At 49.8% G+C, this 141,753-nt stretch overlaps 3 protein-coding genes and 1 pseudogene across 3 annotated transcripts; 2 read left to right on the top strand and 2 right to left on the bottom strand.

Moving 5' to 3' along the window:
• Positions 1-2,636: 2,636 nt before the first annotated feature.
• Positions 2,637-3,536, bottom strand: LOC137457956 (olfactory receptor 14A16-like; the record flags this gene model as incomplete). The annotated part of the gene is made up of 1 exon (XM_068169706.1): positions 2,637-3,536. A coding segment is annotated over exon 1 (900 nt), but the record flags the coding sequence as incomplete, so codon positions are not given.
• A 19,356-nt stretch (positions 3,537-22,892) lies between these two features.
• Positions 22,893-83,822, bottom strand: LOC137457954 (zinc finger protein 420-like). Its single transcript, XM_068169704.1, has 3 exons — positions 83,069-83,822; positions 43,800-43,813; positions 22,893-23,823 (listed from the first exon to the last, which is right to left on the bottom strand). The coding sequence occupies exons 1-3, from the start codon at positions 83,820-83,822 to the stop codon at positions 22,999-23,001; spliced, it is 1,593 nt and encodes a 530-aa protein (XP_068025805.1). The 3' UTR covers positions 22,893-22,998.
• LOC137457955 (zinc finger protein 135-like) lies at positions 49,831-51,418 on the top strand (annotated as a pseudogene).
• A 6,653-nt stretch (positions 83,823-90,475) lies between the features above and the next one.
• On the top strand, positions 90,476-93,783 carry LOC137457953 (oocyte zinc finger protein XlCOF6-like). The gene is made up of 3 exons (XM_068169703.1): positions 90,476-90,494; positions 92,950-93,458; positions 93,526-93,783. The coding sequence occupies exons 1-3, from the start codon at positions 90,476-90,478 to the stop codon at positions 93,781-93,783; spliced, it is 786 nt and encodes a 261-aa protein (XP_068025804.1).
• The last annotated feature ends 47,970 nt before the right edge of the window (positions 93,784-141,753 follow it).

Below are 141,753 nucleotides of genomic sequence, written 5' to 3'. Positions count from 1 at the left end.
ATTTTTTTGTCCTGACCTCCAGTCTGAGCCTTTAAGTTGTATTTTCTGAAGGCTTCCCTCTTTGTCCACAACCAAGAAAACCTCCATCACCTCACACCCCCCTTCAAGCAGGTGCACATCACCCCTGAGCCTTCACTTCACCAGGCTAAAGAAGCTCAGCAGCTTCAGGTTCTAGATAGAGACTCCAAATTCCATCCAGGCAGATCTCCTATAGAGCTTCTCCAGTACCTCTCCATTCCTCCAGACTAAGGAACTCCCCAGCCAGACACCAATATTGCAGATGTGGTCACAGCAGTGCTGAGTGCATGGGGAGGACAACCTCTGTGTCCGGGTGGCCACACTCCTCCTACCACAGCCCAGCTGCACTTGGCCTTCTTCGCTCTGCTCAGGCTCTGCTCCATCCCAGGCCATTGGCAATGGTCCCTGCCAGAGTCCTCTCTGCCTGGGCACAGAGCAGAACCTCCAGCTGCAAAGCAACAATCAAGGCACCTCCCTGCTGCAGCCTCTCAGTTTAGCAGTCCCCAGCCCAGCCCTGGGCCTGCTGCTGGCCAATGATACACAAGGGTTGGATTTTACAGTGACCTCACATTCACCTCCTGGCCATGTGCCTCCTCCTGTCCTAGTTGCTCCTCAGCCATCCCTGATGTCCCAGTGTTGGCCCAAGGCCTCAGCCTGTTTCTGGCCTGGCAGCTGAGCAGGCACAAGAAACCTCTCCAGGGCCTTCCAAGGCAGGTCCCTGCTGCTGCCTCTCAGCTTCTCCAGCAGCCACAACCAAGCCCTGTCCCTGCTGCTGTCCCTTCAGGCCCTCAAGTGGCAGGGAGGTGACAAGCCAGCTCCAAGGTTCTTCCTGCAAGGGCCACCAGATGCTTAGGGACAGGGAGTCACACAAGTCCCTTGCCCACCACATGCCTTCTGCTGCCTGCTGGGGACTCTGGCAGCTGGGAGGCCAAAAGCACAGAGGCCAGGCAGGAGTCAGGGGCTGGCCTCTCAGCTGCTGCAGCAAGAAGTGACCTCCCAGTCCCTTTCCTGCCCTCTCCCTGCTGCTGCCCTATCAGCTGCTGAGCCAGCAGTGACCTCCCAGCCCCTTCCCAGCCTTGTGGCTGCTACTGTGCAGGAGATCCTGAGGCACAGCTGAGCTGCCCACAGTATTGCCACCCATCTGCTCCTGGTGTTTGTGAGCTGCTCAGCCACAGGCCACCTCCTGCTCATGAGGCTGCTCTGAGAGCTCCCAGCCCCTGCCCTGTGCCAGGGGCCAAGCAGAATCCCTCAAGAGTGGGAGGGGATGCAGGTAAAGAGTCAGAGCAGAGGATGGAGGACTGGGGCTGAGGTGTCAATATTGGGGCTGAGGGCTCAGATCTGTCCTTCAAGTCTGTGGCTCAAGCCAAGGCTGAGGAGAGGCTTTGGCGTCCTGCTGAGGGTGCTGGGTAGGGCTGAGGGGAGAACCAGCTCTGAGTTGCACAGCTTGGGCTGGGATCTGTTCAGGGCTCGGGTAAAGGGCAACATCTCAATGCCAAGGGTAATGGCCTGGACCAGGGTGAACACTGATTACAAAGTCAGGGTCAGGGGTAGGTGTGGGAGAGGCTGAGTTGGAATGGGTGAGTTGAGGGAAGAGTGCACTGCATGTGGGTTAGAGCAGGGGACTGGTTTCAGGGGAGGAGCAGGGTTGATGGGGCCTGATTACAATGTGAGGGGTCCGGGCAGTACTGGGAGGCAATCAGAGGATGGAGTTTTTATTGGGACAAGGCTTAATGTGTATTTGGATGGATTAAAGGGATCCTGTTTGGACTGGGGCAGGGCCCAGACTGTACTGGGAGGGCATGAGGGTGTGCAGTTTGTACTGGGATGGATGCAGATGGTACTGGGAAGGGAGACTGGATACATTCTGTGCTGGGATGGGACCAAGACTATAGAGGAAGAAGACAATATGAGGTAGCTTTTATTGGGATGAAACATCATCTGTACTGGGATAGGGCTAAAGGAACAATATTTTGGCTGAGTCTATACTGGAAGGGGGTCAGGATATCCATCTTGGATTCTGAGTAGGCATGAGGAGACATCCTGTTCTGATGGCAGTGCTGCTCTGGAGCACAGCTCTGTCCCACAAGCAGCCCTGGCCTGTCCCTGTCTGCAGTCCCAGCACTGCCACACAGCAGCACAGTGCCCAAGCTGCCAGAGCACTCAGGCCTTGCCCCAGCACAGAGGCTCAGCAGGACAGGGTAGAGGGGAAGAAAGTGCAGCTTGGCGACAGCCCAAGCTCTGGGGCTGCCTGGCACTGCTGCTGTGCTGGGATTCTGCCCCTCCACCTCTGCACACAGGCACTGCCCTGCAGCTCCAAAGCCTAGGAGGAAGCAACTCAGAGAAACAACTCCCTGCAAAGTCCTTTATTGTGTTGAACACCCAGGGAGCACAGCTCCTCATGTTTGCAGCCTCTGGGTCACACCAGACAGGACAACACTGAACCAGAAATGGTCTGAAGAAAGACATTTGTGGGGGAACAACATTCTCACAAGGGGAACAGCACCAGCAGCAGCCAGAACTCCAGCAGCCAGGCTGGGCCTGCACTGAGTGACAGCAGAACTGCTCTGCAGGAGAAGACAAAGAGTTTATTGCTTCTGAAAGCATCCAGGGATCAGTTGGCTGAGGGCAGCCTTCAGCTCCTGGTTCCTCAGGCTGTAGATGAGAGGGTTCACTGCTGGAGGCACCACTGAGTACAGAACTGACAAAACCAGGTCCAGGGACAGGGAGGAGACGGATGAAGGCTTCAGGTAGGCAATGGAGCCAGTGCTGAGAAACAGAGAGACCACAGCCAGGTGAGGGAGGCAGGTGGCAAAGGCTTTGTGGCATCCCTGCTGAGAGGGGATCCTCAGCACTGCCCTGAAGATCTGCACATAGGACACCACAATGAACACAAAACAGACAAAGAAAAAAGAGACACTGACCACAAGAAGCCAAAGTTCCCTGAGGTAGGATGTGGAGCAGGAGAGCTTGAGGATCTGGGGGATTTCACAGAAGAACTGCTCCACAGCATTGCCCTGGCAGAGGGGCAAGGAAAATGTATTGGCTGTGTGCAGCAGAGCAAAGAGAAAGCCACAGGCCCAGGCAGCTGCTGTCAGGTGTAGACAAACTCTGCTGCCCAGAAGGGTCTCATAGTGCAGGGGTCTGCAGATGGCAACGTAGCGATCGTAGGACATGGTGGTGAGGAGAAAATACTCTGCATCAATTAGGAATACTATAAAGAACAGTTGAAGAACACATCCTGCATAGGAGATGTCCCTGCTGTCCCTCAGGGAATTGGCCATGGATTTGGGGACAGTGGTGGAGATGGTACCCAGGTCAAGGAGGGCAAGGTTGAGGAGGAAGAAGTACATGGGGGTGTGGAGGTGGTGGTCCCAGGCTATGGTGGTGACGATGAGGCCATTGCCCAGCAGGGCAGCCAGGTAGATGGCCAGGAAGAGGCAGAAGTGCAGGAGCTGCAGCTGCCTTGTGCCTGGGAATGGCAGGAGGAGGAAGTGGGTGATGGAGCTGCTGTTGGCCATCTGCTGCCTCTGGCCATGGAGACCTGTCCAAGGAGGGAAAGGCAATGACAAGTTAGGGCACACTTCTCTCAGGCTCATTGCAACCCCTGTCCCTGAGCTGCATGAGGAATGGATCAGCTCAGTCCCCATCACTACCAACCCATGGCAGAGTTTATCACAGCTTCAAATGCAGCAGGGACCCAGAATTGCCAGGAAGATTCCTCTGGTGTCCGAACAGAAAATGACCAACAGCCCAATCCCAGGGAATGAGAGTCCCATGGAGAGGTGGAGAAACAGGGAACAGCTCTGCAGTGCTGCAGAGACAATGAAGGGAAGAGAGAAAGGCAGAGGGGCTGGGGGTGAAGCCTTCTCCTTCCCCAGCTCAGCTCTCTGCAGCTCACAGGATGGAACTGAAGAGCTTTTGTCCTCCTTTTGTGTGCACACTCCAGGAGCCTTCAGATGAATGTCAGCTGCCAAGGTTGTGACTCCTGACCTGGAGCCCATAGCTTTGAGGGCACTGCCTCTGCTGGGTAGAAGAGGAGAGCAAAAGGTTGCATTGGGAAATGTGTCTGCAGTGCAGAGAATGACACAGAGGTGCCTGATCCCCCTTGCCAGGGCATCTCTGACAGCAGATCCCTCTCTCCCTGCTGCCCAAGTCCCTGCTGCTGGCAGCTGTCCCTCCCTGTCCCTGTTCATAGAGCCCATCCCACCTGCTGTGTGCTGAGCTCTGCCCTGCAGACCCCTCCCAGCAGCAGGACACAGCCCAGGGGCAGCTCTGGGTGTGCAGGGGCTCAGGAGCAGCTCAGACAAAGGCTAATGAGACCTCAGATTCTTATGAACAGCAGTGAAATAAACTCTAGTCTCACACTGCCCTCCCAGCACACCAAGAGGATCAACATTCAAAGCCAAGACTCCTTCCCTTCCAGCAAAATGCTACCTTGATGCTCTTCTGGAAAGCCTCCTCAGAAATGCCCAGAGGTGAGCTAGAACTGTGAGCAGCTCTGGCCAACACAGCTCCATCCCCACAGCAGAAGAACCTTGCCCTACCCTGTCCTACCCTGCCCTGCCCTGCCAGGGCTGTCTCCTGCCACTCACAGCTTCTCCCCACAGCGCTGTGTGGAGCTCCCTGGGCAGCCTCAGTGCTGACCCTGGCAGGCAGCACAGTCCCTGCCCCAGCACACAGCCCCTGGGCAGCAGGGACCCTGCTCTGAAGGACAGCCCTCACCACCCCTGCCTGCACCCCAGGGCTCCACAGCTCTTCAGAAAAGCCTGAAAAGAGCCTCTGCACAGGAAGATTTCCTTCCAGCCCCCACCAGCTGTGGCTCTGCCAGCTTTAGGAGATGCCTCCAGGAGCTGCACCTGCACTGCCCTGCCCCCACAGACTCACCGTGTCAGTGCCTGCAGTGACTTCTCCTCCTGTCAGCTCTCAGTCACCCTCCTGGACACCTCCAAGCTCTCTCTGCCTTCCTTATCTTGTTGAGATCCACTGGCAGTGCCCTCAGCCCTGGTGTGCAGTGTAGAGGAGCTGCTCCTGGGCACAGCTGACACTTTTCATTGCTGCCTACTTTCCAGCAGCTCCTTCCAGCCACGGAGCTCAGCCCAGCTGAGCAGCAGAGGACCAACCCAAGGGCATTTTAATGACCCTCTGGTGGCTTTGGTGCCTTGTAAACATCAGAGACTGAGAGGAAGATGATGAAACCTCTCCAGAAGTTTAAGTCACTTTCAAACTCTGAAGTTTCTTCTCTTGTTGATGGGTCCCAGTGAGTACACTGCTGGGAAAGTGTCTCCAGGCTGTGGTTGGAGCAGAGAACTGGAGGCAGTGCTGAGAGGTCAGGACAAGCAGAGGAAGATGTCTCTGATGCTGAGCAAACCTGGAGGTGTTTCATTAATGCAAAGGGTCAAGCCCTGACCTCTGGCTCCTGGACAGGCAGATCCTGTCCCTCACTCAACCCCTCAGGGCTCTTCCTGGAGCAGTGGGATGTGGAGAGGACCAATGCCATGGGCAGGACTATGGCACAACCCCTCCCAGGCTCCTGAGGATGGACAAGGAGGCAATGAGGCCCCAGGGCTGCAAGGAGGAGTTGTCTCCTCAGAGGCATCAGTGGCACAGACCACAGCCAGAACCCAAGGCATGAAGAGCTTGGCTCTGCCAGGAGCCTTTCAGCTCTTGCACAGCTCTCTGCCATCTGCCCCTCAGGCTGTCCTCTGCTGCTGCATCAGCTGAGCCTCTTTCCCTGCAGCCTGTAGTCACCCAGCCAGCTGCCCCACCTTGCTGGCACCTTCCTTTGCTGCTCTCTCTCCATCCTCCCTGGCTCTTCTTTGAAACACAAAGCCCTGATCTGGTCCAGGGTGCTGCTGGGTGACTTCTTGCCCCGCAGCACTGCCCTGGCAGTAACATTTTTTGTCCTCATGTCCAGACTGGACCTCTCCCCCTCCACTCTGCAGTTTTATTTCTTTCTCATGCTGCTCTTCACTAGTCAGGAAATCTTCTCATGTCTCAAAGCACTCTCAAGCTACTCCTCCACTCTGCTCCTTCTCCACACCACTGGGCTCAGGGGCTTCAGCCACTACCTTGTGGTCATATGTCAGATGCCTCCAAATCCCTGGTCGAAGGACAGTGGCTTTAAGCTGAAAGAAGGCAGAGCTAGATCAGACATAAGGAGGAAATATTTTGTGGTGAGGGTGGCAGGACACTGGAAAAGATTACCCAGAGAAAGAGAGAAGAGAAGGTTCTGAGGAGACCTTCTTGTGGCCTTCCAGTATCTGAAGGGGGCTACAAGAAAGCTGGGGAGGGACTTTTGAGGGTGTCAGGGAGCGATAGGACTGGGGGGAATGGAACAAAACTAGAAATGGGTAGATTCAGATTGGATGCTAGGAAGAAGTTCTTCCCCATGTGGGTGGTGAGACACTGGCACAGGTTGCCCAGGGAGGTGGTGGAAGCCTCATCCCTGGAGGTTTTTAAGGCCAGGCTGGATGTGGCTTTGAGCAACCTGCTCTAGTGTGAGGTGTCCCTGCCCATGGCAGGGAGGTTGGAGCTGGATGACCCTTGAGGTCCCTTCCAACCCTAACAATTCTATGATTCCTCATCCCTTGAAGTGTCCAGGATCAGGAACTCTGAGCAACCTGAGCTGGTGGAAGATGTCCTTCCTCATGGTCATGGGTTTGGACTAGTTGCTCTTTTAGGTCCCTTCCAACCCAAACCGTTCCAGGATTGTTTAATTCTAATATCCCCAAGGCCTTCTCCACAGGGCTGCAGATACCTACAGACACCATGGAGCTGTTTTCCCTTCACCTAGCCCCCAACAACCTGACAACAAAGAAAGAGTTGCCATTTTTTGGACATGAATGGCCAGGGCTTTGGAGAAACAAGCCAGGACTTAAGTGCACCTCACTCAGATCAGGAAAGCTGCAGTGAGTTCGACTGAAGCAGGAGGATGATTTGACACAGTTAATGAAGCTGACGGACTTCAGTAAGGTGCAAGAGAGATGCAAACAGGTTCAGTTTGGTGTCAAGGTTCACTCTGTTCCTTACAACATGGATGAAATACACAAAATTCTCTGGATTTGGGGTGGGATTAGAATGATTGTGACAGGAAAATCTCCTCGGGGCTGGGCTGGAATGATTTTACAGAGAGATTGGGAGTGAAGGGGGTCAGGGAAGCCTTCCTGTTGAGTCACAGCAGTTAGCATGGACCCTCCTCTGCAGAGAGAAGTGTAAGTGGGTTTAGACCCAATCCTAGTGACAGACTTGGTCCCTGGTTTATGACTCAGTTTGGGCGCAGGGATTTCAGGGGCAGAGCTTTCCCAAGGCACTGTGGCTCCTGCAGAACTTGAAGGCAGCAGCAGCAGTTTAAAACTCCTTCAACAGTTCTGGTGAATCATGAGCTCAGTCTGTGGGATTTCACAGCAGCACTGAAGTCAAACCCCAACAGCCCTGTGTCCTAGCTGTGCTGTGAGACCCCAGCCTGCCTTTTAATCAGGGCATTGGTCCTGAGGATAAGATAAGGTATGGAACACTGCGCTGTGTTATGCTCATTCTGAAAGCAGGGGGAGAGGGGTTCTGAGAGCCCTTCCCCCCCTGGAGGGGGGGTTTTCTCCCTGGGAAACTGAGTTAGTCTGTTCCACTCCCCCTGCCTGTCCAAGCCTATAAAGGGGAGAGTACAGCAACCATTTGGGGCTCTTTTGCTTCTGCCTCACCAGGAAGAGAGGACTACAGGAGTCACTGCTGGCTTCCTGGTTCTCTGCCATCTGCTCAGGTCTGGTTTTTCTCCCTGCTGCATCCACGTTTCTCCAAAGGACTCATGGACTTGTTCCTTACCCTTGTGAACCCTTTCTGTTATAGATATATATATATGTATATATGTCTATATATGTAGTGTGAAAACATTTTTTACCTCTCTACTTTCAATCTGACTCCAAATTATTTCTCATTAATCTCCTCTCTTTTTTCCTTATCTCCCTTTCTTTTTTTCCCCTTCCTTTCCCTTCCCTTCCCTTCCCTTCCCTTCCCTTCCCTTCCCTTCCCTTCCCTTCCCTTCCCTTCCCTTCCCTTCCCTTCCCTTCCCTTCCCTTCCCTTCCCTTCCCTTCCCTTCCCTTCCCTTCCCTTCCCTTCCCTTCCCTTCCCTTCCCTTCCCTTCCCTTCCCTTCCCTTCCCTTCCCTTCCCTTCCCTTCCCTTCCCTTCCCTCTCCCTATTCTTTCCCCTTCTCTTTTTCTCTCAAACAGGAAAGAAGAAGGGGGAGTGGGGGAGGGATTCTCAGCACTGCCCCCATCTGAGCTCTTAAATCCCAGTTAAGGCTCAAACCACCACACTGAAGCAGCTGATAACCAGACAAGGCCACAGGTTCCACCTTGGAGAGTGCTGCAATGCAAGCTGGGGCTCCCTGTGTGACTGCACCCAGAGATGATGGAATGCATTGAGAGTTTTGTGGCTCTGCTGCTGGACAGCGCCCCCGAGGATGAGTGAGGCAGCAGTTCAGAGCCAGAAGAGCATGCATGCCCATCATAACTCTGGAACAGTGCTGACAGGAGTTGAATATGCTGTAGGCATGGCAGCTGGCTGAGGAACTGTGACCACCTCTGAGACTGGAAAGGCAATAAAGCTGCAAGGGTAACAGAGGAGTTTGGAGCTCCCCCAGCTTTTGAGACCTTCAGAGCCTGGGAGATGTTGCTGGCAGCCATGGTGGTGACTTTCTCTTTGCTTTTGTTATTTCTTACTTTCCCTCCTTTTCTGTATTTCCTGCCCATGCAGGTGAAGCACAAGGCAGGTGCTTTTCTCAACCAGCTACTTGGTTCCTTCTTGGTTTCATTTGCAGGGTCTGTAAAAGAACCTCCTGCTCTGCAGATGTGGATCAGGATGCTAAGGCTAAATGGAGGGAGATGACCACTCCCCTGGTGTAGGTAACCCACACTGCTCCTAATGCAGCCCCAGATGTACCTGGCCTTGTTCATGGTGAGCATTCACTGGTGGCTCCTCTTGTACCCCTGGCAGTGCCCAGGTCCATGTCTTCAGGGTCCCTACTCAGCCAGTCAGGTCCCAGCCTACCCTGACAGGTGGGCTGCTGCTTCTCCCCAGGAAAGAAACAGGACAAGCTGCAGTGATCAGTTACAGGCACAGCCAGGGAAGTGACCTCTTTATGCAGGACCAGCTGCTTGATTCCCATTTCCCTCTCTTTTCCCATTCTTGTTCCCCCATAAACCACCCTGACCCCACTTTATCCCTTCCTTGCATCTTTTCCTAGACAGCCCATGGTAAGTCTTGCAAGCCCCAAAGACACTTTCTACCTTCCCATTACCGATCTCAGGCTGTTCAGGCATATTGTTCCCATCCTCCATTGGCCAGGCCATCATGGGAGCCTCTTCTACCGATATACTTGGGGAAACATTCACAATAGTTGAAAATGTCTTTGAATTGATACATTATTATTACTACTATTAAATAATAATAATAATAATAATAATAATAATAATAATAATAATAACAACACTGTAAAACCTTGGCAACTCATGGCCAAGACATAGTAATTATTTCTTTTTTGTGAAGGTGTTGGGGACCAGGTCAGAAGAGAACAGCCCCATGGTGCATGTAACTCTCTGCAGTCCCATGGAGAACAAGCTTGGGATATTAGGATCAATGAATCATGGAATGGTTTGGAAGGGATGGAAAAGAGCTCTAGTTCAGCCATCCAGCCATGGCAGGGATATCTTGCACTAATTCAGGTTGAATAAGCATCCTGACCTTGGACAATTCCAGGGATGGGATCTCCCCTTCTCTGGGCAACCTGTTCCAGTGCCCTCTACCTTCACTGTAAAATATTTCTTCCTTATATCCAGTCTCAGCCTCCCCTGTTTCAGTTCAAAGCCACTGCTCTTTGACCAGACACTACAGCACTTGCTAAAACTTCTCTTTCTTAGCCTGTGACCACTGCATTTCCATATGCAAACACCTTGGAGAGTGCCCAGAGGTCTCCCAAGATGGGAGCAAACGATAGAGCTGAAGGCCATGGGTTCAGTGGTGTGGAAACTGAGGACAGTAGAGAGGCAGCCTGAGAGTGTGTGAGGAGTGCTTTGAAACTACTTCACAGTGACCAACTGCAAGAGCAAGAAACAAAGCCATGAGATGCACCTGGGCAGGTCCAGACTGGATATGAAGAGAAAGAAATGTCATTGCCAGGACAGTGCTGTGGGGCAAGACATTCCCCAGCAGGAGCCTGGAGCACTCCAAGGCTTGAAGTTTCAAGGAACAACCAGGGAGGATGGAGAGAGAGCAGCAAAGGAAGGTGCCAGCAATGTGGGGCAGCTGGGTAGGTGACTACAGCCTGCAGGGAAAGAGGCTCAGCTGATGCAGCAGCAGAGGAAAGCTTGTGGGGCAGATGACAGAGGGCTGTGGAAGAGCTGAAAGGCTCCTGGCAGAGCCAAGCTCTTCCTGCCTTTGGTTCTGGCTGTGGTCTGTGCCACTGATGCCCCTGAGGAGACAACTCCTCCTTCCAGCCCTGGGGCTTCATTGCCTCCTTGATTGTTTCCTTGTCCTTCCTTAGGAGGCTGAAAGGGATTGTGCCATAGTCCTGCCCTTGGCATTGGTTCTGTCTGTATCTTAATGTGCCAAGAAGAGCTCTGAGGGGTGAGTGAGGGACAGGAGCTCCCTTACCAGCGTCTGTGGGTCAGGGTTTGACCCTTTGTATTAATGGAAACACCTCCAGGTTTAGTCAGCATCAGAGACATCTTCCTCTGCTTGTCCTGACCTATCAGCACTGCCTCCACTTCTCTGCTCTAACCACAGCCTGGAGATACTTTCCCAATAGTGTCTCTGACTATTAACACTATGGGAAACTTCTGGATGCAATATTCCAGGTGTGGCCTCACCACAGCAGAGTAAAGGGGGAGGACAATCTCCCTCTATCTGCTGGACAGCTTTCTCTGAATGCACCCCAGCATCCCATTGGCCTACTTGTGCACCAGGGCACATTGCTGTCCAATACAGAACTTGTTATCCACAAAGACTCTCAGGTCTCCTCTCCAGCAGATCACCTTCCAGCCTATACAGCTGCAGTTTATTCTTCCTTCCCAGATGCAGAACTGAGCAGGATCATTGGACAAGATGATGTGCAAGGATCTCTTCCACAAGTGTACAAGGACAGATACAACAGGTCCTCTGCTGAAGGCTTCTCCACTCAAACCCTTGGTAGGAAATCTCCCAGATGGATCTGGTGAAACTTTGATCTGCTCAGGCTCTGGCCACAAGGAGGCTGAGGGCTGAGTGTGCAATCCTGTGCTCAGTTGTGTCTCAGGAACTCACCATTCAGTAGGAAGCCAAGGACTGGGAAGGGGGAGGTGAGGCCACTTCTGCCTCCTGAGAGGATTGGCCAACAGCAGGAACACAGCTGGGAAAGGGACTGTGAGGTCAGTTGTGTCTGCAGGAGCTGATAATGCAGCCCTGGGTCCATGGCTGGCAGATGGGCACAGTGATCTGGGAGATGCCCTCTGCCAAAGGGCCTGGGCTGACTGCAGGAAGGGGCTGATGGGTTGGTTGCTGTGTCTCTGCTGCCTGAGTACCTGATGGGACAGCAGCAGGCACAGGGCTTGGTGCTGTCTAGCCAAGAAACTGCAAGGCCAGCAGCCTTGGGAGCTCCTGGTGAGGTAGGAAAGAGCAGGAGAGAGGAACACTGCCACATTGTGCAGCCTGGCCATGAGGATCAAGAAACCTCTCCCAAAGGGTAGTGCTGTGGCCTGAGAAGATCTCCAGGAGGAGTCTGGGATCAGCCCTTCTCTTTGTGTCCCAAGGAGCAGAGTGTGAGTGTGGGCAGGTGTCAGTGAAGGCATGGAAAGGCCAAGGTGGGGAAGTGAGATGAGTGTCTGCAGCCTGCAGGGCAGGAGAAGCAGCTGTGAGACAGTGCAGGACAAAGCTGTGGGAGAGCTGGCAAAGGGCAATGGCAGTGGTGGGAGTGATGAAGAGAAGCCAAGGCTGTGCCCTCTTGACTCTGGCAATTCTCTGCCCCTGAGGCCTGTGAGAAGATATTGTCCTAGGGCACTGGGAGGGCCTCACTGCCTCTTTCCACAGCCCCAGGAAGGCTGGGGACTGTCAGGCTCTTGTCCTCCACCCAGCATCACAAACCCTACAGGGATCCTACAGGAAGGCTGAAGAGGAACTTTTCATGAGGGTGTCTGGTGACAGGACAGGAGGGAAAGGTTTGAAGGTGAGGAAAAGGAGGTTTAGACTGGGTCTTAGGAAGAAGTTCTTCTTATGAAGGTTGTGGGACTCTGGAATAGGCTGCCCAGGTAGGATGCCCTCTCCTAAGGGTGTTGAAGGCCAGGCTGGGTGAGGCCTTGAGCAGAGGTTGGAGCAGAGGAGCTCTGAGGTCCCTTCCAACCTAGGCCATGCTATGCTGCTATGAAACCCACACCCCACCCCCACTGCACCTGAAGAGCCTTGACCCACACATGAGGGACAGGATCTGCCTGCCCAGGGGCTGTGCTCAGGCCTTGGCCTTTGTGCTCCACAAACCAGAGCCAGAGTTTGCTCTCCTGCATTTTGCCTTTGCCTGCTGCAATCACAGCCTCTCCTGAGCTGCTCTAACGAGTCCCTGGGGAGGCTTTGGCAGTAACAAGCCTCAGTGGGGCCAATCAATGCTTCAAGGTACTTTGTGTTTTGCTTCTTCCTTCTTGCCCAGTTTCTTCACTCTTCTCTCAGTACCTGAGGTTCATGGAATGATTCCCAAGTGCCCTGAGGAGCTCTTTGTGTCTTCATTGTTTACTTCAAGAGTTCAAAGTGCACCTCACAAAGCTCAGATTTTGATGGCAAACTATTTGATTCTTTCTCAGATGAGGGCAGAGGTGACAGCAGCATCCACCAAGCCAGAATGATGCAAGGTGTCTGCTCAGGAGGTCTGGACTGGGAGGAGAAGCTGTCCTTTGAGGGCTGACACTGAGTGGACAACTTTGCTCCTCACCCTCCCCAACCTCCCCATTGCTGTCCCTGCCCACCTGGGCCTTACATCCCTGCTCCTTGCATCAGACTTCTCCACTGCTCTCTGCAGCTGGAGCTCACAGCTCCATGGCACCAGCTGCCCCCTGCTTTCATTAGAGAACTGCCTGCACACAGCCACAGAAGAATTGTTGCTCTTTGGAAGCTAAGCAAAGCCAAGGCTGAGAAAGTTGCCTCAGCAATCCAAGGCCTCTGGAACCATCTGCTCAGCACAAGCTGTCTCTCAGCAGCTTGCCTGTCCACATGGATGAGGCAAAGCCAACAAGTTCTGCCATGGCTGTGATTTCTCAGCCAGTCAAGAGTTCTTGAGAGTGAGAAGCAGATGAAAAGGTTGGATCCTAGCAGCCCTTCCTCATGAATAAATCCTGAATTCAAATCTATTCCTATGGCTGTGCCTGGAGAGCAGCACCAAACACACAGACACAGGGACAGAGCTGGCTACCTCCAGTGGAACATAGAGCCCCCCAAGATGGTGTCAGCAAAGGTGTCTGTCCAAAGACACAGAGAGGTGGAGAGGTGGCTGGCAGAGAGGCTGCCCTGGAGTTCAGTTTCCTTCTCCTGGAGCTCAGGGAAAACACTCACAAAGCTTCAACATTCTCAGAGGATGAGAACTGAGCCTGGAGAAGTCTGACTTGGTGCTGGCCCTTGGTGCAGGTTGTGCCTGAGAGATGTCTGACTGGGGGAGATGCTGGACACAGCTGCTGTGATCCAGGTGAGCTCCAAGGTTCTGGCTTTAGAGTCACTGTTTTTAGAGGTGGAGATCATTGACTTTCATCAGGTGTTTCTCTGATCTGGAGAACCTTGGATGCTGAATCACCCTGGGATCTTTTGCCACTTGCACAGACCCTGAAGTTTTTTTGACCTCCAGAGTTCATAGTATCATAGTGAAGGGACCACAAGGATCATCTAGTTCCAACCCCAAAGCACAGATGCACTGAGCTGGCAGGAGGTGACAAACCCTCAAGCCATAGGGAGAGAAGAGCAAGGCTGGGAGAGCCCTGCTCAGGGCTGAGCCATTCCTTGTAGGTCAATCCTCTCCTCTGAAGCCTTACCTTCTCTCTGCCTGGGGTCATATCCTTCTCTTCTCTCCATCAGCCCTGCTCCTTTGTGCTGGGTAGGAGCAAAGTTTGCAGACCTGCTCCTTGGAACAGGCCAGAAGGTAAAGAGCCCAGCTTTGGAACAGCAGCAAAGTCCCAGAGTCCTGCTGACCCCTGAGCACCTCCCAGCTCTCTCCAGTCTCTCCTCCCAAACCACACTTCACCACTTGTGGAGCTTTGAGGGTCATTGGTTGTGATGGGAATTTAGAAGTTCATCTCCCTGAGCCCCAGGTGGTCAGGTATCAGTTGCCTAGGCAGAGGGGGATGGTTAGGGTGGCTATGTCCTGGGGGTGTCATTCCCATCAGCACTACAACCAGGGGACTCAGCACAGGAGTTAGGGCTCTGATCCCTCCATTGCAAGAAGTCACACACAGTGTCCTTACTTCTCAGTCACTTGGTCCCCAAGGATTTGCCCAAGAGCACAGGGGTCACCATTCCTCTCAGCAGCATGGCCTCCCAGAAGGACCTGGACAAGATCTTGGAGGAGAAGAATCACCTGAAGAATAATTTGGAGGAGTCAAAGCTCATCCTTGAGGAATAGTAGAAGTGGTTGATGAAGACATGGATGAGGACAGGAAGGATTAAGAGGAGGAGGAGGAAGACAAAGGTGATGATGGGGAAGAAAAGTAGGATATGGAATAGGAGAAGAATGAACCAAAGGAGGAGGAAGATGAAGAGGAGGAAGAGGGCAGACCCATATCAGCCCTTCTCTGCTACCCAAGCAGCCACATCAGTGCCCTGAGGGTGGGCAAAGCTTCCCACCCAGCTTGGTGCTGGTAAAGCCCCACTGTCCCCAGCCCAGTGCCCAGCTCTCTGTCTCTGGTGACTACAGCAAGAGCTTCAACCTCAGCTCCAACCTCATCCGGCACTGCTGCGTCCACAGCCAGAAGCAGCTGCACCTCTGAGCTGCCTGAGGCAAGAGCTTCACCCAGATGGCTGTCCTTGGTCAGCACCACTGCACCCACAAATGTGACAGCCCTTTACCTGCACAGGCTGCAGCAAGGGCTTCATCTGCAGCTCCTCCCTCACCTGGCATATTCACCCCCATGCAGGTGACCAGCATGCCCCAGGGGACACAGCAATACACCGACCCCGGCACTGCCAGGTCAAACGTGACCCCCCGGGGGGGCCTTCTTCAGCAGGCCTTTTACACCTTCTTTCCTCAGAAACAAATGTGTCTCTGCCCTTCTCAGCACCAGCCAGTGCTGAGGGGAGTAATGACAATGCTGAGTCAGCACAGCCACTGCCACCACTGCAGCTGGGCTGGGGTTTGGCTGTTTGTTCCTCAACACTTTGGGTTTCCTAGAGGTAAAAGAAAAACCTCAACCCAAGGCTAATGCCTAATTAGAATGGAAACCCCAACCCTAATAAAGTATTGTCTTTGGTTGGTTTTTCTTTGACATTTCTTGCCCAAAAGGCCACTTTTGGGGGCATTTCTTCCCCAGGGCCAGGGATAAAGTCATGTGCTCACTGCAGGGAGCTGTCCTTGAGGGGTCCTGGGAGGATCTTGAATGTGAAGTGAGGAAATCAAACTCAGTGCCTCCCATAGCCATTCAGCAGTATCCTTCACTAACCTGCATGGACATGGAATGATCACTCCAAAATGTACCTGTGCTGAAAAGATTAACCATGGTCCTCATCTAGGACTCAGTAACACGCAGGCATTAGAAGGATAAAAACTTATTTGATAAATAAAGTCCTTCCATGTCTTGGTCTTTGCTGCCATCTCCTGTCCTTTTAGCAACATTGCAGTCTCCATGTTCTCTGTCATGTATTGTTCCTGTTGGTCCTCTGCCAATCCCACAGAACTGTCCTTCTCTTGCTAGTGAGGCCCAGGGGTGTGAGAACCCAGCCTGCTTTCCAGACTCAGCCTTATTTCTCTCTGTGTCTAGAGCTGCCATCTGCTGCTCTATCTCCATTTGCTCTCCCAAGCTCCAGATTTACTTTATTGATGTCAGAAAGCTAAGCTCTGAACTAGTATCACAGTATCACTTAGGTTGGAAAAGACCTCAAGAATCATCGAGTCCAACCTATCAACACAGACCCCATGACTAGACCATGGCACCAAGTGCCACGTCCAATCTCCCCTTAAACGCCTCCAGGGTCGATAACTCAACCACCTCCCTGGGCAACCCGTTCCAATGATGAATGACTCGCTCGGTGAAGAACTTCCTCCTCACCTCGAGTCTAAACCTCCCCTGGCACAGCTTGAGACTGTGTCCTCTTGTTCTGGTGCTGGTTGCCTGGGAGAAGAGGCCAACCCCTTCCTGGCTACAACCACCCTTCAGGTAGTTGTAGAGGGCAATGAGGTCACCCCTGAGCCTCCTCTTCTCCACGCTAGGGAAAGAAGGCAAGGGAAAGAAGGGGGGGGGGCGGGGGGGGCAGCTGGACAGCTCAACAAAGCCATTGCAGCCATAGAAGGGGGGGAGATGGGGGGGAAGGGGGCATCACCACCAAATTCACAGCAGCTGCCTTTTTTTTACAGCTTCCAGTAAAAGTGAAGCTTTCCTCGAAGGCAGGGAGACTTCAGTGGATGGTGATAGCAGCAATTTGAGCTTAATTGTTGGTTTGTCCCCTGCTGAGGCACCTTTCATTCTCTTTCTGTGGCCGTTTCTGAGACTCAAGATAGGTAGATGAAAAGTCAGTGCCTTCTCACTGCTGCACTCAGTCCCAAAACTCAATTCTGATATTTTAACTTTTAACTTAGAACATCCCTTCTGTCCACAATCAAAACACATTGGAGAACTTTAGACTCAGCGGCAGTGGGGGGTTCTAGCAGCAGGGGGGATAGTGGGCTGCTGTTGCTGTTAGGTGCTAGTGTCTGCAGCTCCAGGGGTGCAGGTGGGTTTAGTGGCCATGGTGGTGGAGGGGGAGGATGTAGATGTCAAAGAAGAGTTTTGTCCTGGTGGAATGGCATTGATTACTATTGTGGGGGCTTTACAATGGTCTGCTAATTGGTCTAAGGAATTTTTAATTAGTCTCCATGTTGCAAAGGAAGACATAGCAATTTTGTTTACTTTTGTTGCTGCCCTGAACAAAGCCTTCTCTCCCTGCTCCTGTGTCTTTTCATCTTATGTTGGTGCTCTTTTTTTCAAGATATGAGTAATGGCTCCCAGTATCAAGTTCTCTTCTTTTGTTATTTGATTACCCATTACATTCTCATCAAAAGGAGGCACCAACCCCCAGTTTCTCTGGTAGCTCATCTCTGTCCTGCAGAGCTGCTTCTTTACTAGGGCACCAACCTAGAGGCATATCTCGCCTTGTCATAGGCATATATCATTATCTGGTGTACCATGCCTTACATTCTTTGTTATCTGACGTATCTTGCCTTATCTTAGGCATATATCAAGCCTATCATCTCTGGCGTATCAGGGATTGTCACTGGCATAAAAGCAAATAGATTAATCTCACAGAGACTAAGCTAATAGCTACTATTAATGACGAGCATGAGCATCTCCACAGTCCCTAAAAGTGAAATTTCTTCTTGATGGTGCAAGTGGGAGTTGTAATGAATAGGTGCTCCAGGTGCACAGTCGGGGTCACCATGTGTAATAGTACAGCTGTTTTAATCACCCAGAGCAAAGCTTTCAGGATAGGATTTAAGCAGGTGAAGACGTTTATGATGTTCCACAGCAAGGTTCTCTGGTCTATCAGAAGGCACAGGTGTCACACCTCAACTGGTCATTCTCTACTGGCATGCCTGTCATTAAGGCAGACAATAGGTCAAAACAACAAAGCAATATTTTAACACATCCCACCAAATGCTGCCCAGCTTCTCTCAGAGTCAAAGACAAAACATAGCTCTCTCTAATTCGAGCAAAGGCAAATCTTCCCTATAGTCTTCTCAAGCTACCCAAAAACAATCCTCTTCCCACAACCAACCCTTTTTTCCCTCTGCACTTCTTTTTTCTTGGGCACCAATCCATTTTTCCTATGTGTTTGTTACTCTCGGGCATCAACCATCTCTTTTTCCTGCAAGTCTTTTTCCTCAGGCACCAACCCTTTTATTCTCTGCTCTTGTTTTCTTTCAGCACCAACATATTTTTCTCTGTGCTTCTTTATTCTCAGACACCAACCATTTTTTCCTCTGTGCTTCTTTTTCCTCGAGCACCAACCATTTTGCTCTCTGCTCTTGCTATCTTTCAAGCACCAACACATTTTTCTGTGTACTTCTTTTTTCTTTGGCACCAACCATTTTTCCCTCTGCTCTTCTTTTCTTTCAGGCACCAACCCTTTTATTCTCTGCGTTCTCTTTTTCTCGTTCACCAACCCTTTTATTCTCTGTGCTTCTATTCTCTTGGGCACCAACCGTTTTGTTCTCTGTGCTTCTTTTTTCTCACACACCAAACATTTTTTCCTCTACTATTTTTTTTTCTCAGGCAGCAACTCTTTTTCCTCTGTGCTTCCTTTTCCTCTGGCACCAACCCCTTTATTCCCTGCACTTCTTGTTTCTCAGGCACCCATTGTTTCTATTCTTTCTGTATCTTTTTGCTCAGCCACCAACCCTTTTTCCCTCTGTGTTTCTTTTTTCTGGGCACCTACCCTTTTATTCCCTGAACTTCTTTTTTCTCAGGCACCAAACCTTTTTTCTCTATGCTTCTTTTTCTTGGGCACCAGCCCTTCTTTCCTCTGGCCTTCTTTTTCCTCAGGCACCAACACTTTTTTCTCTGATCTTGGTTTTTTTAGGGAACCACCCTGGTTTTACTCTGTGATTCTTTTCTTCTGGGTACCAACCTTTATTTTCTGTGCTGCTTTGTTCTCAGGCACCAACCCTTTGTTCCTCTGATCTTCTTTTTGCTCCAGCACCAACCTTTTTTCCCTCTGCACTTCTTTTCCCTTGGGCACCAGCCTTTTCTCCTCTGTGCTTCTTTTTTCTTGGCCACCAATCATTTTTATCTCTATGCTTCTTTTCTCTAGGACACCAACCCTTTTTTCCCTACACCTTTTTGCCTCCAGCACCAACACTTATTTCCTCAGCACTTCTTTTCTCTCAGGTGCCAACCTTTTTCTTCTCTGCACTTCTTTTTTCTTGGGCACAGACCCTTTTCTACTCTGCTCCTCTTTTCTCTTGGGCACCAACACTTTTTTTTCTCTGAGCTTCTTTTTCCTTTGTGCACCAACCATTTTTTTCTCTGTACTTCTTTCTTCTCAGGCAGCAACACTTTTTTCTCTGCCCTTCTTTTTTCTTGGGCACCAAACCTTTTGTCTTCTGCCCTTCTTTTCCCTCAGGCACCAACAGTTTCTTCCTCTGTACTTCTGTTTCCTCAGGCACCAACCCTGTTTTCCTCTGCACTTCTCACTCGGGCACCAACCCTTTGTTTCTCTTCACTTTTTATCTCTTGGGCACAAACACATTTTTTCTCCACACTTCTTTTTCCTTGGGCACCAACACTTTTATTTCCTGTGCTTCTTATTTCTTTGGCACCAAAAATTTTGTTCTCTGCCCTTGGTTTCTTTCAGGTACCATCACATTTTTCTCTGCACTTCTTTTCTCTCAGGCACCAACCCTATTTTCCCCTGCGCTTCTTTTCTCTCAGCCACCAGCTCTTTTTTTCTCTGAGCTTCTTATTTGTCAGGCACAAACTATTTTATTCTCTGCTCCTTTTTTCCTCGGGCACCAATCATTTTTTTCCTCTGTACTTCTTTTTTCTCATGCAGCAATGCTTTTTTTCTCTGCACTTCTTTTTTCTTGGACACCAAGTCTTTTTTTCCCTGCACTTCTCTTTTCTTGGACACTGACCCTATAATTCTCTGCACTTCTTTTTTTGTGGACACCAACCCTTTTTTCCTCTAGGCTTCTTTTTTATCAGGCACTAACCCTTTTTCCCTGTGCTGCTTTTTCCTGGGCACCAACCCTTTTTATCTCTGAGAGTCTTATTTTTGTGCACAGACCCTTTTTTACTTTGTGTTTCTTATTTCTTGGGCACAAACAATTTTATTCTCTGCTCTCGTTTTCTTTCAGCACCAACACATTTTTCTCTGTACTTCTTTTTCTTGGGCACCAACACTTTTTTTCTCTGCACATCTTATTTCTTGGACACCAACAATTTTATTCTCTGCCCTTTTTCCTCAGGCACTCACAGTTTTATTCCCTGCACTTCTCTTTTCTCAGTCACCAACCCTTTTATTCTCTGCACTTCTTTCTTCTCGGGCACCGAACATTTATTTTCTTCATCTCTTTTTTCTCAGGCATCAACCTTTTTTTCTCTTCACTTTCTATCTCTTGGGCACCAAGACATTTTTCTTCTGCTCTTTTTTTTCTCAGGCACCAACCCATTTATTCCCTGTGCTTACTTTTTCTTGGGCACCAACCCTGTTATTCTGTGCACTTCTTTCTTCTCTGCTCCCCTTTTCTCTCAGGCAGCAGCCCTTTTATTCTCTGGGCTTTATTCTTGGGCACCAAAGATTTTTTTTTCTAGTGCTTCCTGCACTTCTTTATTCTCAGGCACCAACCCTTTTTTCCTCTGCCCTTCTTTTTGCTCAGGCACCAACCCTTTTATTCCCTGCACTTCTTTTTTCTCAGACACCAACCCCTTTGTTCTGTCCACTTAGAATAGAATAGAATAGAATAGAATAGAATAGAATAGAATAGAATAGAATAGAATAGAATAAACCAGGTTGGAAGAGACCTTCAAGATCATCACATCCAACCCATCATCCAACACCATCTAATCAACTAAGCCATGGCACCAAGCAACCTATCAAGTCTCCTCCTAAACACCCCCAATGATGGCAACTCCACCACCTCCCCAGGCAGCCCATTCCAATGGGCAATCACTCTCTCCATGCAGAACTTCTTCCTAATATCCAGTCTAAAGCTCCCCTGGTGCAGCTTGAGACTGTGTCCTCTTGTTCTGGTGCTGGTTACCTGAGAGAAGAGACCAACCTCCTCCTGTTTACAACCTCCCTTCAGGTAGTTGTAGAGAGCAATAAGGTCTCCCCTGAGCCTCCTCTTCTCCAGGCTAAGCAAAATCAGAACTCCCAGCCTCTCCTCATAGGACCTGTACTCCAAACCCCTCCCCAGCTTTGTTGCCCTTCTCTGGACACCTTCCAGCAAGTCAACATTCTTCCTAAACTGAGGGGCCTAGGACTGGACACAGTACTCAAGGTGTAGCCTAACCAGTGCAGTGAACATGGGCAGAATGACCTCCCTGCTCCTGCTGGCCACACTCTTCCTGATAAAGGCCAGGATGCCATTGGCCTTCTTGGCTGCCTGGGTGCACTGCTGGCTCATGTTCAGCCTACTATCAACCAGTACCACCAAGGATGCTTTCTGCCTGGCTGCTCTCCAGCCACTCTGACCACAGCCTGTAGCACTGCATGGGGTTGTTGTGGCCAATGAGCAGCACCTGGCACTTAGAGGGCCTCGGCCTCCAAACAGATGGAGGGGAGAGACAAATTGATTTGTTGGACCGCACAGAACCAATGGCCTGGCAAGTTGAACCCATGAGAGGATAAAGCTTTAGTAGATACAGGTGCCCAGAGTGCTCTGACACCACCGAACCACGAGGGGTGGAACCCATCTGTGTTTCTGGTGTGACAGGAGGATCCCCACACCTGGATGTGTTGGAAGCTGAGTACTGGGATGCAAGCCACAGTTCGCTTTCACTTGGAGGCATGGAAGGAGTCACTGGACTCAGATTGCTCCAGAGGTGGAAACACAGCCCCAGCATTTGCAGCATTTGGACTGGGCATGGACTGATCCAGACTGTGCTGGAACAGAGTGGAGCTGCAGAGCACCTGCAGTGAGCAGCCCTCTGGGTACTGCAAAGTGACCTCCTGTGGAGTGAGAATGGACAGTGCCTGAGGTGTGCTGCTGATTGCTGCTGGGCATGGTGCAGATGGCACAGAATGAGGGCTTGGGAGTATCAAAGGTTAAGCTGAAAATTTGCTGCCATTACTCCACACCATCCTGCCTCATGCCACCTTCACAGGGACAGTGCTGGCTGGAGCAAAGTACTACAGGGCTTGAAGTTCAGATTGCAACATGAGAGGCTTCCTGTTCTGGTTGCTGCTGTTGGGTTCTGGCTCTCAGGTGCTGGCTCTTTGCTGAGAGGGAAGGCTGTAGGGGTTTGACTCCTGGCTGCTGCTGCTGACTGCTGTGCTTCTTTCTGCAAACAGCCTCAGGTCAGTGTGCACTATGTGATCTCATCTGGATTCAGCTCTGTTGATGTTGTCTCAAGTCCTTATCTCAACCCAGAGTGTTTTTTGATTTGGGGGTGTGTGTTATTTTTCCCTCACTTCTGTTTTGGGGGGAAGAAGCAGATTAACCTCTTCTCAGCTCTTCAACTTGTTCCAGCCCCAGAGTGGAAAGCCAACAGAAGCTTTCTGAGTTCTTCCAAAGATCTCCATCAGCTTCCTCCTACACCCTCCAAAGATCCCAAAAGTCAGTCCCAGGACCATCCAAATCCCAAACACCTAAGATCACCTGAAAGCCCCTGAAGAATGCCTCTGAGATGCCCTTCAAGACTCCTCTGAGAAACTCATTTTCCCCTCCCTGAACTGGGCACACAGCTCCACCCCATCCCTTGGGAGCAAATTCCCCCAAAATTTGGGCATTGTGGCAGGGATATCTGAAATAAAAGCAAAGAGACAGGATTTGGGTAACTTTTGGGTTTTATTGAGACAATTGGTCAATGGACAGAGGATTTCTTACCCCAGGGAGACACAAAGCACTGGGGAAGAACCAGACAGACCCTGGCAAAGCCCTGCCCAGCTCCACTGGGAGCTCCAGATGTGCCAACTCAGCACTGTAATTGTTCTCATTAGCAATAATTGGTGTTCAGAAGGGCAGGAGGTGTTTGTTGCTGCTGGTGTCCCCAGTCCCTGAGAAATGCAAAGGAAAAAGGGATGATTTTGGTGCTGGAAAGGCCCTCTCAGAAGGATCATGATTACCCAACAGATTCTAGGTGGATTTATGCCTCCCCTCCAGCGCAGGCTGCTCTCTGGTGTGGATGTAGCGGTGCTTGTTGAGAGAGCCCTTCTGGGTGAAACGCTTACAGCAATCAGCACAAGTGAAAGGCTTCTCACCACTGTGGGTGCGGCGGTGAGTAATGAGGGTGCCCCGCCGGCTGAAACTCTCGCCACAATCAGCACAAGTGTAGGGCTTCTCACCAGTGTGGGTGCGGCGATGAGCAATGAAATTGTGCCTGTGGCTGAAGCGCTTACCACAGTCAGCACAGGTGAAAGGCTTCTCGCCGGTGTGGGTGCGGTGGTGCGCAATGAGAGTGCTCCTATGTCTGAAGGTCTGGCCACACTCAGCACAGCTGAAAGACTTCTCGCCAGTGTGCACACCACGGTGCTCTGTGAGATCTCCCTTCTTGGTGAACCTCTTGCCGCAGTCGGCACAGCTGTACGGCTTCTCACCGCTGTGGATAAGTTGGTGCTGGATTAATGCAGTACTCGTGGTAAAGCTCTTGCTGCACTCAGCACAGGGGAACAGATGCTCTCCAGTGTGGATGCGGCAATGGATGGTGAGAGTGGAGCTGTGTTTGAAGCTCTTGCCGCAGTCCCTGCAGCTGAAGGCCTTCTCTCTGGTGTGGCTGAGGTGGTGTTGCTTAAGAGTAAAGATATGCCTGAACCGCTTCCCACAGCTGTCACAAAAGAAGGGCTTCTCTCCAGTGTGGGTGCGGCGGTGCTGGATGAGATTACCGCGCTGGGTGAAGCTCTGTCCGCAGTCAGCACAGGTGAAAGGTTTCTCTCCAGTGTGGGTGCGGCGGTGCTGGATGAGCTCAGAGTTCCAGCGGAACCTCTTGCCACAGTCACCACAAATGAAGGGCCGGGAGCCAGGTAGTGGGCAGTGGTGCTTCACTAGCTCTGAGCCACCTGGGAAGCTCTGCCCACACTCAGGGCACTGATTCAGCTCTTTGGGTGACACTGAGGGACCTGCTCTGGCTTCAGCCTCCTCCATACATTCCTCCTCATCCTGGTCACCCTCATCACCATCATTATCCTCCTCTTCATAGTTGTCATTCTCAGCATCATCCTCCATCTTCTCCTCTTTTTCCTTCTCATTCTCCTCTCCCTTGGGACTGCACATTGGTTTCTCCAACTTGATCTCTGGGTGCTGCTTCTCCTCCCAGCTCTTGTCTGGGTCCTTCTGTGAGGCCATACTGTGGCAGGAAGGGGTCACAGTTGAGCAATAAGGAAGATGGAAGCACCTGAGCCCAGGACCTCAAACCCTCAGATCCTGCCTGGGTCATGACACTCCCTGACTCCCAACACCCAGCTGGAGGAGAGAATGCAATGCAGAGGGGACCTCAAACCTTCAGTTTCTGCCACAGTGTGGGCAGAGACCTCTAATACCTGTGCTGAGACCCCAGGTTCCTGTGATCAGTGCCCTGAGGTACCCTGGGATTTACAAGTGGTCTTGTCCCACTCTCCTCAAGCCTGGAGGCATTGGCAGGGTGGTTCCTGGCCCAGGCCCTGTCCTTTGATCTCCACTGGCTCAGACAATGGAGGCAGCAGCACTGAACAAGGAAGACCAAACCACCTCTTCACATCTTCATTGATGATCTGGATGAGGGGTTCGAGTCAGTCATGAGCAAGTTTGCAGATGACACCAAGTTAGGAGCAGATGTTGGTCAGTTAGACGATAGAAAGGCTCTGCAGAGGGACTGAACAATGAAAGACCAAACCACCATCAACCTTCTCCCACCACCCTCCATGTCCCAACCCCAAACATCACCTCCTGCCATACAAATGGTCCCCAACAAGCCTGGGCAGTTCCCAAACACCAACACCTGATGAGTCTCAGAGCCCCTAGAGGGATGTAATGTGGCGGGCAGGAGGAGGTGGAAGAGGCAGGAAGGTGCCCTGGGACTCTGGATTTCTGGGGGCTGGGGTCCTGCTGTTGCCCCACTCTGGATTTCTTACCTGTTGGGCTGCTCCAAGGGGCAGTTCTGCAAACTCTGCTCTTCCACAGCACACAGGGGCAGGGATGATGGAGAGAGAGGGACACAACTCCTGCCACAGAGAAGCAAAGGGCTCAGAGGGGAGCACTGACCTGGAAGGGATGGCTCAGCACTGCCCAGGACCAGGCAGCACAGCTCAGCCTTCCTGGGGGCAGCTCCCAAGCCCAGCAGCACAGCCACAGCACACAGCCAGGGCTGATCAAGATGGGAGGCCTCAGCAAGTACAGACTCAGCTCCTTGCCCAGCACACAGCCCCCAGCACACAGCTGCAGGCCAGCACCACAACACAGCTGCCTCCACACAGCCTCTCTCAGGCCTTGCCTAAAGCTTCCTCCCACTGTCTGCCCAGGCCTCTGCTGCCTGCAGCTGCATTTGACAGCAGATCTTGCTCTGGTCCCAGCTCTCCTCCCTGGCCCTGCCCCCACCACACCCACTATGTCCTCAGCTCTGCCCTGAACACACCTCTCTGCTGCCCACTCCCCAACAGAAGATCACAGCAGCCCTCAGGACACACACAAAGGGAGATTCATGATCTCTGCAGATGTAGCAAAGGGGGAAGGGACTTGGGCATCTTCTTGCTAAACCTCTTCAGCCCTCACTGGGATGCTGGAGGAGTCTCTGGCTCCTGCCCAAACCTCACACCTCCAGCACCCTTCACACACCTGCAGCCCAAAGAAACTCAGTGAAAAGGGTTTGGCTTCCTTCTCTCCCTGACCATTTCTCTCAGCTTGCTCTTTGCAGTTCTCCTGGAACTGCCACTCCACATCCCCAAGAGAAAATGAGGTTGGATGTGAGGGCACAGCGCCCATGGGCTGCTGTTCATCTCCCAGCTGACACAGGCAGAGCTGCAGCACAATTCACTCCTTTCAGCTCCTCAAATGCTGCCACATTCTGCCATTCCCTGCACACATATTAGACACCTGGGCTTTGGATCCTCTCTCCTTCTTGGGGGCACAAGGCCTAATTCCTGCCTGGCCACTCCCAGGCCCTTCCCTCATTCCTAGCCCATCCATGTCCCTGCTGCCTTGGCTGTCCCATGGCCCTGTGTCCCCCACCTCCACTGCCACTGCCGCTGGAAGGGTGGAGTGGGAAATGCTGTGGCTAAGGAAGCCGTAGGGGCCAACAGAAAACCGTGGATGAGAGCACGGAGGAGAATTCCTGTGCTGGGTGGAAGGCACTGGGATGTCTTACACCAGAGAGTAGAGACCTCCAGAAGGGACAGCAGAGTCCACAGCTACACCACAAAGTGTCATCTAGCTTAGTTCATTCTCACAAGGCCTGCACCCACTCTTTACAAAGGAACAGCACAGGATCTCCAACCTCCTTTGCCCTTCCTCTCTGCTCCCAGGAACAGCTTCTGGGATCTCTCTCTGCAGAGGAGCTTTGAGGCCTTGGCAGTGCTGCCAACTGCGGCCTGCAGCAGCCTGGCTCACCTGGGAGCTGCCTACCAGAATCTGTAACTGCAGCTCTTGGGGGGCAGAGAGGCATGGGGGAGGGGGAAGGCATTTGGGGCCTGGGGTTCTGGCCTGCTTTGGTGGAGCTCTGGAGGAAGCTTTGGCCTAGGGAGGTTGCTTGGCTCCCGTGGCCCAGGCGCACTATGGATTGTTGTGGATTTGATGCTTTGCACTGTAGGATGCAGCTCTGAACAGCACAGCCATGGAAACTGCCCAATTCTATCCAACCCTCTGGCCACAGCTTGGCATCAACTCCTTTCACAAGGCTCAAAAATAGCCTCTCTGCCTTCTGAAACCTAAGGCAATACCCTGCAGAACAAGTTGGAGGAGCTCAAGGGGACAAGCTGCAGAGGGGGCCCAGGGCAACCTCCTGAGCTTCAACAAGAGCAAGGGCAGGGTCCTGCCCCTGGCCTGGCACAATCCTCACAATCAGGACAGGCTGGGGGAGGAGGGGATAGGAAGCAGCCCTGCAGAAAAGCACTGGGGGGTGCTGCTGGACAAGAAGCTGGACAAGAACAGACAGGGGGAGCCTGCAGACCAGAAGGCCAAGGGCAGCCTGGGCTGCACCAAAAGCAGCAGGGCCACAGATGGACAGAGGCCATCCTGGCACTTGGCTCTGCTGAGATTTCACCTGCAGCACTGCAGCCAGCTCTGGAGCCCTCAGCAAAGGAAGGACATGGACCTGATGGAGAAGGCCCAGAGGAGGGACACAAAAATGATCAGGGGCTTGGAGCAGCTCTGCTACCAGGACAGGCTGAGGGAGCTGGGGGTGATCAGCCTGGAGAGGAGAAGACTCTGTGGAGACCTAGGAGTGACCTTCTGGTACCTCAAGGGAACTACAAGAAGGCTGCAGAGGGACTCTTTGAAGCCATTGCCTCTGGTCCTGTCCCTGCAGGCTTTGCAAACTAGAGCAGAGCACATTGAGATTGGAGGTGAGGAACAAGTTCTGCACCAGGAGGCTGCTGGAACACTGCAACAGGTTGCCCAGGGAGGGGCTTGAGGTCCTTGTAGTGAAGGATGCTTATGATCAGGATTGTGCCCCAAACATTTGGGTAGGATATATTTCTGTATGTGTTAACCCTCCTTTGTCCCCCCTCCTTTCTGGAGGCAGCAGAGGGAATCCTGGCGCCACTGAGTCCAGGTAAACAGCCTACCTGGGCGTGGTCTCACCCCTGCAGTACTAGAGGCAGGCTATATGTTTGTTTCCCCGAGTATAGCATATACTCAGGCCATATTTGGTAGCTGGTAGTTCATTGGTTAATGTTTGCGTTGGCAACAGATGCTTATTGGGCCAGTATTCACTGGGGCAAATGGTAAATAGGGGTCGTTTGGCAAATGAGCCCCCCCACCTCGGTGTTGGAGCCTGTGTGTGCGTGCGTGCCAGCCAGTGCTTCGGGAGGCCTCGTGGTCCTTTTGCCACCGTCACCCAGCTGTGTGCGGTGCCGTGGACAGCACTCCATGGGATCAACCGCTGCGTGATCCATCGTAGGAGAAAACCTGGTAGACCGTGTGAACCAGCGCTGCTGACCTGCCACTGCCCCCCCTCTGAGCGAGGAATTTTGTATCCTGGGAGAGAACAGCAGAGCCACGCGGTGCGGCCACGCGGCCAGCGCCATTTCCTGCCTCCTTATTACGGCACATCCGTGCCACGTTGTCTGGATTATAAACATTACTGAGGAAAGACTCCACGAAGTTCTCAGCTTGTGAGTAAGCCAAGCCCTTTGTAGAGCTTCGTTTAGGATAGCGTTTATATTGCTCCGGGTGGAGGGTTGCCGGTCACTGACCAACCCCTCCCCCGCCACTCTCTGACTCAGTTTAGATTCTAAGTTCTGTGAATCATTTTGGTTTAAATGCCCATACATAACATTCTGTAAAGATAGTTCCACTAACCGAATATTGATACCTGTGAAGGGCGATTGTAAATACCCCGTTACAGAGTTTGTATATATATAAATAAACTTATATTTTTCGTTGATGGATCTGCCGTGCATTTCTGAGGGCATATCCACGACACTCCTAGCCCTGCAGATGTTCAAGGTGAGGCTGGACAGGGCTCTGGGCAACCTGAGCTAGTGCAGGATGTCGCTGCTGACTGCAGAGGGGCTTCAACTGCAGCACCTTTGCAGCTCCCTGACAACCCAAACCACCATAGGATTCTAGGAGTCTAAGTGCAGCCTCCAGGGAGAGCAGGAAAAAGATGAGGCAGAGGAGGACAAGGAAGAGGACAAGGAGGAGGAGAACCAAAATCCCTTCCAAATTCCTCCAAACCTCTGCCAAATTCCTGGAAAGCTCTTCCAGCTCTGCAGAGTTCATTCTGAAGAGAGCTGAGGGAGTTGCTAGGCTCAGGGATGTCTTGCACACTCTGCACAAATGCTCCAGAAGCTTTCCAAGTGCCCTCAAAACCAGCAGCACAGCTCTGCTGCCACACAATGCCACGCTGCAAGGGACCCCAAGGCTCAGCTGCTCCAACCTTGCCAGCTGACATTGGACTGGAAAGGAGCTGTCCCAGCCCCCTGCCAAGCTGAGCCTTCCAACTCTGCCCTGCAGGGGAATCCACCACTGCCCTGGGGAGATGATTCCAATGGCTGACTGGCAGGGAAAAGCTTTTGCCTCTGCAGGGCACTGTGCCACTTCAGCTCAACTCTTGCAGCAGCTCTTTGAAATCTGCCTTTGGAGCACCACAAACTCTGAAGCACTGCAGTGCAAAGCAGCTCAGCTTCAACTTCCAACTGCCTGAACTCTCACATTTTAAATTCAAGGCAGAGGCCAAGCTCACACCCAGCCCTTAAGCTCAAGAACCAGCAACTAAGGTCAGAGTCAGCTCCCAAGCACAAGAATCCAGATCAGAAATGCAAAACCAGCCCCCAGGCTCAGAGCCAGCTCCTAAGTTCACATCCAGGCCCCAAGCTCAAGAACTAGCAGCTAAGATCAGAACCACTTCCCAAGCTCACAGCCAGCCCCTGAGCTCAAGAACCAGCAATTAAGGTCAGAACACTTCCCAAGCTGAGAGCCACCTCCAGAGCTCACACCCAGGCCCCAAACTCACAAGCCACCAAACCAAACCAAACCAAACCAGGTTGGAAGAGACCTTCAAGATCATCACGTCCAACCCATCAACCAATCCAACCCACCCAAACAACTAACCCATGGCACCAAGTACCCCATCAAGTCTCCAAATAAGGTCAGAACCACAATAATAACCACAATAATAAGCAAATAAGGTCAGAACCACATTATAAGCTCAAGAGCCAGCCCCCAAGCTCAAAAGCCAGCCACTAAGGTCCAGAACCTAGATCAAAAGTGCAGACTCAGCTCCCAAGCCAGCAACTAAGGTCAGAATCACTTACCAAGCTGAAGAACCATCCCCTGACCTCAGAGACAGGCCCTGAGGTCAAGAACCACACCCCAAGCCCAGAGCCAGCAACTAAGCTCAAAACCCCTTTCCAAGCTCACACCCAGACCCCAAGCTCAAGAGCCAGAAAATAAAATCAGAACCACTTCCCAAGCTCCAGAACCAGCAGCTAAGGTCAGAACCACTTCCTAAGCTCACACCCAGACCCCACGCTCAAGAAACAGCTCCCAAGCCAGCAACTAAGGTCAGAACCATTTTCCAACCTCAGGAACCAGCCCCCAAGCTCCACTACCAGCAACAAAGGTCAGAGCCAAGCTCCAGAGCCAGCCCCCACAAGCTCAAGAGCCAGACAGAAAGGTCAGAACCACTTTGCAAGCTCAGAGCCAGTCCCTAAGCTCACACCCAGACCCCAAGCTCAAGAGCCAGAAAGTAAAATCAGCACCACTTCCCAAGCTCAAGAACCAGCAACTAAGGCCAGAACCAAGCTCCAGAGCCAGCAACCAAGGTCAGAGCCACTTTACAAGCTCAGGAACCAGGCCCTGACCTCAGAGACAGGCCCTGAGGTCAGGAACCACACCCCAAGCCCAGAGCCAGCAACTAAGGTCAAAACCCCTTTCCAAGCTCACACCCAGACCCAAAGCTGGAGAGCCAGAAAATAAAATCAGAACCACTTCCCAAGCTCAAGAACCAGCAGCTAAGGTCAGAACACTTCCAAGCTCAGAGCCAGCCCCCAAGCTCAGAACCACTTCCCAAGCTCACAGCCAGCCCCCAATTTCAAGAGCCAGCAACTAAGGTCAGAACCACTTCCCAAGCTCACACCCAGACCCCAAGCTCAAGAAACAGCTCCCAAGCCAGCAACTAAGGTCAGAACCCTTTCCAACCTCAGGAACCAGCTCCCAGGTTCCAGTACCAGCAACAAAGGTCAGAGCCAAGCTCCAGAGCCAGCCCCCACAAGCTCAAGAGCCAGACAGTAAGGTCAGAACCACTTTCCAAGCTCAGAGCCAGCCCCTAAGCTCACAGCCAGCCCCCAAGCTCAAGAACCAGTCCCTGACCTCAGAGACAGGCCCTGAGATCAAGAACCACACCCCAAGCCCAAAGCCAGCAACTAAGGTCAAAACCCCTTTCCAAGCTCACAACCAGACCCCAAGCTCAAGAGCCAGAAAGTAAAATCAGCACCACTTCCCAAGCTCAAGAGCCAGCAACTAAGGTCAGAACACTTGCCAAGCTCACAGCCAGGCCCCAACTTCAAGAACCAGCCCCCAAGCTCCAGAACCAGCAACTAACATCAGAACCACTTCCTAAGCTCACACCCAGACCCCAATCACAGTATCACAGTAGAACTTAGGTTGGAAAGGACCTCGAGGATCATCGAGTCCAACCTATCAACACAGACCCATGACTAGACCATGGCACCAAGTGCCACGTCCAATCTCCCCTTGAACGTCTCCAGGGACGGTAACTCAACCACCTCCCTGGGCAGCCCGTTCCAATGATGAATGACTCGCTCGGTGAAGAACTTCCTCCTCACCTCGAGTCTAAACCTCCCCTGGCACAGCTTGAGACTGTGTCCCCTTGATCTGGTGCTGCTTGCCTGGGAGAAGAGGCCAACCCCTTCCCGGCCACAACCACCCCTCAGGTAGTTGTAAAGGGCAATGAGGTCACCCCTGAGCCTCCTCTTCTCCAGGCTAAACAATCCCAGCTCCCTCAGCCTCTCCTCATAGGGCTGTGTTCAAGGCCTCTCCCCAGCCTTGTTGCCCTTCACTGGACATGTTCAAGTGTTTCGATGTCCTTCTTAAACTGAGGGGCCCAGAACTGGACACAGGACACAAGGTGTGGCCTAACCAAAGCAGAGTACAGGGGCACAATGACTTCCCTGCTCCTGCTGGCCACACTATTCCTAATGCAGGCCAGGATGCCATTGGCCCTCTTGGCCACCTGGGCACACTGCTGGCTCATATTCAGGTGGCTGTCGATCAGCACCCCCAGGTCCCTCTCTGTTTGGGAGCTCTCCAGCCACTCCGACCCCAGCCTATAGCTCTGCATGGGATTGCCGTAGCCAAAGTGCAGCACTCGGCACTTGGACTTGTTGAATGCCATCCCATTGGAATCTGCCCATCTGTCCAGTCTGTCGAGGTCCCTCTGCAAAAGGGGACTCTGCAAGCTCAAGAAACAGCTCCCAAGCCAGCAAGTAAGGTCAGAACCACTTTCCAACCTCAGGAACCAGCCCCCAAGCTCCAGTACCAACAACAAAGGTCAGAACCAAGCTCCAGAGCCAGGCCCCACAAGCTCAAGAGCCAGACAGAAAGGTCAGAACCACTTCCCAAGCTCAAGAACCAACCCCTGACCTCAGAGACAGGCCCTGAGGTCAGGAACCACACCCGAAGCCCAGAGCCAGCAACTAAGGTCAGAACCCCTTTCCAAGCTCACACCCAGATACCAAGCTGAAGAGCCAGAAAATAACATCAGAACCACTTCCCAAGCCCACTCCCAGGCCCCCAGGCTCAGAGCCAGTGTCACAACTTTGCTTATTTCAAGTTCCCTTCATTGCACTTCTGCTAAGTGTCCAAATTGAAGCATTCAGAGAATGCTTTGGACTGGAAGGGACCCCAAAGAGCAGACAGCTCCAACCCCCTGCCATGCCCACAGACACCTTCCACCACACCAGGCTGCTCAAGCCCTCATCCAACCTCACCCTCAGCACCTCCAGGGAAGGGGCAGCCAGCACCTCCCTGGCCAACCTGCTCCAGGCTCTCACCACCCCCACTCCAAACTATTGCCTCCCAAGCTCCACTCCAAATCTGCCCTCCTCAACCTTCAATCCAGTCCCCCTCAGCCCATCACTCCCAGCCCCTCACCAAAGTCCCTCCACCGCTCTCCTGCAGCCCCCAGCAGCTACCACAAGGCTGCTCCAACCTCTCCCCACAGCCTTATCCTCTCCACCCTCCACAGACACAACTCTCACAGCCAATCCCCACAGGGGAGCTGCCACAGCCCTCCCACCACCCCCATTACCTCCAACACACCCCCTCCAACAGCTCAACCTCCTGCCCCTCTTGGGGGCACCACAGCTGCACACAGCACTCCAGCTGGCAGCACACAATGCTGCCAGCACAAAAACCATTGCAGCAAAAGCCTCAACCTGTGCTCAGCTGCCAAACCAAAGGGACCTCAACTTGGCCACAAGAGGAAGGACCAAACTCAGCCAAGACACTGATCCAACACCCAAGGCTGCACAAAACAACCAGCAACAGCTTCCAGCAACAGCAGACCTGCAGCTGGGCTGCAAAGCTCTGCAGAAGAAAACCACTCCAGAAGGGCTCCAGGGCCCCAGGGATTGCAAAGCCCAGGCTCTCACTCTCCTCCTGCACAAGGAAAGCTTCACTTGCCCACAAGAAGCCAAACACTTCCCCACACCAAGCCATCCACACCACTTGACTTTCAACCTCCTTCAAGCCCTTGCCTGGCAGCACCACTTCCTCAGCCCACAGCTCCAGCAACACCACAAGGCCTTGAAGGCTCTCCTGCACTCCACACCTCTCAGCCACACCCACACCCCTTGGCCACCCACAACCCAACAAGCTTCCTGCTCACCACTTCTCTTCCCAAGCCTCACCTCCCTTGGGCCCTCTCAGCACACCACCAACTAACCCCAAAAGGCTCCAGCTGACAGCACTGCTTGCAAGAATCCCAGGCACTTCCAAGGGCAGACTATGAGCCCAGAGGCAAAACCCAAACCTTTCCCCTCTCCACAGGACTCTCTCCCATTTCCCATTCTTCCCAGCACCTCCAGCACCTAAGATGCATTTGCTCTGGGGCAGCTTCCTCACACAGCCACACAATTGCCTGGCCTGCAAAAGACCTCTCTCAGCACTGAGGCCAACTGCCAGCCCCAACACCACCAGGGACACCAAACCATGGCCCCATGGTCACACCTTGCTGCAACACCTCCAGCCATGGCCACTCCACTGCCTCCCTGGGCAGCCTCTGCCAGGCCCTGACCACTCTGGCACCAAACTCATTCCTCCTCCTCTCCAACCTAAGCCTCCCCTGCCACAATTTCAGGCCACTTCCTCTCCTACCACCTGAGACTAGGCACAAGACCCCAACCCCCAGCTCACTGCAGCCTCCTTGCAGGGAGCTCCAGAGGCCAAGAGGTCTCCCCTCAGCCTCCTCTTCTCCACACTAAACACCCACAGCTCCCTCACCTGCTCCTCTCAGCCCTGCTCTCCAGACCCTTCCCCACCTTTCTTGCCCTTCTCTGCACCTGCTCCAGACCCTCAAAGTCCGTGGAGTCAGGGGCCAAAACTGACCCCAGCATTCCAGGGGTGGCCTCCCCAGGGCCCAGGACAGGAGGACAATCCCTGCCCTGGCCCTGCTGGACACAGCACTGCTGAGACTTGCAGAGCACTGCAATTGCTTTGCTCACTTGCAGCAATCACTTCCTTCCCTTCCCAGCTCATTGCACAGCAAACAGCAGCAAGGGAATTGCTTTGTCTTCTGCTGAAGATCCTCCAAGGAAGCTGCAGGACTTCTCACCACCAAAACCATAAACAACAGGCTGCCCCCAGCCCAAGCCAAACCTTTCAGTCCAAGTCAATGCACTTCCTCAGCCACAAGCAGACACTCAACAGCTCAGCCTCATTTGGTTGCCTGCCAGCAAGCATTTCCCCAGAGGCAGAGCAGCTGCAGCACAGCAGTCTGCTTCTGACCATGCTTCCTGCCAGCACAGCTGACAAAAGCTCTGCACAGCTCTCAGCCTGCAGCCACACAGCAAAAGCTCCTCGTGCCCTGAGCCTTCCTGTGCTCAGGAGGCCTGCAGAGAAACTGAGAACCACTCTGCAACCCCCCAGGGAATCTTTGTGCCTCAAGAGATTGCAGAGCACAGAGGCCTTGGAGGGGTGCTCTGGGCAGGGGGGCTGTGGGTTTGGGGTGATTCTGACACCTCCTTAACCTCTCTGCCCAGCTCTGCAGAAGGCCCAGCACCAGGGGCAGGCATTGTGCTTCCAGCCCAAGGGCTGAGGCAGGAGCACCCCTGGCTGCTGGCCCAGCACAGCCAGATGCAGGCACTGGCAGTCTGGTGGGGGATAAAGCCCTGAACCCCCCAAACAGCCTCCCCCAACTACCTGTGCGACCCCAGGCAGCCCATGCTGCACCCTGCCACAAGCAGGAGGAGCCCAAAATGCCCCCAGGGAAACCAAAATAGCAGACTGAGAGCTAAAATGCCTCCCTGGCACCCTCAGTTACCTCCCTGCACCCCAAAGCTATCCCAAAGGAACCAACAAGGGTCCCCAACACCCAGGCAGCAGGAAAGGACTCCCCCACCCCCAAGGGACCCAGCACTGGGGGGTGTGGGGGGGGTGTAGAGGGATTCTGGGGGGCTGGGCCCATGGCAGTGCCATTTGGGACCCTGCCTGACCTGGGGGCAAAGAAGACTTGGGGGGCAGCAACATTTGGGGACCCTCCTGTTCTTCCCTCCCCACTCCAGCTGGGCACTCCTCCAGTGCCACCCAAGCTGGGGACCCCACTTCCCTGGGGGTACCCCCCCACACCTCCTGGCCTCTTCTCACCAGTAGCCTTTCTCTCCAAATGGGGGCTCCTGCCCAGGAGGCCACCCCAGCCCCAAGCCCTGGGCTCACAGACCAGGCCAGGCCAGGCTCTGAGGTGCTCTATGGCCAAGTCAAGCTGAGTCCAGCACCAAGCCACTGCTGGACCCCCCTGGACTCTTCCTTGGACACCCCCAGCAAGGGCAGCACTCAAGGAGATGTCCTGCAGCTTGTGCAGGGATGAGAGCAGCTGAGGAGAGAGGGAAGAAGGCAAAGAGAGGGCAGAGAATGACCAGCAGAGAGCTCAGCACCACCCCAGGCTCCCATCCAGGCTGCCAAGGTGCTGCTGGGCACCCACCGGGCTTGGCTGGGGGCAGGGCACCACTGCCAGCTGCAAGTAGCCAAAGGGGCAAGCTGGGCACACTGGGCACAGAGGCTTAGCTTCCTGAGGGCAGGGACAAAAGGCAGAGCCCAGCTGGGGGACACAGAGAGGCCTGCAGAGAGATGGACACAGCCCTGTGCCCGAGGGCAGGCAGAGGCACCCCTGGCACAAGGGCACAGCAGAGCCCCACAGGAAGGGGCTGGGGGGCACAGAGGCCTTGGATGCCACCACCCCCAGCACAGCCAAACCGCCCCACAGCTGACACCAGCCCCAGGCGCTCCCAAGCTCAGGCTCAGCACAGCACCCACGCCTGACACCCCCACGGCACCCAGCACACAGCCTGCCCACAGCTCCCCCCCGCGCCTGGCCCTCAGCCCAGCCGCTGCCCTTCAGCACAGCAGCCGCCCGGCACCTGCCAGCACAAAGCCTCCAAACCCCCAGGGCTCCCCCACACACCCCCACAGCAGCCTCTGCTGCAAGCCACACCCCACGCTCACCACCACCTCTCCTGCACACAGCAGCCCCCACAGCGCCGCTGCCACCTCAGCTCTGCTGCCAGCCCAGCCCCCAGCACAGGGACACAGGGACACAGGGCCAGGGACAGCCCCTGCAGCCCACCAATGTCTCCGCCTGCAACCCAGCAGCAGCCAAAGGGGGCCTGCAGCTGCCCCCACCAGGGGGAGGCAGCAGCACGGCACCACAAGGAACCCCCAAACACACACACCCCGACCCAGCCCCACACACAGCTCCACACAACCGCGCCCACCCCCTCGCACCACCCCACCACTCCCCACTCCAAGCCTCACCACCCCGACCCACACCACACCCACACACAGCCTCCCTCACCGCCAACAACTCCTACCACCAAACCCACACAGCCCCACGGGCTCCTCACCAGCCCCTCACACGCCCCTCTCCGACCCCAAGCCCCCACCCAACCTCACACACGCCCCCACAACTCCACAGCCCCCAACAACCACCCCCCACAGCCCCACCCACACCAGCCCCACACCTCACCGAGCCCTCCTCAAGCCCAGCTCCACGACACAGCCCTCAGCCCCAGGCCATCCCAATGCCAACCCCACGAGCCGCTCCCCCAAGCCCCAAGGGATCCCCACCCCAGCAGCCCCAACTCTGCCCCGCGCCTGCTCACACCTACCCCACAGCCCAGGCCAAAGGGGCGCACAGCAGCAGGAAGAGGAAGGACGAAGAGCTCGGAGCAGAGGCAGCTGCCGACTGCCGTCCCCTGCAGCCTCCTGGCAGCCTGGGCGAGCAGAGAGCGATGCAATGGAGACCCCGAACCGCCCACGTTGCAGCCCAGCCCAGGCGGGGGCTGGGGCCGCAGACGAAGCCCCGCCCACGGCCGGGCAGCCGCAGCCAATCACAGACGCCGGATTACCCCAACCACTCCTCCAAGTCCCAGCGGGGAGCTGTGGCCCTGCCTCCGCGCGGGGCATGCCGGGAGGTGCAGCTCTCAGCCAGGGCGGCGCCGTCTGGGCTGAGCTGCGCTGCGGGGGCAGGGCTGGGGCACAGCAGCTCCGCAACAGCTCTGACCCAGCAGCTGCGCACAGCTCCCAGGAGCTTTGGCTCAGCTCGGAAAGGTTGCACAGAGGTCTCCAGGAGCTCCGGAGGATTTTTTTCGCTGAGGATTCTCTGCAGGGTTGGGAATCCAAAACCTCCTCCCAGCCTCTCCCAAACTCTTGCAAAGAGATTTCGATGCCTCCCGAGGGGGCTTGGGGCAGCTCCAGGGGATCTGAACGGCTCGGGAAGAGTTTTTCTGTCGCCTTCCAGAGTTTCCAGCAGGTGCTGAGGACTTTTCCGGCAGTTTTCAGCCTTTTGCAGCATTTCTGAAGGATGTTGAAGACTGCAAGAAGCCAGAGCCTGGCTGAGAGCTCTGCAGAATCAGTTTGCAGGAGCTTGGCAGCCATGGGGATGAGGTTCTGGAATTGGTTTGGATTCCTTTTGGCACTTTTAATCATTTCCCGAAGCTCTGTGGATAATTTCCAGCCCCTTTTCCTTCCTTTTGAAGCTATTTTCCTCATTTTGGGCTGATTTTAATGGGTTTTGGGGAGATTTTGCTTAGTCTCAGGCATTTTGAATGATTTTTGAAGATAGCTTGAGTATTTTAATCTCCTTTTTCAGGCCTTTTCAATGATTTTTTTGAGATGTTTAGACCATTTTTAGGATTTTTCTAATGATTTTTGAGGTATTTTCATTATTCCCAGGCCCTTTCAATGATTTTTGAAGTGTTCTTACTCATTTCAGACCCTTTTAGTGAGTTTTTGAAGACATTTTGATTATTTTTGTGCATATTTGATGTTTTCCTACAAGATTTTGATTCTTTTCAGGCCCTTTGAATGATCTTCAGAGAGATTTGGATCATGTTTAAGTCATTTTTTACAAAGCATTTTGAGTGCCCAAGAAAACTCCTTCAAATCCTCAAGTCTTCAAACAGAGCTTTTGAAGCATCTTTAGGGAGGTTTAGGAGGTTCTAATAGTTTGGGAAATGTTAAAATCTTCTCCAAGTGCTGAAACAGGAATCCAGAGGCACAAAGCTGTCAGCTCCCTTGAGCTGCAGCTATAGAATTTGGGGGGTTTGAGAGGTGAAGCATCAGGACTGTGGAACCTGCTGCTCCTGGCAGAGTTGATCCAATCAGAGAAGAGTTTGGGTTGGGGAAACCCCAAATTCAGCTGGCAGCTGTTGGCAGGAGGAACATTGCCGTGCTCGAAGCAGAGCCTTTGAACTGCAGCTGAGGGTTCAGAGCTGCCTTAGGAGGAGACTTGAGCCCTGGGGATGTATCCCAATGGGAGTTGGGTTCTCAGCCCTTGAGTGCTGCTGGTTTGCCACAGGGTTTCACAGACAGACTCCCTAAGGTTGGAAAAGACCTCCAAGATCATCAAGTCCAACCTTCTACCCACATCTCCATGACCACCAGACCATGTCCCAGAGTGCCACCTCTACTCATTTCTTGAATAAATCCAGGGACAGTGACTCTCCCACCCCCCTGGGCAGCCTGCTCCAATGCCTGAGCACTCTTGAAGCAAAGAAATTTTTCCTCCTCTCCAACCTAAATCTCCCCTGGTACAATTTCAGGGCATTTCCTCTTGTCCTGTCATTGGTTACTTGGGAGAAGAGGCCAATATTGGCCTCACTCTGATCTCCTGTCAGGTACATGTAAAGATCAATGAAGTCTCCTCTCATCCTTCTCCTCTTCAGAATAAGCAATCCCAGCTCCCTCAGCCTCTCCTCACCAGACCTGCTCTCCAATCTCCTCACCAGCTTTGCTGCCCTTCTCTCTCCCTGCTCCAGCACCTTAGTGACTTTCTCATACTGTGATGCCCAAAACCAAACACAGCACTTGAGATGCAGTCTCACCAGTGCTGGCTCCAGAGAGACAATCACTCACTGCTGGTCACAGCCCTTCTGATCCAGGCCAGGATAGTGGAGGTCTTCCTAACCACCTGGGTACACACTGGCTCATGCTCAGCTGGCTGTCTACCAACACCCCCAGGCCCTTTTCTGCTGGGCAGTTTCCAGCCACGCTGCCCCAAGCCTGCAGCCTTCACGGGGTGGTTGTGATGCTAGCACAAGAGCCAGTGCTTGGCCTTATTAAACCTTCTGGAACTGACCTTAGCCCAGCAGTCCAACCTATCCAGACCTCTCTGCAGAGGCTTCCTACCCTGCAGCAGATCAACACTCCCACTTCATGTTGTCTGCACCTTGCTCACTCTTTAATTGCTTGCTGTTTATGTGGCAGAAGATGCAGTCAGAAATCACCTGGAGTACCACCACCACCAGGGTTTGTCTAGTGAACATTGAAAGGCTTAGAAAATACAGACCAGGGGGAAAAAAAACCCAAACCAACAAGAACACACCTAACAAACACTAAGATGAGCATTAAAACTCCAGTTGAGTTATAGCCACCCTGGGTTTCAAATGTTCCCATGAGCAATCATAGAATCGGTTCTGGGAGCTCTGTGCTTTGCCTTGGCAGGGAGGTGAGGGAGACAAATATCTGCTGCTCAGCACTGACTAGGTCCAGCCCATGGCTGTGGTCATTGCATCATAGTATCAGTCAGGGTTGGAAGGGACCACAAGGAGCATCTAGTTCCACCCCCCCCTGCCATGGGCAGGGACACCCCACACTAGATCAGGCTGCCCCGAGCCTCATCCATCCTTGGCTTAAACACCTCCAGGGACAGGGCCTCAACCACCTCCCTGGACAACCCATTCCAGGGCTTCACCACTCTCATGGGGAAGAACTTCCTCCTCACCTCCAGCCTGAATCTCCCCACCTCCAGCTTCATTCCATTCCCCCTAGTCCTATCACTCCCTGAGATCCTGAGCAGTCCCTCCCCAGCCTTCCTGTAGGCCCCCTGCAGATACTGGAAGGCCACAATGTGGTCACCTGGGAGCCTTCTCTTCTCCAGACTGAACAGCCCCAATTCCTTCAGTCTGTCCTCATAGGAGCGGTGCTCCAGACCTCTGATCATTTTTGTCGCCCTTCTCTGGACACCTTCCAGCACCTCCACATCCCTCTTGGAATAGGGGCTCCAGAACTGGACACAGTACTCCAGGTGGGGTCTCCCCAGAGCTGAGCAGAGGGGGAGGATCACCTCCCTTGCCCTGCTGGCCACACTTCTCCTGATGCAGCCCAGGATCTGATTGGCTTTGTGGGCTGCAAGTGCACACTGAGAGCTCCTGGTGAGCTTCTCCTCCACCAGCACCCCCAAGTCTCTCTCCTCAGGGCTGCTTTCCAGCCAGTCACTGCCCAGCCTGCATTTGTGCCTGGGATTGCCTCGACCCAGATGCAGGACCTTGCCCTTGGTCTTGTTGAACCTCCTGAGGTTGGCTTGTGCCCACCTCTCCAGCCTGTCCAGGTCCCTCTGGATGGCCTCCCTTCCCTCCAGCGTGTCTGCTGCACCACACAGCTTGGTGTCAGACAGCTTGGGGTCATTGCATCATAGACTGCTGGGATGGTAGGGGCTGGAAAGGACCTCTGGAGAGGAGGTTCAATCCCCCTGCCAGAACAGGATCCCCTGGGGCAGGTCCCACAGGAACACATCCGGATGGCTCTGGAAGCTCTCCGGCAAGGGGCACTGCAGGGCCTCTCTGGGCAGCCTGCTGCAGGGCTCCAGCACCCTTCCAGCCAAGAAGTTTCTCCCCATGGTGAGGTGGAGCTTGCTGTGTCCCAGCTTGCATCCATTACCCCTTGTCCTGTCCCAGGACACTATTACAGAGAGCCTGGCACCACCTTCTTGACAGCCACCTGGATGTTTTTCCAGGCCTGGCCCTTCCCAGCCTAAAGGAGTAAGAATCACAGAGTGCCTGTGGCTGGAGAAGACCTTTCAGGTGCAGGTCAGCCATGCCCTGACCCTGGCACTGTGCCAGAGCTGAAGAGGTCCTTTGGTCAATAGTATTTTGTTGTGGGCTGAGGACCATAGAGAAGATTCCTCCAGCAGTGCCAGAGAGCAGCAAGGGGCTGGGCAGTGGCCAGAGGGTGGGCACAGGACATGGTGAATTGTTCTGCCATCCCATAATCCCTGCAGCTGCCCTGGAAGCAGAATGCACAGCCAGCTCCTCCCCTCTGCTCCCTCATCTCTCCCCTGGCTGGGTGGCAGCTGTTGGCTCTCCTGGTTTGTGGGGGAGGGATAGGGGAGGGATAGGGGAGGGATAGGGGAGGGATAGGAGAGGGATAGGAGAGGGATAGGAGAGGGAGGGGAGAGGATTAACCAGGTTGGAAGAGCCCTTTGAGATCATCAAGTCCAACCTCTCACCCAGCACCATCTGATCAACTAAACCATGGCACCAAGTGCCTCATCCAGGCTCTTCCTAAGCACCTCCAGGGATGGAGACTCCACCACCTCCCTGGGCAGCACATTCCCATGGCCAAACTCTCCCTCTATGAAGAACTTCTTCCTAACATCCAGCCTAAACCTCCCCTGGCACAGCTTGAGACTGTGCCCTCTTGTTCTGGCTGCCTGGGAGAAGAGACCAACCCCCACCTGGCTACAGCCTCCCTTCAGGGAGTTGTAGACAGCAATGAGGTCTGCCCTGAGCCTCCTCTTCTCCAGGCTCAGCAACCCCAGAGCTTCCTCAGCCTCTCCTCCCAGGGCTGTGCTCCACCCCCAGTGCCAGTGCCAGCCCCGCCTGGTGCTGAGTGCGGGCAGCAGGGCTGGGATGAGAGTTGCACTCTGGACCCCGTCCCTCCCGGCCGCTCTCCGACACCTCACCGCCCCCCCCCATTGCTGTCCCAATGCACATCCTGCACAGCACAGACTGCAAACAGCCAAGAGCTTCAGGAGCCAACCCCGCGGCCCCCAGCCCCGCCGGCACCCCCCTGCCCCTGGCCAAAGCCAAACAGAACAATTCCTCACACTCCCCAATCCTGCCCCAGCCCCACGGAGCCCCCTGCCCCCCGCGCCCCTCCCGACCCCCAACTCCACACACGCCCCCGGCAGCCCCACGCAGCCAGAGCCTTCCCCGCTGCGCTGCCGCCGCCCTCAGCGCTCCCCGGCCCCCTCAGCCCCTCCCGCCCCGCCGCAGCTCACCAGCCGGCAGCTGCCGCTCGCCCGCCAGCACCTCCGGCACTTCTCCAGCCCCTTCCTGTGGGGCTCTGCTGTGCCCTTGTGCCAGGGGTGCCTCTGCCTGCCCTCGGGCACAGGGCTGTGTCCATCTCTCTGCAGGCCTCTCTGTGTCCCCCAGCTGGGCTCTGCCTTTTGTCCCTGCCCTCAGGAAGCTAAGCCTCTGTGCCCAGTGTGCCCAGCTTGCCCCTTTGGCTACTTGCAGCTGGCAGTGGTGCCCTGCCCCCAGCCAAGCCCGGTGGGTGCCCAGCAGCGCCTTGGCAGCCTGGATGGGAGCCTGGGGTGGTGCTGAGCTCTCTGCTGGTCATTCTCTGCCCTCTCTTTGCCTTCTCCCCTCTCTCCTCAGCTGCTCTCATCCCTGCACAAGCTGCAGGACACCTCCTTGAGCACTGCCCTTACTGGGGAGGTCCAAGGAAGGGTCCAGGGGGGTGCAGCAGTGGCTTGGTGCTGGACTCAGCTTGGCCATAGAGCACCTCAGAGCCTGGCCTGGCCTGGTCTGTGAGCCCAGGGCTTGGGGCTGGGGTGGCCTCCTGGGCAGGAGCCCCCATTTGGAGAGAAAGGCTACTGGTGAGAGGAGGCCAGGAGGTGGGGGGGGTACCCCCAGGGCAATGGGGTCCCCAACTTGGGTGGCACTGGAGGAGTGCCCAGCTGGAGTGGGGAGGGAAGAACAGGAGGGTCCCAAAATGTTGCTGCCCCCCAAGTCTTCTTGCCCCCAGGTCAGGCAGGGTCCCAAATGGCACTGCCATGGGCCCAGCCCCCCAGAATCCCTCTACAGTCCCCCCCAGTGCTGGGTCACTTGGGGGTTGGGGAGTTCCTTTCCTGCTGCCTGGGTGTTGGGGACCATTGTTGGTTCCTTTGGGATAGCTTTGGGGTGCAGGGAGGTAACTGAGGGTCCCAGGGAGGCATTTTGAGCTCTCAGGCTGCTGTTGTGGTTTCCCTGGGGGCATTTTGGGCTCCTCCTGCTTGTGGCAGGGTGCAGCATGGGCTGCCTGGGGTCGCACAGGGAGCTGGGGGAGGCTGTTTGGGGGTTCAGGGCTTTATCCCCCCCCAGACTGCCAATGCCTGAATCTGGATTTGGAGTGGAGTTTAGGAGGAAATTGTTTGGAGTGGGGGTGGTGAGAGCCTAGAGCAGGTTGGCCAGGGAGGTGCTGGCTGCCCCCTCCCTGGAGGTGCTGAGGGTGAGGTTGGATGAGGGCTTGAGCAGCCTGGTGTGGTGGAAGGTGTCTGTGGGCATGGCAGGGGGTTGGAGCTGTCTGATCTTTGGGGTCCATTCCAGCCCAAAGCATTCTCTGGCTGCTTCAATTTGGACACTTAGCAGAAGTGCAATGAAGGGAACTTGAAATAAGCAAAGTTGTGAAACTGGCTCTGAGCCTGGGGGCTGGGTGTGAGCTTGGGAAGTGGTTCTGATGTTATTTTCTGGCTCTTGTGGGGGCTGGCTCTGGAGCTTGGTTCTGAGCTTTGTTGCTGGTACTGGAACCTGGGAGCTGGTTCCTGAGGTTGGAAAGGGTTCTGACCTTAGTTGCTGGCTTGGGAGCTGTTTCGTAAGCGTGGGGTCTGGGTGTGAGCTTGGAAAGGGGTTCTGACCTTAGTTGCTGGCTCTGGGCTTTGGGTGTGGTTCCTGACCTCAGGGCCTGTCTTTGAGGTCAGGGCCTGGTTCCTGAGCTTGTAAATGGCTCTGACCTTGGTTGCTGGCTCTGGAGCTTGGTTCTGGCCTTTGTTGCTGGTACTGGAGCTTAGGGGCTGGCTCTTGAACTTGGGGGATGGCTGTGAGCTTGGGAATTGTTCTGACCTTAGTTGCTGGCTCTGAGCTCAGGGGCAGGCTCTTGAGCTTGGGAAGTGGTTCTGAGCTTGGGGGCTGGCTCTGATCTTGGGAGCTGAGTCTGCACTTTTGGTTTAGGTTGCTTGGGGGCTGGTTCTGGAGCTTAGGGGCTGGCTGTGAGCTTGGGAAGTATTCTGACCTTAGTTGCTGGCTCTGAGCTCAGGGGCAGGCTCTTGAGCTTGGGAAGTGGTTCTGATTTTATTTTCTGGGTGTGAGCTTGGGGTCTGGGTGTGAGCTTGGAAAGGGGTTCTGACCTTAGTTGCTGGCTCTGGGATTGGGGTGTGGTTCCTGACCTCAGGGCCTGTCTCTGAGGTCAGGGGCTGGTTCTTGAGCTTGGGGGCTGGTTGTCAGCTTAGGGGCTGGCTCTGAGCTTGGAAAGTAGTTCTGACCTTACTGTCTGGCTCTTGAGCTTGTGGGGCCTGGCTCTGGAGCTTGGTTCTGACCTTTGTTGCTGGTACTGGAGCCTGGTGGCTGATTCCTGAGCTTGGAAAGGGTTTTGACATTAGGTGCTGGCTTGGGAGCTTGGGAGCTGTTTCTTGATCTTGGGGGCTGGGTGTGAGCTTGGGAAGTGGTTGTGGTCTTAGTTGCTGGTTCTGAGCTTGGGAGCTGAGTCTGCACTGTTGATCTAGGTTCTGAAGCTTGGGTGCTGGTTCTTGAGCTTAGGAAGTGGTTCTGACCTTAGTTGCTGGCTCTGGAGCTTGGGGGCTGGGTGTGAACTTGGAAAGGGGTTTTGAGCTTTAGTTACTCACTCTGGGCTTGGGGTCTGGTTCTTGATCTCAGGGCCTATCTGTGAGGTCAGGGGCTGGTTCTTGAGCTTGGGAAGTGATTCTGACCTTAGTTGCTGGCTTGGGAGCTGAGTCTGCACTTTTGATCTAGGTCCTGGACCTTAGTGGCTGGCTCTTCAGCTTGGAATGTGGTTCTGACCTTATTTGCTGGCTTGTGAGCTTGGGGCCTGGGTGTGAGCTCTGGAGGTGGCTCTGAGCTTGGGAAGTGTTCTGACCTTAATTGCTGGTTCTTGAGCTCGGGGGCTGGCTCTGAGCTTGGGAACTGTTCTGATCTTAGCTGCTGGTTCTTGAGCTTGGGGCCTGGATGTGAACTTAGGAGCTGGCTCTGAGCCTGGGGGCTGGCTCTGCATTTCTGATCTGGATTCTTGGGCTTGGGAGCTGACTCTGACCTTAGTTGCTGGTTCTTGAGCTTGGGGGCTGGGTGTGAGCTTGGCCTCTGCCTTGAATTTAAAATGAGAGTTCAGGCAGTTGGAAGTTGAAGCTGAGCTGCTTTGCACTGCAGTGCTTCAGAGTTTGTGGTGCTCCAAAGGCAGATCTCAAAGAGCTGCTGCAAGAGTTGAGCTGAAGTGGCACAGTGCCCTGCAGAGGCAAAAGCTTTTCCCTGCCAGTCAGCCATTGGAATCCTCTCCCCAGGGCAGTGGTGGATTCCCCTGCAGGGCAGAGTTGGAAGGCTCAGCTTGGCAGGGGGCTGGGCCAGCTCCTTTCCAGTCCAGTGTCAGCTGGCAAGGTTGGAGCAGCTGAGCCTTGGGGTCCCTTGCAGCCTGGCATTGTGTGGCAGCAGAGCTGTGCTGCTGGTTTTGAGGGCACTTGGAAAGCTTCTGGAGCATTTGTGCCGAGTGTGCAAGACATCCCTGAGCCTAGCAACTCCCTCAGCTCTCTTCAGAATGAACTCTGCAGAGCTGGAAGAGCTTTCCAGGAATTTGGCAGAGGTTTGGAGGAGTTTGGAAGGGATTTTGGTTCTCCTCCTCCTTGTCCTCTTCCTTGTCCTCCTCTGCCTCATCTTTTTCCTCCTCTCCCAGGAAGCTGCACTTAGACTCCTAGAATCCTGGAGTGGTTTGGGTTGTCAGGGAGCTGCAAAGGTGCTGCAGTCCAAGCCCCTCTGCAGTCATCAGGGACATCCTGCACTATATCAGGTTGCCCAGAGCCCTGTCCAGCCTGACCTTGAACATCTGCAGGGCTGGGACCTCAAGCCCCTCCCTGGGCAACCTGTTGCAGTGTTCCAGCAGCCTCCTGGTGCAGAACTTGTTCCTCACCTCCAATCTCAATCTGCTCTGCTCTAGTTTGCAAAGCTGGCAGGGACAGGACCAGAGGCAATGGCTTCAAAGAGTCCCTCTGCAGCCTTCTTGTAGCCCCCTTCAGGTACCAGAAGGTCACTCTTAGGTCTCCCCAGAGTCTTCTCCTCTGCAGGCTGAACACCCCCAGCTCCCTCAGCCTGTTCTGGTAGCAGAGCTGCTCCAAGCCCTTGATCATTTTTGTGTCCCTCCTCTGGGCCCTCTCCATCAGGTCCATGTCCTTCCTGTGTTGATGGTTCCAGAGCTGGCTGCAGTGCTGCAGGTGAAGTCTCAGCACAGCCAAGTGGCAGGATGGCCTCTGTCCATCTCTGGCTATGCTGCTTTTGGTGCAGCCCAGGCTGCCCTTGGCCTTGTGGGCTGCAGGCTCCCTCTGTCTGTTCCTGTCCAGCTTCTTGTCCAGCAGCACCCCCCAGTCCTTTTCTGCAGGGCTGCTTCCTATCCCCTCCTCCCCCAGCCGGTGCTGATTGTGAGGATTGTGCCTGGCCAGGGGCAGGACCCTGCCCTTGCTCTTGTTGAAGCTCAGGAGGTTGCCCTGGGCCCCCTCTGCAGCTTGTCCCCTTGAGCTCCTCCAACTTGTTCTGCAGGGTATTGTCTTAGGTTTCAGGAGGCAGAGAGGCTCTCTTTGAGCCTTGTGAAAGGAGTTGATGCCAAGCTGTGGCCAGAGGGTTGGATAGAATTGGGCAGTTTCCATGGCTGTGCTGTTCAGAGCTGCATCCTACAGTGCAAAGCATCAAATCCACACCAATCCATAGTGTGCCTGGGCCACGGGAGCCAAGCAACCTCCCTAGGCCAAAGCTTCCTCCAGAGCTCCACCAAAGCAGGCCAGAAGCCCAGGCCCCAAATGCCTTCCCCCTCCCCCATGCCTCTCTGCCCCTCCTCCCCCCATACCCAAGAGCTGCAGTTACAGATTCTGGTAGGCAGCTCCCAGGTGAGCCAGGCCGCTCCAGGCCGCAGTTGGCAGCATTGCCAAGGCCTCAAAGCTCCTCTGCAGAGAGAGATCCCAGAAGCTGTTGCTGGGAGCAGAGAGGAAGGGCAAAGGAGGTTGGAGATCCTGTGCTGTTCCTTTGTAGAGAGTGGGTGCAGGCCTTGTGGGAATGAACTAAGCTAGATGACACTTTGTGGTGTCCCTCTGGACTCTGCTGTCCCTGCTGGAGGTCTCTGATCTCTGGTGTAAGACATCCTAGTGCCGTACACCGACAACAAGGATCCTCATCCAGGGGCTTCTGTTGGGCCCTGCTGGCTGTGTAGATCAGCCCTGGTGACGTTGTAGGACCCTGGTGACTCTGAGAGGGCACCAAGTGAGTGGAGCTGGAGCACTGGATGGAGAGATGGAAGGTGAAGGCTGCAGGGGGTGGGAGGGCTTAGTTCTGCAGCTGTGTGTCTCTGCCTGGCTCCTACCTCCAATGGTGCTGGCAGCAGCTGACCCCAGAGGCTCAAAGTCCCAAACCCTGGCTGGCTGAGGACAGTCCCCTGTCCCCTCCTGACATGCAGCACAGCCCAAGCAGGCACTCAGGGCTCCTACCCACACAGGCCTGCCATCCCCCATGGCAGGAGTCACCTGAGGTCTCACTCCCTCTCTGTCCCCCTTCCTCTCATCAGCTGCTGCCTGAGGTGGCTGCAGGGTCCCTCCCCAGCCCTCACCTGTAACCCCCCCTTGGCTAGGTGCTGTTCTTTCAGCCCTCCAGCTGATCCCAGCCTTTAGTCTCAGGCCCCTTCCATTCTTGTGCTGCTGCTTCCAGCCCAGTTCCTTAGATGCTTCCTCAGCCACAGCATTTCCCACTCCACCTTTCCAGCTGCAGTGGCAGTGGAAGTGGGGGACACAGGGCCATGGGAGAGCCAAGGCAGCAGGGACATGGATGGGCTGGGACTGAGGGAAGGGCCTGGGAGTGGCCAGGCAGGAATTAGGCCTCATCCCCCCCAAAAAGAGGAGAGGATCCAGGTCCCATGTGGCAAATGAGTGTGCAGGAAATGGCAGAATCTGGCAGCATTTGAGGAGCTGAAAGGAGTGAATTGTGCTGCAGCTCTGCCTGTGTCAGCTGGGAGATGAACAGCAGCCCATGGGCACTGTGCCCTCCCATCCAACCTCATTTTCTCTTGGGGATGTGGAGTGGCAGCTCCAGGGAACTGCAAAGAGCAAGCTGAGAGAAATGGTCAGGGAGAGAAGGAAGCCGAACCCTTTCCAGTGAGTCTCTTTGGGCTGCAGGTGTGTGAAGGGTGCTGGAGGTGTGAGGTTTGGGCAGGAGCCAGAGACTCCTCCAGCATCCCAGTGAGGGCTGAAGAGGTTTAGCAAAAAGCTGCCCAAGTCCCTTTCCCCCTTTGCTGTATCTGCAGAGATCATGAAGCTCCCTTTGTCTGTGTCCTGAGGGCTGCTGTGATCTTCTGTTGGGGAGTGGGCAGCAGAGAGGTGTGTGCAGGGCAGAGCTGAGCACAGAGTGTGTGGGGTGGGGGCAGAGCCAGGGAGGAGAGCTGGGTCCAGAGCAAGATCTGCTGGCAAAGGCAGCTGCAGGCAGCAGAGCCCTGGGCAGGCAGTGGGAGGATGCTTTAGGCAACACCTGTGAGAGGCTGTGTGGAGGCAGCTGTGTTGTGGTGCTGGCCTGCAGCTGTGTGCTGGGGGCTGTGTGCTGGGCAAGGTACTGAGTCTGCACTTGTTGAGGCCTCCCATCTTGATCAGCCCTGGCTGTGTGCTGTGGCTGTGCTGCTGGGCTTGGGAGCTGCCCCCAGGAAGGCTGAGCTGTGCTGCCTGGTCCTGGGCAGTGCTGAGCCATCTCTTGCAGGTCAGTGCTCTCTGAGACCTTTGCTTCTCTGTGGCAGGAGTTGTGTCCCTCTCTCTCCATCATCCCTGCCCCTGTGTGCTGTGGAAAAGAAGAGTTTGCAGATCTGTCCCTTGGAGCAGCCCTGCAGATAAGAAACCCAGAGTGGGGCAACAGCAGGACCCCAGCTCCCAGCATCCCAGAGTCCCAGGGCACCTCCCAGCCTCTTCCGCCTCCTCCTGCCCACCACATTTCACCCCTCCAGGGGTTCTGAGGCACATCAGGTGTTGGAGTTTAGTAACTCCCCAGGCTTGTGGGAGTCAGTTGTGTGGCAGGAGATGATGTTAGGGGTTTGGACGTGGTGGTTGGTGGGAGAAGGTTGAAGGTAGTTTGGTCTTCATTGGTCAATGCTGCTGCCTCCATTGCCTGAGCCAGGAGAGATCGGGCCAGGAAACACCCTGCCAATGCCACCAGGGTCGAGGAGAGTGGGACCACTTGTAAGTCCCAGGGAACCTCAGGGCACTGATCACAGGAACCTGGGGTCTCAGCACAGGTATTGGAGGTCTGTGCCCACACTGTGGCAGAAACTGAAGGTTTGAGGTCCCCTCTGCATTCTCTCCTCTAGCTGGGTGTTGGGAGTCAGGGACTGTCATGACCCAGGCAGGATCAGAGGGTTTGAGGTCCTGGGCTCAGGTGCTTCCATCTTCCCTATTGCACAGCTGTGACCCCTTCCTGCCACAGCACGGCCTCACAGAAGGACCCAGACAAGAGCTGGGAGGAGAAGCAGCACCCAGAGATCAAGTTGGAGAAGCCAATGTGCTGTCCCAAAGTAGAGGAGGATGGGGAGGAAAAAGAGGACAAGATGGAGGATGATGCTGAGAATGGCAACTATGAAGACGAGGATAATGATGATGATGAAGATGACCAGGATGAGGGGGAGGAATGTATGGAGGAGGATGAAGCCAGAGCAGGTCCCTCAGTGTCACCCAAAGAGCTGAATCAGTGCCTTGAGTGTAGGCAGAGCTTTCCAGGTAGCTCAGAGCTAGTGAAACACCACTGCCCACAACCTGGCACTCGTCCTTTCCTTTGTGGTGACTGCGGCAAGAGGATCCGCTTGAACTCTGAGCTCATCAAGCACCGCCGCACCCACACTGGAGAGAAACCGGTCGCCTGTGTTGATTGCGGACACAGCTTCACCCAGCGCGGTAATCTCATCCAGCACCGCCGCACCCACACGGGAGAGAAACCTTTCACCTGTGCTCACTGAGGCCAGAGCTTCGCTCTGCTCGGCCATCTCACCCGGCACTACCTCACCCACACTGGAGAGAAGCCCTTCTCTTTTCACAGCTGTGGCAAGCGGTTCAGGCATCGCTCTACTCTTAGGCGACACCACCTCACCCACACCAGTGAGAAGGCCTTCAACTGCAGGGACTGCGGCAAGAGCTTCAAACAGAGCTCCACTCTCACCATCCATCGCCGTATCCACACTGGAGAGCATCTGTTCCCCTGTGCTGAGTGCGGCAAGGCCTTTACCACGAGTACTCTGTTCATCCAGCACCAACTTATCCACAGTGGTGAGAGGCCGTACAGGTGTACCGACTGGGGCAAGAGCTTCACCTGGAAGGCAGACCTCACAGAGCACCGTCGTGTGCACACGGGCGAGAAGTCTTTCAGCTGTGCTGAGTGTGGCCAGGCCTTCAGCCTTAGGGACACTCTCATTCACCACAACCGCACCCACACTGGTGAGATGCCTTACACCTGTGCTGACTGCGGGAGGAGCTTCAGCCGCCAGGGCCATCTCATTGCTCACAGCCGCACCCACACCGGTGAGAAGGCTTTCACCTGTGCTGAGTGTGGCCAGGCCTTCAGACATAGGAGTACTCTCATTCACCACCATCGCACCCACACCAGTGAGAAGCCTTACACCTGTGCTGACTGCGGGAGGAGCGTCAGCCGCAGAGACCATCTCATTTCTCACAGCCGCACCCACACCGGTGAGAAAGCTTTTACCTGTGCTGACTGTGGCAAGAGCTTCAGTCGCAGGGATCATCTCATTGTTCACCACCGCACCCACACTGGTGAGAAACCATTCACCTGTGATGCCTGTCGGAAGAGCTTTAGCCACAGGGGCATTCTCACTCGCCACCGCCGCACCCACACCGGTGAGAAGTCTTTCACTTGTGCTGATTGCGGTAAAAGCTCCACCCAGAAGCGCTCCCTCAGCAAGCACCGCTGCACCCGCACCAGAGAGTAGCCTGCACTGGAGGGGAGGCATAACTCCACCTAGAATCTGTTGGGTAACCGTGACCCCTCTGAGAGGGCCTTTCCAGAACCAAAATCATCCCATTTTCCTTTGCACTTCTCAGGGACTGGGGACACCAGCAGCAACAAACACTTCCTGCCCTTCTGAACACTAATTATTGCTAATGAGAACAATTACAGTGCTGAGTTGGCACAGCTGGAGCTCCCAGTGGAGCTGGGCAGGGCTTTGCCAGGGTCTGTCTGGTTCTTCCCCAATGCTTTGTGTCTCCCTGGGGGAAGAAATCCTCTGTCCATTGACCAATTGTCTCAATAAAACCCAAAAGTTACCCAAATCCTGTCTGTTTGCTTTTATTTCAGATATCCCTGCCACAATGCCCAAATTTTGGGGCATTTGCTCCCAAGGGATGGGGTAGAACTGTGTGCCCAGTTGAGGGAGGGGAAAATGAGTTTCTCAGAGGAGTCTTGAGGGGCATCTCAGAGGCATTCTTCAGGGGCTTTCAGGTGATCTTAGGTGTTTGGGATTTGGATGGTCCTGGGACTGACTTTTGAGATCTTTGGAGGGTGTAGGGGGAAGCTGATAGAGATCTTTGGAAGAACTCAGAAAGCTTCTGTTGGCTTTCCACTCTGGGGCTGGAACAGGTTGAAGGGCTAAGAAGATGTTAAGCTGCCTGTTCCTCCCCAAAACAGAAGGGAGGGAAAAATAACACACACGAATCAAAAGCCCCTCTGGGCTGAGATAAGGACTTGAGATAAGATCAAAAGAGTTGAATCCAAAGGAGATCCCATAATGCACACTGACCTGAGGCTGTTTGCAGAAAGAAGCACAGCAGTAAGCAGCAGCAGCCAGGAGTTAAACCCGGGCAGCCCTCCCCCTCAGCAAAGAGCCAGCATTTGAGAGCCAGAACCCAACAGCAGCAACCAGAACAGGAAGCCTCTCATATTGCCATCTGAACTTCAAGCCCTGTAGTACTGTGTTCCAGCCAGCTCTGTCCCTGTGAAGGTGGCATGAGGCAGGATGGTGTGGAGTAATGGCAGCAAATTTCCAGCTTAACCTTTGATATTCCCAAGCCCTCATTCTGTGCCACCTGCACCATGCCCAGCAGCAATCAGCAGCACACCTCAGGCTCTGTCCATTCTCACTCCACAGGAGGTTGCTTTGCAGTACCCAGAGGGCTGCTCACTGCAGGTGCTCTGCAGCTCCACTCTGTTCCAGCACAGTCTGGATCAGTCCATGCCCAGTCCAAATGCTGCAAATGCTGGGGCTGTGTTTCCACCTCTGGGGCAGTCTGAGTCTAGTGACTCCTTCCATGCCTCCAGGTGAAAGGAAATTGTGGCTTGCATCCCAGTACTCAGCTTCCAACACATCCAGGTGTGGGGATCCTCCTGTCACACCAGAAACACAGATGGATTCCACTCCTTGTGGTTTGATGGTGTCAGGGCACTCTGGGCACCTGTATCTACTAAAGCTTTATCCTCCCATGGGTTCAACTTGCCAGGCCAATGGTTCTGTACAGTCCAACAAACCAATTTGTCTCTCCCCTCCATCTGGTTGGAGGCAGAGCCCCTCTAACTTTGCCTTGGGTCCCTTGCAACTTGTGAAGATGCTTTGGGAGTCCCTTCAGGAGGACCAGAAGCAGTTTCAGCTTCCCTGCTCTTCTTCGGACATTTCCCACTGGAAACTGAGGCAGCATCTCTGGGGGACAATTCCCCTGTAAGTCACAGACTCCTGCAGCCAGGACTGGATTGGGTTTTCCCTTCCACTTGGTCACGTCCTCCCCATGGTCACACAAGTAAAGCAGAGGGTGTGCTGTGCTGTGTGCCTCCCAGATTCTCTCCCTTGGACAGGGGAGCAGCTGCTCCTCATGGCTGAAACACAGGACTGTACAGGTGGGGAATAAAAGCTTCTTCTGGAGCTGATGGAACTCCTGGGACAGTTCCTTCACAGCTGAGACACAGGCCTGGACAGAGGAGCAGAGATTTACTTTGCCTTGCTGGGGCCTGCTGCTTGTTTCATCCACTGTTTGTCCTTGGCCATCTTCCAAAGCCAGAGATAAGAACCAAGCCAGCAGCCCAGGCTCATTCTCTTGTTCCCATGGGGACTCTGATCCCTCCTGGTCCTTTGAAGGATCAGCTGCTTTCCTTGTAGGCTTCTTTATCCCTACAGGAGTGTTGTAGGTGTGACCTCGGGAATGAGCAGCAAGGATATCAATGAATAGATATATTGGTAGTCTATTGATATACAAACTATGCAGCAGGGGATTTAGTTTCTATTCACAGGCAGCAGTATTGGGTTGGTGGAACCACCTCTGCAGAACGTTTGTGCCTGGGCACTTCAGAGGAACCAAATGAGTTATAGAATTTAGAGTTGAAACTGATTGGAAAAGCAGTGGGGGAGGGGTTTGTCAGTGACCAGCAAACCCTCAACCCAGGACAGTTTCAGCACTACCTGAACCCAGATTCTATAAAGCAAAGGTTTGGCTTCCTCACGAGCTGAGAACCTCATGAAATCTTTCCTTGGTGATGTGTTTAGAGTCCTGACAGCGCAGCACGGCTGTGCCCTCATGAGGAACTAGAGAACGGCGCCGACCGCGTGGCTGTGCCGCAGGGTTGCTGCTTCTCCCAGAGCACAAAGGTCCTGGAGCCTCCCAGGGGAAGCTTCAGAGGCTTTTGCCGCTGGCTCCACGAAGCGCAGCACCTGGCAAAGGTTCCCCGCTCTGGGGGCTGTAGCGCTTCAGGACCGGTGGTGCACAGGGGCTGCCATGGTTTCCTCCCGTGGCGATGGTTCATGCGGCAGTTGACCCCACGCTGCACGGCACTGCCCCCAGCTGGGCAACAGTGGCAATGTGCAGCGAGGCCTTCTGGAGCTGCTTCAAGTCGCGGGTGAGGTGGACCATAGCAGCACAGAGACGCACGCAGGCATAGGCACGGACACCAGCGTGGGGGGCACTTGTTTACCAAACAACTCCTATTTACCATTTGCCCCAAAGAATACTGCTCCAGTCAGCACCCACTGCTAACACAATAATTAACCAATCAACTGATACTCTGCCAAATAACCATAAGCACACGCTGTAAACAGGGTAAACAAACATGTAGCCTGGGCCTTGTTTACCACAGGGGTGGAAACATGCCCAGGCAGATTGTTGACCTGGACTCAGTGGTGCCAAGGTCCACACCCACTGACTGCAGAAGAGAGGGGGGACAAAGGAGGTTTGAGTCACACACACAGAAGCATGTTCTGGTAATATTTGGGCCACAATCCTGGTCATAAGCACCATTCACTATGAGGGGCAGCTGATCCTGGCACAGGCTGCTTCTCTGACACAGCTGCCATGCCTGTGGCACTGTCTGTAGGTCCTGAGACCTTCTCTTGCCCCTGAGCCCTCTGCACAGAGATGAGAAGGGCTCGAGAGGCATGGGCCAGGCCCAAGCTCACTGCAGTGATTTCTGTCTCTCAGGAACTCCCAGGCTGACAACAGACTTTTCCCAAACCTTTCCCCAGCTGGAGAGGATTTTGCACTTGCTCAGGGCTGAAATTCCAAAGCACCAGAGGTGACCACCAGCCTAAGAATTTGCCCCTTCCCTCCCCCACCCCCTGCCACTCCTCAGTATCCAGCATCTGGGCAGATCTCACAGTGGTTTCCTTGGGAGTGTTCTGTATTGCTCTGGATGAAACCAGAGCAAGATGCCCAGCAGTGGACAGCACAGCTCTGAGCCATTGCCCTAAGCTAACAGCACCAGCAGCAGCACAAACAGGACTGCAGCTCATCAGCCTTCTGAAAGCAAATCCATCAACAATGTGAACACACCACAGGGAAGAAAACTTCAGTCAAACTCTGCTGACAAGCCTCAAGCCTTAACTGAATCCTCTTCTCCTCTCTTTTTGTTACCTCAGTCCTGCCAAAATCTGCCCTCATTAAGGCAGCTGCTTTCCTGCCCCATGTTGGGCATCAGAAAAGGAATGTAGTGGGTCCAGCTGACCCAGCAGCTTAACCTCTCTGCCTCCCCCAACACAGAACTGAGGGGAAAAGAACACCACACAAAACCTCTTTGTGTTGATACAGAAACAAATGAGAGAAGAGTTTCCTGAGCAAATCAGACAATCAGAATACAAAAGTACAGTGACCTCAGCCTGTGTGCAGAAAAGGCACAGTGGAAAGCAGCAGCAAGCAGCAGCAAGCAAGGCAAAAGCCCAAACCAGGGAGCTGCTCCCCTACCCCTCCCTGTCCCACTGCCATCCCAGCAGAGCAGCCAACACCCAAAAAATCCCAGAACCCAGAAGCAGCAACTGGAACAGGGAGCCTCCCATGCTGCAATCTGAACTTCAAGCCCCATCATCCTTTGCTCCAGCCAGCACTTTCATTTCTGAGGCTGGCATGGCTGCAGCATGGTCTGGATAACAGCAGCAGAGTCAACTCAACCCATGACAATCAGGAGCCTCTCCAAGCAAAATGGAAAGAGCCTCTCAGCTTCTGTGAACAACTTACACTGCTTTGAAGGCAGCTGGACTTGCCACATGGATGCATTAGCTGAGAGCCCAGAAGAGCCCAAAGGGGCAGTGGAAGGTGACTTCAGAAGGATCCTTGAAGATGAAGCTCAGACAGACTTCATGATTTGTAGCTGGAACCTTGGTATTTCCTACTGGGATATCCTTTGGATTCAGAGCCCTGGGACAGTTCACAGGGTCACAGGTGACAGGATGTTAGGGGTTGGGAGGGACCTCTGGAGATCTCTGAGTCCCCCTGCCAGAACAGGACCATAGAATCCAGTGCAGGTCTCACAGGAACACATCCAGACAGGGCTGGCAAGTCTCCAGAGAAGGAGACTCCACAACCTCTCTGGGCAGCCTGTTCCAGGGCTCTGTCACCCTTACAGTAAAGAAGTTCTTCCTTCTGTTGAAGTGGAACTTCCTATATCATATATCCCCTTACCCACTCCCTGACAGACTGGGCCCCATCCCAGTACAAACTTTCTGCCTGTTGTTTGGAGCTGGGGTTTCTAGTGTGTCCCATCCCTAGTCAGAAATGCACCATAGGGTCTGGCAGGAACCATTCCAAATGCCCTGGGATGGAACAAACCCTGCACACAGGGAAGAAGGACAACTGCAGCTAGGCTGGGCTGGAGGAGTAGGGCCACCCAGACACAGAAGTTGTCCTGCCCCCAAAGTCAGCTCTGCTGTGGCCACATCTGGATGCTTGGTGTCTTGGTGTGAAGTTCTGCAGCCTGATGGAGAAGGGAGGAACTGCAGAGAGTGCAGAGGAGATCTGCCAGGATGGAGGTTGACATCTCTGTGGAGAGGCTGAGGGACCTGGGCTGCTCCAGCCTGGTGAATGGAGGCTCAGGGCACTGCCAGCCCAGTGTGCACATGGCTGAAGAGTGGTTTCAGAGAGGATGGAGCTCTTCTGGGGAGTGGAGAGAGACCAAAACCTCCACAAAGTGCAGCTTGGAAGGTTCAGAGTGGAGATGTGGCCAGAGAAATGTCCCTGAAAGTGCAGAGCTGCTATGCATGAGGCCATCCAGAGGTTTCAGGAAATGGCAGAGAGAGCTGAGACAGATCAAGGAAGGGATGGAAATGGCAGGGGGAGAGCTGGCTGGGGAAGCAAGATTGGTGTCAGCAGCCTGAAGGGAAAGAGCTGCAGGCATGGGACAGTGTAGGAGAGGCTGCAGTAGGCATGGCCAAGGGCTCTGGCAAGGCTGAGAGTCTCAACAGGACCAAGGTCTTTGTGCCTTTGGCTCTGGCACTTGCCTCTGCCACCAAGGCCTGTGAGGAGAAACTTTGCTTTGAGGCTGTGAGGTTCTTCTATTCCAAGGGCAGTGGTCAGGGCTTGGCCTTTCTGCTTCCTAGACCAAAGGCAAGTTTTTCTGCCCTGTTCTTTGCTTTTGTCTCCCTGCAATCCTGGCCTCTAACAAGGTGCTCTAACGAGTCCCTGGGGAGCCTTTGTCAGTAACAAGCCTCAGTGAGGCCAATCAGTGCTTCAAGGTACTTTGGAGTTTTCTTCTGACTCGGACTTCTTGAGAGGCTTCTTGGCAGTACCTTGGCAGAGTCTCCTGGCAGTACCTAAGGATGATGTCATCAGTCCCAAATACTCCATGGGGCTCATTAAATACTGCTGAACCTCTAATTATTGCCAAGGTTTCTGCAGCTAATTGGAGAAGTTTTTATTGCACAAAGCATCTGATAAAAAGTATTTTTAAAGGTACATTTCATTCCTTTTCAGCAGGAGTTGTCTCTTTGCAAGCAAACCACAGCAAAACCTGACAAGGTCCTACCTTGGTCACTGCTCAACCTCACTCCCCACTGCCCCCAGCAGAACCAGAGCCATAGTTGAGGGACAGGATCTGCCTTTCCAGGGGCTTGGGGTCAGGGCTTGGCCCTTTGGATCAATGAAACCCCTCCAGGTTTCCTCAGCAGCAGAGCCACCTTTAGCTGCTTGTCCTGACCTGTCAGCACTGCCTCAGTTCTCTGCTCTCACCAGAGCCTGGAGATGCTTCAGTGCCTCCAGTGAAGCTTCCCTTGCATCCACTGTCTCCTTCTGCTCTAACCAGACCCTGGGGACCCTTTCCCAGTATGCTTCACTGGGACCCATTAAAAGTAGAAGAAACTTCAGAGTTTGTATTTGACTGACTTCTGGAGAGGTTTCATCAGCTTCTCAGTCTCTGAGGTTCATGGACTCAGCAGCAAACCTAGCAGAGGGCTCCTTTAAATGCCTTGGGCTGGTCCACTGCTGCTGAGCTGGGCCAGGCTCCTGGTCTGGAGGAAGCTGCTGTCAAGCAGGCAGTGCTGCAGGAGACAGCTCTGGCATGGAGCTGCTCCTCTGCACAGCACAGCAGGGCTGAGGACACTGCCAGAGGATCTCAGGGAGATGAGGAAGGCAGAGAGAGCTTCAAGGTGGACAGGACTGGGACGATGCTGAGAGCTCACTGGAGGAGACATCACTGCAGTCACTGACACAGTGAGGCTGTGGGTGCAGGACACTGCAGCTGTAGCTCCTGGAGGCATCTCCATCTCAGCAGCTGATGCTCAGCTGAAGGCTCCTGGGGTGTGCACACAGAAGGAGGACCAAAGCCCTTCACTTCCATCCTGTGAGCAGCAGTGATCAGAGCTGGGTAAGGAGAAGGCTTCACTCCCAGCCCCTCTGCCTTTCTCTCTTCCCTTCACTGTCTCTGCAGCACTGCAGGCCTGCTCCCTGTTTCTCCACCTCTCCATGGGTGTGGTGGTTTTAGACTCTGTCTTTTAAATATAGTTGTACCATAACAATTCTCTCTCTCTTCTGATCTCAGCTGTTTTGCTTCACTCAGGAGACATCCCCTGCTTTGGCTGGCCTTGGCTAAGTCTAACCCACTGCTTTTTTTCTCTCTCCACTCCTCCTTTCTCTATTGGAACAGGAGGTTAGAGGGTAGGGGCAGTGGAACAGCTTCCCTGGTCCCTGGCCAGGGGGATTTCATGTCATTTGCGAATTGTAAATACCTGTCTAATATTGTCACTCCTGTATGTTTTGTACCTGTTCATTGCATTCCATTGTTGAGTGTAGCTCTTGCTTGTCAATGCAGCTTCATTTGCTTCTAACTGAGAGGAAATTTTCACGGCAAAATTCTGTCTCCCTGCTGCATTTGAAGCTGTGATGAACTCTGACATGGGTTGGTAGTGTTGGTACTGAGCTGATCCACTATTCATGCAGCTCAGGGAGGGAGGCTGAGAGAAATGTGCCCTAACTTGTCACTGCCTTTCCCTCCTTGCACAGGTCTCCATGGCCACAGGCAGCAGATGGCCAACAGCAGCTCCATCACCCACTTCCTCCTCCTGCCATTCTCAAGCACAAGGCAGCTGCAGCTCCTGCACTTCTGCCTCTTCCTGGCCCTCTACCTGGCTGCCCTGCTGGGCAATGGCCTCATCATCACCACCATAGCCTGGAACCACCACCTCCACACCCCCATGTACTTCTTCCTCCTCAACCTTGCCCTCTTTGACCTGGGTGCCATCTCCACCACTGTGCCCAAGTCCATGGCCAATTCTCTGAGGGACACCAGGGACATCTCCTATGCAGGATGTGTTCTCCAGGTCTTCTTTTTCATGCTCCTAATTAATGCAGAGTATTTTCTGCTCACCACCATGTCCTATGATCGCTATGTTGCCATCTGCAGACCCCTGCATTATGAGACCCTCCTGGGCAACAGAGTTTGTGTCCACATGGCAGCAGCTGTCTGGGCCTGTGGGATTCTGTATTCTCTGCTGCACACAGCCAATACATTTTCCCTGCCCCTCTGCCAGGGCATTGCTGTGGACCAGTTCTTCTGTGAAATCCCCCCGATCCTCAAGCTCTCCTGCTCCACATCCTACCTCAGGGAACTTTGGCTTACTGCGGCCAGTGCCTGTTTATTCTCTGTCTGTTTTGTGTTCATTGTGGTGTCCTATGTGCAGATCTGCAGGGCAGTGCTGAGGATCCCCTCTCAGCAGGGACGCCACAAAGCCTTTGCCACCTGCCTCCCTCACCTGGCTGTTGTCTCCCTGTTTATCAGCACTGCCTTCTTTGCCTACTTGAAGCCTCCCTCCATCTCCTCCCCATCCCTGGACCTGGGGGTGTCAGTTCTGTACTCAGTGGTGCCTCCAGCAATGAATCCTCTCATCTACAGCCTGAGGAACCAGGAGCTCAAGGCTGCCCTGAGCCAATTTATCACGGGATGTTTTCAGAAGCAATAAACTCTTTGTCTTCTCCTGCAGAGCAGTTCTGATGTCGCTCAGTGCTGGCCCAGCCTGGTTGCTCGAGTTCTGGCTGCCCCCGGGGCTGTTCCCATTATGACAATGCTGTACCCACAAAAATGTCTGTCTTCAGACCATTTCTGGTTCAGTGTTGTCCTGTCTGGTGTGACCCAGAGGCTGCAGACATGAGGAGCTGTGCTCCCTGTGTGTTTAACACAATAAAGGACCCTGCAGGGAGTTGTTTCTCTGAGTTTGTTCCTTGAGTTCTTCTGTAGAGCTGCAGGGCAGTGCCTGTGTGCAGAGGTGGAGGGGCAGAGTCCCAGCACAGCAGCAGTGCCAGGCAGCCCCAGAGCTTGAGCTGTCTTCAGCTGTTCTTCCTTCCCTTCCACCCTCTCCTGCTGAGCCTCTGTGCTGGGGCAAGGCCTGAGTGCTCTGGCAGCTTGGGCACTGTGCTGCTGTGTGGCAGTGCTGGGACTGCAGGCAGGGACAGGCCATGGCTGCTTCTTTTACAGAGCTGTGCTCCAGAGCAGCCCTGCCATCAGAACAGGAGGTCTCCTCATGCCTTCATACCCCAACCCCCTTCCATTACAGACTGCACCTCCTCAGAGTCCAAAGTGGATACCCTGACCCCATTCCAGTATAGAGTCAGTCCAAACATGGTTCCTGTAACCCCTCCCAGTACAGATGTGGCCTCATCCCAGTACAAACTGGATCATACTGTCCTGTAGCACTGCAACCTGGGTCCCATCCCAGTACAGAATCTGTCCCCTGGCTCCTTTCACAGTACTGACTGCACCCATCCCAGTACAAACTGCACACCCTCATGCCCTCCCAGTACAGCCTGGGCCTTGTCCCAGTCTGAACAGTATCCCTTTAATCCATCCTGCTACACATTAGGCCTTGTCTCAATGAAAACTTGATCCCCTTATGCACTCCCAGTACAGCCTGGATCTCATTCCAGTACAGTCTGGTCCCCACAGAGTACAATTTGGGATCCATTCATCACCTTCCTGTACAGACCTTGTCACATCTCAGTACAAACTGCATGTCCTGAACCACTCCCAGCTCAGATGTGGTCTTATCCCAGGACAAACTGTATCTCTTTGCCATCTCACCCAGTACAGTACAAAGTGGATATCCTGATCCCAGTGCAGCTGTGGCCTGATCCTGGTACAAATGGGATCCCATTGCCATCTCCCAGCACAGTCTGAGTCTCATCCCAGTACAAAGTGCATCTCCTGGAACCCTGATTCCATCCCAGGACAGCCCAGGACCCATCCCTGGCTTAGATAAGCAATGCTCTGCTGGATACAGCCCTGGCTGGGTGAAAGGGCCCAAAGAGTGGTGCTCAGTGGAGTCCAATCCAGCTAGTGGCAGGTCACAGATGTTGTTCCTCAGGGCTCAGTGTTGGGACCACTTCTGTTTAACATCTTTATTGATGACCTTGGTGAAGACACAGAGTGAGTCAGCAGTGAGTCAGCAGATGGCACCAAGTTAGGTGGCAGTGTTGATCTGCATGAGGGTAGGGAGGCTCTGCAGAGGGACTTGGATAGATTGGATCCATGGCCAACGATCCCAGGAGGAGCTTCAAGAAGGCCAAGTGCCAGGTCCTGCACCTGAGTCACAACAACCCCAAGCAATGCTACAGAGGCAGTGTGGCTGGAAAGCTGCTGGCAGAAAGGGACCTGGGGGTTCTGATGGACAAGCAGCTGAATAGGAGCCAGCAGTGTGCCCAGGTTGCCAAGTAAGCCAAAGGCATCCTAGCTGGGATCAGAAATGCTGTGTCCAGCAGGAGCAGGGAGGTGACTGCCCCCTGGTACTCAGCTCTGGTGAGGCCACACCTCGAGTGCTGTGTCCAGTTTTGGGCACCTCCATCCAAGAGAGATGTGGAGGTGCTGGAGCCAGGGCAGAGGAGGGCAAGGAGCTGGGGAAGGGCCTGAAGAATAAATGTGATGAAGAGCAATGGAAGGAGCTGGGGATGGTTAGTTTGGAGAAGAGGAGGCTGAGGGGAGACCTCATGGCTCTCTACAACTATCTGAAAGGAGGTTGTGGAGAGGCTGCTGCTGGTCTCTTCTCACAGGTCATTAGTGACAGAACAAGAGGGAATGGCCTCAAACTAAGACTCGGAAGGTTTAGACTGGATAGTAGGAAAAAAATGTTCCCAACAATAGTGGTCAGGGTCTGGAATGTGCAGCCCAGGGAGGTGGTGGAGTCATCAACCCTGGAGGTGTCTCAAGGCGGTTTGGATGTGGTGCTTGGGGACATGGCTTAGGGGTGACCCTTGTAGAGTAGTGTTATTGCCTGGACTTGGGGATCTTGAGGGTCTTCCTCAACCTGAATGTTTCTGTGATTCTGTGAAGGACTGAGAGCCCTGGGGCTGTTTAGTCTGGAGGGGAGAAGCCTGAGAGGGGATCTGATCAGTGGCTATCAATATCAGAAGGAGGTGTCAGATGAAGGTGCCAGGCTCTTGGCAGTGGTGCCCAGTGACAGGACAAGGAGCAATGGGTGCAAGATGGAACACAGGCGGTTACACCTCAGCATGGAGAGACTCTCCTGTGTTGTGAGGGTGCTGGAGCCCTGGAGCAGGCTGCCAGAGAGGTTGTGGAGTCTCCTTGTCTGGAGGTTTTCCAACCTGTCTGGATGTATTCCTGCGTGACCAACCTTGGGTGATCCTGCTCCGGCAGTGGGCTTGGACTGGAGGATCTCTGGAAGTCCTTTCCAACCCCTCATATTCTGTGATTCTGTGATTGAAGCCCTCCCAGTTCAGACTGGCCTCATCAGGACACCAGAACCGCACCTCAGTCCTGGCCTGAGCCCAGCCCTCAAAGGCATCTCTGAGCCTGCAGCCTTCCCTTGGACACTTCATCCCCAAACCTCCTTCCTGTGCTCTGACCCCTCTTTTATATCCCCTCCTACCCTTGAGTGACTCCGCTTGGCACAAGGCAGGGGCTGGGAGCTCCCAGAGCAGTATCAGGAGAGGAGCAGGAGTTGAGCTGTGGCTGAGCATCTCATGGGCACCGGGAGGAGATGAGTGGCAATGCCATGGGCAGCTTAGCTGTGCTTCAGGTTCTTCTGCACATCAGCAGGCCCAGGGCTGGGCTGGGGACTGTGCCATCCCTTGTGTCTGCCAAGCTGAGAGGCAGCAGCAGGGAGGGGCCTTAGTTGTTTCTTTGGAGCTGAAGATTCTGCTCTGTCCCCAGGCAGAAAGGCCTCTGGCAGGGACCATTGCCAATGGCCTGGGATGGAGCAGAGGCTGAGCAGAGTGAAGAAGGCCAAGTGCAGCTGGGCTGTGGTAGGAGGATTGTGGCCACCCAGACAGACGAATTGTCCTCCCATGCACTCAGCACTGCTGTGGCCACATCTGGATTCTTAGTGTCTGGCTTTGGGACTTCTGCTCTGACGGACTTGAAGAGCATGAGAGGCTTCAGAGTATAGCTGGAAGGATTGGAGTGGAGAGCCTGAGGGACTGGGGTTTCTGTAACCTGGTGAAGTCCAAGCTCAGGGCACTACAGATGTAGTGTGCACTTGCTCAAAATCTGGGGATGATGCAGCTTCTGGTGGTTGTGGGAAGGGAAGAAAACTTCCATAGAGTGCAAATATTAGGGTTCAGTGTGGAGGTGTCCTGGTTTGAGGCCAGGCAGATCTTCTCTTGCTCCTGAGAGCGTACAGGAGGTGAGGATAAAGAAAAGTCAGTCAGAGGGGATCCTTGTGATCCAAGAGGCCCTGGCTCTGTGTTTCAAGAAATGGCCATGGAGAGCACAGACAGAGCAGGGAGGGTACAGAAATGTCATGGTGAGAGCTGCCAGGAAAGCAAGATGGGTGTCAAGAGCATGAGGGGAAAGAGCTGCAGGCATGGGGCAGTGTAGCATCACCTGCAAGGATGAAAGATCAAAGGGCTGAGGTCTTTCTCCTCCTGTCTATGGCCATTGCCTTTGCCACCAGGGCCAGGAAGATGAAACTTTAGCTTGATCCTCTCTGCATCTGACTGCCCAGGCTCTGAGGTCAAGGCTTGGCCTTTCTGCTGCAGAAACCAAACCCAGTGTGGGGGACAGTGTAGGACAACCTGTGGTGGGGATGGCAATGGGCACTGGCAAGGCTGGAAGTCATCAGGAGAACCCAAGGCTTTGCCTTCTTGGCTATGGCAGTCATCCACCACCAAGGGCTGTGAGGAGGCTTCCTAAGGCACCAGAGGGTCCTCAGTGCTTCCTTAAACACCTCTAGGAAGGCTGGGGACTGTCATCCCCTTGTCCTTCTCTCAGCATCACAAACCCCACACCCACCGCACCTGGGGAGCCCTGACCCATACATGAGGGACAGGATCTGCCTGCCCAGGCACTGTGGTCAGGGTTTGGCCTTTCTGCTCCATAAACTGTGCTGGGTTGAGGCAGCTCCCTTCCCCACCCCTGGCAAACAATAAACACTCAGACAAACGGATTGCAAAAGTGATGGAAAGTTTAAATAGAAAGCAGTGAACTTTTACAGAAAAGCAAAAGCAGAGTGACAAAGAAAAATCCCAAAGCAGGCCCAGAGAGACCCCATCCCCACCTGAGGGTACATCCGAGACCCCCAGGGCTCCTTCTTCCCCCTCCCACTGCTAGGCTAGTCTCAGCTGGCCAGATCTGAGACTGCCCATCCCCCCGTGGCCTTGGGCCTAGCCAGGCCCAAAGCCAGGAGACATCTCCCCCAATTACCGGCTGATGGAGGAGGAGGAAGAAAAGAGAAAGTGCTAGACTCCGCACTGGATCTTATAGTGGTGCAAAGGATTGTGGTATGAAATACTACATAATTTCCTGTGTCCACCCCTGGGCTGGATTTCTGGACACAGGAAGTAAACACTGCAGGGGGGCACCCAGCTCAAACTGTAACAAAACCAAACCCAGAGTTTGCTCTCCTGCACTTTGCCTTTGTCTACTGCAATCATGGCCTCCACTGAGCTGCTCTAAGGAGCCCTTTGGAAGGCTTTGTTGGTAATGCTCTCAGTGGGGCCAATCAGTGCTTCAAGGTACTTTGTGTTTTCCTTCTGACTTCTGAAGAAGTTTCTTCAGTCTTCTCTCAGTACCTGAAGTTCCTGCAATGAGTCCCAAGTGCCCTAAGGAGATGTTTGTGTCTCTGCAATCCTCTTCAGGATTTCAAAGTGCACCTCACAAAGCTCAATTTTTTTATGCCAAAGATTAGCCCAGAGATGATAATTCCCCAAGTGACACTGACCCAGGCTGTCTCAGCAGGACATCTGCACTTGCAGGAACATCTGTCCTTCAGTCTGACATTGAATGGACAACTTTGCTCCTCACCCTCCCCAACCTCACCATTGCTGTCGCTGCCCACCTGAGGCTTACAAGGTGATTCAGCAGAATGTATTCTGATCCAAGAGCCTCTGAATGACAGAGTGGATAAGGACAAGGCTGACCCTGAGTGACTTCAAAGGATCCTGAATTCAAATCTATTTCTATGGCTGTGCCTGGAGAGAAGCACAAAACACACAGACAGTGGGACAGAGCTGGATGGGTTCAGTGCAGGATAGATACCTTGTCCCTGGTGATAGCAAAGGTGTCTGTCCAAAGACACAGAGTGGTGGATAGGAGGCTGGAAGAGGGTGCCCTGGTGTTCAGTTTCCTTCTGCTGGAGCTCAGGGCAAACACTCACAAAGCTTTGGCACTGTTAGGCAAGAACTGAGCCTGGAGAAGTCTGACTTGGTGCTGGCCCTTGGTGCAGGTTGTGCCTGAGAGATGTCTGAGTGGGGGAGATGCTGGACACAGCTGCTGTGATCCAGGAGAGCTCCAAGGCTCTGGCTTTAGGGTCACTGTTTTTAGAGGTGGAGATCATTGACTTACTGTGGCAATGCCAGTGACGAGCAGTGTGAGCAATCTGGCAGTGTAGGCCTGGAGGTTGACATGGTGGTAGGCCATGCTCAGCATAAGTGCAGAGCCAGCTAGCAGTGTAGCAAAATACTGCTGTGCCTGTAACTAAAACAGGACACTGGTAGCTATAAACACAGAAAGTTATCTTGGGACAGCAGGATGTGCACCTGCATCAACCACCTCACATATCAGTAGTTGTTGGACCAATAATCTATAATAGTGCGATGTGTGGTCACTTGTGTGAACCAATGAAGCTATGTCAACAATGCTGTCTGAGTTTATACAGGTTGTAGATGTTCCCTTGATAGACACTTTTCCTTCTTCTTTGCTTTACTTTACTGTGCTATACTCTCTATGCTCGCACTATAGTCCTACAATACTGGAACAATAAAGGAACAGTACTCGATCATATTGGTCATCTGTATTGACTCCATTCTCTGTCGCCGACATCTGGTGCCCAAACTCTTGATGGGATCATTGGACTACGATGCTGCTCGACTCAGCGTAAAAGGTTCGCTCCATGTGGTATGGAAAGCCAGTCAAACCAGCACTGCCCCAGTGCTGACAAAATAAGCAGCACGCGCTCAGAAAAGGAAGCGAATCTCACCAGGGTCCAGTGATCGGCCAGGGAGGGCACAGGGGAAGCACTCCACGGAACAGAAGAGGCTGTGCTAAACGCCCTCCAAACTATCCTCTCCATGAGAGGTACTGCTTACAATTCTGGGATTTTAAAAGGGCTATTAGCCTGGGCCCGGGATCATGATTTTATCCCCACAGCAACTGAAGCTTTCACTTCCGAAGCATGGGACAAAATTGCAGCCCAGCTGGGGGATGAGGTACTTAAATACTTAAAAAGAAGCTTTTCACTACTTTTCACGATAGCACCGTGTGGCACACCATCACATACACTGCAATCTATACAAGCAGAGCAGCCTACTCTCGATTCAGCTGCTGCGGCATTTGTTTCTAACTGAGATGAAAAAGGGAGATCCGGAAGGCTCTGCACCCTCTGGCCCTCTTCCTCTCTCCCTGCACACTGTCTGCCGCTCCTTCAGCATCCTCATCACAATTTCAATTGCCCACTATCCCTCCTTCTACATGAATCATGGCTCTCTTATTACTGTTTTTTTGCACAAAAAAAGTCTGCTGCTGCTACATCAGTAGCAACAGAAGCGAATCCTGATCAGACTGCAAAGACTAGATTAAAAATAAATGAAAATTAAAAATTGAAAAATTAATTAGAATAAAATATTAAAATAAAAAATAAAATAACAACATTAAAAAGTTTAAAAAATTGAATTGAAAAATGACAAAAAACTAAATAAATAATAATAATCATTTAAAAAAAAAGTTAGAAAAATATAAAAATTAGATTTAATTTAACAACAAAGTATTAACAAAAAAATTAAAAAGCATAGATAAAAATATATATTAAAAAAATCAAATGCTATAAAAATAATTTTTAAAATTACTTAAAAATTAAACAAACTAAACTAAAAAATAGATTAAAATGAAAATAAAAATATTAAATATACATAAGAAAAATTAATACATTCAAAATAAAATAAAAAATAAACCAACTCAAAATATAATTAAAAAAACATATATTAGAAAAAATCCAATAAAATATCAAAAAGAGAAAGAACAAATTAAAGAAATTAGGAAAAAAAAAATTTAGAAAAAAATCAAAATAAAAACCAATTAAAAATAAAAATAAAAAATAATTCTAAAAAATAAAAATAATGGAAAAAAATAAAATTAAACTTGCAAAAAAAGAGCAATAAAATCAAAACAAAATGAAACTAATTTATTACAAATAGATTTTTTTAAAAATTGATAAAAAATGAAACAACAAAAAAATGAAACATTTTAAAATAGATTACATTAAAAACAAACAAAAATCAAAATTAATTAAAAAAATTTATGGAATCATAGAATCAGTCAGGGTTGGAAGGGACCACAAGGATCATCTAGTTCCAACCCCACTGCCATGGGCAGGGACACCTCACACTAGATCAGGCTGGCCAGAGCCTCATCTAGCCTGGGCTTAAACACCTCCAGGCATGGAGCCTCAGCCACCTCTCTGGACAACCCATTCCAGGGCTTTCACCACTGTGCTGGGTTGAGGCAGCCCCCTTCCCCACCCCTGGCAACAATAAACACTCAGACAAATGGATTGCAAAAGTGATGCAAAGTTTAAATAGCAAGCAGTGAACTTTTACAGAAAAGCAAAAGCACAGTGATAAAGAAAAATCCCAAAGCAGACCCAGAGAGATCCCATCCCCACCTGAGGGTACACCCCAGACCCCCAGGGCTCCTTCTTCCCCCTCCCACTGCTAGGCTAGTCTCAGCTGGCCAGATCTGAGACTGCCCATCCCCCCATGGCCTTGGGCCTAGCCAGGCCCAAAGCCAGGAGACATCTCCCCCAATTACCGGCTGACGGAGGAGGAAGAAAAGAGAAAGTGCTAGACTCCGCACTGGATCTTATAGTGGTGCAAAGGATTGTGGTATGAAATACTACATAATTTCCTGTGTCCACCCCTCTGGGCTGGACTTCTGGACACAGGAAGTAAACATTGCAGGGGGGGCACCCAGCTCAAACTGTAACACACTCTCATGGTGAAGAACTTCCTCCTCACATTCAGCCTGAATCTCCCCAACCCCAGCTTCATTCCATTCTTCCTAGTCCTATCACTTCCTGACACCCTAGGAAGTCCCTCCCCAGCATTCTTGTAGGCTCTCTTCAGATACTGGAATGCCACAATAAGGTCACCTCGCAGCCTTCTTTTCTTTCAAATGCAATCATTGCAACAAACAACGGCAGAAGAATCAAGACAATGAGGAAACAGCATTTTCCATGCAGTCGAACATCGATCACAATAACTGTTATGATAATCTGGGATCAAAAGCATCAATCAGACATATGTACCACAGCACCATGTGAATTAGGACTGAATATTATGGTTGCTTGATTGTTGTGTGATTAGAGAAAATGTTCATGTGAACTTATGTGTTATCTCACCAGTTGGCTATCATTTTACACACTTAGAGGGAAAATCAAAATTCATTGTAACACAACATACATCTTCATTTTAGGTTGAAAACAAAACCAAACAAATAAATACCTCCCCCCAAAAAAAGAAAAGGGGAAAAGAGAGAATACCCCATAGCAAAAAGTCTTTTAATGGTACCAACAAGAGATAGTTAGCTCATGTCAGCACCTAGAAACATCAACTTTGCAAAGTGCTGCAACCCTCTCACCACAGGACAGCACGAATACAGCACAACTGTCATGAAAATGACAGTCAGCAAACCTACCTAGAACTGACCTCAATGACTGTCACGTTAATCCAAGATGTCAACAGAAAGCATCTAACTTATAACTGAGTGTCGTGACTGCTTAACTGTTATGTGAACATTAAGAGATCAGTATCATTAGGAGGAGTGAAAAGGCCTCATTGTGTTGCATTCAGTTTTAGAATAATGAGTACTCAGAATGCCATCTTTAACACACCAATGGAGCTTTTTCACTCTCACTGCTTGCCTGCAAGTAGTTTTCTTTATCTATGGAGAATGAGCCTGGCCAGCTTCATCTTCATGGATTAAGGAGAGTCTTGCTAAGCCTAAACAGTTTGTGACTCTCAACCATCTTGGAAAAATAAAGATGCATCATATCTTTAGAGCAGATTACATAGGATAGTGCTGAGGATTGGCTTGCTGTATTTGTGAACTTTTGTGCCTTGATCTTTGTATGCAATGTATTCAGACCTGACTACCTTGCTAATGTTTTTCTTGTTCTCATTATTTACTCTTAGTCTGTACTGTTGTGCCTTACAGTTGATAATGCTGTTAAGGCTATCCCCTTTAGTGCACGCGATGATCAACTTATGCTGTATGGGATGGGTACATCTCCCATGACCAGATTGCTCACAAAAACAAAAAGGGGGATTTGTAGCAATCATACCAATAAGTGATGTGAGCAATCTGGCAGTATAGGCTTAGAGCCTGACACAGTGTAGGACATGCTTAGCATAAGCGCAGAAGTAGCTAGCAGTGTAGCAAAACAGTGCTGTGTCTGCAGCATGTAACCAAAGCAGGGCACTGGTAGCTATAAACACAGAGCGTTATCTGGGAATAATAGGACATGCACCTGCATCAACAACCTCGTGTGTTATTAGTAGTTTGACCAATAATCTATAACAGTACGATGTGTGGTCACTCGTGGGGAACCAATGAAGCTATGCCAACAATGCTCTCTGAGTCTGTATAAGCTCTAAAGTTTCCATTAATACACACTATTATTATTATTAGCTCTCCATATTAGCTCTAAATTAGTACTATACAATTATTTCTTGGTGGATTGGGTACTTCCCTTTCTTTTTCCTGTCTATTGGGAAAGAGGAAAGGGGGAGCGGGGAAAGCTCTTAAGTACCAGTTAAGGTTCAAACCACCCAGTCAGAAAGGCACTACAGGCTTTGCGAGGAACCATTCCAAATGCCCTGGGAGGGAGTAAAGGCCAACCATAGTGGAGAAAACCAGCTGAGGCTGGGCTGTGGAAGGAGGAGTGTGGTCACCCAGACACAGAAGTTGTCCTCCCCCAGACTCAGTACTGCTATGGCCACCTCTAGATGCTTGGTCCCTGGATGTGGGAATGTCCAGTCTGAAGGAATGGAGAGGAACTGCAGAGGCTGGAGAGGAGATCTGCCAGGACAGGGGTTGACATCTCTGTGGAGTGAGAGGCTGAGGGGCCTGGGCTGCTTCAGCCTGGTGAATGGAGGCTCAGGGCACTGCCATAGCAGCGTGCACATGACTGAAGAGTGGTTTCAGAGACAGTGGAGTTCTTCTGGGGATTGGGAAGAGAACAAAACCTCCACAATGTGCAGCTTGCAAGGTTCAGAGTGGATATGAAGCCAAAGAAATGTCCCTGAAAGGGCAGAGCTGCTATGCATGAGGCCATCCAGAGGTGTCACGACATGACAGGGAGAGCTGAGACATTCAGGGAAGGGATTGAAATGGCAGGGGAAGAGCTGGCTGGGGAAGCAAGATTGGTGTCAGCAGCCTGAAGGGAAAGAGCTGCAGGCATGGGACAATGTAGGACAGGCTGCAGTAGGCATGGCCAGGGGCTCTGGTGAGGCTGAGAAGCCCAACAGGACCAAGACTTTTGTCCCTTTGGCTCTGGCAGCTGCCTCTGCCACCAAAGCCTGTGAGGAGAAACTTTGCTTTGAGACTTTGAGGTTCTTCTATTGCAAGGGCAGTGGTCAGGACTTGGCCTTTCTGCTTCCTAGAGCAAAGGCAAGATTTTGTCCCCTGTGGCAATGCCAGCGACAAGCAGTGTGAGCAACCTGGCAGTGCAGGCCTAGAGCCTGACATGGTGGTAGGCCATGCTCAGCATAAGTGCAGATCCAGCTAGCAGTGTGGCAAAACAGTGCTGTGCCTGCAGCATGTAACTAAAACAGGACACTGGTAGCTGTAAACATAGAAAGTTATCTTGGAACAGCAGGACATGCACCTGCATCAACAACCTCACATGTCATTAGTGGTTGGACCAATAATCTATAATAGTGCAATGTGTGGTCACTCCTAGGGAACCAATGAAGCCATGCCAACAAGGCTTTCCGATCTTATATAAGTTGTAGAAGTTCCCTTGCTGCACACTTCTGCCTTTCCTTTCCCTTCTTCTTCTATGCTTTACTTTACTGTGCTATACTTGCACCACAGGCCTGCACCATAGGCCTGCAATACTGGAACAATAAAGGAACAATATTCGATCATACTGGTCAGCTGTATTGATTCCAATCTCAGTCCCATTAGGATGGGGCCCAGTCTGGTACTAGGAGGGGTTCAGGTGATGCAGCTTTCCCTGGGAGCAGGCACAGTCTGCACTCGGAAGGAGTCATGGTATCTGGTTTGCACTAGGATGCAGACAGCTGGTACTTGGAGGGGGCCAGAGCTTCCACTTTGCAGTGGGATGGTCTCCAATCTGTACTGGGTGATGCCTTTGGATCTATTTCCTCTGGGACAGATCTTGGACAATACTGCAATGGGATCAGGGCATCAGCTTGTACCTGGACAGGGTGTAGCCTGTACTGGGAGGGAGTCAGGAGATGCAGTTTGTACTGGGACAGGGCCCAGTCTGTAGTGGGAGTGCATAAGGGGATAAAGTTTTTACTGAGACAAGGCATAATGGGTGTTTGGAAAGACTCTGCCCCTCCACCTCTGCACACAGGCACTGCCCTGCAGCTCCACAGAAGCCTTGGAGGAAGGAACTCGGAGAAACAACTCCCTGCAGGGTCCTTTATTGTGTTAAACACACAGGGAGCACAGCTCCTCGTGTCTGCAGCGTCTGGGTCACACCAGAAAGGACAACACTGAACCAGAAATGGTTTGAAGAAAGACATTTGTGTGGGAACAGCAATCTCACAAGGGAAACAGAGGCAGAAGCAGCCAGAACTCCAGCAGCCAGGCTGGGTCTGCACCGAGTGACATCACAACTGCTCTGCAGCAGAAGACAGAGAGTTTATTGCTTCTGAAAACATCCCGTGATAAATTGGCTCAGGGCAGCCTTGAGCTCCTGGTTCCTCAGGCTGTAGATGAGAGGGTTCACTGCTGGAGGCACCACTGAGTACAGAACTGACACCACCAGGTCCAGGGATGGGGAAGGAGATGGAGGAGGGCTTCAGGTAGACAATGGAGCCAGTGCTGATAAACAGGGAGACCACAGCCAGGTGAGGGAGGCAGGTGGCAAAGGCTTTGTGGTGTCCCTGCTGAGAGGGGATCCTCAGCACTACCCTGAAGATCTGCACATAGGACACCACCATAAACACAAAACAGAGAAAGTATAAACAGGCACTGACCAAAATAAGCCAAAGTTCCCTGAGGCAGGATGTGGAGCAGGAGAGCTTGAGGATCTGGGAGATTTCACAGAAGAACTGCTCCACAGCATTGCCCTGGCAGAGGGGCAGGGAAAATATATTGGCTGTGTGCAGCACACCATGGAAGAATCCACAGGCCCAGGCAGCTGCTGCCATGTGGAGACAAACTCTGCTGCCCAGGAGGGTCTCATAGTGCAGGGGTCTGCAGATGGCAACGTAGCGATCGTAGGACATGGTGGTGAGAAGAGAAAACTCTGTTGAAATGAAAAACACAAACAGAAAGACCTGAGCAACACATCCTGCATAGGAGATGTCTGTGGTGTCCCTCAGGGAATTGGCCATGGATTTTGGCACTGTGGTGGAGATGGCACCCAGGTCAAGGAGGGCAAGGTTGAGGAGGAAGAAGTACATGGGGGTGTGGAGGTGGTGGTCCCAGGCTATGGTGGTGATGATGAGGCCATTGCCCAGCAGGGCAGCCAGGTAGATGGCCAGGAAGAGGCAGAAGTGCAGGAGCTGCAGCTGCCTTGTGCCTGAGAATGGCAGGAGGAGGAAGTGGGTGATGGAGCTGCTGTTGGCCATCTGCTGCCTCTGGCCATGGAGACCTGTGCAAGGAGGGAAAGGCAGTGACAAGTTAGGGCACATTTCTCTCAGGCTCATCTTAACCTCCCTCTCTGAGCTGCATGAGGAATGGATCTGCACAGTCCCATCACTACAAACCCATGGCAGAGTTCATCACAGTTTCATATGCAGCAAGGACACAGAATTGCCAGGAAGATTCCTCTGGTGTCAGAACAGAAAGTGACCAACAGCCCAATCCCATGGAACAAGAGTCCCATGGAGAGGTGGAGGAACAGGGAGCAGGCCTGCAGTGCTGCAGAGACAGTGAAGGGAGGAGAGAAAGGCAGAGGGGCTGGGGGTGAAGCCTTCTCCTTACCCAACTCTGCTCACTGCTGCTCACAGGATGGAACTGAAGGGCTTTGGTCCTCCTTCTGTGTGCATACTCCAGGAGCCTTCAGCTGAGCGTCAGCTGCTGTCACGAAGATGCCTCCAGGAGCTATAGCTGCAGTGTCCTGCACCCACAGCCTCACTGTGTCAGTGACTGCAGTGACTTCTCCTCCAGTGAGCTCTCAGCATCCTCCCAGTCCCGGACACCTTGAAGCTCTCTCTGCCTTCTTCATCATCCTGAGATCCTCTAGGCATGTCCTCAGTCCTGCTTTGTGGTGCAGAGGAGCTGCTCCTGGACAGAGCTGCCTCCTGCAGTGCTGTCTGCTTGCCAGCAGCTCCCACCAGCCCAAGAGCCTGGCCTGGCTCAGCACAAAAGGACCAGCCCAAGGCATTTAAAGGAGCCCTCTGGTGGCTTTGGTGCCAAGTCCATGAAGCTCAGAGAGTGGGAAGCTGATGAAACCTCTCCAGGAGTCAAAGTTGGATTCAAACTCTGAAGTTTCTTCTACTCTTAATGGGTCCCACTGAAGCATACTGGGAAAGGGTCCCCAGGGGTCTGGTCAGAGCAGGAGGAGACAGTGGATGCAAGGGAAGCTTTACTGGAGGCACTGAAGCATCTCCGGGCTCTGGTGAGAGCAGAGAACTGAGGCAGTGCTGACAGGTCAGGACAAGCAGCTCAAAGTGGCTCTGCTGCTGAGGAAACCTGGAGAGATTTCTTTGATCCAAAGGGCCAAGCCCTGACTCCCAGCCCCTGGCAAGGCAGATCCTATCCCTCACTCATGTCTCAGGGCTCTGATTCACCCTGTGAAAGTACTTTTTTATCAGATGCTTTGTGCAATAATAACCTCTCCAATTATCTGCAGAAACCTTGGCAATAATGAGAGGTTCAGCAGTATTTAATGAGCCCCATGGAGTATTTGGGGCTGATTACAACATCCTTAGGTAATGCCAGGAGACTCTGCCAAGGTACTGCCAAGAAGCTTCTCAAGAAGTCCAAGTCAGAAGCAAACTCCAAAGTACCTTGAAGCACTGATTGGCCTCACTGAGGCTTGTTACTGACAAAGGCTCCCCAGGGACTCATTAGAGCAGCTTGTTAGAGGCCAGGATTGCAGGGAGACAAATGCAAAGTACAGGGGAGAAAAACTTGCCTTTGATCTAGGAAGCAGAAAGGCCAAGCCCTGACCACTGCCCTTGGAATAGAAGAACCTCAGAGCCTCAAAGCAAAGTTTTTCCTCACAGGCCTTGGAGGCAGAGGCAAGTGCCAGAGCCAAGGGGACAAAGACCTTGGTCGTGTTGGGCCTCTCAGCCTTGCCAGAGCCCTTGGCTGTCCCTACTGCAGCCTCTCCTACACTGTCCCATGCCTGCAGCTCTTTCCCTTCAGTCTGCTGACACCAATCTTGCTTCGCCACCCAGCTCTCCCCCTGCCATTTCCTGACACCTCTGGAAGAGTGGTTGGAGGGCTTCAGGTGACCTTTCTTTGGAGTGGACACAATCTGTACTGGGAAGGAGTCCTGTTATGGCTGTTATAGATATTTAATAATTGGCAGCACCAGGGGAAGGTTAGGCTCAAGGTGAGGGGAAAATTCTTCTCAGAAAGAGGAATTAGTCCCTGGAATGTGCTGCCCAGGGAGGTGGTGGAGTCACTGTCCCTGGAGATGTTCAAAACAAGATTGGATGTGGCTCTTGGAGGCATGGTTAAGATGTCAGGGAGTGTTGGGTGGTAGGTTGGACTTGATGATCTCTGAAGTTGTTTCCAACCTGGTTGATTCTGTGTTTCTGAGGTTAGAAGGTGACCAAACCAATGTCTTGTGACAAACACAAGAGATTCCAAAACATGTAGTGTAAGTTGAGGACAACATCTCCTGCCCAGCTGATGGAATGAGAAACTCAAGAGTCTCCCAAAAGCAACAAAAAGCAGGGAAAGAAACCTCAGTAAAGTCTTGCTCAGTATTGCTCTATGAAATGCAGACAGGCCTTAGGCCTGGTCCTTGAAATGGGAGCTTAGGAGAAGACAGAGGCTTAGGGCCTGCTCTTGAAGGTGACCTTTGCCCCAGCTCTTCCCAGAGAGGTCCTTGCTGTCCCCTGTTCTGCTCCCTCAAGCAGACCAGCACTCACACATGCCCTGCACTCTAACAGCCATGCAAACAAAGGGGAACAAGCTCAGGGTTATTGCTCCAACCAACTGCTTGAGACTGAAGCCCAAGGCAGGAATCCACAGTTACAGCCAGGTCCAGAGCTCTGAGAAGCCCCAGGTGGTGTCTCCCTTTTGCACTTCATGCAGAATCTGCTTGGTTCCCATATCTCACTGATCATAGAATGGGCTGGGCTGGAAGGGACCTCCAAAGGTTATCTTGCCTGACCTTCCCAGGGACAGCCTCAACTAGATCAGGTTGCCCAGAGCCCTGTCAAGCCTCACCTTCAATATCTCCAGCGATGGGACACCAACCCCCTCCCTGGGCAACCTGTTCCAGTGTTCCACTACCCTCATGGTGCAGAATTTGTGCTGGCTCCTACTTCCTGCACAATCCTGCTTTGTTCCCATCTCTCACCCATGTCTATGGATGTCCTTCCTCTCTGATCCATGGAGACACAGCAGCTTGTGTTCAGTGCTGTGCCCACTCCTCCTTCTGAGGCAAAGACCATGCCTGGAGCCATTCCCTCCTGAGCAGCTATTTCTGCAACCTGTTTCACTCCTCCCTGGGAAGCTGATCCTGCACCTGCAGTCCTATTTCAGAGGACTGGGAGAGCAGAGGTCTTCACCATGGCCAATTCTGCTTCACTTTCTCCTGAGCAAGGCAGAAAGCATCAGGCCAAGCTGTGCCAACCAGAGGCCCTTTCCTTTGCAGCATTGTTTCATTTGTGCCATTTCACATCTCCTTGGACCCAACTTTGAGTCTTTCACAGATCAGCCACAGTTGTATTTGGGAGCACTGCCCCAGGGGCACAGATTCCTGACCAGCTGAGGGGTAATCTTTTCCTGCCTTTACTGCCACATCTCCAATACTTTCCCTTTCCTCCTGGTGCTGCCCACCCTGTGTGTTTGTTCCTCATTATGGGATGGTGACAGCCTGGATGGATGCACAGCCTGAGTGTTTTTCCCTCAGAGGTGACTTGACTTCAGGCAGCCAATGTTTGTTAATCAGTTAGGTTGCATCTCTGGACACATTTGGAATATCTTTTGCTTGGATCAGGAGTCTCTTCCATCCCCATCCTGTGCTTCTAATTCTGGATTATCCTTAAGGGAAGTGTTCATCCACAAGCTCAACAGGAGCCACCAGTGTGCACTTGCAGCCCAGAGAGCCAATTGCATCCTGGGCTGCATCAAGAGAAATGTGGCCAGCAGGGCCAGGGAGGTGATTCTCCCACTCTGCTCCACCCTGGTGAGACCCCACCTGGAGCTCTGTGTCCAGTTCTGGAGCATCTATTACAAGAAGGATCTGGAGGTGCAGGAAGGTGTCCAGAGAAGGGCCACCAGGGTAGGCAGAGGGCTGGAGCTGCTCTGCTATGAGGACAGACTGAGAGAGTTGGGTCTGTTCAGTCTGGAGAAGAGAAGGTTCCAAGGATTCCTTGTGGCCTTCCAGTATCTGAAGGAGGCTACAAGAAGGCTGGGGATGGAATTTTTAAGGTGTTGGATAGGGACAGGACTGGGGAGAATGGAGCAAAACTAGAAGTGGGGAGATTCAGATTGGATGTTAGGAAGAAATTCTTCCCCATGAGGGTGGAGAGACTCTGGAACAGGTTGCCCAGGGAGGTGGTGGAAGTCTCATCCCTGGAGGCTTTGAAGGCCAGGCTGGATATTGCTGTGAGCAACCTGCTCTGGTGTGAGGTGTCCCTGCCCATGGCAGGGGGGTTGGAGCTGGATGATCCTTGAGGTCCCTTCCAACCCTGACAATTCTGTGATTCTCAGTATGTCCAAGAGGTATTGTCAGGTATTGGAATTCCAGTGAATGCCCTCCCCCCTCCAGCCCTTCCTTAAGGTTCTCAGGGCACCCCCAGCAGTTGCTCTCATCAGCTCTCTGTGTTGTGTTCTGTATCAATCCAGAATTGACATTTGCTACCAAGGGCTTTCTTTCTAGATTCAGGTGATGAGATTTTCAGTTCCCTTTCTCCTTCTCTTCAGTCTGGTGTTCCAGCTCCGGCACTAGTGCCTGCTGGAACAGGATCCATGTGATTAAGAGGAACCCAGTGGCAATTTCTGGGGAGCCTCAGATTCACTGGAGGTGATCTGCACCATGCAATGTCCAGAGCAATGTGAACCCTACAGCACTCAAGGGAACAAATAGTTAGAGAGCAGCCCCATGGAGGACCTGGGAGTTCTGGTGGGCAGCAAGTTCTGCATGGGACAGCAATGTGCCCTGGTGGCCAAGAAGGCCAATGGGATCCTGGGATGCATTTGGAAGAGTGTGGCCAGCAGATCCAAGGAGGTTCTCCTCTCCCTCTACTCTGCCCTCGGGACGCCCCACCTGGAATATTACATCCAGTTCTGGGCTCAAAAGGGACAGGGATCTGCTGCAGAGGCTGTGAGGATGCTCAAGGGACTGGAGTACTGCCTGATGAGGAGAGGATGAGAGTCCAGGGGCTGTTTAGTCTGTAGAAGAGAAGTCTGAGATGGTATCTGATCAATGCCTATCAATATGTGAGAGCTGGGGATCAGGAAGCAAGAGGCAGGGACAGCCTCTGCTCACTTGAGCCCTGGGAGAGTACAAGGAGCAATGGATGGAAACTGCAGCACAGGAAGTTCCATTTCAACAGGTGTGGTGTGTTCACTATCATAGCATCATTCAGGGTTGGAAGGGACCACAAGGAGCATCTGGTTTCAACCCACCTGCCATGGGCAGGGACACCCCACACTGGATCAGGCTGGCCTGAGCCTCATCCAGCCTGGTCTTAAACATCTCCAGGGACAGGGCCTCGACCACCTCCCTGGACAACCCATTCCAGGGTCTCACCACTCTCATGGGGAAGAACCTCCTCCTCACATCTAGCCTGAATCTCCCCACCTCCAGCTTCATTCCATTCCCCCTAGTCCTATCACTACCTGAGATCCTGAGAAGTCCTTCCCCAGCCTTCCTGTAGCCCCCTTCAGATACTGGAAGGCCACAATTAGGTCACCTGGGAGCCTTCTCTTCTGCCGACTGAACAGCCCCAACTCCTTCAGTCTGTCCTCATAGGAGTGGTGCTCCAGCCCTCTGATCATCCTTGTGGCCCTTCTCTGGACATGTTCCAGCACCTCCAGATCCCTCTTGGAATAGGGGCTCCAGAACTGGACACAGTACTCCAGGTGGGGTCTCACCAGGGCTGAGTAGAGGGGGAGGATCACCTCCCTCGACCTGATAGCCACACTTCTCCTGATGCAGCTCAGGATCTGATTGGCTTTGTGGGCTGCAAGTGCACACTGAGAGCTCCTGTTGAGCTTCTTGTCCACCATCACCCCGAAGTCTCTCTCCTCAGGGCTGCTTTCCAGCCAGTCACTGCCCAGCCTGTATTTGTGCCTGGGATTGCCTCGACCCAGATGCAGGACGCTGCACTTGCTGTGTTGATGGATTTGCTTTCGGAGGGCTGATGAGTTTCAGTCCTGTTTGTGCTGCTGATGATGCTGGGTGTTAGCTTAGGGCAATGGCTCAGAGCTGTGCTGTCCACTGCTGGGCAGCTTGCTCTGGTTCCATCCAGAGCAATACAGGACACTCCCTAGGAAAACACTGTGAGATCTGCACAGATACTCGATACTGAGGAGTGGCAGGGGTTGGGGGGAGAGAAGGGGCAAATTCTTAGGCTGGTGGTCACCTCTGGTGCTTTGGAATTTCACCCCTGAGCAAGTGCAAAATCCTCCCCAGCTGGGGAAAGGTTTGGGAAAAGTCTGTTGTCAGCCTGGGAGTTCCTGAGAGAACTGCAATGTGCTTGGGCCTGGCCCATGCCTCTCGAGCCCTTCTCATCTCTGTGCAGAGGGCTCAAGGGCAAGAGAAGGTCTCTGGACCTACAGACAGTGCCACAGGCAGGGCAGCTGTGTCAGAGAAGCAGCCTGTGCCAGGATTAGCTGCCCCTCATAGTGAATGATGCTTATGACCAGGATTGTGGCCCAAATATTACCAGAACATGCTTCTGTGTGTGTGACTCAAACCCCTTTGTCCCCCCTCCCTTCTGGAGTTGGGGGGGGGGGACAGGACCTTGGCACCACTGAGTCCAGGACAACAATCTGCCTGGGCATGTTTCCACCCCTATGGCAAACAAGGCCCAGGCTACATGTTTGTTTGCCCTGTTTACGGCGTGTGCTTATGCTCATTTGGCAAAGTATCAGCTGATTGGTTAATTATTGTGTTAGCAGTGGGTGCTGACTGGAGCAGTATTCTTTGGGGGAAATGGTAAATAGGAGTTGTTTGGTAAACAAGTGCCCCCCACGCTGGTGTCTGTGCCTATGCCTGCGTGCGTCTCTGTGCCGCTACGGTCCGCCTCGCCCGAGACTTGAAGCAGCTCCAGAAGGCCTCGCTGCACATTGCCACTGTTGCCCGGCTGGGGGCAGTGCCATGGAGCGTGGGGTCAACTGCCGCATGAGCCATCGCCACGGGAGGAAACCATGGCAGCCCCTGTGCACCACTGGTCCTGAAGCGCTACAGCCCCCAGAGCGGGGAACCTTTGCCAGGTGCTGCGCTTCGTGGAGCGAGCAGCAAAAGCCTCTGAAGCTTCCCCTGGGAGGCTCCAGGACCTTTGTGCTCTGGGAGACGCAGCAACCCTGCGGCACAGCCATGCGGTCGGCGCCGTTCTCTAGTTCCTCATGAGGGCACAGCCGTGCCGCGCTGTCAGGACTCTAAACACATCACCAAGGAAAGATTTCATGAGGTTCTCAGCTCGTGAGGAAGCCAAACCTTTGCTTTATAGAATTTGGGTTCAGGTAGTGCTGAAACTGTCCTGGGTTGAGGGTTTGCCGGTCACCGACAAACCCCTCCCCCACTGCTTCTCCAATCAGTTTCAACTCTAAATTCTATAACTCATTTGGTTCCTCTGAAGTGCCCAGGCACAAACGTTCTGCAGAGGTGGTTTCACCAACCCAATACTGCTGCCTGTGAATAGAAACTAAGCCCCCTGCTGCATAGTTTGTATATCAATAGACTACCAATGCATCTATTCATTGATATCCTTGCTGCTCCTTCCCCAGGGCACATCTACAACACTCCTGTAGGGATAAAGAAGCCTACAAGGAAAGCAGCTGATCCTGCAAAGGACCAGGAGGGATCAGGGTTCCCATGGGAACAAGAGAGAGAGCCTGGGCTGCTGGCTTGGTTCTTATCTCTGGCTTTGGAAGATGGCCAAGGACAAACAGTGGATGAAACAAGCAGCAGGCCCCAGCAAGGCAAAGGAAATCTCTGCTTCTCTGTCCAGGCCTGTGTCTCAGCTGTGAAGGAACTGTCCCAGGAGTTCCATCAGCTCCAGAAGAAGCTTTTATTCCCCACCTGTACAGTCCTGTGTTTCAGCCATGAGAAGCAGCTGCTCCCCTGTCCAAGGGAGAGAATTAGGGAGGCACACACCACAGCACACCCTCTGCTTTACTTGTGTGACCATGGGGAGGACATGAGGAAGTGGAAAGGAAAATCCAATCCAGTCCTGGCTGCAGGAGTCTGTGACTTACAGGGGAATTGTCCCCCCAGAGATGCTGCCTCAGTGTCCACTGGGAATTGTCTGAAGAAGAGCAGGGAAGCTGAAACTGCTTCTGGTCCTCCTGAAGGAACTCCCAAAGCATCTTCATGAGATGCAAGGGAACCAAGACAGAATTAGAGGGGCTCTGCCTCCAACCAGATGGAAGGGAGAGACAAATTGGTTTGTTGGACTGTACAGAACCAATGGCCTGGCAAGTTAAAGCCATGAGAGGATAAAGCTTTAGTAGATACAGGTGCCCAGAGTGCTCTGACACCATCAAACTATGAGGGGTGGAACCCGCCTGTGTTTCTGGTGTGGCAGGAGGATCCCCACACCTGGATGTGTTGGAAGCTGAGTACTGGGATGCAAGCCACAGTTTGCTTTCACTTGGAGGCATGGAAGGAGTCACTAGACTCAGACTGCCCCAGAGGTGGAAACACAGCCCCAGCATTTGCAGCATTTGGACTGGGCATGGACTGATCCAGACTGTGCTGGAACAGAGTGGAGCTGCGGAGCACCTGCAGTGAGCAGCCCTCTGGGTACTGCAAAGCAACCTCCTGTGGAGTGAGAATGGACAGTGCCTGAGGTGTGCTGCTGATTGCTGCTGGGCATGGTGCAGGTGGCACAGAATGAGGGCTTAGGAATATCAAAGATTAAGCTGGAAATTTGCTGCCATTACTCCACACCATCCTGCCTCATGCCACCTTCACAGGGACAGTGCTGGCTGGAGCAAAGTACTACAGGGCTTGAAGTTCAGATGGCAACATGGGAGGCTTCCTGTTCTGGTTGCTGCTGTTGGGTTCTGGCTATCACGTGCTGGCTCTTTGCTGAGGGGGAGGGCTGCAGGGGTTTAACTCCTGGCTACTGCTGCTGACTGCTGTGCTTCTTTCTGCAAACAGCCTCAGGTCAGTGTGCATTATGGGATCTCATTTGGATTCAACTCTTTTGAGCTTATCACAAGTCCTTATCCCAGACCAGAGGGTTTTTTGATTCATGTGTGTTTTTTTCCCTCACTTCTGTTTTGGGGAGGAACAGGCAGCTTAACCTCTTCTCAGCTCTTCAACCTGTTACAGCCCCAGAGTGGAAAGCCAACAGAAGCTTTCTGAGTTCTTCCAAAGATCTCCATCAGCTTCCCCCTACACCCTCCAAAGATCCCAAAAGTCAGTCCTAGGACCATCAAATCCCAAACATGTAAGATCACCTGAAAGCCCCTGAAGAATGCCTCTGAGATGCCCCTCAAGACTCCTCTGAGAACCTCATTTTGCCTTCCCTCAACGGGGAACACAGCTCCACCCCATCCCTTGGGAGCAAATGCCCCCTAAATTCAGGCATTGAGGCAGAGATAACTGAAATAAAAGCAAAGAGACAGGATTTGGGTAACTTTTGGGTTTTATTGAGACAATTGGTCAATGGACAGAGGATTTCTTCCCCCAGGGAGACACAAAGCATTGGGGAAGAACCAGACAGACCCTGGCAAAGCCCTGCCCAGCTGGGAGCTCCAGGTGTGCCGACTCAGCACTGTAATTGTTCTCATTAGCAATAATTGGTATTCAGATGGGCAGGAGGTGTTTGTTGCTGCTGGTGTCCTCAGTCCCTGAGAAGTGCAAAGGAAAATGGGATGATTTTGGTTCCGGAAAGGCCCTCTCAGAGCGGTCACGATTACCCAACAGATTCTAGGTAGATTTATGCCTCCCCTGCAATGCAGGCTGCTCTCTGGTGTGGATGTAGCGGTGCTTGTTGAGATAGCCCTTCTGGGTGAAGCGCTTACCGCAATCAGCACACGTGAAAGCCTTCTCACTGGTGTGGGTGCGGCGGTGGCGCTGAGAGCGTGCCTCTGGCTGAAGCTCCTACCACAGTCAGCACAGGTGAAAGGCTTCTCTCCAGTGTGGGTGCGGCGGTGAGCAATGAGATAGCTCCTGTGGCTGAAGCTCCTCCCGCACTCAGTACAGCTGAAAGATTTATCGCCAGTGTGCACACGACGGTGCTCTGTGAGATGGTTCTTCCGGGTGAAGCTCTTGCCGCAGTCGGCACAGCTGTACGGCCTCACACCGCTGTGGATGAGTTGGTGCTGGATGAATTTAGTACTCGTGGTGAAAGTCTTGCCGCACTCAGTACAGGGGAACAGATGCTCTCCAGTGTGGATGCGGCGATGGATGGTGAGAGTGGAGCTGTGTTGGAAGCTCTTGCCGCAGTCTCTGCAGCTGAAGGCCTTCTCCCTGGTGTGGCTGAGGTGGTGTTGCTTAAGAGTAGAGATCTGCCTGCACCGCTTGCCACAGCTGTCACGAGAGAAGGACCTCTCTCCAGTGTGGGTGTGGCGGTGCCGGGTGAGACAAGTGCGCTGGGTGAAGCTCTGTCCGCAGTCAGCACAGGTGAAAGGTTTCTCTCCAGTGTGGGTGCGGCGGTGCTGGCTGAGCTCAGCGTTCCGGCGGAACCTCTTGCCACAGTCACCACAAACGAAGGGCCGGGTGCCAGGCTGTGGGCAGTGGTGCTGCACTAGCTCTGAGCTACCTGGGAAGCTCTGCCCACACTCATGGCACTGATTCAGATCTTTGGGTGACACTGAGGGACCTGCTCTGGCTTCATCCTCCTCCATACATTCCTCCCCCTCATCCTGGTCACCTTCACCATCATCATTATCCTCCTCTTCATAGTTGTCATTTTCAGCATCATCCTCCATCTTGTCCTCTTTTTCCTCCCCATCCTCCTCTACCTTGGGACTGCACATTGGCTTCTCCAACTTGATCTCTGGGTGCTGCTTCTCCTCCCAGCTCTTGTCTGGGTCCTTCTGTGAGGCCATGCTGTGGCAGGAAGGGGTCACAGCTGTGCAATAGGGAAGATGGAAGCACCAGAGCCCAGGATCTCAAATCCTCAGATCCTGCCTGGGTCATGACAGTCCCTGACTCCCAACACCCAGCTGGGGGAGAGAATGCAGAGGAGACCTCAAACCCTCAGTTTCTGCCACAGTGTGGGCACAGACCTCCAACACCTATGCTGAGACCCCAGGTTCCTGTGATCAGTGCCCTGAGGTACCCTGGGACTTACAAGTGGTCTTGTCCTACTCTGCTCGACCCTGGTGGCATTGGCAGGGTGGTTCCTGGTCCAGGCCCTGTCCTTTGATCTCCCTTGGCTCAGACAATGGAGGCAGCAGCACTGACCAAGGACGACCAAACCACCTCCAACCTTCTCCCACCACCCTCCAAATCCCATCCCCCAAACATCACCTCCTGCTCACAACTCACCCCCAGCAGCCTGGAGCATTCCTCAACTCCCACAACACCTGATGTGCCTCAGAGCTCCTGGAGAGGTGAAATATGCTGGACAGGATGAGGTGGAGGAGGTTTGGAGCTGCCCTGGGGGCCGGGGTCCTGCTGTTGCCCCATTCTGGATTTCTTACCTGTTGGGCTGCTCTAAGGGACAGATCTGCAAACTCTGCTCTTCCACAGCACACAGGGGCAGGGATGATGGAGAGAGGACTCAGCCCCTGACAGAGAGAAGCAAAGGGCTCAGAGGAGAGCACAGACCTGCAAGATATGGTTCAGCACTGCCCAGGATCAGGCAGCACAGCTCAGCCATGCTGGGGGCAGCTCCCAAGCCCAGCAGCACAGCCACAGCACACAGCCAGGGCTGATCAAGATGGGAGGCCTCAGCAAGTGCAGACTCAGCTTCCTGCCCAGCACACAGCCCCCAGCACATAGCTGCAGGCCAGCACCACAACACAGCTGCCTCCACACAGCCTCTCCCAGCCCTTGCCTAAAGCTTCCTCCCACTGCCTGCCCAGGGCTCTGCTGCCTGCAGCTGCATTTGCCAGTAGATTTTGCTCTGGAACCATCTCTCCTCCCTGGCCCTGGCCCCACCACACCCACTCTGTGCTCAGCTCTGCCCTGCACACCTCTCTACTGCCCACTCCCCAAGAGAAGTTCACAGCAGTCCTCAGGACACAGACACACAGTTCCTGGACTGCATAGAAGACAACTTCCTCTTCCAAATGGTAGAGGAACCAACAAGAAATGGTGCTATGCTGGACCTTGTTCTCACCAACAGGGAAGGGCTGGTAAGCAATGTGAGGCTCAGACATAGCCTTGGCTGCAGTGACCATGAAGTAGTTGAATTTAATCTCCTCAGGGCAATCAGGAGGAAGTATTCCAAGCTCACGACCCTAGACTTTAGGCATGCAGATTTTGATCGCTTCAGGGATCTGCTAGCCAAAGTGTCATGGGACAAAGCCCTGGAGGGAAGAGGGACCCAGGACAGCTGGTCAGTATTCAAGGACCACCTCCTCTGTGTCCAGGAGCTCTGTATACCAACAAAGAGAAAAGCAGGCAAGAATGCTAGGAGGCCTGCCTGGATGGGCAAGGAGCTACTGGACACACTATTACTTAAAAGGAAACTCTACAGGAAGTGGAGAGAAGGACAGGTAGAACAGGGGGTATATAAGGAAGCTGCCCGAGCAGCAAGAGACCTGGTTAAGAAAGCCAAAGCAGAGTTTGAGTTGAATCTAGCCAGGGAGATTAAAGGGAACACTAAGAACTTCTACAGGTATATGAATGGGAAGAAGAAGACTAGGGAAGGTGTGGGCCCCCTCAGAAAGGAAAATGGTGACATGGTCACAAGTGATGAGGAAAAGGCTGAGGTACTTAATAACTTCTTTACCTCAGTCTTCACTGCAAGGGCCTCTAGCCACACTCCTGATGTTATGGAAGTCAAAGCCAGGGACGGGGAGGAAGAACTGCCCATTGTAAGTGCAGATCAGGTTTGTGATCACCTGAAGAACCTGAAAGTGTTCAAGTCCATGGGACCCGACGGGATACACCCACGGGTGCTGAGAGAACTGGCAGATGAGGTTGCTAAACCCCTCTCTATTCTATTTCAAAAGTCATGGCAATCTGGTGAAGTCCCCACAGACTGGAAAAGGGGAAACATTGCCCCCATCTTCAAAAAGGGTAAGAAGGAGGAACCAGGGAACTACAGGCCAGTCAGTCTCACCTCTGTGCCCGGAAAGATCATGGAGCAGATCCTCCTGGAGTCACTACTGGCTCAGAAGAATAGTGAAGAGGTGATTGGCAACAGTCAGCATGGCTTTGCCAAGGGCAAATCCTGCCTGACCAACCTGGTGGCCTTCTATGAGCAGGTGACAAAATTAATAGATGAGGGACGAGCAACTGATGTCATTTACCTGGACCTGAGCAAAGCCTTCAACACTGTCCCGCACTACATCCTGGTCTCCAAACTGGTGACACATGGGTTTGATGGGTGACCACTAGATGGATAAGGAACTGGCTTGATGGCCGCACCCAAAGAGTGGCTGTCCATGGCTCCATGTCCCAGTGGAGGCCAGTGACACGCGGAGTCCCTCAGGGATCAGTCCTGGGACCTGTCTTGTTCAACATCTTTGTGGGTGCCATGGACAGTGGCATTGAGTGCACCCTCAGCAAGTTTGCTGATGACACCAAGCAGGGCAAGAGAGGTGATCCTCCCCCTCTACTCAGCCCTGGTGAGACCCCACCTGGAGTACTGTGTCCAGTTCTGGAGCCCCTATTCCAAGAGGGATCTGGAGGTGCTGGAACAGGTCCAGAGAAGGGCCACAAGGATGATCAGAGGGCTGGAGCACCTCTCCTATGAGGACAGACTGAAGGAGTTGGGGCTGATCAGTCTGCAGAAGAGAAGGCTCCCAGGTGACCTAATTGTGGCCTTCCAGTATCTGAAGGGGGCCTACAGGAAGGCTGGGGAAGGACTTCTCAGGATCTCAGGTAGTGATAGGACTAGGGGGAATGGAATGAAGCTGGAGGTGGGGAGATTCAGGCTAGATGTGAGGAGGAGGTTCTTCCCCATGAGAGTGGTGAGACCCTGGAATGTGTTGTCCAGGGAGGTGGTTGAGGCCCCGTCCCTGGGGGTGTTTAAGCCCAGGCTGGATGAGGCTCTGACCAGCCTGATCTAGTGTGGGGTGTCCCTGCCCGTGGCAGGGGCGTTGGAACTAGATGATCCTTGTGGTCCCTTCCAACCCTGAATGAAACTATGAAACTATGAAACTATAAGTGTTCTGACTTTAGTTGCTGGCTCTGGTCTTAGCTGCTGGTTCTTGAGCTTGGGAAGTGGTTCTGATTTTATTTTCTGTCTCTTGAGCTTGGGGGCTGGGTGTGAGCTTGGAAAGGAGTTTTGAGCTTAGTTGCTCACTCTGGGCTTGGGGTCTGGTTCTTGATCTCAGGGCTTGTCTCTGAGGTCAGGGGTTGGTTCTTGAGTTTGGGAAGTGGTTCCGATCTTACTGTCTGGCTCTTGAGCTTGTGGGGGCTGGCTCTGGAGCTTGGTTCTGACCTTTGTTGCTGGTACTGGAGCCTGGGGGCTGGTTCTTGAGGTTGGAAAGCGGTTCTGACCTTAGTTGCTGGCTTGGGAGCTGTTTCTTGAGCTTGGGGTCTGGGTGTGAGCTTAGGAAGTGGTTCTGACCTTAGTTGCTGGTTCTGGAGCTTGGGGGCTGGCTGTGAGCTTGGGAAGTGCGCTGACCTTAGTTGCTGGCTCTGAGCTCAGGGGCTGGTTCTTGAGCTTGGGAAGTGGTTCTGATTTTATTTTCTGGCTCTTGAGCTTGGGGTCTGGGTGTGAACTTGGAAAGGGGTTTTGAGCTTAGTTGCTCACTCTGGGCTTGGGGTGTGGTTCTTGATCTCAGGGCCTATCTGTGAGGTCAGGGGCTGGTTTTTGAGCTTGGGAAGTGATTCTGACCTTAGTTGGTGGCTTGGGAGCTGAGTCTGCACTTTTGATCTAGGTTCTGGACTTTAGTGGCTGGCTCTTGAGCTAGGGGGCTGGGTGTGAGCTCTGGAGGTGGCTCTCAGCTTGGGAAGTGTTCTGACCTTAATTGCTGGTTCTTGAGCTCAGGGGCTGGCTCTGAGCTTGGGAAGTGTTCTGATCTTAGCTGTTGCTTCTTGAGCTTGGGGCCTGTATGCGAACTTAGGAGCTGGCTCTGAGCCTGGGGGCTGGCTCTGCATTTCTGACCTGGATTCTTGTGCTTGGGACCTGACTCTGACCTTAGTGGCTGGTTCTTGAGCTTGGGGGCTGGGTGTGAGCTTGGCCCCTGCCTTGAATTTAAAATGTGAGAGTTCAGCCAGTTGGGAGTTGAAGCTAAGCTGCTTTGCACTGCAGTGCTTCGGAGTTTGTGGTGCTCCAAAGGCAGATCTCAAAGAGCTGCTGCAAGAGTTGAGCTGAAGTGGCACAGTGCCCTGCAGAGGCAAAAGCTTTTCCCTGCCAGTCAGCCATTGGAATCCTCTCCCCAGGGCAGTGGTGGATTCCCCTGCAGGGCAGAGTTGGAAGGCTCAGCTTGGCAGGGGGCTGGGCCAGCTCCTTTCCAGGCCAGTGTCAGCTGGCAAGGTTGGAGCAGCTGAGCCTTGGGGTCCCTTGCAGCCTGGCATTGTGTGGCAGCAGAGCTGTGCTGCTGGTTTTGAGGGCACTTGGAAAGCTTCTGGAGCATTTGTGCAGAGTGTGCAAGACATCCCTGAGCCTAGCAACTCCCTCAGCTCTCTTCAGAATGAACTCTGCAGAGCTGGAAGAGCTTTCCAGGAATTTGGCAGAGGTTTGGAGGAATTTGGAAGGGATTTTGGTTCTCCTCCTCCTTGTCCTCTTCCTTGTCCTCCTCTGCCTCATCTTTTTCCTGCTCTCCCTGGAGGCTGCACTTAGACTCCTAGAATCCTGGAGTGGTTTGGGTTGTCAGGGAGCTGCAAAGGTGCTGCAGTCCAAGCCCCTCTGCAGTCAGCAGGGACATCCTGCACTAGCTCAGGTTGCCCAGAGCCCTGTCCAGCCTCACCTTGAACCTCTCCAGGGCTGGGACCTCAAGCCCCTCCCTGGGCAACCTGTTGCAGTGTTCCAGCAGCCTCCTGGTGCAGAACTTGTTCCTCACCTCCAATCTCAATCTGCTCTGCTCTAGTTTGCAAAGCCTGCAGAGACAGGACCAGAGGCAATGGCTTCAAAGAGTCCCTCTGCAGCCTTCTTGTAGCCCCCTTCAAGTACCAGAAGGTCACTCTTAGGTCTCCACAGAGTATTCTCCTCTCCAGGCTGATCACCCCCAGCTCCCTCAGCCTGTCCTGGTAACAGAGCTGCTCCAAGCCCCTGATCATTTTTGTGTCCCTCCTCTGGGCCTTCTCTGTCAGGTCCATGTCCTTCCTGTGTTGATGGTTCCAGAGCTGGCTGCAGTGCTGCAGGTGAAATCTCAGCAGAGCAGAGCCAAGTGCCAGGATGGCCTCTGTCCATCTCTGTCCATGCTGCTTTTGGTGCAGCCCAGGCTGCCCTTGGCCTTGTGGGCTGCAGGCTCCCCCTGTCTGTTCCTGTCCAGCTTCTTGTCCAGCAGCACCCCCCAGTCCTTTTCTGCAGGGCTGCTTCCTATCCCCTCCTCCCCCAGCCTGTCCTGATTGTGAGGATTGTGCCAGGCCAGGGGCAGGACCCTGCCCTTGCTCTTGTTGAAGCTCAGGAGGTTGCCCTGGGCCCCCTCTGCAGCTTGTCCCCTTGAGCTCCTCCAACTTGTTCTGCAGGGTATTGCCTTAGGTTTCAGGAGCCAGAGAAGCTCTCTTTGAGCCTTGTGAAAGGAGCTGATGCCAAGCTGTGGCTAGAGGGTTGGATAGAATTGGGCAGTTTCCATGGCTGTGCTGTTCAGAGCTGCATCCTACAGTGCAAAGCATCAAATCCACAACAATCCATAGTGCGCCTGGGCCACGGGAGCCAAGCAACCTCCCTAGGCCAAAGCTTCCTCCAGACCTCCACCAAAGCAGGCCAGAAGCCCAGGCCCCAAATGCCTTCCCCCTCCCCCATGCCTCTCTGCCCCTCCTCCCCCATACCCAAGAGCTGCAGTTACAGATTCTGGTAGGCAGCTCCCAGGTGAGCCAGGCACTGCAGCCCACAGTTGGCAGCATTGCCAAGGCCTCAAAGATCCTCTGCAGAGAGAGATCCCAGAAGATGTTGCTGGGAGCAGAGGGGAAGGGCAAAGGAGGTTGGAGATCCTGTGCTGTTCCTTTGTAAAGAGTGAGTGCAGGCCTTGTGGGGATGAACTAAACTAGATGGCACTTTGTGGTGTCCCTCTGGTCTCTGCTGTCCCTGCTGGCAGTCTCTGATCTCTGGTGTAAGACATCCCAGTGCCTTACTCCGACAACAAGGATCCTCATCCATGCTCTCATCCAGGGGCTTCTGTTGGGCCCTGATGGATGTGTAGATCAGCCCTGGAGACTTGGTGGGGCCCTGGGGACTCTGAGAGGGCAGCAAGTGAATGGAGATGGAGCAATGGATGGAGAGATGGAGGGTAAAGGCTGCAAGGGGTGGGAGGGTTTAGTTCAGCAGCTGTGTGGCTCTGCCTGGCTCCTACCTCCAATGGCACTGGCAGCAGCTGACCCCAGAAGCTCAAAGTCCCAAACCCTGGCTGGCTGAGGACAGTCCCCTGACCCCTCTTGACATGCAGCACAGCCCAAGCAGGCACTCAGGGCTCCTAGCCACACAGCCCAGCCATTCCCCATGGCAGGAGTCACCTGAGGTCTCACTCCCTCTCTGTCCCCCTTGCTCTCATCAGTTGCTGCATGAGGTGTCTGCAGGGTCCCTCCCCAGCCCTCATCTGTAACCCCCCCTTGGCTTGGTGCTGTTCTTTCAGGCCTCCAGCTGATCCCAGCCTTTAGTCTCAGGCCCCTTCCATTCTTGTGCTGCTGCTTCCAGCCCAGTTCCTTAGATGCTTCCTCAGCCACAGCATTTCCCACTCCACCCTTCCAGCTGCAGTGGCAGTGGAAGTGGGGGACACAGGGCCATGGGAGAGCCAAGGCAGCAGGGACTTGGATAGGCTGGGACTGAGAGAGGGGCCTGGGTGTGCTCAGGCAGGAATGAGGCCTTGTCCCCCCAAAAAGGGGAGAGGATGCAGGGCCCAGGTGGCAAATGTGTGTGCAGGAAATGGCAGAATCTGGCAGCATTTGAGGAGGTGAAAGGAGTGAATTGTGCTGCAGCTCTGCATGTGTCAGCTGGGAGATGAACAACAGCCCATGGGCACTGTGCCCTCCCACCAAACCTCATTTTCTTTTGGGGATGTGGAGTGGCAGCTCCAGGAGAACTGCAAAGAGCAAGCTGAGAGAAATGGTCAGGGAGTGAAGAAGCCAAACTCTTTCCAGTGAGTCTCTTTGGGCTGCAGGTGTGTGAAGGGTGCTGGAGGTGTGAGGTTTGGGCAGGAGCCAGAGACTCCTCCAGCATCCCAGTGAGGGCTGAAGAGGTTTAGCAAGAAGATGAGCAAGTCACTTCCCCCTTTGATGCACCTCCAGAAAGCATGAAGCTCCCTTTGTGTGTGTCCTCAGGGCTGCTGTGGTCTTCTCTAGGGCAGTGAGCAGCAGAGAGGTGTGTTCAGGGCACAGGTGAGCACACAGTGAGTGTGGTGGTGGTAGGGCTAGGGAGGAGAGCTGTGGCCAGAGCAAGATCTGCTGTCAAATGCAGCTGCAGGCAGCAGAGCCCTGGGCAGGCAGTGGGAGGAAGCTTTAGGCAAGGGCTGGGAGAGGCTGTGTGGAGGCAGCTGTGTTGTGGTGCTGGCCTGCAGCTATGTGCTGGGGGCTGTGTGCTGGGCAAGGAGCTGAGTCTGTAGTTGCTGAGGCTTCCCATCTTGAGCAGCCCTGGCTGTGTGCTGTGGCTGTGCTGCTGGGCTTGGGAGCTGCCCCCAGGAAGGCTGAGCTGTGCTGCCTGGTCCTGGGCAGTGCTGAGCCATCCCTTGCAGATCAATGCTTTTCTCTGAGCCCTTTGCTTCTCTCTGGCATGGGCTGAGTCCTCTCTCTACATCATCCCTGCCCCTTTCTGTTCGTGAGGAAGAGCAGAGTTTGCAGATCTGTCCCTTGGAGCAGCCCAACAGGTAAGAAATCCAGAATGGGGCAACAGCAGGACCCCGGCCCCCAGGGCAGCTCTTAGCCTCCACCACCTCCTCCTGTCCAGCATATTTCACCTCTCCAGGAGCTCTGAGGCACATCAGGTGGTGTGGGAGTTGAGGAATGCTCCAGTCTGCTGGGGGTGAGTTGTGAGCAGGAGGTGATGTTTGGGGGTTGGGATTTGGAGGGTGGTGGGAGAAGGTTGGAGGTGATTTGGTGTTTCTTGTTCAGTGCTGCTGCCTCCATTGTCTGAGCCAGGGGAGATCAAAGGACAGGGCCTGGACCAGGAACCACCCTGCCAATGCCACCAGGGTCGAGCAGAGTAGGACAAGACCACTTGTAAGTCCCAGGGTACCTCAGGGCACTGATCACAGGAACCTGGGGTCTCAGCATAGGTGTTGGAGGTCTGTGCCCACACTGTGGCAGAAACTGAGGGTTTGAGGTCCCCTCTGCATTCTCTCCTCTAGCTGGGTGTTGGGAGTCAGGGAGTGTCATGACCCAGTCAGGATCTGAGGGTTTGAGGTCCTGGGCTCAGGTGCTTCCATCTTCCCTATTGCACAGCTGTGATCCCTTCCTGCCACAGCATGGCCTCACAGAAGGACCCAGACAAGAGCTGGGAGGAGAAGCAGCACCCAGAGATCAAGTTGGAGAAGCCAATGTGCAGTCCCAAGGTAGAGGAGGATGGGGAGGAAAAAGAGGACAGGATGGAGGATGATGCTGAGAATGACAGCTATGAAGAGGAGGATAATGATGATGATGAAGGTGATCAGGATGAGGGGGAGGAATGTGTGGAGGAGGATGAAGCCAGAGCAGGTCCCTCAGTGTCACCCAAAGATCTGAATGAGTGCCTTGAGTGTGGGCAGAGCTTCCCAGGTAGCTCAGAGCTAGTGAAGCACCACTGCCCGCAGCCTGGCTCCCGGCCCTTCGTCTGTGGTGACTGTGGCAAGAGGTTCCGCTGGAATTCCGAGCTCATCCAGCACATCCGCACCCACACTGGAGAGAAACCTTTCACCTGTGCTGACTGCGGACAGAGCTTCACCCAGCGCACTTGTCTCACCCGGCACCGCCGCACCCACACTGGAGAGAAGCCCTTCTCTCGTGACAGCTGTGGCAAGCGGTTCAGGCAGATCTTTACTCTTAGGCAACACCACCTCACCCACACCAGGGAGAAGGCTTTCACCTGCAGGGACTGCGGCAAGAGCTTCAAACACAGCTCCACTTTCACCATCCATCGCCGCATCCACACTGGAGAGCATCTGTTCCCCTGTGCTGAGTGTGGCAAGAACTTCACGACGAGTACCACATTAATCCAGCACCGACTCATCCATAATGGTGAGAAACCTTACAGCTGTACCGACTGCGGCAAGAACTTCACCCAGAACGTACACCTCATAGAGCACCGTGGTGTGCACACTGGCGAGAAGTCTTTCAGCTGTGCTGTGTGGTCAGGCCTTCAAGCATAGGAGCACTCTCATCTACCACCACCGCACCCACACCGATGAGAAGCCTTACACCTGTGCTGAATGTGGGAAGAGCTTCAGCCAGGGGCAAAATCTTAGTCCCCACCGCCGCACCCACACCAGTGAGAAGGCATTCACTTGTGCTGACTGCAGTAAGAGCTTCACCCGGAAGGGCTATCTCAACAAGCACCGCTACATCCACACCAGAGAGCAGCCTGCATTGCAGGGGAGGCATAAATCTACCTAGAATCTGTTGGGTAATCGTGACCGCTCTGAGAGGGCCTTTCCGGAACCAAAATCATCCCATTTTCCTTTGCACTTCTCAGGGACTGAGGACACCAGCAGCAACAAACACCTCCTGCCCATCTGAACACCAATTATTGCTAATGAGAACAATTACAGTGCTGAGTCGGCACACCTGGAGCTCCCAGCTGGGCAGGGCTTTGCCAGGGTCTGTCTGGTTCTTCCCCAATGCTTTGTGTCTCTCTGGGGGAAGAAATCCTCTGTCCATTGACCAATTGTCTCAATAAACCCCAAAAGTTACCCAAATCCTGTCTGTTTGCTTTTATTTCAGATATCCCTGCCACAATGCCTAAATTTTGGGGGCATTTGCTCCCAAGGGATGGGGTGGAGCTGTGTGCCCGGTTCAGGGAGGGGACAATGAGGTTCTTAGAGGCGTCTTGAGGGGCATCTCAGAGGCATTCTTCAAGGGCTTTCAGGTGATCTTAGGTGTTTGGGATTTGGATGGTCCTGGGACTGACTTTTGGGATCTTTGGAGGGTGTAGGGGGAAGCTCATGGAGATCTTTGGAAGAACTCAGAAAGCTTCTGTTGGCTTTCCACTCTGGGGCTGTAACAGGTTGAAGAGCTGAGAAGAGGTTAAGCTGCCTCTTCCTCCCCAAAACAGAAGGGAGGGAAAAATAACACACACATGAATCAAAAACCCCTTTGTGCTGGGATAAGGACTTGAGATAAGATCAAAAGAGTTGAATCCAAAGGAGATCCCATAATGCACACTGACCTGAGGCTGTTTGCAGAAAGAAGCACAGCAGTCAGCAGCAGCAGCCAGGAGTTAAACCCCTACAGCCCTCCTGCTCAGCAAAGAGTCAGCACCTGAGAGCCAGAACCCAACAGCAGCAACCAGAACAGGAAGCCTCTCATATTGCAATCTGAACTTCAAGCCCTGTAGTACTTTGCTCCAGCCAGCACTGTCCCTGTGAAGGTGGCATGAGGCAGGATGGAGTAGTGGCAGCAAATTTTCAACTTAACCTTTGATATTCCCAAGCCCTCATACTGTGCCACCTGCACCATGCCCAGCAGCAATCAGCAGCACACCTCAGGCACTGTCCATTCTCACTCCACAGGAGGTCACTTTGCAGTACACAGAGGGCTGCTCACTGCAGGTGCTCTGCAGCTCCACTCTGTTCCAGCACAGTCTGGATCAGTCCATGCCCAGTCCAAATGCTGCAAATGCTGGGGCTGTGTTTCCACCTCTGGGGCAGACTGAGTCCAGTGACTCCTTCTATGCCTCCAAGTGAAAGCAAACTGTGGCTTGCATCCCAGTAGTCATCTTCCAACACATCCAGGTGTGGGGATCCTCCTCTTCACACCAGAAACACAGAGGGGTTCCACCACTTGTGGTTTGGTGGTGTCAGAACACTCTGGGTACCTGTATCCACTAAAGCTTTATCCTCTCATGGGTTCAACTTGCCAGGACATTGGTTCTGTGTGGTCCAACAAACCAATTTGTCTCTCCCTTCCATCTGGTTGGAGGCAGAGCCCCTCTAAGTCCCAGGTGCTGCTCATTGGCCACAACAACCCCATGCAGTTCTACAGGCTGGGGTCAGAGTGGCTGGAGAGTAGCCAGACAGAAAGCAACCTTCGTGGTACTGGTTGATAGTAGGTTGAACATGAGCCAGCAGTGCACCCAGGTGGCCAAGAAGGCGAATGGCATCCTGGCCTGCATCAGGAACAGTGTGGCCAGCAGGAGCAGGGAGGTCATTCTGCCCATGTTCACTGCACTGGTTAGGACACACCTTGAGTACTGTGTCCAGTCCTGGGCCCCTCAGTTTAGGAAGAATGTTGACTTGCTGGAAGGTGTCCAGAGAAGGGCAACAAAGCTGGGGAGGGGTTTGGAGTACAAGTCCTATTAGGAGAGGCTGGGGGTTCTGAGGTTGCTTAGCCCGGAGAAGAGGAGGCTCAGGGGAGACCTTATTGCTGTCTACAACTACCTGAAGGGAGGTTGTAAACAGGAGGAGGTTGGTTTCTTCTCTCAGGTAACCAGCACCAGAACAAGAGGGCACAGTCTCAAGCTGCACCAGGGGAGCTTTAGACTGGATGTTAGGAAGAAGTTCTTCATAGAGAGAGTGATTGCCCATTGGAATGGGATGCCTGGGGAGGTGGTGGAGTTGCCATCATTGGGGGTGTTTAGGAGGGGACTTGATGGGGTGCTTGGTGCCATGGTTTAGTTAATTTGATGGTGTTGGATGATGGGTTGGATGTGATGATCTTGAAGGTCTCTTCCAACCTGGTTTATTCTATTCTATTCCATTCTAAGTGGACAGAACAAAGGGGATGGTTTCTGAGAAAAAAGAAGTGCAGGGAATAAAAGGGTTTGTGCCTGAGCAAAAAGAAGGGCAGAGGAAAAAAGAGTTGGTGCCTGAGAATAAAGAAGCGCAGGAAGCACTAGAAAAAAAAGATTTGGTGCCCAAGAATAAAGCCCAGAGAATAAAAGTGGTGGTGCCTGAGATAAAAGAAGCCCAGAGGAAAAAAGGGATGGTGCCCGAGAGAAAAGGGGAGCAGAGAAAAAATGGGTCTGTGGCAGAGAAGAAAGGAGTGCACAGAATAACAGAGTTGGTGCCTGAGAAAAAGTAAGCACAGGGAATAATTGGGTTGGTGCCCAAAAAATAAGAAGTGCAGGGAAAAATAGGGTTGGTGTCTGAGAATAAAGAGGAGCAGAAGAAAAATGTCTTGGTGCCCAAGAGATAGAAAGTGAAGAGAACAAAAGGTTGATGCCTGAGAAAAAAGAAATTAAGAAAATAAATGTTCAGTGCCCAAGAAGAAAGAAGCACAGAGAATAAAAGTGTTGGTGACCGAGAAAAGAGAAGTGCAGGGAATAAAATTGTGAGTGACTGAGAAAAAAGGACAGAGAATAAAATTGTTGGTGCCCAAGAAATAAGAAGTACAGAGAAAAATGTGTTGGTGCTGAAAGAAAATAAGAGCAGAGAATGAAATTGTTTGTGCCCAAGAAATAAGAAGCACAGAGCAAAAAAAGGGTCTGTGCACAAAAATAAGACTCTCAGAGATAAAAAGGGTTGGTGCCCAAGAAAAAGCAGCACAGGGAAAAAAGGGTTAGTGCCTGATAAAAAAGAAGCATAAAGAAAAAACTGGGCTGGTGTCCAAGAAAAAAGAAGTGCAGAGAATTATAGGGTCAGTGCCCAAGAAAAGAGAAGTGCAGGGAAAAAAAGGCTTGGTGTCCAAGACAAAAGAAGTGCAGAGAAAAAAAGCATTGCTGCATGAGAAAAAGGAAGTACAGAGGAAAAAAATGATTGGTGCCTGAGAAAAAAGGATCAGAGAATAAAATAGTTTGTGCCTGACAAATAAGAAGCACGGAGAAAAGAAGAGTTGGTGGCTGAGAAAAAAGAAGTGCAGGGGAAAATAGAGTTGGTGCCTGAGAGAAAAGAAGTGCAGAGAAAAATGTGATGGTACCTGAAAGAAACCAAGGGCAGAGAACAATATTGTTGGTGCCCAAGAAATAAGAAGCGCAGGGAATAAAAGTGTTGGTGCCCAAGGAAAAAGAAGTGTGGAGAAAAAATGTGTTTGTGCCCAAGAGATAAAAAGTAAAGAGAAACAAAGGGTTGGTGCCCAAGGAAAAAGAAGTGCAGAGAAAAAAAGGGTTGGTGCCTGAGAAAAAAGAAGTGCAGGGAATAAAAGGGTTGGTGCCTGAGAGAAAAGAAGCCCAGAGAAGAAAAATGGTTGGTGCACAAAGGAAAAAGAAGCTCAGAGGGAAAAAGTGTTGGTGCCCAAGAGAAAAGAGGAGCAGAGTAGAAAAGGGTCTGTGCCCAAGAAAAAAGAAGTGCAGAGAAGAAAAGAGTTGGCCCCCGAGAGAAAAGAAGTGCTGAGGAGATAAGTATTGGTGCTGGAGGAAGAAAAAAGCGAAGGGGAAAAAAAGGTTGGTGGCCTAGAGAAAAGAAACATAGAGATAAAAGTGATTGGTGGCCAAGAAGAAAGAAGCACAGAGGAGAAAAGGCTAGTGCCCAAGAGAAAAGAAGTGCAGAGGGAAAAAAGGTTGGTGCTAGAGAAAAAAGAAGATCAGAGGAACAAAGGATTGGTGCCCGAGAACAAAGCAGAACAGAAGATAAAGGTTGGTACCCAGAAGAAAAGAAGCACAGAGTAAAACCAGGGTGGTTCCCTAAAAAATACCAAGATCAGGGAAACAAAGGGTTGGTGCCTGAGGAAAAAGAAGGCCAGAGGAAAGAAGGGCTGGTGCCCAAGAAAAAGAAGCATAGAGAAAAAAGTGTTGGTGCCTGAGAAAAAAGAAGTGCAGGGAATAAAAGGGTAGGTGCCCAGATAAAAGAAACACAGAGGAAAAAAGGGTTGGTGGCTGAGCAAAAAGAAACAGAAAGAATAAAAACAGTGGGTGCCTGAGAAACAAGAAGTGCAGGGAATAAAGGGGTTGGTGCCCAAGAGAATAGAAGCACAGGGAATAAAAGGGTTGGTGAACGAGAAAAAGGGAGAAAAGGAAGTGCAGAGAATAAAAGGGTTGGTGCCAGAGAGAAAAGAAGTGCAGAGGAAAAAATGGTTGGTGCCCAAGAAAAAAGAAGTACACAGAAAAATGTGTTGGTGCTTGAAAGATAGCAAGAGCAGAGAGCAAAATGGTTGGTGCCTGAGGAAAAAGAAGCACAGAGGGAAAAAATGGTTGGTGCCTGAGAATAAAGAAGTACAGAGGAAAATGTGTTGGTGCTTGAAAGAAAACAAGAGCAGAGAATAAAAGGGTTGGTGCCCGAGGGAAAAGACTTGCAGGAAAAAAGATGGTTGATGCCAGAGAGAAAAAAGCACATAGGAAAAATGGGTTGGTGCCCGAGAAAAAAGAAGTGCAGGGGGAAAAAAGGGTTGGTTGTGGGAAGAGGGCTGTTTTTGGATAGCTTGAGAAGACTATAGGGAAGATTTGCCTTTGCTCGAATTAGAGAGAGCTGTGTTTTGTCTTTGACTCTGAGAGAAGCTGGGCAGCATTTGGTGGGATGTGTTAAAATACTGTTTTGTTGTTTTGACCTGTTTTCTGCCTGTGGTGGGCTATGCCCAACCTGGAAAAAAAATGTGGGTGGAGAGCTCATAAGAGTTTTTTTTCCCTCCCTGGGGGGTGTGTTTCCTCCCCTGGGAAACTGACTTGGTCTGTTCCACTTCCCCCCTCCTTGTCCAGCAGGGGTATGTCGTGGGTTTGAGAGGAAGGCCCAACCTTCTCCCCCCACAAAGAGAAAAAAGAAATAAAGCCCACAGCTAGCCACAGCCGGAGAAGCAAAAAGGGAAATGCTATATTTAGAAGCAATTTTTAGGGAATGCAGGATGCATATACACAATTTACAGTATTTACAATATATACACAGAGATATACAGCAAAGTAAAAAAAACAATAATACAGGAAAGAAATTCCTTCCCCCTCTGGAGGAGGGTTCCCCCCCTGTACCCCCTTCTCTCCCCTTTTTCCCCAAAGAGGGTTAGAAAGAGAGAAAAAGAGCAGTTGTTAATAAAAGCAGTTATAAATTAAAGCAAAGTGTTAGTAGGCCGCACGCTTATCTGTCCAAGGTCAGTCTGGCAGAGAGCCTAGAGGCGGACAAGCTGCAAAGAGGGAGGAATGTTGTAGGGTTGGAAGGGTAAGGCCCAAAAGCCTCCTCCCTCCCCCCTGTAAAGTAAAGGGGAAGAAAAATTGAAGGGAAAGGGAAAAAAAACCTCACAGCTGAATTAGCAAAGCAGTGGAGCTGTATATTTACAAAGCAATGTAGGATATACAGGGAAATATATACAAATTTACAATATTTACAATATATACAAAGATATACAACAGAGTAGCACAGAAATGAGAGTTCCCCCCTCTGCTGAGGGGTTCCCCACCTCCGCTCTCCCCCTCTCTCCCCCTTTTCCCCAGAGTGGGTTAGAAAGAGAGAGAAAAGAGGGGAAAAAAAGTTAAAAGCAGTTTTGTGCTAATTGGAAAAGAGTTAATACAGGCCTTGGTAGCTTATCGGTTTCAAGGCCAAAGCCTTGGCCGAAAGCCCAGGAGCTGCAAGCTGCTGCCCGAAGGAGAAGCGGAAGAAAGACTGAAGATAAAGTGCCGGAATGCCCAGTATACCCTCCTGCACTCCCAGTTCAGAAGGTGCTTCCTCCCACTTTACCAATGAAATTAGTTTAGATTGTTCTTTTCATTTACCAACTTCCGTCCACCATATTCTCTTTCTTAAGGGGACAGGCTCAACCGGCCACAGTCCACCCCTTCTAAACAATTTCATTGTCTGTTCACACTGTCCATCCGATACAAAATGATATTTACAGTTCGTGAGTAAAGTTCATAGTTGTGGTGGGTTTGGAAGGGTAAGGCCGAGAAGCCTCCTCCCTTCCCCCTTGTAAGGTAAAAGGGAAAAAAAAATTGAAGGGAAAGGAAAAAAAAAACTCACAAGCTGAATTAGCAAAGCAGTGGAGCTATATTTACAAAGCAATGTAAGGTATGCAGGGGAATATTTACAAATTTACAATATCTACAATATATACAAAGATATACAACAGAGTAACACAGAAATGAGAGTGACCCCCCTCGGCAGAGAGGGGGTTCCCCACCTCTGCTCTCCCCTCTCTCCCCCCCCTTTCCCCAGAATGGGATAGAAAGAGAAAGAAAAGAGAGGAAAAAAAGTTAGAAGCAGTTTGTGTTAATTGGAAAGGAGTTAATACAGGCCTGGTATCTGGACTTCAAGGCCGAGGCCTTGGCAGAAAGCCCAGTACAGAGACAGAGCTGCACTGTGGAGGAGCGGAAGCAAGACTGAAGATAAAGTACTGGAAAAACCCAGTATACCCTCCTGCTGTCCCAGTTCAGAAGGTGCTTCCTCCCACTTCACCAATGAAATTAGTTTAGATTATTCCTTCCGTTTACCAACTTCCGTCCACCATATTCCCTTTCTTAAGGGGGCAACGTCAACCAGTCACAGTCCACCCCTTCTAAACAATTTCATTGGCTGTTCATACTGTCCATCCAATCCAAAACGATATTTACAGTTCGTGAGTAAAGTTCATAGTCCATTCCGGCTATGCTCAGATGTAGATGATTCAAAAGTCCAAGAAAATCAGAAAATGAGAAAAATGGAAAACAGTTCATTTCTTCGCTGGCAAAGTGAAGAAAAGGGAAACAGGGATTCTCAGGGTCTCTTACTTGACTCAGGGCTCTCAGGGATCTCAGGGTTCGTGCACCGTAGATTCCTCGTTGATTCTTCCTTTGGACGCGATGTAGCTGTACAACAGTTTAAAATTAACCTCTTTCAGCTAAAGTTAAATTTCTTTGTGGAATACACTGAATTTCACCATTCTCTTGCATTACTCAATAAGTGTGACCCAGACCTTCAGCTGAAACCACCCCTCGGATAGGTTTAGCCTCTCCTGAGGGTGAAAATACCCAAACAGTTTTACCTAACAGATTCTTTTCTCTAACAACAGGAACTCTATCACCTTCCACTTTCTGTAGCAGATCTGAATGTGCAGGTCCAGCTCGGTTCACTGAACCTCTACTATTTACCAGCCAGGTTGCTTGTGCTAAATGTTTTTCCCAGTTTTTCAAAGACCCACCCCCCATGGCTTTAAGAGTGGTCTTCAACAAACCGTTGTAGCATTCAATCTTCCCTGAAGCTGGTGCATAGTAGGGAATGTGGAATATCCACTCAATACCGTGCTCTTTGGCCCAGCTCTTTATAAGGTTGTTCTTGAAATGAGTTCCGTTGTCTGACTCAATCCTCTCTGGAGTTCCGTGTCTCCACAGGATCTGTCTCTCCAGACCGAGAATGGTGTTGCGTGCAGTTGCATGTGGAACTGGATAAGTTTCCAACCATCCAGTGTTTGCCTCTACCATAGTAAGCACGTATTGCTTACCAGAACGAGAACGTGGTAGAGTGATGTAGTCAATCTGCCAAGCTTCACCATACTTGTACTTGGACCATCTGTCACCATACCACAAGGGCTTAAGTCGTTTTGCCTGCTTAATAGCAGCACAAATGTCACAGTCATGGATGACTTGTGTGATAGCATCCATGGAAATGTCTATGGATCTGTCACGTGCCCATTGGTATGTTGCATCTCTGCCTTGATGTCCTGACGAATCGTAAGCCCACCAAGCTAAGAACATCTCACCTCGGTGTTTCCAGTCAAGATCAAGACTAGAGTCCATGTCTACTTGAGAAACTCTTGCAGCTAGATCTGCCTGATGGTTGTGTTGCTGTTCCTCAGAAGCTTTGCTCTTAGGAATGTGAGCATCGATGTGTCTCACTTTCACTGGAATTCTCTCGATTCGATCAGCAATGTCCTGCCACAGGTCGGCTGCCCAAATGGGTTTTCCTTTCCTCTGCCAACCACTCTTCTTCCAGTTCTTTAGCCAACCCCATAGAGCATTGGCTACCATCCATGAGTCGGTGTAGAGATAAAGCTTTGGCCATCTCTCACGTTCAGCTACGTCGAGAGCTAGCTGGACAGCTTTTACCTCTGCGAACTGACTGGATTCTCCTTCTCCATCCTTCGCCTCTGCAACTCGGCGTGTTGGACTCCACACTGCAGACTTCCACCTTCGCTTGTTTCCAACAAGACAACAGGAACCGTCTGTGAACAAAGCATATTTCTTTTCATCATCACAAAGGTCATTGTAAGGAGGAGCTTCCTCAGCACGAGTTACTTTCTCCTCTGGAGGTTTAGCACAGTTGATGCCTTCAGGCCAACTTGAGATCACCTCCATTAGACCAGGTCTTTCAAGATTTCCCATTCGAGCTCTCTGTGTTATCAGAGCCATCCACTTGGACCAGGTTGAGTCTGTGGCATGATGTGGTGTGGATCCTTTGCCTTTGAACATCCAATTCAAAACTGGTAATCTGGGAGCTAAGAGAAGTTGTGATTCAGTTCCAATCACTTCAGAAGATGCTTTTACTCCTTCATAGGCAGCTAAGATTTCTTTCTCTGTTGGAGTATAGTTAGCCTCTGAACCTCTGTAACCTCGACTCCAGAAACCAAGAGGTCGTCCACGTGTCTCACCTGGAGCTTTTTGCCACAAGCACCAGGTTGGACCATTGTCACTTGCAGCCGTGTACAAAATGTTCTTAATGTCTGGACCATCTCGTACAGGTCCCAGACCCATTGCTTGAATCACCTCTTGCTTTATCTGGTCAAAGGCTGCTTGTTGTTCAGGTCCCCAGTGGAAATGGTTTCTCTTTCGAGTCACATCATACAGAGGTTTCACAATCTGACTGTATCCAGGAATGTGTAGTCTCCAAAATCCCACTATCCCTATGAAACGTAGGGTCTCTTGCTTGTTTGTGGGACTTGCCATGGTAGAGACTCTATTTACCACATCCACTGGAATGTGTCGGCGTCCATCCTGCCACCGCACTCCCAGAAATTGAATCTCTGTGGTAGGTCCTTTCACCTTGTCTCGCTTGATGGCAAAACCTGCATTCAGAAGAATGTCAATGATTTTGTTACCTTTCTCGAAGACTTCCTCAGCAGTTTTACCCCAGACGATGATATCATCGATGAACTGGATGTGTTCTGGAGCACCGCCTTTCTCCAGAGCATCGTGGATCACTGCATGACAGATGCTTGAGCTGTGGATCCAGCCCATTGGCAGTCTGTTGAAAGTGTACTGGATTCCTCTCCAGGTGAAAGCAAACTGAGGCCTGCATTCCTCTGCTATGGGAATAGAGAAAAATGCATTAGCAATGTCTATGGTAGCATACCATTTGGCCTCTTTGGATTCCAGCTCATACTGTAGGTCCATCATGTCTGGTACTGCTGCACTCATAGGTGGTGTTACTTCATTCAGGGCTCGGTAGTCTACTGTCAGACGCCAGTCTCCATTCTGCTTCCGCACAGGCCACACTGGACTGTTGAAAGGTGAATGAGTTTTGCTGACGACTTTCTGACTCTCCAACTGACGAATCAGATTCTGAATGGGCAACAAAGAGTCACGGTTGGTTCTGTATTGTCTGTGATGCACAGTCTGAGAAGCAACCGGCAATTTAATGTCCTGTATCTTATGTTGTCCCACAACTGCAGATTCATCGGAAAGTTCAGGTCTGGTGGACAGCTTCAATTTTTGTCCATCAATTTCTATAGAAGCTACTCCAAAAGCCCATTTGTAACCTTTAGGGTCTTTGAAACGCCCTTCTCTCAGAAAATCAATTCCCAAAATACAAGGTGCGTCAGGTCCGGTCACAACTGTATGCTTCCTCCATTGTTTACCAGTTAAACTTATGTTAACCTCTACCTTACTTAACTCTTGAGATCCACCAGTGACTCCCAGAATAGTTATAGACTCTGATCCCTGATAATTTGATGGTATTATGGTGCACTGAGCTCCTGTGTCAACCAAGGCCCTGTACTTCCGAAATTGTGAAGTGCCAGGCCACTGGATGTACACATCCCAATAGATTCTATTATCTCTGTTATCCCTCTCCTCCCCCTGGCAGGAGGCAGGGCACCCCTAGTTATGGGGAACATGCGCACATGTGCATTGCACATATTGTGCAGGGTTATAACTTTGCGTGTTATAACTGGAGCCACTGTTGGAGCCATAAGAGTCGTTCTGGGGAACTGTGGAAGTAGCAGCTACCCTTCTGGTATTGCTACCTCGGGTTCTGCCACTTTGCAGTTCTCTCAGTCTCCTGAAAAGATTAGAAGTTGGTTGGCCATCCCAGCGGTTCATGTTCTCACCAAACTGATCACGCAGAGTTATCCAAATAGTTCTACGTGATTGCCTTGGTGGTCTGTTTTGGAACAACCTGTTTTGGAATGTCCTGTTTTGGAATGTCCTCCTTGGAGGACGTGTATTCCTCACAGATGAGACTTGTACCCACCTGGAGGAAGAATTGAAATTATCCCTTTGTGCCAATTGGGATATGGAATTTCTAAATTCATCTTTTAACTCTCTCATGCAATTCTCAATCTTTCCAGACAGAGTTTCAATGGCTGAAACCAAAGAACCACGTGTCATGCTATCCTCCAATTGTCTCATTTGATCACTGAATTGGCCAACCGTGGGAGAAGCTCCACCATAACTTCTTGACACAATTCTGCTTGCCAGAATGTTTGCATAATTAGAAGGAGCAAGTTTGATGATCTTTTTAGCAAGACCAATACCCACAGGAATGTCATCAAGATTCAGAGTTTCATGTTCACCATAGAGTAGCTCTCTAACAGCAAATTCTCTCAAGCGCTTAATTCCCTCATCTATGGTAGTCCAGGGTTTAGGATTCCATGGAAGATCATCTCGGGAAGGGTATCTCAGGGCAACCGCCATTAAAAGGCGTATCCACAGATTAACCTTACCGAGAGCTTCGCCTAGATGTCTATCTATTCCATTGTCCCTTGAGAGAGTTCCTAACTGAGCTGCTGACTTGTCTCCAACTGTTAGAGCTGAAGCACCTGTATCATAACACCTACTAAGCCAAGCTAGAACTGGCTCCTTATCTGCCCTGGTGAAATCTTTACGGACATTTCGCAATTCCTCCCGTGGAGAAGAACACTCCATAATATCATCTTGGTCTTCATCTCCCTGAATTCTTTGCCCATATAATCCTGCTGTCATTCTCCTAAGGATCTCTTTAAGCTGAGAACCACCTTTGCCAGCTGCTTTCCTAACTTCATCTCTATCCTGCTTTGATCTCACTAGGTTAGCTAGATCTTTAAAACAAACCTTCTCTTCCTCCTGAGCAGGATCTTTTAGAGTAGAGGGCCCCTCACCAGGATCAGTCTCCTCCTCTTCTTCTCCATCTTTGGCCTTTCCACCTCTAGTCTTTAAAGGAGCTACCTTAACTGGAGCTGTGTTTGAATTTACAGCCACCTTAATGGAAGCTGACAGGTCCTGAGATAAATCAGCTGCTGGGGCAATGACTTCCGGTCCCACCGAGGGTGTGGGCGGAAGTGACGTTGCTCCATTACTGGCCGACGGAGAAGAAGAAGAAGGAGAAGGAGTGGGAGAAGGAGTAGGCGCCATGTTGATACCAGCCGATGCCCTTGGCTGCTTGCCAGAATCAGCAAAGTCATTTAGAGCTGCCTTACCAATTAACTTTTTAGCCTTCTTTTTAACTGACATGGATTCTCCACAGTCCTCGTCACTAGATGACTCTGGGACTGATCAAGAGCCACGGCGTTTTCTTTTTGATCTAGTTTTAATAACAAAACACGCCCTGGACACCTTTCTCTCTCGCCGCAAAGAGACCAGCAGATACACGTTAATTATCACTGAAAGCAGGATTATACACATCAAATAAATCACCTTTGGATCCCAGGCATCACCTAAAGTTACTGTCTCCTCAGGCGGAATCTTAAAACCCTTTATCTCAATTGGGAGAGTGGTAGAGGTAACATTCCTGTATCTCACTGGCCATAAGATATTAATACATTTTCCATACCATAATTTAACTTTATACATAACCCACATATAAATTGTCCGCACCAAATATTTACCCAGGTAATCCAAAATCAAACCCAAACAATATCTGTAAACCAGAGCCCCAAAAATTGAAAAGAATAATCGCTCCACAAACCACAATACCTTCATGTTTGCTAATTCAGCTAGAAAACACTAAATCAATCAAATAATAAATTAAACTAATTTTCTGCCGCACGTTGGGTACGCCAATAAAAAAAAATGTGGTGGGTGGAAGGGTAAGGCCGAGAAGCCTCCTCCCTTCCCCCTTGTAAGGTAAAAGGGAAAAAAAAAATTGAAGGGAAAGGAAAAAAAAACTCACAAGCTGAATTAGCAAAGCACTGAAGCTATGTTTACAAAGCAATGTAGGGTATACAGGGGAATATTTACAAATTTACAATATCTACAATATATACAAAGATATACAACAGAGTAACACAGAAATGAGAGTAACCCACCTCGGCAGAGAGGGGGTTCCCCACCTCCTCTTTCCCCTCTCTACCCCTTTCCCCAGATTAGGTCAGAAGAGAGAGAGAGTGAAAGAAAGAAGTTAAAAGCAGTTTTGTGTTAATTGGAAAAGCAGTTAATACAAGCCAGAATCTGGACTTCAAGGCCGAGGACTTGGCAGAAAGCCCAGCACAGAGATAGCTGCAGAGCTGCTGCACCGTGGAAAGGCAGAGGCAAGACTGACATAAAAGTCCTGGAAATGTCCAGTTCACTCCCAGTTCCGAAGGTGCTTCCTCCCACTTCACCAATGAAATTAGTTTAGATTATTCCTTCCGTTTATCAACTTCAGTCCAACATATTCCCTTTCTTAAGGGGGCCAGGTCAACCGGCCACACCATCTCATCTAACTTCTGGAGGCAGTCAAAATGAGTATTTGAATTCTTCCCTACCTTATTCCTGTGCTGAGATACAGGGTGCTCCAACCTGCTGTAAAATGCTTGATTTCGAGAGTGAGCGAAACTAATGAAAACATTGTTGGGGTAAAAACTAATGGAAAGGCCTAGCACCAAATTGCATTGGCCATCTGATCTAACTTCTGGAGGCAGTCAAAATGAGTATTTGAATTCTTCCCTACATTATTCCTGTGCTGAGACACAGGGTGCTCCAACCTGCTGTAAAATGCTTGATTTCGAGAGTGATCGAAACTAATGAAAACATTGTTGGGGTAAAACCTAAAGGAAAAGGCCTAGCACCAAATACCATTTGCCATCTGATCTAACTTCTGGAGGCAGTCAAAATGATCCTAAGAATTCTTCCCTACCTTATTCCTCTGCTGAGATACAGGCTGCTCCAACCTGCTGTAAAATGCTTGATTTCGAGAGTGATCGAAACTAATGAAAACATTGTTGGGGTAAAACCTAAAGGGAAAGGCCTAGCACCAAATACCATTTCCCATCTGATCTAACTTCTGGAGGCAGTCAAAATGAGTATTTGAATTCTTCCCTACCGTATTCGTCTGCTGAGGTACAGGGTGCTCCAACCTGTTGTAAAATGCTTGATTTCGAGAGTGAGCGAAACTAATGAAAACATTGTTGGGGTAAATCCTAAAGGGAAAGGCCTAGCACCAAATTGCATTGGCCATCTGATCTAACTTCTGGAGGCAGTCAAAATGATCCTTAGAATTCTTCCCTACCGTATTAGTCTGCTGAGGTACAGGCTGCTCCAACCTGCTGTAAAATGATTGATTTCGAGAGTGAGCGAAACTAATGAAAACATTGTTGGGGTAAACCCTAAAGGGAAAGGCCTAGCACCAAATTGCATTGGCCATCTGATCTAAATTCTGGAGGCAGTCAAATTGATCCTTCGTATTCTTCCCTACCTTATTCCTGTGCTGAGATACAGGCTGCTCCAACCTGCTGTAAAATGCTTGATTTCGAGAGTGAGCGAAACTAATGAAAACATTGTTGGGGTAAAACGTAAAGGGAAAGGCCTAGCACGAAATTGCATTGGCCATCTGATCTAACTTCTGTAGGCAGTCAAAATGATCCTTAGAATTCTTCCCTACCTTATTCCTCTGCTAAGATACAGGGTGCTTCACATTGCTGTAAAATGCTTGATTTCGAGAGTGAGCGAAACTAATGAAAACATTGTTGGGGTAAAACCTAAAGGGAAAGGCCTAGCACCAAATTGCATTGGCCATCTGATCTAACTTCTGGAGGCAGTCAAAATGATCCTTAGAATTCTTCCCTACCTTATTCCTGTGCTGAGATACAGGCTGCTCCAACCTGCTGTAAAATGCTTGATTTCAAGAGTGATCGAAACTAATGAAAACATTGTTGGGGTAAAACCTAAAGGGAAAGGCCTAGCACCAAATTGCATTGGCCATCTGATCTAACTTCTGGAGGCAGTCCAAATGACGATTTGAATTCTTCCCTACCTTATTCCTGTGCTGAGATACAGGCTGCTCCAACCTGCTATAAAATGCTTGATTTCGAGAGTGAGCAAAACTAATGAAAACATTGTTGGGGTAAAACCTAAAGGGAAAGGCCTAGCACCAAATTGCATTGGCCATCTGATCTAACTTCTGGAGGCAGTCAAAATGAGTATTTGAATTCTTCCCTACCTGTTTCCTGTGCTGAGATACAGGGTGCTCCAACCTGCTGTAAAATGCTTGATTTCGAGAGTGAGCGAAACTAATGAAAACATTGTTGGGGTAAAACCTAAAGGGAAAGGCCTAGCACCAAATTGCATTGGCCATCTGATCTAACTTCTGGAGGCAGTCAAAATGATCCTTAGAATTCTTCCCTACCTTATTCCTGTGCTGAGATACAGGCTGCTCCAACCTGCTGTAAAATGCTTGATTTCGAGAGTGAGCGAAACTAATGAAAACATTGTTGGGGTAAAACGTAAAGGGAAAGGCCTAGCACCAAATTGCATTGGCCATCTGATCTAACTTCTGGAGGCAGTCAAAATGAGTATTTGAATTCTTCCCTGCCTCTTTCCTGTGCTGAGATACAGGCTGCTCCAACCTGCTGTGAAATGCTTGATTTCAAGAGTGATGGAAACTAATGAAAACATTGTTGGGGCAAAACCTAAAGGGAAAGGCCTAGCACCAAATTGCATTGGCCATCTGATCTAACTTCTGGAGGCAGTCAAAATGAGTATTTGAATTCTTCCCTACCTTATTCCTGTGCTGAGATACAGGGTGCTCCAACCTGCTGTAAAATGCTTGATTTCGAGAGTGATCGAAACTAATGAAAACATTGTTGGGGTAAAACGTAAAGGGAAAAGCCTAGCACCAAATTGCATTGGCCATCTGATCTAACTTCTGTAGGCAGTCAAAATGATCCTTAGAATTCTTCCCTACCTTATTCCTCTGCTGAGATACAGGGTGCTTCACATTGGTGTAAAATGCCTGATATCGAGAGTGATCGAAACTAATGAAAACATTGTTGGGGTAAAACCTAAAGGGAAAGGCCTAGCACCAAATTGCATTGGCCATCTGATCTAACTTCTGGAGGCAGTCAAAATGATCCTTAGAATTCTTCCCTACCTTATTCCTCTGCTGAGATACAGGCTGCTCCAACCTGCTGTAAAATGCTTGATTTCGAGAGTGAGAGAAACTAATGAAAACATTGTTGGGGTAAAACCTAAAGGGAAAGGCCTAGCACCAAATTGCATTGGCCATCTGATCTAACTTCTGGAGGCAGTCAAAATGATCCTTAGAATTCTTCCCTACCTTATTCCTGTGCTGAGATACAGGCGGCTCCAACCTGCTGTAAAATGCTTGATTTCGAGAGTGAGTGAAACTAATGAAAACATTGTTGGGGTAAAACCTAAAGGGAAAGGCCTAGCACCAAATTGCATTGGCCATCTGATCTAACTTCTGGAGGCAGTCAAAATGATCCTTAGAATTCTTCCCTACCTTATTCCTGTGCTGAGATACAGGCTGCTCCAACCTGCTGTAAAATGCTTGATTTCGAGAGTGAGCGAAACTAATGAAAACATTGTTGGGGTAAAACCTAAAGGGAAAGACCCAGCACCAAATTCCATTGGCCATCTGATCTAACTTCTGGAGGCAGTCAAAATGATCCTTAGAATTCTTCCCTACCTTATTCCTGTGCTGAGATACAGGCTGCTCCAACCTGCTGTAAAATGCTTGATTTCGAGAGTGAGCGAAACTAATGAAAACATTGTTGGGGTAAAACCTAAAGGGAAAGACCTAGCACCAAATCCAATTTGCCATCTGATCTAACTTCTGGAGGCAGTCAAAATGATCCTTAGAATTCTTCCCTACCTTATTCCTGTGCTGAGATACAGGCTGCTCCAACCTGCTGTAAAATGCGTGATTTCGAGAGTGAGCGAAACTAATGAAAACATTGTTGGGGTAAAACCTAAAGGGAAAGACCTAGCACCAAATACAAGTTGCCATCTCATCTAACTTCTGGAGGCAGTCAAAATGATCCTTAGAATTCTTCCCTACCTTATTCCTGTGCTGAGATACAGGCTGCTCCAACCTGCTGTAAAATGCTTGATTTCGAGAGTGAGCGAAACTAATGAAAACATTGTTGGGGTAAAACCTAAAGGGAAAGGCCTAGCACCAAATTGCATTGGCCATCTGATCTAACTTCTGGAGGCAGTCAAAATGAGTATTTGAATTCTTCCCTACCTTATTCCTGTGCTGAGATACAGGCTGCTCCAACCTGCTGTAAAATGCTTGATTTCGAGAGTGAGCGAAACGAATGAAAACATTGTTGGGGTAAAACCTAAAGGGAAAGACCTGGCACCAAATACAATTTGCCATCTTATCTAACTTCTGGAGGCAGTCAAAATGAGTATTTGAATTCTTCCCTACCTTATTCCTGTGCTGAGATACAGGCTGCTCCAACCTGCTGTAAAATGCTTGATTTCGAGAGTGATCAAAACTAATGAAAACATTGTTGGCGAAAAATCTAAAGGGAAAGGCCTAGCACCAAATTGCATTGGCCATCTGATCTAACTTCTGGAGGCAGTCAAATTGATCCTTCGTATTCTTCCCTACCTTATTCCTCTGCTGAGATACAGGGTGCTCCAACCTGCTGTGAAATGCTTGATTTCGAGAGTGAGCGAAACTAATGAAAACATTGTTGGGGTAAAACGTAAAGGGAAAGGCCTAGCACCAAATTGCATTGGCCATCTGATCTAACTTCTGTAGGCAGTCAAAATGATCCTTAGAATTCTTCCCTACCTTATTCCTCTGCTGAGATACAGGGTGCTTCACATTGCTGTAAAATGCTTGATTTCGAGAGTGAGCGAAACTAATGAAAACATTGTTGGGGTAAAACCTAAAGGGAAAGGCCTAGCACCAAATTGCATTGGCCATCTGATCTAACTTCTGGAGGCAGTCAAAATGATCCTTAGAATTCTTCCCTACCTTATTCCTGTGCTGAGATACAGGCTGCTCCAACCTGCTGTAAAATGCTTGATTTCAAGAGTGATCGAAACTAATGAAAACATTGTTGGGGTAAAACCTAAAGGGAAAGGCCTAGCACCAAATTGCATTGGCCATCTGATCTAACTTCTGGAGGCAGTCCAAATGACGATTTGAATTCTTCCCTACCTTATTCCTGTGCTGAGATACAGGCTGCTCCAACCTGCTATAAAATGCTTGATTTCGAGAGTGAGCAAAACTAATGAAAACATTGTTGGGGTAAAACCTAAAGGGAAAGGCCTAGCACCAAATTGCATTGGCCATCTGATCTAACTTCTGGAGGCAGTCAAAATGAGTATTTGAATTCTTCCCTACCTGTTTCCTGTGCTGAGATACAGGGTGCTCCAACCTGCTGTAAAATGCTTGATTTCGAGAGTGATCGAAACTAATGAAAACATTGTTGGGGTAAAACCTAAAGGGAAAGGCCTAGCACCAAATTGCATTGGCCATCTGATCTAACTTCTGGAGGCAGTCAAAATGATCCTTAGAATTCTTCCCTACCTTATTCCTGTGCTGAGATACAGGCTGCTCCAACCTGCTGTAAAATGCTTGATTTCGAGAGTGAGCGAAACTAATGAAAACATTGTTGGGGTAAAACGTAAAGGGAAAGGCCTAGCACCAAATTGCATTGGCCATCTGATCTAACTTCTGGAGGCAGTCAAAATGAGTATTTGAATTCTTCCCTACCTCTTTCCTGTGCTGAGATACAGGCTGCTCCAACCTGCTGTGAAATGCTTGATTTCAAGAGTGATGGAAACTAATGAAAACATTGTTGGGGTAAAACGTAAAGGGAAAGGCCTAGCACCAAATTGCATTGGCCATCTGATCTAACTTCTGGAGGCAGTCCAAATGACGATTTGAATTCTTCCCTACCTTATTCCTGTGCTGAGATACAGGCTGCTCCAACCTGCTGTAAAATGCTTGATTTCGAGAGTGAGCGAAACTAATGAAAACATTGTTGGGGTAAAACGTAAAGGGAAAGGCCTAGCACCAAATTGCATTGGCCATCTGATCTAACTTCTGGAGGCAGTCAAAATGAGTATTTGAATTCTTCCCTACCTTATTCCTGTGCTGAGATACAGGGTGCTCCAACCTGCTGTAAAATGCTTGATTTCGAGAGTGATCGAAACTAATGAAAACATTGTTGGGGTAAAACGTAAAGGGAAAAGCCTAGCAACAAATTGCATTGGCCATCTGATCTAACTTCTGTAGGCAGTCAAAATGATCCTTAGAATTCTTCCCTACCTTATTCCTCTGCTGAGATACAGGGTGCTTCACATTGGTGTAAAATGCCTGATATCGAGAGTGATCGAAACTAATGAAAACATTGTTGGGGTAAAACCTAAAGGGAAAGGCCTAGCACCAAATTGCATTGGCCATCTGATCTAACTTCTGGAGGCAGTCAAAATGATCCTTAGAATTCTTCCCTACCTTATTCCTCTGCTGAGATACAGGCTGCTCCAACCTGCTGTAAAATGCTTGATTTCAAGAGTGATCGAAACTAATGAAAACATTGTTGGGGTAAAACCTAAAGGGAAAGGCCTAGCACCAAATTGCATTGGCCAACTGATCTAACCTCTGGAGGCAGTCCAAATGACGATTTGAATTCTTCCCTACCTTATTCCTGTGCTGAGATACAGGCTGCTCCAACCTGCTATAAAATGCTTGATTTCGAGAGTGAGCAAAACTAATGAAAACATTGTTGGGGTAAAACCTAAAGGGAAAGGCCTAGCACCAAATTGCATTGGCCATCTGATCTAACTTCTGGAGGCAGTCAAAATGATCCTTAGAATTCTTCCCTACCTTATTCCTGTGCTGAGATACAGGCTGCTCCAACCTGCTGTAAAATGCTTGATTTCGAGAGTGAGCGAAACTAATGAAAACATTGTTGGGGTAAAACCTAAAGGGAAAGGCCTAGCACCAAATTGCATTGGCCATCTGATCTAACTTCTGGAGGCAGTCAAAATGATCCTTAGAATTCTTCCCTACCTTATTCCTGTGCTGAGATACAGGCTGCTCCAACCTGCTGTAAAATGCTTGATTTCGAGAGTGAGTGAAACTAATGAAAACATTGTTGGGGTAAAACCTAAAGGGAAAGGCCTAGCACCAAATTGCATTGGCCATCTGATCTAACTTCTGGAGGCAGTCAAAATGATCCTTAGAATTCTTCCCTACCTTATTCCTGTGCTGAGATACAGGCTGCTCCAACCTGCTGTAAAATGCTTGATTTCGAGAGTGAGCGAAACTAATGAAAACATTGTTGGGGTAAAACCTAAAAGGAAAGACCCAGCACCAAATTCCATTGGCCATCTGATCTAACTTCTGGAGGCAGTCAAAATGATCCTTAGAATTCTTCCCTACCTTATTCCTGTGCTGAGATACAGGCTGCTCCAACCTGCTGTAAAATGCTTGATTTCGAGAGTGAGCGAAACTAATGAAAACATTGTTGGGGTAAAACCTAAAGGGAAAGACCTAGCACCAAATACAATTTGCCATCTCATCTAACTTCTGGAGGCAGTCAAAATGATCCTTAGAATTCTTCCCTACCTTATTCCTGTGCTGAGATACAGGCTGCTCCAACCTGCTGTAAAATGCTTGATTTCGAGAGTGAGCGAAACTAATGAAAACATTGTTGGCGAAAAACCTAAAGGGAAAGGCCTAGCACCAAATTCCATTGGCCATCTGATCAAACTTCTGGAGGCAGTCAAAATGATCCTTAGAATTCTTCCCTACCTTATTCCTGTGCTGAGATACAGGCTGCTCCAACCTGCTGTGAAATGCTTGATTTCAAGTGTGAGCGAAACTAATTAAAACATTATAGGGGTAAAACCTAAAGGGAAAGACCTAGCACCAAATCCAATTTGCCATCTGATCTAACTTCTGGAGGCAGTCAAAATGATCCTTAGAATTCTTCCCTACCTTATTCCTGTGCTGAGATACAGGCTGCTCCAACCTGCTGTAAAATGCTTGATTTCGAGAGTGAGCGAAACTAATGAAAACATTGTTGGGGTAAAACCTAAAGGGAAAGACCTGGCACCAAATACAATTTGCCATCTTATCTAACTTCTGGAGGCAGTCAAAATGAGTATTTGAATTCTTCCCTACCTTATTCCTGTGCTGAGATACAGGCTGCTCCAACCTGCTGTAAAATGCTTGATTTCGAGAGTGAGCAAAACTAATGAAAACATTGTTGGGGTAAAACCTAAAGGGAAAGGCCTAGCACCAAATTGCATTGGCCATCTGATCTAACTTCTGGAGGCAGTCAAAATGAGTATTTGAATTCTTCCCTACCTGTTTCCTGTGCTGAGATACAGGGTGCTCCAACCTGCTGTAAAATGCTTGATTTCGAGAGTGATCGAAACTAATGAAAACATTGTTGGGGTAAAACCTAAAGGGAAAGGCCTAGCACCAAATTGCATTGGCCATCTGATCTAACTTCTGGAGGCAGTCAAAATGATCCTTAGAATTCTTCCCTACCTTATTCCTGTGCTGAGATACAGGCTGCTCCAACCTGCTGTAAAATGCTTGATTTCGAGAGTGAGCGAAACTAATGAAAACATTGTTGGGGTAAAACGTAAAGGGAAAGGCCTAGCACCAAATTGCATTGGCCATCTGATCTAACTTCTGGAGGCAGTCAAAATGAGTATTTGAATTCTTCCCTACCTCTTTCCTGTGCTGAGATACAGGTTGCTCCAACCTGCTATAAAATGCTTGATTTCGAGAGTGAGCAAAACTAATGAAAACATTGTTGGGGTAAAACCTAAAGGGAAAGGCCTAGCACCAAATTGCATTGGCCATCTGATCTAACTTCTGGAGGCAGTCAAAATGATCCTTAGAATTCTTCCCTACCTTATTCCTGTGCTGAGATACAGGCTGCTCCAACCTGCTGTAAAATGCTTGATTTCGAGAGTGAGCGAAACTAATGAAAACATTGTTGGGGTAAAACGTAAAGGGAAAGGCCTAGCACCAAATTGCATTGGCCATCTGATCTAACTTCTGGAGGCAGTCAAAATGATCCTTAGAATTCTTCCCTACCTTATTCCTCTGCTGAGATACAGGGTGCTCCAACCTGCTGTAAAATGCTTGATTTCAAGAGTGATCGAAACTAATGAAAACATTGTTGGGGTAAAACCTAAAGGGAAAGGCCTAGCACCAAATTGCATTGGCCATCTGATCTAACTTCTGGAGGCAGTCAAAATGAGTATTTGAATTCTTCCCTACCTTATTCCTGTGCTGAGATACAGGCTGCTCCAACCTGCTATAAAATGCTTGATTTCGAGAGTGAGCGAAACTAATGAAAACATTGTTGGGGTAAAACCTAAAGGGAAAGGCCTAGCACCAAATTGCATTGGCCATCTGATCTAACTTCTGGAGGCAGTCAAAATGATCCTTAGAATTCTTCCCTACCTTATTCCTGTGCTGAGATACAGGCTGCTCCAACCTGCTGTAAAATGCTTGATTTCGAGAGTGAGCGAAACTAATGAAAACATTGTTGGGGTAAAACCTAAAGGGAAAGGCCTAGCACCAAATTGCATTGGCCATCTGATCTAACTTCTGGAGGCAGTCAAAATGATCCTTAGAATTCTTCCCTACCTTATTCCTGTGCTGAGATACAGGCTGCTCCAACCTGCTGTAAAATGCTTGATTTCGAGAGTGAGCGAAACTAATGAAAACATTGTTGGGGTAAAACGTAAAGGGAAAGGCCTAGCACGAAATTGCATTGGCCATCTGATCTAACTTCTGGAGGCAGTCAAAATGAGTATTTGAATTCTTCCCTACCTCTTTCCTGTGCTGAGATACAGGCTGCTCCAACCTGCTGTGAAATGCTTGATTTCAAGAGTGATGGAAACTAATGAAAACATTGTTGGGGTAAAACCTAAAGGGAAAGGCCTAGCACCAAATTGCATTGGCCATCTGATCTAACTTCTGGAGGCAGTCAAAATGATCCTTAGAATTCTTCCCTACCTTATTCCTGTGCTGAGATACAGGGTGCTCCAACCTGCTGTAAAATGCTTGATTTCGAGAGTGAGCGAAACTAATGAAAACATTGTTGGGGTAAAACGTAAAGGGAAAAGCCTAGCACCAAATTGCATTGGCCATCTGATCTAACTTCTGGAGGCAGTCAAAATGATCCTTAGAATTCTTCCCTACCTTATTCCTCTGCTGAGATACAGGGTGCTTCACATTGGTGTAAAATGCCTGATATCGAGAGTGATCGAAACTAATGAAAACATTGTTGGGGTAAAACCTAAAGGGAAAGGCCTAGCACCAAATTGCATTGGCCATCTGATCTAACTTCTGGAGGCAGTCAAAATGATCCTTAGAATTCTTCCCTACCTTATTCCTCTGCTGAGATACAGGCTGCTCCAACCTGCTGTAAAATGCTTGATTTCAAGAGTGATCGAAACTAATGAAAACATTGTTGGGGTAAAACCTAAAGGGAAAGGCCTAGCACCAAATTGCATTGGCCATCTGATCTAACTTCTGGAGGCAGTCCAAATGACGATTTGAATTCTTCCCTACCTTATTCCTGTGCTGAGATACAGGCTGCTCCAACCTGCTATAAAATGCTTGATTTCGAGAGTGAGCAAAACTAATGAAAACATTGTTGGGGTAAAACCTAAAGGGAAAGGCCTAGCACCAAATTGCATTGGCCATCTGATCTAACTTCTGGAGGCAGTCAAAATGATCCTTAGAATTCTTCCCTACCTTATTCCTGTGCTGAGATACAGGCTGCTCCAACCTGCTGTAAAATGCTTGATTTCGAGAGTGAGCGAAACTAATGAAAACATTGTTGGGGTAAAACGTAAAGGGAAAGGCCTAGCACCAAATTGCATTGGCCATCTGATCTAACTTCTGTAGGCAGTCAAAATGATCCTTAGAATTCTTCCCTACCTTATTCCTCTGCTGAGATACAGGGTGCTCCAACCTGCTGTAAAATGCTTGATTTCAAGAGTGATCGAAACTAATGAAAACATTGTTGGGGTAAAACCTAAAGGGAAAGGCCTAGCACCAAATTGCATTGGCCATCTGATCTAACTTCTGGAGGCAGTCAAAATGATCCTTAGAATTCTTCCCTACCTTATTCCTGTGCTGAGATACAGGCTGCTCCAACCTGCTGTAAAATGCTTGATTTCGAGAGTGAGCGAAACTAATGAAAACATTGTTGGGGTAAAACGTAAAGGGAAAGGCCTAGCACCAAATTGCATTGGCCATCTGATCTAACTTCTGGAGGCAGTCAAAATGAGTATTTGAATTCTTCCCTACCTCTTTCCTGTGCTGAGATACAGGTTGCTCCAACCTGCTATAAAATGCTTGATTTCGAGAGTGAGCGAAACTAATGAAAACATTGTTGGGGTAAAACGTAAAGGGAAAGGCCTAGCACCAAATTGCATTGGCCATCTGATCTAACTTCTGGAGGCAGTCCAAATGACGATTTGAATTCTTCCCTACCTTATTCCTGTGCTGAGATACAGGCTGCTCCAACCTGCTATAAAATGCTTGATTTCGAGAGTGAGCGAAACTAATGAAAACATTGTTGGGGTAAAACCTAAAGGGAAAGGCCTAGCACCAAATTGCATTGGCCATCTGATCTAACTTCTGGAGGCAGTCAAAATGATCCTTAGAATTCTTCCCTACCTTATTCCTGTGCTGAGATACAGGCTGCTCCAACCTGCTGTAAAATGCTTGATTTCGAGAGTGAGCGAAACTAATGAAAACATTGTTGGGGTAAAACGTAAAGGGAAAGGCCTAGCACCAAATTGCATTGGCCATCTGATCTAACTTCTGGAGGCAGTCAAAATGATCCTTAGAATTCTTCCCTACCTTATTCCTGTGCTGAGATACAGGCTGCTCCAACCTGCTGTAAAATGCTTGATTTCGAGAGTGAGCGAAACTAATGAAAACATTGTTGGGGTAAAACGTAAAGGGAAAGGCCTAGCACCAAATTGCATTGGCCATCTGATCTAACTTCTGGAGGCAGTCAAAATGAGTATTTGAATTCTTCCCTACCTCTTTCCTGTGCTGAGATACAGGCTGCTCCAACCTGCTGTGAAATGCTTGATTTCAAGAGTGATGGAAACTAATGAAAACATTGTTGGGGTAAAACGTAAAGGGAAAGGCCTAGCACCAAATTGCATTGGCCATCTGATCTAACTTCTGGAGGCAGTCAAAATGATCCTTAGAATTCTTCCCTACCTTATTCCTGTGCTGAGATACAGGGTGCTCCAACCTGCTGTAAAATGCTTGATTTCGAGAGTGAGCGAAACTAATGAAAACATTGTTGGGGTAAAACGTAAAGGGAAAAGCCTAGCACCAAATTGCATTGGCCATCTGATCTAACTTCTGTAGGCAGTCAAAATGATCCTTAGAATTCTTCCCTACCTTATTCCTCTGCTGAGATACAGGGTGCTTCACATTGGTGTAAAATGCCTGATATCGAGAGTGATCGAAACTAATGAAAACATTGTTGGGGTAAAACCTAAAGGGAAAGGCCTAGCACCAAATTGCATTGGCCATCTGATCTAACTTCTGGAGGCAGTCAAAATGATCCTTAGAATTCTTCCCTACCTTATTCCTCTGCTGAGATACAGGCTGCTCCAACCTGCTGTAAAATGCTTGATTTCAAGAGTGATCGAAACTAATGAAAACATTGTTGGGGTAAAACCTAAAGGGAAAGGCCTAGCACCAAATTGCATTGGCCATCTGATCTAACTTCTGGAGGCAGTCCAAATGACGATTTGAATTCTTCCCTACCTTATTCCTGTGCTGAGATACAGGCTGCTCCAACCTGCTATAAAATGCTTGATTTCGAGAGTGAGCAAAACTAATGAAAACATTGTTGGGGTAAAACCTAAAGGGAAAGGCCTAGCACCAAATTGCATTGGCCATCTGATCTAACTTCTGGAGGCAGTCAAAATGATCCTTAGAATTGTTCCCTACCTTATTCCTGTGCTGAGATACAGACTGCTCCAACCTGCTGTAAAATGCTTGATTTCGAGAGTGAGCGAAACTAATGAAAACATTGTTGGGGTAAAACGTAAAGGGAAAGGCCTAGCACCAAATTGCATTGGCCATCTGATCTAACTTCTGTAGGCAGTCAAAATGATCCTTAGAATTCTTCCCTACCTTATTCCTCTGCTGACATACAGGGTGCTCCAACCTGCTGTAAAATGCTTGATTTCAAGAGTGATCGAAACTAATGAAAACATTGTTGGGGTAAAACCTAAACGGAAAGGCCTAGCACCAAATTGCATTGGCCATCTGATCTAACTTCTGGAGGCAGTCAAAATGATCCTTAGAATTCTTCCCTACCTTATTCCTGTGCTGAGATACAGGCTGCTCCAACCTGCTGTAAAATGCTTGATTTCGAGAGTGAGCGAAACTAATGAAAACATTGTTGGGGTAAAACGTAAAGGGAAAGGCCTAGCACCAAATTGCATTGGCCATCTGATCTAACTTCTGTAGGCAGTCAAAATGATCCTTAGAATTCTTCCCTACCTTATTCCTCTGCTGAGATACAGGGTGCTTCACATTGCTGTAAAATGCTTGATTTCGAGAGTGAGCGAAACTAATGAAAACATTGTTGGGGTAAAACCTAAAGGGAAAGGCCTAGCACCAAATTGCATTGGCCATCTGATCTAACTTCTGGAGGCAGTCAAAATGATCCTTAGAATTCTTCCCTACCTTATTCCTGTGCTGAGATACAGGCTGCTCCAACCTGCTGTAAAATGCTTGATTTCGAGAGTGAGCGAAACTAATGAAAACATTGTTGGGGTAAAACCTAAAGGGAAAGGCCTAGCACCAAATTGCATTGGCCATCTGATCTAACTTCTGGAGGCAGTCCAAATGACGATTTGAATTCTTCCCTACCTTATTCCTGTGCTGAGATACAGGCTGCTCCAACCTGCTATAAAATGCTTGATTTCGAGAGTGAGCAAAACTAATGAAAACATTGTTGGGGTAAAAACTAAAGGGAAAGGCCTAGCACCAAATTGCATTGGCCATCTGATCTAACTTCTGGAGGCAGTCAAAATGAGTATTTGAATTCTTCCCTACCTGTTTCCTGTGCTGAGATACAGGCTGCTCCAACCTGCTGTAAAATGCTTGATTTCGAGAGTGAGCGAAACTAATGAAAACATTGTTGGGGTAAAACCTAAAGGGAAAGGCCTAGCACCAAATTGCATTGGCCATCTGATCTAACTTCTGGAGGCAGTCAAAATGATCCTTAGAATTCTTCCCTACCTTATTCCTGTGCTGAGATACAGGCTGCTCCAACCTGCTGTAAAATGCTTGATTTCGAGAGTGAGCGAAACTAATGAAAACATTGTTGGGGTAAAACGTAAAGGGAAAGACCTAGCACCAAATTGCATTGGCCATCTGATCTAACTTCTGGAGGCAGTCAAAATGAGTATTTGAATTCTTCCCTACCTCTTTCCTGTGCTGAGATACAGGCTGCTCCAACCTGCTGTGAAATGCTTGATTTCAAGAGTGATGGAAACTAATGAAAACATTGTTGGGGTAAAACCTAAAGGGAAAGGCCTAGCACCAAATTGCATTGGCCATCTGATCTAACTTCTGGAGGCAGTCAAAATGAGTATTTGAATTCTTCCCTACCTTATTCCTGTGCTGAGATACAGGGTGCTCCAACCTGCTGTAAAATGCTTGATTTCGAGAGTGATCGAAACTAATGAAAACATTGTTGGGGTAAAACGTAAAGGGAAAAGCCTAGCACCAAATTGCATTGGCCATCTGATCTAACTTCTGTAGGCAGTCAAAATGATCCTTAGAATTCTTCCCTACCTTATTCCTCTGCTGAGATACAGGGTGCTTCACATTGGTGTAAAATGCCTGATATCGAGAGTGATCGAAACTAATGAAAACATTGTTGGGGTAAAACCTAAAGGGAAAGGCCTAGCACCAAATTGCATTGGCCATCTGATCTAACTTCTGGAGGCAGTCAAAATGATCCTTAGAATTCTTCCCTACCTTATTCCTGTGCTGAGATACAGGCTGCTCCAACCTGCTGTAAAATGCTTGATTTCAAGAGTGATCGAAACTAATGAAAACATTGTTGGGGTAAAACCTAAAGGGAAAGGCCTAGCACCAAATTGCATTGGCCATCTGATCTAACTTCTGGAGGCAGTCCAAATGACGATTTGAATTCTTCCCTACCTTATTCCTGTGCTGAGATACAGGCTGCTCCAACCTGCTATAAAATGCTTGATTTCGAGAGTGAGCAAAACTAATGAAAACATTGTTGGGGTAAAACCTAAAGGGAAAGGCCTAGCACCAAATTGCATTGGCCATCTGATCTAACTTCTGGAGGCAGTCAAAATGATCCTTAGAATTCTTCCCTACCTTATTCCTGTGCTGAGATACAGGCTGCTCCAACCTGCTGTAAAATGCTTGATTTCGAGAGTGAGCGAAACTAATGAAAACATTGTTGGGGTAAAACCTAAAGGGAAAGGCCTAGCACCAAATTGCATTGGCCACCTGATCTAACTTCTGGAGGCAGTCAAAATGATCCTTAGAATTCTTCCCTACCTTATTCCTGTGCTGAGATACAGGCTGCTCCAACCTGCTGTAAAATGCTTGATTTCGAGAGTGAGCGAAACTAATGAAAACATTGTTGGCGAAAAACCTAAAGGGAAAGACCTAGCACCAAATCCAATTTGCCATCTGATCTAACTTCTGGAGGCAGTCAAAATGATCCTTAGAATTCTTCCCTACCTTATTCCTGTGCTGAGATACAGGCTGCTCCAACCTGCTGTAAAATGCTTGATTTCGAGAGTGAGCGAAACTAATGAAAACATTGTTGGGGTAAAACCTAAAGGGAAAGACCTAGCACCAAATACAATTTGCCATCTCATCTAACTTCTGGAGGCAGTCAAAATGAGTATTTGAATTCTTCCCTACCTTATTCCTGTGCTGAGATACAGGCTGCTCCAACCTGCTGTAAAATGCTTGATTTCGAGAGTGAGCGAAACTAATGAAAACATTGTTGGGGTAAAACCTAAAGGGAAAGGCCTAGCACCAAATTGCATTGGCCATCTGATCTAACTTCTGGAGGCAGTCAAAATGAGTATTTGAATTCTTCCCTACCTTATTCCTGTGCTGAGATACAGGCTGCTCCAACCTGCTGTAAAATGCTTGATTTCGAGAGTGAGCGAAACTAATGAAAACATTGTTGGGGTAAAACCTAAAGGGAAAGACCTCGCACCAAATACAATTTGCCATCTTATCTAACTTCTGGAGGCAGTCAAAATGAGTATTTGAATTCTTCCCTACCTCTTTCCTGTGCTGAGATACAGGCTGCTCCAACCTGCTGTGAAATGCTTGATTTCAAGAGTGATGGAAACGAATGAAAACATTGTTGGGGTAAAACCTAAAGGTAAAGGCCTAGCACCAAATTGCATTGGCCATCTGATCTAACTTCTGGAGGCAGTCAAAATGAGTATTTGAATTCTTCCCTACCTTATTCCTGTGCTGAGATACAGGCTGCTCCAACCTGCTGTAAAATGCTTGATTTCGAGAGTGATCGAAACTAATGAAAACATTGTTGGGGTAAAACGTAAAGGGAAAAGCCTAGCACCAAATTGCATTGGCCATCTGATCTAACTTCTGTAGGCAGTCAAAATGATCCTTAGAATTCTTCCCTACCTTATTCCTCTGCTGAGATACAGGGTGCTTCACATTGGTGTAAAATGCCTGATATCGAGAGTGATCGAAACTAATGAAAACATTGTTGGGGTAAAACCTAAAGGGAAAGGCCTAGCACCAAATTGCATTGGCCATCTGATCTAACTTCTGGAGGCAGTCAAAATGAGTATTTGAATTCTTCCCTACCTTATTCCTGTGCTGAGATACAGGCTGCTCCAACCTGCTGTAAAATGCTTGATTTCGAGAGTGAGCGAAACTAATGAAAACATTGTTGGGGTAAAACCTAAAGGGAAAGGCCTAGCACCAAATTGCATTGGCCATCTGATCTAACTTCTGGAGGCAGTCAAAATGATCCTTAGAATTCTTCCCTACCTTATTCCTGTGCTGAGATACAGGCTGCTCCAACCTGCTGTAAAATGCTTGATTTCGAGAGTGAGCGAAACTAATGAAAACATTGTTGGGGTAAAACCTAAAGGGAAAGACCTAGCACCAAATACAATTTGCCATCTGATCTAACTTCTGGAGGCAGTCAAAATGATCCTTAGAATTCTTCCCTACCTTATTCCTGTGCTGAGATACAGGCTGCTCCAACCTGCTGTAAAATGCTTGATTTCGAGAGTGAGCGAAACTAATGAAAACATTGTTGGCGAAAAACCTAAAGGGAAAGGCCTAGCACCAAATTCCATTGGCCATCTGATCTAACTTCTGGAGGCAGTCAAAATGAGTATTTGAATTCTTCCCTACCTTATTCCTGTGCTGAGATACAGGCTGCTCCAACCTGCTGTAAAATGCTTGATTTCGAGAGTGAGCGAAACTAATGAAAACATTGTTGGGGTAAAACCTAAAGGAAAAGGCCTAGCACCAAATTGCATTGGCCATCTGATCTAACTTCTGGAGGCAGTCAAAATGATCCTTAGAATTCTTCCCTACCTTATTCCTGTGCTGAGATACAGGCTGCTCCAACCTGCTGTAAAATGCTTGATTTCGAGAGTGAGCGAAACTAATGAAAACATTGTTGGGGTAAAACCTAAAGGGAAAGACCTAGCACCAAATACAATTTGCCATCTGATCTAACTTCTGGAGGCAGTCAAAATGATCCTTAGAATTCTTCCCTACCTTATTCCTGTGCTGAGATACAGGCTGCTCCAACCTGCTGTAAAATGCTTGATTTCGAGAGTGAGCGAAACTAATGAAAACATTGTTGGCGAAAAACCTAAAGGGAAAGGCCAAGCACCAAATTCCATTGGCCATCTGATCTAACTTCTGGAGGCAGTCAAAATGATCCTTAGAATTCTTCCCTACCTTATTCCTGTGCTGAGATACAGGCTGCTCCAACCTGCTGTAAAATGCTTGATTTCGAGAGTGAGCGAAACTAATGAAAACATTGTTGGGGTAAAACCTAAAGGAAAAGGCCTAGCACCAAATTGCATTGGCCATCTGATCTAACTTCTGGAGGCAGTCAAAATGATCCTTAGAATTCTTCCCTACCTTATTCCTGTGCTGAGATACAGGCTGCTCCAACCTGCTGTAAAATGCTTGATTTCGAGAGTGAGCGAAACTAATGAAAACATTGTTGGGGTAAAACCTAAAGGGAAAGACCTAGCACCAAATACAATTTGCCATCTGATCTAACTTCTGGAGGCAGTCAAAATGATCCTGAGAATTCTTCCCTACTTTATTCCTGTGCTGAGATACAGGCTGCTCCAACCTGCTGTAAAATGCTTGATTTCGAGAGTGATCGAAACTAATGAAAACAGTGTTGGGGTAAAACATAAAGGGAAAGACCTAGCACCAAATTCCATTGGCCATCTGATCAAACTTCTGGAGGCAGTCAAAATGATCCTTAGAATTCTTCCCTACCTTATTCCTGTGCTGAGATACAGGCTGCTCCAACCTGCTGTAAAATGCTTGATTTTGAGAGTGAGCGAAACTAATGAAAACATTGTTGGGGTAAAACCTAAAGGGAAAGACCTAGCACCAAATCCAATTTGCCATCTCATCTAACTTCTGGAGGCAGTCAAAATGATCCTTAGAATTCTTCCCTACCTTATTCCTGTGCTGAGATACAGGCTGCTCCAACCTGCTGTAAAATGCTTGATTTCGAGAGTGAGCGAAACTAATGAAAACATTGTTGGGGTAAAACCTAAAGGAAAAGGCCTAGCACCAAATTGCATTGGCCATCTGATCTAACTTCTGGAGGCAGTCAAAATGATCCTTAGAATTCTTCCCTACCTTATTCCTGTGCTGAGATACAGGCTGCTCCAACCTGCTGTAAAATGCTTGATTTCGAGAGTGAGCGAAACTAATGAAAACATTGTTGGGGTAAAACCTAAAGGGAAAGACCTAGCACCAAATACAATTTGCCATCTGATCTAACTTCTGGAGGCAGTCAAAATGATCCTTAGAATTCTTCCCTACCTTATTCCTGTGCTGAGATACAGGCTGCTCCAACCTGCTGTAAAATGCTTGATTTCGAGAGTGAGCGAAACTAATGAAAACATTGTTGGCGAAAAACCTAAAGGGAAAGGCCAAGCACCAAATTCCATTGGCCATCTGATCTAACTTCTGGAGGCAGTCAAAATGATCCTTAGAATTCTTCCCTACCTTATTCCTGTGCTGAGATACAGGCTGCTCCAACCTGCTGTAAAATGCTTGATTTCGAGAGTGAGCGAAACTAATGAAAACATTGTTGGGGTAAAACCTAAAGGAAAAGGCCTAGCACCAAATTGCATTGGCCATCTGATCTAACTTCTGGAGGCAGTCAAAATGATCCTTAGAATTCTTCCCTACCTTATTCCTGTGCTGAGATACAGGCTGCTCCAACCTGCTGTAAAATGCTTGATTTCGAGAGTGAGCGAAACTAATGAAAACATTGTTGGGGTAAAACCTAAAGGGAAAGACCTAGCACCAAATACAATTTGCCATCTGATCTAACTTCTGGAGGCAGTCAAAATGATCCTGAGAATTCTTCCCTACTTTATTCCTGTGCTGAGATACAGGCTGCTCCAACCTGCTGTAAAATGCTTGATTTCGAGAGTGATCGAAACTAATGAAAACAGTGTTGGGGTAAAACATAAAGGGAAAGACCTAGCACCAAATTCCATTGGCCATCTGATCAAACTTCTGGAGGCAGTCAAAATGATCCTTAGAATTCTTCCCTACCTTATTCCTGTGCTGAGATACAGGCTGCTCCAACCTGCTGTAAAATGCTTGATTTCGAGAGTGAGCGAAACTAATGAAAACATTGTTGGGGTAAAACCTAAAGGGAAAGACCTAGCACCAAATCCAATTGGCCATCTGATCTAACTTCTGGAGGCAGTCAAAATGATCCTTAGAATTCTTCCCTACCTTATTCCTGTGCTGAGATACAGGCTGCTCCAACCTGCTGTGAAATGCTTGATTTCGAGAGTGAGCGAAACTAATGAAAACATTGTTGGGGTAAAACCTAAAGGGAAAGACCTAGCACCAAATCCAATTTGCCATCTCATCTAACTTCTGGAGGCAGTCAAAATGATCCTTAGAATTCTTCCCTACCTTATTCCTGTGCTGAGATACAGGCTGCTCCAACCTGCTGTAAAATGCTTGATTTCGAGAGTGAGCGAAACTAATGAAAACATTGTTGGGGTAAAACCTAAAGGGAAAGGCCTAGCACCAAATTGCATTGGCCATCTGATCTAACTTCTGGAGGCAGTCAAAATGAGTATTTGAATTCTTCCCTACCTTATTCCTGTGCTGAGATACAGGCTGCTCCAACCTGCTGTAAAATGCTTGATTTCGAGAGTGAGCGAAACTAATGAAAACATTGTTGGGGTAAAACCTAAAGGGAAAGACCTAGCACCAAATACAATTTGCCATCTTATCTAACTTCTGGAGGCAGTCAAAATGAGTATTTGAATTCTTCCCTACCTTATTCCTGTGCTGAGATACAGGCTGCTCCAACCTGCTGTAAAATGCGTGATTTCGAGAGTGAGCGAAACTAATGAAAACATTGTTGGGGTAAAACCTAAAGGGAAAGACCTAGCACCAAATACAATTTGCCATCTTATCTAACTTCTGGAGGCAGTCAAAATGAGTATTTGAATTCTTCCCTACCTCTTTCCTGTGCTGAGATACAGGCTGCTCCAACCTGCTGTGAAATGCTTGATTTCAAGAGTGATGGAAACTAATGAAAACATTGTTGGGGTAAAACCTAAAGGGAAAGGCCTAGCACCAAATTGCATTGGCCATCTGATCTAACTTCTGGAGGCAGTCAAAATGAGTATTTGAATTCTTCCCTACCTTATTCCTGTGCTGAGATACAGGGTGCTCCAACCTGCTGTAAAATGCTTGATTTCGAGAGTGATCGAAACTAATGAAAACATTGTTGGGGTAAAACGTAAAGGGAAAAGCCTAGCACCAAATTGCATTGGCCATCTGATCTAACTTCTGTAGGCAGTCAAAATGATCCTTAGAATTCTTCCCTACCTTATTCCTCTGCTGAGATACAGGGTGCTTCACATTGGTGTAAAATGCCTGATATCGAGAGTGATCGAAACTAATGAAAACATTGTTGGGGTAAAACCTAAAGGGAAAGGCCTAGCACCAAATTGCATTGGCCATCTGATCTAACTTCTGGAGGCAGTCAAAATGATCCTTAGAATTCTTCCCTACCTTATTCCTCTGCTGAGATACAGGCTGCTCCAACCTGCTGTAAAATGCTTGATTTCGAGAGTGATCGAAACTAATGAAAACATTGTTGGGGTAAAACCTAAAGGGAAAGGCCTAGCACCAAATTGCATTGGCCATCTGATCTAACTTCTGGAGGCAGTCCAAATGACGATTTGAATTCTTCCCTACCTTATTCCTGTGCTGAGATACAGGCTGCTCCAACCTGCTATAAAATGCTTGATTTCGAGAGTGAGCAAAACTAATGAAAACATTGTTGGGGTAAAACCTAAAGGGAAAGACCTAGCACCAAATACAATTTGCCATCTCATCTAACTTCTGGAGGCAGTCAAAATGATCCTTAGAATTCTTCCCTACCTTATTCCTGTGCTGAGATACAGGCTGCTCCAACCTGCTATAAAATGCTTGATTTCGAGAGTGAGCAAAACTAATGAAAACATTGTTGGGGTAAAACCTAAAGGGAAAGGCCTAGCACCAAATTGCATCGGCCATCTGATCTAACTTCTGGAGGCAGTCAAAATGATCCTTAGAATTCTTCCCTACCTTATTCCTGTGCTGAGATACAGGCTGCTCCAACCTGCTGTAAAATGCTTGATTTCGAGAGTGAGCGAAACTAATGAAAACATTGTTGGGGTAAAACCTAAAGGGAAAGGCCTAGCACCAAATTGCATTGGCCATCTGATCTAACTTCTGGAGGCAGTCAAAATGATCCTTAGAATTCTTCCCTACCTTATTCCTGTGCTGAGATACAGGCTGCTCCAACCTGCTGTAAAATGCTTGATTTCGAGAGTGAGTGAAACTAATGAAAACATTGTTGGGGTAAAACCTAAAGGGAAAGGCCTAGCACCAAATTGCATTGGCCATCTGATCTAACTTCTGGAGGCAGTCAAAATGATCCTTAGAATTCTTCCCTACCTTATTCCTGTGCTGAGATACAGGCTGCTCCAACCTGCTGTAAAATGCTTGATTTCGAGAGTGAGCGAAACTAATGAAAACATTGTTGGGGTAAAACCTAAAGGGAAAGGCCTAGCACCAAATTGCATTGGCCATCTGATCTAACTTCTGGAGGCAGTCAAAATGATCCTTAGAATTCTTCCCTACCTTATTCCTGTGCTGAGATACAGGCTGCTCCAACCTGCTGTAAAATGCTTGATTTCGAGAGTGAGCGAAACTAATGAAAACATTGTTGGGGTAAAACCTAAAGGAAAAGGCCTAGCACCAAATTGCATTGGCCATCTGATCTAACTTCTGGAGGCAGTCAAAATGATCCTTAGAATTCTTCCCTACCTTATTCCTGTGCTGAGATACAGGCTGCTCCAACCTGCTGTAAAATGCTTGATTTCGAGAGTGAGCGAAACTAATGAAAACATTGTTGGGGTAAAACCTAAAGGGAAAGACCTAGCACCAAATACAATTTGCCATCTGATCTAACTTCTGGAGGCAGTCAAAATGATCCTGAGAATTCTTCCCTACTTTATTCCTGTGCTGAGATACAGGCTGCTCCAACCTGCTGTAAAATGCTTGATTTCGAGAGTGATCGAAACTAATGAAAACAGTGTTGGGGTAAAACATAAAGGGAAAGACCTAGCACCAAATTCCATTGGCCATCTGATCAAACTTCTGGAGGCAGTCAAAATGATCCTTAGAATTCTTCCCTACCTTATTCCTGTGCTGAGATACAGGCTGCTCCAACCTGCTGTAAAATGCTTGATTTCGAGAGTGAGCGAAACTAATGAAAACATTGTTGGGGTAAAACCTAAAGGGAAAGGCCTAGCACCAAATCCAATTGGCCATCTGATCTAACTTCTGGAGGCAGTCAAAATGATCCTTAGAATTCTTCCCTACCTTATTCCTGTGCTGAGATACAGGCTGCTCCAACCTGCTGTGAAATGCTTGATTTCGAGAGTGAGCGAAACTAATGAAAACATTGTTGGGGTAAAACCTAAAGGGAAAGACCTAGCACCAAATCCAATTTGCCATCTGATCTAACTTCTGGAGGCAGTCAAAATGATCCTTAGAATTCTTCCCTACCTTATTCCTGTGCTGAGATACAGGCTGCTCCAACCTGCTGTAAAATGCTTGATTTCGAGAGTGAGCGAAACTAATGAAAACATTGTTGGGGTAAAACCTAAAGGGAAAGGCCTAGCACCAAATTGCATTGGCCATCTGATCTAACTTCTGGAGGCAGTCAAAATGAGTATTTGAATTCTTCCCTACCTTATTCCTGTGCTGAGATACAGGCTGCTCCAACCTGCTGTAAAATGCTTGATTTCGAGAGTGAGCGAAACTAATGAAAACATTGTTGGGGTAAAACCTAAAGGGAAAGACCTAGCACCAAATACAATTTGCCATCTTATCTAACTTCTGGAGGCAGTCAAAATGAGTATTTGAATTCTTCCCTACCTTATTCCTGTGCTGAGATACAGGCTGCTCCAACCTGCTGTAAAATGCGTGATTTCGAGAGTGAGCGAAACTAATGAAAACATTGTTGGGGTAAAACCTAAAGCGAAAGACCTAGCACCAAATACAATTTGCCATCTTATCTAACTTCTGGAGGCAGTCAAAATGAGTATTTGAATTCTTCCCTACCTCTTTCCTGTGCTGAGATACAGGCTGCTCCAACCTGCTGTGAAATGCTTGATTTCAAGAGTGATGGAAACTAATGAAAACATTGTTGGGGTAAAACCTAAAGGGAAAGGCCTAGCACCAAATTGCATTGGCCATCTGATCTAACTTCTGGAGGCAGTCAAAATGAGTATTTGAATTCTTCCCTACCTTATTCCTGTGCTGAGATACAGGGTGCTCCAACCTGCTGTAAAATGCTTGATTTCGAGAGTGATCGAAACTAATGAAAACATTGTTGGGGTAAAACGTAAAGGGAAAAGCCTAGCACCAAATTGCATTGGCCATCTGATCTAACTTCTGTAGGCAGTCAAAATGATCCTTAGAATTCTTCCCTACCTTATTCCTCTGCTGAGATACAGGGTGCTTCACATTGGTGTAAAATGCCTGATATCGAGAGTGATCGAAACTAATGAAAACATTGTTGGGGTAAAACCTAAAGGGAAAGGCCTAGCACCAAATTGCATTGGCCATCTGATCTAACTTCTGGAGGCAGTCAAAATGATCCTTAGAATTCTTCCCTACCTTATTCCTCTGCTGAGATACAGGCTGCTCCAACCTGCTGTAAAATGCTTGATTTCAAGAGTGATCGAAACTAATGAAAACATTGTTGGGGTAAAACCTAAAGGGAAAGGCCTAGCACCAAATTGCATTGGCCATCTGATCTAACTTCTGGAGGCAGTCCAAATGACGATTTGAATTCTTCCCTACCTTATTCCTGTGCTGAGATACAGGCTGCTCCAACCTGCTATAAAATGCTTGATTTCGAGAGTGAGCAAAACTAATGAAAACATTGTTGGGGTAAAACCTAAAGGGAAAGGCCTAGCACCAAATTGCATTGGCCATCTGATCTAACTTCTGGAGGCAGTCAAAATGATCCTTAGAATTCTTCCCTACCTTATTCCTGTGCTGAGATACAGGCTGCTCCAACCTGCTGTAAAATGCTTGATTTCGAGAGTGAGCGAAACTAATGAAAACATTGTTGGGGTAAAACCTAAAGGGAAAGGCCTAGCACCAAATTGCATTGGCCATCTGATCTAACTTCTGGAGGCAGTCAAAATGATCCTTAGAATTCTTCCCTACCTTATTCCTGTGCTGAGATACAGGCTGCTCCAACCTGCTGTAAAATGCTTGATTTCGAGAGTGAGCGAAACTAATGAAAACATTGTTGGGGTAAAACCTAAAGGGAAAGACCTAGCACCAAATACAATTTGCCATCTCATCTAACTTCTGGAGGCAGTCAAAATGATCCTTAGAATTCTTCCCTACCTTATTCCTGTGCTGAGATACAGGCTGCTCCAACCTGCTATAAAATGCTTGATTTCGAGAGTGAGCAAAACTAATGAAAACATTGTTGGGGTAAAACCTAAAGGGAAAGGCCTAGCACCAAATTGCATTGGCCATCTGATCTAACTTCTGGAGGCAGTCAAAATGATCCTTAGAATTCTTCCCTACCTTATTCCTGTGCTGAGATACAGGCTGCTCCAACCTGCTGTAAAATGCTTGATTTCGAGAGTGAGCGAAACTAATGAAAACATTGTTGGGGTAAAACCTAAAGGGAAAGGCCTAGCACCAAATTGCATTGGCCATCTGATCTAACTTCTGGAGGCAGTCAAAATGATCCTTAGAATTCTTCCCTACCTTATTCCTGTGCTGAGATACAGGCTGCTCCAACCTGCTGTAAAATGCTTGATTTCGAGAGTGAGTGAAACTAATGAAAACATTGTTGGGGTAAAACCTAAAGGGAAAGGCCTAGCACCAAATTGCATTGGCCATCTGATCTAACTTCTGGAGGCAGTCAAAATGATCCTTAGAATTCTTCCCTACCTTATTCCTGTGCTGAGATACAGGCTGCTCCAACCTGCTGTAAAATGCTTGATTTCGAGAGTGAGCGAAACTAATGAAAACATTGTTGGGGTAAAACCTAAAGGGAAAGGCCTAGCACCAAATTGCATTGGCCATCTGATCTAACTTCTGGAGGCAGTCAAAATGATCCTTAGAATTCTTCCCTACCTTATTCCTGTGCTGAGATACAGGCTGCTCCAACCTGCTGTAAAATGCTTGATTTCGAGAGTGAGCGAAACTAATGAAAACATTGTTGGGGTAAAACCTAAAGGGAAAGACCTAGCACCAAATCCAATTTGCCATCTCATCTAACTTCTGGAGGCAGTCAAAATGATCCTTAGAATTCTTCCCTACCTTATTCCTGTGCTGAGATACAGGCTGCTCCAACCTGCTGTAAAATGCTTGATTTCGAGAGTGAGCGAAACTAATGAAAACATTGTTGGCGAAAAACCTAAAGGGAAAGGCCAAGCACCAAATTCCATTGGCCATCTGATCTAACTTCTGGAGGCAGTCAAAATGATCCTTAGAATTCTTCCCTACCTTATTCCTGTGCTGAGATACAGGCTGCTCCAACCTGCTGTAAAATGCTTGATTTCGAGAGTGAGCGAAACTAATGAAAACATTGTTGGGGTAAAACCTAAAGGAAAAGGCCTAGCACCAAATTGCATTGGCCATCTGATCTAACTTCTGGAGGCAGTCAAAATGATCCTTAGAATTCTTCCCTACCTTATTCCTGTGCTGAGATACAGGCTGCTCCAACCTGCTGTAAAATGCTTGATTTCGAGAGTGAGCGAAACTAATGAAAACATTGTTGGGGTAAAACCTAAAGGGAAAGACCTAGCACCAAATACAATTTGCCATCTGATCTAACTTCTGGAGGCAGTCAAAATGATCCTGAGAATTCTTCCCTACTTTATTCCTGTGCTGAGATACAGGCTGCTCCAACCTGCTGTAAAATGCTTGATTTCGAGAGTGATCGAAACTAATGAAAACAGTGTTGGGGTAAAACATAAAGGGAAAGACCTAGCACCAAATTCCATTGGCCATCTGATCAAACTTCTGGAGGCAGTCAAAATGATCCTTAGAATTCTTCCCTACCTTATTCCTGTGCTGAGATACAGGCTGCTCCAACCTGCTGTAAAATGCTTGATTTCGAGAGTGAGCGAAACTAATGAAAACATTGTTGGGGTAAAACCTAAAGGGAAAGGCCTAGCACCAAATCCAATTGGCCATCTGATCTAACTTCTGGAGGCAGTCAAAATGATCCTTAGAATTCTTCCCTACCTTATTCCTGTGCTGAGATACAGGCTGCTCCAACCTGCTGTAAAATGCTTGATTTCGAGAGTGAGCGAAACTAATGAAAACATTGTTGGCGAAAAACCTAAAGGGAAAGACCTAGCACCAAATCCAATTTGCCATCTGATATAACTTCTGGAGGCAGTCAAAATGATCCTTAGAATTCTTCCCTACCTTATTCCTGTGCTGAGATACAGGCTGCTCCAACCTGCTGTAAAATGCTTGATTTCGAGAGTGAGCGAAACTAATGAAAACATTGTTGGGGTAAAACCTAAAGGGAAAGACCTAGCACCAAATACAATTTGCCATCTCATCTAACTTCTGGAGGCAGTCAAAATGATCCTTAGAATTCTTCCCTACCTTATTCCTGTGCTGAGATACAGGCTGCTCCAACCTGCTGTAAAATGCTTGATTTCGAGAGTGAGCGAAACTAATGAAAACATTGTTGGGGTAAAACCTAAAGGGAAAGGCCTAGCATCAAATTGCATTGGCCATCTGATCTAACTTCTGGAGGCAGTCAAAATGAGTATTTGAATTCTTCCCTACCTTATTCCTGTGCTGAGATACAGGCTGCTCCAACCTGCTGTAAAATGCTTGATTTCGAGAGTGAGCGAAACTAATGAAAACATTGTTGGGGTAAAACCTAAAGGGAAAGACCTCGCACCAAATACAATTTGCCATCTTATCTAACTTCTGGAGGCAGTCAAAATGAGTATTTGAATTCTTCCCTACCTTATTCCTGTGCTGAGATACAGGCTGCTCCAACCTGCTGTAAAATGCGTGATTTCGAGAGTGAGCGAAACTAATGAAAACATTGTTGGGGTAAAACCTAAAGGGAAAGACCTAGCACCAAATACAATTTGCCATCTTATCTAACTTCTGGAGGCAGTCAAAATGAGTATTTGAATTCTTCCCTACCTCTTTCCTGTGCTGAGATACAGGCTGCTCCAACCTGCTGTGAAATGCTTGATTTCAAGAGTGATGGAAACTAATGAAAACATTGTTGGGGTAAAACCTAAAGGGAAAGGCCTAGCACCAAATTGCATTGGCCATCTGATCTAACTTCTGGAGGCAGTCAAAATGAGTATTTGAATTCTTCCCTACCTTATTCCTGTGCTGAGATACAGGGTGCTCCAACCTGCTGTAAAATGCTTGATTTCGAGAGTGATCGAAACTAATGAAAACATTGTTGGGGTAAAACGTAAAGGGAAAAGCCTAGCACCAAATTGCATTGGCCATCTGATCTAACTTCTGTAGGCAGTCAAAATGATCCTTAGAATTCTTCCCTACCTTATTCCTCTGCTGAGATACAGGGTGCTTCACATTGGTGTAAAATGCCTGATATCGAGAGTGATCGAAACTAATGAAAACATTGTTGGGGTAAAACCTAAAGGGAAAGGCCTAGCACCAAATTGCATTGGCCATCTGATCTAACTTCTGGAGGCAGTCAAAATGATCCTTAGAATTCTTCCCTACCTTATTCCTCTGCTGAGATACAGGCTGCTCCAACCTGCTGTAAAATGCTTGATTTCGAGAGTGAGCGAAACTAATGAAAACATTGTTGGGGTAAAACCTAAAGGGAAAGGCCTAGCACCAAATTGCATTGGCCATCTGATCTAACTTCTGGAGGCAGTCAAAATGATCCTTAGAATTCTTCCCTACCTTATTCCTGTGCTGAGATACAGGCTGCTCCAACCTGCTGTAAAATGCTTGATTTCGAGAGTGAGCGAAACTAATGAAAACATTGTTGGGGTAAAACCTAAAGGGAAAGACCTAGCACCAAATACAATTTGCCATCTCATCTAACTTCTGGAGGCAGTCAAAATGATCCTTAGAATTCTTCCCTACCTTATTCCTGTGCTGAGATACAGGCTGCTCCAACCTGCTGTAAAATGCTTGATTTCGAGAGTGAGCGAAACTAATGAAAACATTGTTGGCGAAAAACCTAAAGGGAAAGGCCTAGCACCAAATTCCATTGGCCATCTGATCTAACTTCTGGAGGCAGTCAAAATGATCCTTAGAATTCTTCCCTACCTTATTCCTGTGCTGAGATACAGGCTGCTCCAACCTGCTGTAAAATGCTTGATTTCAAGAGTGAGCGAAACTAATGAAAACATTGTTGGGGTAAAACCTAAAGGAAAAGGCCTAGCACCAAATTGCATTGGCCATCTGATCTAACTTCTGGAGGCAGTCAAAATGAGTATTTGAATTCTTCCCTACCTTATTCCTGTGCTGAGATACAGGCTGCTCCAACCTGCTGTAAAATGCTTGATTTCGAGAGTGAGCAAAACTAATGAAAACATTGTTGGGGTAAAACCTAAAGGGAAAGGCCTAGCACCAAATTGCATTGGCCATCTGATCAAACTTCTGGAGGCAGTCAAAATGAGTATTTGAATTCTTCCCTACCTTATTCCTGTGCTGAGATACAGGCTGCTCCAACCTGCTGTAAAATGCTTGATTTCGAGAGTGAGCGAAACTAATGAAAACATTGTTGGGGTAAAACCTAAAGGGAAAGGCCTAGCACCAAATTGCATTGGCCATCTGATCTAACTTCTGGAGGCAGTCAAAATGATCCTTAGAATTCTTCCCTACCTTATTCCTGTGCTGAGATACAGGCTGCTCCAACCTGCTGTAAAATGCTTGATTTCGAGAGTGAGCGAAACTAATGAAAACATTGTTGGGGTAAAACCTAAAGGGAAAGGCCTAGCACCAAATTGCATTGGCCATCTGATCTAACTTCTGGAGGCAGTCAAAATGATCCTTAGAATTCTTCCCTACCTTATTCCTGTGCTGAGATACAGGCTGCTCCAACCTGCTGTAAAATGCTTGATTTCAAGAGTGAGCGAAACTAATGAAAACATTTTTGGGGTAAAACCTAAAGGGAAAGACCTAGCACCAATTCCAATTTGCCATCTGATCTAACTTCTGGAGGCAGTCAAAATGATCCTTAGAATTCTTCCCTACATTATACCTGTGCTGAGATACAGGCTGCTCCAACCTGCTGTAAAATGCTTGATTTCGAGAGTGATCAAAACTAATGAAAACATTGTTGGGGTAAAACCTAAAGGGAAAGGCCTAGCACCAAATTGCATTGGCCATCTGATCTAACTTCTGGAGGCAGTCAAAATGAGTATTTGAATTCTTCCCTACCTTATTCCTGTGCTGAGATACAGGCTGCTCCAACCTGCTGTAAAATGCTTGATTTCGAGAGTGAGCAAAACTAATGAAAACATTGTTGGGGTAAAACCTAAAGCGAAAGACCTAGCACCAAATACAATTTGCCATCTGATCTAACTTCTGGAGGCAGTCAAAATGAGTATTTGAATTCTTCCCTACCTTATTCCTGTGCTGAGATACAGGCTGCTCCAACCTGCTGTAAAATGCTTGATTTCGAGAGTGAGCGAAACTAATGAAAACATTGTTGGGGTAAAACCTAAAGGGAAAGACCTGGCACCAAATACAATTTGCCATCTGATCTAACTTCTGGAGGCAGTCAAAATGAGTATTTGAATTCTTCCCTACCTTATTCCTGTGCTGAGATACAGGCTGCTCCAACCTGCTGTAGAATGCTTGATTTCGAGAGTGATCAAAACTAATGAAAACATTGTTGGCGAAAAACCTAAAGGGAAAGGCCTAGCACCAAATTGCATTGGCCATCTGATCTAACTTCTGGAGGCAGTCAAAATGAGTATTTGAATTCTTCCCTACCTTATTCCTGTGCTGAGATACAGGCTGCTCCAACCTGCTGTAAAATGCTTGATTTCGAGAGTGAGCGAAACTAATGAAAACATTGCTGGGGTAAAACCTAAAGGGAAAGGCCTAGCACCAAATTGCATTGGCCATCTGATCTAACTTCTGGAGGCAGTCAAAATGATCCTTAGAATTCTTCCCTACCTTATTCCTGTGCTGAGATACAGGCTGCTCCAACCTGCTATAAAATGCTTGATTTCGAGAGTGAGCAAAACTAATGAAAACATTGTTGGGGTAAAACCTAAAGGGAAAGGCCTAGCACCAAATTGCATTGGCCATCTGATCTAACTTCTGGAGGCAGTCAAAATGATCCTTAGAATTCTTCCCTACCTTATTCCTGTGCTGAGATACAGGCTGCTCCAACCTGCTGTAAAATGCTTGATTTCGAGAGTGAGCGAAACTAATGAAAACATTGTTGGGGTAAAACCTAAAGGGAAAGGCCTAGCACCAAATTGCATTGGCCATCTGATCTAACTTCTGGAGGCAGTCAAAATGATCCTTAGAATTCTTCCCTACCTTATTCCTGTGCTGAGATACAGGCTGCTCCAACCTGCTGTAAAATGCTTGATTTCGAGAGTGAGCGAAACTAATGAAAACATTGTTGGGGTAAAACCTAAAGGGAAAGACCTAGCACCAAATACAATTTGCCATCTCATCTAACTTCTGGAGGCAGTCAAAATGATCCTTAGAATTCTTCCCTACCTTATTCCTGTGCTGAGATACAGGCTGCTCCAACCTGCTGTAAAATGCTTGATTTCGAGAGTGAGCAAAACTAATGAAAACATTGTTGGGGTAAAACCTAAAGGGAAAGGCCTAGCACCAAATTGCATTGGCCATCTGATCTAACTTCTGGAGGCAGTCAAAATGATCCTTAGAATTCTTCCCTACCTTATTCCTGTGCTGAGATACAGGCTGCTCCAACCTGCTGTAAAATGCTTGATTTCGAGAGTGAGCGAAACTAATGAAAACATTGTTGGGGTAAAACCTAAAGGGAAAGGCCTAGCACCAAATTGCATTGGCCATCTGATCTAACTTCTGGAGGCAGTCAAAATGATCCTTAGAATTCTTCCCTACCTTATTCCTGTGCTGAGATACAGGCTGCTCCAACCTGCTGTAAAATGCTTGATTTCGAGAGTGAGTGAAACTAATGAAAACATTGTTGGGGTAAAACCTAAAGGGAAAGGCCTAGCACCAAATTGCATTGGCCATCTGATCTAACTTCTGGAGGCAGTCAAAATGATCCTTAGAATTCTTCCCTACCTTATTCCTGTGCTGAGATACAGGCTGCTCCAACCTGCTGTAAAATGCTTGATTTCGAGAGTGAGCGAAACTAATGAAAACATTGTTGGGGTAAAACCTAAAGGGAAAGGCCTAGCACCAAATTGCATTGGCCATCTGATCTAACTTCTGGAGGCAGTCAAAATGATCCTTAGAATTCTTCCCTACCTTATTCCTGTGCTGAGATACAGGCTGCTCCAACCTGCTGTAAAATGCTTGATTTCGAGAGTGAGCGAAACTAATGAAAACATTGTTGGGGTAAAACCTAAAGGGAAAGACCTAGCACCAAATCCAATTTGCCATCTCATCTAACTTCTGGAGGCAGTCAAAATGATCCTTAGAATTCTTCCCTACCTTATTCCTGTGCTGAGATACAGGCTGCTCCAACCTGCTGTAAAATGCTTGATTTCGAGAGTGAGCGAAACTAATGAAAACATTGTTGGCGAAAAACCTAAAGGGAAAGGCCAAGCACCAAATTCCATTGGCCATCTGATCTAACTTCTGGAGGCAGTCAAAATGATCCTTAGAATTCTTCCCTACCTTATTCCTGTGCTGAGATACAGGCTGCTCCAACCTGCTGTAAAATGCTTGATTTCGAGAGTGAGCGAAACTAATGAAAACATTGTTGGGGTAAAACCTAAAGGAAAAGGCCTAGCACCAAATTGCATTGGCCATCTGATCTAACTTCTGGAGGCAGTCAAAATGATCCTTAGAATTCTTCCCTACCTTATTCCTGTGCTGAGATACAGGCTGCTCCAACCTGCTGTAAAATGCTTGATTTCGAGAGTGAGCGAAACTAATGAAAACATTGTTGGGGTAAAACCTAAAGGGAAAGACCTAGCACCAAATACAATTTGCCATCTGATCTAACTTCTGGAGGCAGTCAAAATGATCCTGAGAATTCTTCCCTACTTTATTCCTGTGCTGAGATACAGGCTGCTCCAACCTGCTGTAAAATGCTTGATTTCGAGAGTGATCGAAACTAATGAAAACAGTGTTGGGGTAAAACATAAAGGGAAAGACCTAGCACCAAATTCCATTGGCCATCTGATCAAACTTCTGGAGGCAGTCAAAATGATCCTTAGAATTCTTCCCTACCTTATTCCTGTGCTGAGATACAGGCTGCTCCAACCTGCTGTAAAATGCTTGATTTCGAGAGTGAGCGAAACTAATGAAAACATTGTTGGGGTAAAACCTAAAGGGAAAGGCCTAGCACCAAATCCAATTGGCCATCTGATCTAACTTCTGGAGGCAGTCAAAATGATCCTTAGAATTCTTCCCTACCTTATTCCTGTGCTGAGATACAGGCTGCTCCAACCTGCTGTAAAATGCTTGATTTCGAGAGTGAGCGAAACTAATGAAAACATTGTTGGCGAAAAACCTAAAGGGAAAGACCTAGCACCAAATCCAATTTGCCATCTGATATAACTTCTGGAGGCAGTCAAAATGATCCTTAGAATTCTTCCCTACCTTATTCCTGTGCTGAGATACAGGCTGCTCCAACCTGCTGTAAAATGCTTGATTTCGAGAGTGAGCGAAACTAATGAAAACATTGTTGGGGTAAAACCTAAAGGGAAAGACCTAGCACCAAATACAATTTGCCATCTCATCTAACTTCTGGAGGCAGTCAAAATGATCCTTAGAATTCTTCCCTACCTTATTCCTGTGCTGAGATACAGGCTGCTCCAACCTGCTGTAAAATGCTTGATTTCGAGAGTGAGCGAAACTAATGAAAACATTGTTGGGGTAAAACCTAAAGGGAAAGGCCTAGCATCAAATTGCATTGGCCATCTGATCTAACTTCTGGAGGCAGTCAAAATGAGTATTTGAATTCTTCCCTACCTTATTCCTGTGCTGAGATACAGGCTGCTCCAACCTGCTGTAAAATGCTTGATTTCGAGAGTGAGCGAAACTAATGAAAACATTGTTGGGGTAAAACCTAAAGGGAAAGACCTCGCACCAAATACAATTTGCCATCTTATCTAACTTCTGGAGGCAGTCAAAATGAGTATTTGAATTCTTCCCTACCTTATTCCTGTGCTGAGATACAGGCTGCTCCAACCTGCTGTAAAATGCGTGATTTCGAGAGTGAGCGAAACTAATGAAAACATTGTTGGGGTAAAACCTAAAGGGAAAGACCTAGCACCAAATACAATTTGCCATCTTATCTAACTTCTGGAGGCAGTCAAAATGAGTATTTGAATTCTTCCCTACCTCTTTCCTGTGCTGAGATACAGGCTGCTCCAACCTGCTGTGAAATGCTTGATTTCAAGAGTGATGGAAACTAATGAAAACATTGTTGGGGTAAAACCTAAAGGGAAAGGCCTAGCACCAAATTGCATTGGCCATCTGATCTAACTTCTGGAGGCAGTCAAAATGAGTATTTGAATTCTTCCCTACCTTATTCCTGTGCTGAGATACAGGCTGCTCCAACCTGCTGTAAAATGCTTGATTTCGAGAGTGATCGAAACTAATGAAAACATTGTTGGGGTAAAACGTAAAGGGAAAAGCCTAGCACCAAATTGCATTGGCCATCTGATCTAACTTCTGTAGGCAGTCAAAATGATCCTTAGAATTCTTCCCTACCTTATTCCTCTGCTGAGATACAGGGTGCTTCACATTGGTGTAAAATGCCTGATATCGAGAGTGATCGAAACTAATGAAAACATTGTTGGGGTAAAACCTAAAGGGAAAGGCCTAGCACCAAATTGCATTGGCCATCTGATCTAACTTCTGGAGGCAGTCAAAATGATCCTTAGAATTCTTCCCTACCTTATTCCTCTGCTGAGATACAGGCTGCTCCAACCTGCTGTAAAATGCTTGATTTCGAGAGTGAGCGAAACTAATGAAAACATTGTTGGGGTAAAACCTAAAGGGAAAGGCCTAGCACCAAATTGCATTGGCCATCTGATCTAACTTCTGGAGGCAGTCAAAATGATCCTTAGAATTCTTCCCTACCTTATTCCTGTGCTGAGATACAGGCTGCTCCAACCTGCTGTAAAATGCTTGATTTCGAGAGTGAGCG

Source organism: Melanerpes formicivorus, unplaced genomic scaffold, assembly GCF_026170545.1.
Source record: "Melanerpes formicivorus ecotype bairdi unplaced genomic scaffold, bMelFor1.0.p_v2 SCAF_214, whole genome shotgun sequence".
Classification (NCBI taxonomy): Eukaryota; Metazoa; Chordata; class Aves; order Piciformes; family Picidae; genus Melanerpes; species Melanerpes formicivorus.
This window is presented reverse-complemented; position numbering and strand designations above follow the sequence as displayed.

Bases quoted from the DNA above. Each gene is read 5' to 3' on its own strand.
- LOC137457953 (XM_068169703.1), top strand. The intron at 93,459-93,525 runs GTACACCTCATA...CTGTGTGGTCAG, and splicing joins GCAAGAACTTCACCCAGAAC to GCCTTCAAGCATAGGAGCAC.
- LOC137457954 (XM_068169704.1), bottom strand. From the start codon at position 83,822: ATGGAGGAGGATGAAGCCAGAGCAGGTCCCTCAGTGTCACCCAAAGAT.